The 144179-nt window shown below is 37.8% G+C and overlaps 1 protein-coding gene across 2 annotated transcripts; it reads right to left on the bottom strand.

Annotated features, from left to right (window-relative positions):
• Nucleotides 1-29121: 29121 nt before the first annotated feature.
• Nucleotides 29122-114294, bottom strand: LOC149772695 (uncharacterized). Of its 2 annotated transcripts, none has more exons than XM_089947478.1 (3): nt 114013-114294; nt 40285-43936; nt 29122-36079 (listed from the first exon to the last, which is right to left on the bottom strand). In XM_089947478.1, exons 1-3 carry the CDS (start codon nt 114217-114219, stop codon nt 35862-35864), a joined length of 4077 nt encoding a protein of 1358 aa, XP_089803604.1. In that variant the 5' UTR covers nt 114220-114294; the 3' UTR covers nt 29122-35861. The 2 variants fall into 2 exon arrangements, with proteins under 2 accessions (XP_089803604.1, XP_089803605.1); XM_089947479.1 differs by lacking the exon at nt 114013-114294 and adding an exon at nt 58067-63325.
• Nucleotides 114295-144179: the final 29885 nt, after the last annotated feature.

Genomic DNA, 144179 nt, shown 5'->3' with positions numbered 1-144179 from the left:
GAAACTTACTTTATCAACATACTGATAACTGTGTAACCAGGGGCGGATTAAGGCTCACTGGTGCCCTAAGCACTGACAAATCTTGGTGCCTCCCTCCTTTCCACGCTGACCCAGTCCATTTTAGTTGTTGACCTGTCTGATCGAGAAACAGAACATTATGATCAATTTGCACTAGTTTTATCAATTTTTCTTTACAAATCTTCATTCGTTATTTTCTTTTCACCCTTTTCTCAACTTTGTGGTGCCCCCTTTGGCCCTGGTGCCCTAAGCACGTGCTAAGTCTGCTTATTGGTTAATACGCCCCTGTGTGTAACCAAAGGTCGAGATCAAGTTTAAATAGATTTGTTGGAACTGAATTGTCAAAGATGGATGCGTAAGTGAGTGCTATGTTTTTGAATGCCTCCTCCTGAATACATTTTGCCAGTGTATGTATTGATTATTTTTAATGATTTATTAGCTCAAAACATATACATGCTATGCAAAAGACAAAATTAAATTTTAATATACTTTTTGTACATGTTGCCATTACGAATCACTTCCCACCAGAATGTGATATTCGCCGTTGTCTGGTCATTTAGGAATCAATAAAACTTATCACAAGAGTATGAATCATTGCAGAGAATCAAAATATATGTTTCCAAATTTTGAATATCTTGTAGTTGGAAAACCCAATCAGAAGATACCCGAAGCTCATCTGCAACCAATTACTGCGTTGGATGAACCATTTAGTAGAAAATGGCAGACTGTGTCCACCCTTTACCTAAGATCAAGTTAGGCAACCAATACTTATTCACGATTCTTTGTGCGTCCATACGATTTCCCGATGATATTCGTTTACGGAACATACAAACTAAGACAACAGTAAAAGCTTTGGCAAGGTTTTTTATTCATGTTTGGACTTCACAGAGAAACAGAAAACATTAGGGAAGAAGGTGTTCATTTGTTGTTGGTTCCTGTTATGGAATCTATTCGAGATTCTTTTCAGAGTAGGTATTTTGGTCCTTTTAAAATTATGAAGAAACTAAGTGGCTTAAAATATAGTATTCATACTCCTGGGTGGCAAAATATGAATAAGTTTCCATGGTAAAATGTTAATATTTTAGGAGTATGTTGTCAGATATAGCCATCTGAATTATTCAGTCAATTTAGTAGTACCTATCGCACGCACACAACATTTGAACGAACATGATGATTTTGAAGTAACTAATCTTCGCAATTCCGAAATTCTTGATAATCTGGAAAGAAACTTTTGCATCTGCTGTCACAAGAGGTGAACGAACTGAAAACTGCTAAAAGAATACGAATTTGTATTTCCAAAATATTCAAACACGACAAAATAAAATCTTCCACTACGTTGAAATGGTAAATTTTAAGCCTGTAAAACAACATTCTTTTTGGATAAATCCTCTCAAACAAGACTATTTGAAGATAGAAGTTCAGTATTTGTTGGGGGAAAATTACTTCATCGTACCTAGTAAAAGTGACTGGATTTCAAATTGTAGTCAAATCTCGAAGCCAGATACGACATTTATTATGTGCATTAATTGCATAAAAGTAAAGAGTTCACTAATTCAGATTCGTTTTCCTATTCCCAGAATCAATTATTCCATTGACAGGGTTGGATATGCCAAATGTGTCATCAAATTTGACCTTTTCAAGGGATTTTGGCAAATTCCACTTACGGAGAGAGCAAAGGAAATTCAGCAGTCATGACTCCAGATTGACATTACGAATTCAAAGTCATACGGTTTGGGATGAGGGGTTCCCCAAGTTCTTTCTAACGTTTGATGATTATAATAACATCCGGTATAGTAAATTGTGCAGTTTTCATCGATGACGCCATCATCTACAACGACACCTGGACGGACCACATAGAAACAATATGGAAGTTTTTGAAAGTCTCCGTGAAGGAAATTTGACATTCAACTTGAGTAAAAATGACTTTTACCGTGCGTATGTTACTTTTTTAAGGCCATGTTGTGGAAAATGATCAAACTAATCTATTTCTGCCATCAGTAAGAGGCAACTGGTGAGCTTTTTTGGTAAGGCTGGATAGTGTCGGAAATTTAGCTCTAATGTTGGCATGATTGCTGAACCTCTGAGTAATCTGTTTTCTCATAAGTCAATGTTTCGCTGGTCAAGCAAATGTCAGGAGGCGTTTAAGTTAAAGGTCATACTCAAGAATGCACCAGTTCTTTCAGCGCCAGATTTCACTAAATCAGTCAAAATGTCTGTAGAGGGAAGTGACGTAATGGTTGGTAGAGTACTGTTACGGGGAGACAGCAATGATTTGGATCATTCAGTGTGCTATTTGTCAAGAAAACCGAAGCACCACATAAATCATTCCACGATAGAGAAGAAATGTGTGGCTTTGATGATGACCTTGAAACACTTTCTTAGTGCAGTTTCTTCTCCAATTATTGTCTTTAACGACCACAACCCCTCACTTTCATTAATAAAATGAAGAACAAGTCTCAAAGACTAAAATGATGTTACATTCATATAAAATCGATGTCAGTAGGCACATCAAGGGAAAGGAAAAACTGATTGCAAATGCACTTTTACGTGCATAGAACTACAGTATTGCATTGTTTTGTATACATGGTTGTATCATTCACATTCGTATGCAATATTAATTGCATGTATTCAAGGAGTTTGATATTTATTAATTACGTTGGATTACCGTGAAACATTCAACAACATTTGTGACATTCAAATTTCATTTTCTTTACCTTGAACAAAAGTAAAATCATTTGGATATTAGAACAGCGATTATGCACATCAGCACGTGCTACAAAAGTAACCATTATTAGCAAATGCAACAAACCGTTTAGCCGCAAACTATTTCCTAACTCACCAGGTGGCAATCGAATCCTAGAACTCAGGGAAAAAAGCTGCCAACACTTGCTCTACGAGAAGAATACACTCACTCCCCTGACTCCGCCCCTTGGACAAACCCTATCCCTAGGATCAAGACAAATGTCACCAATTATGGAAACAAATTGGAACAATAATCTAAACTCAAAACCATCGTAGCAATGAAAATACAAGACACCTATTCTGGCTTCGTAAAAATTTTCACTGACGGATCCAAAACAACCGACCCCCCCCCCCCCCAGAACAGCAGCTGCAGTGGTCATTCCCGAAATCAACCTACAAATGGTATCCAGGTTACCAGACCACGGCTCTACTTTGTCCACAGAGTTCTGGACAATAATAGAATCATTTAAATGGACTAAAGACCAAAAAGTTCAAAAAGCAGTTATCATCAGCGACTCAGTGTAATAGAATCCATCAAATCTCACAGCACCAAAACAAGAGAACAATTCTTGTCTAGAACTTTCTATATGCTTAAGGAAGTATCCACAGCGGATCAGATAGTTGAATTCATGTGCATACACTCGCATATAGGAATCCGTGGTAATGAGCTAGCCGACAAAGTCGCAAAAACATGTTAGGGAACCCTAACCCTGCCCCACTCAGATATAGCATAATAGAAGCCCAAAGCATAACAAGAAACTATATTAACCAGAAATGACAGGTGCCCTGGAACTCCACTACCAAAGGCAGGATACTCTACTCCATTATAAAGAAACCAATAGGTCCATCAAACCACCCAAAGTGAACAGCCTGGACCAAAATATTATCAATTGCATCGTAACCGAAAAACAAAATTAGCAGGAAGTTTTGGCAAACAGCTAGGACACAAGACTGCTAATATAAATTGCTATCAACGCAAAACCATTGAAGGTATGCCACATATATTCGATAGCTGCTCAAAATATCAGGAAGCTAGAATGAAATTTCAAAAAGTCACCCCAAAAATGGATCCCCTACCACTTACCCAGATTTCCTTAAAAATAACAACCCCAACATAAATATGACCTACCAGAACATACTTAAATTCCTAGACACATCCAAGCTAAAAGAATAAATACAAAACACCCAAAAACATAAAACAAACAAACCGACCTCGCTTAAAAATAAATTTCCACTAGCAGATGGGCACCCTTGACATGTCCTGGGGGGTCCTGAGTTACTCAGCAAGGGTGTCCCTCTAGCTTAAAAATAACAACCTGTAAAACATACATAACCCACCCAAATACTCTCTAAAACCAGATTAATATACATAGACAGACGGACGCTTTCGATACGTCCCTAGGGACTTGAATATTCAGCAAAGGTTCCCGTTTTCTTAAATCCCAAATATATCCTTAAAAATCAAAAAATTAATATATTTTTTTAAAATCTTATTATCTGCTCTCTTCTTAGCACTAACATGAAAGACAGCCAAGGTAATACTGCGGCTTACTTCTGTGATACAGACCATACTAACACTAAAGCAGCACAGAGTTTTCCATCCAATGCAACCTAGCTCATCTTTAGAACAATTTCAGACACAAGAACCAAAACTCAAAATTCGTGCAAGTACATCTATTTAGACCAGTACCCTGAAATGAGCGGACTCCTGCCTGCAGATGGTCGCCTGCCTTCCTGGTCACTACCTCCCTTGCCTCAGTCGGACACAAATAAGCGTGCAACGCACGCATCAAACACCTAACATAAATAAAAGCAAACATAAATGAATAGCGAGTGGTACTATGGTGTGAGAATCCTTACACAATTATATGAAGAGGCCTACAAGAACTACCCAGTCCAGCAGCTAGTAGAGGCAGCTAACTACATTTTTACGCTACACAGCTACCATTTCCCCGAAATTACCTGAGAGGAAAGAGGACTGCGGAAGAATGTAAAAAAGAAATAGAAAAACGGGGAACCTTTGCTTAAAAAACCCTTCTACGGGCTACCAATATTGCCTCTTATCCAGGGAACCATTTTGGCTTAGTATCCCGTTTCGATAAAACTATAATGTACACTAACTTGAGCCTTCAATCCACCGCTTCAAAATTCAAACCTTTTATGACCTAACGGTGACCACACTTTTTATATGTCTATAACGTACACTATGTACTAGAATTTTTACGATTGTTAGAACGTTGGAAAATTTTACAACTTGTTTTGATTTGACCCAATTGCACAGGTGGCTAACACATTATTGGCATTTTTTATTGTCCATTAGTACAACTAGACTAAATTTGACTAAGTACGGGCTGACGTTCTTGGGAGTGCACGACATCCATGGCTGGCTTGCCGAGTTCCTTGCCCTCTTGCCTCTCTCGGACATCGTATAACGGCGGAGATGTGGAACAATTTCCACCCCGCCTAAAGCTAGGTGTCCCGATGTGACGTCATCGTTGCGACCAATCGCAACAGGCGTTGCATACTCCTTGGGTCGACACCTAGTACACTCAATAACGGACTGAAATCAACTCTTTGTTAACAAGAATATGTGTTGGGCCCATTCCCACTCATGAAAGCCCTTCATTCAGGTCGTTAGAGACATATAATCCTACGACCTGACGGCTAAATTAGCAGTCCTCCTTGAGCACATAAACGCCTGGGGGATGTGGCACTAATTCCTTCCCCCAAGAACATTTAGCATCCCCCTGTGCGGAAATAAACCCGTCGCACAAGCCCTTTTGGGCGCACGCGACGCAAATCCAAGTAATCAATCAACCAAATTATAACTTTCATTCGGAATACTTTTGAAGCGTTTCCGGATAACTGTGAAATTGTTAGTACATTTAGGAAATTCTAGAAATTCATACCGTACTGTAAGTGATCTTTTGTCACTTTGTTTTACTTTCTTTTTAGGGAGAAAAAATATTTTTGATTATTTAATGCTTGCTGGTTTTTGCTTTGTCTTGTTTAATAGTTTAAGCTCCTTAGACGCAACAATTAATACATGAGAAAAAGAAAGAATATCATTTATGGGAATTTTTGTTTATCTCATATTTTTCTTTTGCACATAGCAGCTGTATTCACAATATTGTCTCTTCTGTTTAATATTGAAATCTCTTTTGCTTCCAGAGGAAATCTGTCTTACCATATATAACATACATTTTGAAAGAGTTATTTAATGTTTAACTCTGTTATGATATAGTCGGAAACCATTATGAAATCAATCCATTGAAACTCAGTATGAATCATGGTCCCGTTAACTAGCCCGCCACCAAGACTGTTATTGCACATTCGGAGTTTCGATATGGCGTGCTATCCAAACCAAATACGTAATGTATCAAAATAGGACATTTTAACTTAATATATAATGCATCGTAATGAGCTGTTTTAACTTAATGTGGAATAAAGGAGATTTTAACCTAATATAGAATTATCATATTGGGCGAGTTTACCTTAAAATATAGAATCGCCATAATGGACGATTTTAACTTAATTTGGAACCAGCATAATCGGCGATTTTAACCTAATATGAAATCACCATATTGGCGATTTTCACCTAATATGGAATCACCATAATGGGCGATTTTAACCTAATATGGAATCATCATAATGGGCGATTTTAACCTAATATAGAATCACCATAATGGGCGATTTTAACCTAATATGCACATATCATAATGGGTGATTTGAACATAGATATTTTGAACAAGAATCGTAAGACATTATGCTCTCTTATAACCTTACCCATCATGATAACAAAGCAACAAGGGTAACCGAATCAACGACTACTTTGGTTGATAACTTTACCCAACTTGATAACAAAGCAACAAGGGTAACCGAATCAACGTCTACTTTGGTTGATAACCTTATCCAACTTGATAACAAAGCAACAAGGGTAACAAAATCAACGTCTACTTTGGTTGATAACCTTACCCAACTTGATAACAAAGCAACAAGGGTAACCGAATCAACGTCTACTTTGGTTGATAACCATACCCAACTTGATAACAAAGCAACAAGTGTAACCGAATCAACGTCTACTTTGCTTGATAACCTTACCCAACTTGATAACAAAGCAACAAGGGTAACCGAATCAACGTCTACTTTGGTTGATAACCTTACCCAACTTGATAACAAAGCAACAAGGGTAACCGAATCAACGACTACTTTGGTTGATAACTTTACCCAACTTGATAACAAAGCAACAAGGGTAACTGAATCAACGTCTACTTTGGTTGATAACCTTACCCAACTCGATAACAAAGCAACAAGGATAACCGAATCAACGTCTACTTTGGTTGATAACCTTACCCAACTTGAGAACAAAGCAACAAGGGTAACCGAATCAACGACTACTTCGGTTGATCACATTTAGTTTAATTCAACATATTTTGTTTCAGAAATTTGTAATTGGAGATTAGAAGAGGTACAATATAAATGTACAGGATTAAAAAGAAATCCCACGGCTATAATACGATCACATTTACGCTACTCAGCCTCAAGTGATATCCGAAACTAGTATACCCGCGGGGGGGGGGGTCATTTGGGGGGGGGGTCATTTTTCTTTATCGTTTTCTTTTTTTTGCTCCAAGTAACCATAAACTAGTCTGCATGAAGCAAAATAATCAGTTCGTCAAAATATTCAAAAAAGACTTCATTAATATATATATATATATATATATATATATATATATATATATATATATATATATATATATATATATATATATATATATATATATATATATATATATCTCCCAGCATCAGCACGTGAACCATTTTTATCACTCTATGAGCAAAATGTCTAAATGTTTGGTCTGACGGGTACGTATACATACTTTGTAAACATGCTCCACTAAAATCCAAGCGAGACATAAAACCGTGATGGTACAATAATGATACAAAAATAGCAGACTGCAAGACTTCTATCACAAAAACAAAGATTGGCAAAATTTTCAACTTTGCGAAACAATATGTCTCTTACGAAGGAATGTAAGAGAAAATATTACTCTAGTTTAATTTCTTGTAGAGGGGAAAATGCTCATCTCTCTAGATGGTTTAAAGATCGACTTGGATGAAGTTTACGGATCTAATTCTGTGCTATATCCTACAGTTGTAAGGTAGTTTTAAAGATGTTCGAGAATCCGTACACGAGGACTATGTTTTCCTGCGATCGGTGAGAGAAGAGTGGCTGATTTGAAGCTGACTAAGTTGCTCATACACAATGGGATACAGCTCTTTTATTATGGACATTTATTATACAGCTATTTATATATAAGAACAATTTAAATCACGGAAAGGTTTGTCTAAGATTTGTTGGCGGCTGATCGAAACACACTTGGGTTGAAATTGCCAAACAACTACTCGACAAACACGAAAAGAGTGATCTGTGAAGTTTGAAGGAGATTGTCACCAGAGTTGAATCATAAATTTACTTTTCTGAACTCGATTCAATATAAAATAATAAAGTTGGGATTGGAGAAAACGACCATTGACCATAAATTGCTCGATGCTGTCGGACTGTCTAGTGAGTTTTATGCGCATTATTCTTCCGATTTAAAAACAAAAGTCGTCCAGGTACTTGGGTCTCACTGGATAATTTTGTATTTTGACACATATCTAATTTTTAAGGCAGAAGGCATGAACCTAATTATCATAAGCCTAGAGTTTATAAATTCACACAGAAACTAAATCTGTAATATGGTTTACATTTACTTTGAGTTAGACTTGAAAATGTGTTGACTTGTTTATTGAATACCTGTCACAGTTAGACTAGCACTGGAGATCAAATGCGTAACTTGGGCTGCCAATGAACAGCCAACTTGGCTTACGTATTTACCTATGTCTGCTACAGAGGTGGTTGAGGGGTGATGAAAAGTATGCTAATTTGTTTTAATACTAGTGAACTTTATTCATGCATAAGGCACATACTGATTATTTTAGCTGCCTTGTCACAGGTAAATATTCAAAATAGCTCTTTGCTATCAAAAATTAATGTAAAAAAGGGGTTGGTGGCGGTGTTGGTTCAGTATAAAAGCAACCATTTGCATAAGGAATTAACCTGATTGCCGTAGTCAAAATCTCACATGCATGCTTTCTACAAAAATCATTAGTTTGTTTTTATTTGTATCTTCAGTGTCAAATTATTCTCATTTATCTGCAATAGGTCATTGTCGGGTGGAAATTCACCAAATAAACTGTCCAGTGAGACCTTGTGTCTGATTCTGCCATTGTCACTTGATATTTGCACGTATACGCATTTTACCAAAATTTGTGGAACACTACCGAACCACTCACCGATTGCAGAGGTGTCCATTTACCCCACCATAACACACTGGCCAGTAAATCCGCCGTAAGCATCAAGACCTTGCCATGTTAGCCAATCAGATCCTATTTAGCTCCAAGTGGTCTGCGTCTGAAACCCATTATCAACGATTCTCTGAAGGGAAGACGATTTGAAAGCCGCCAGGTAGTTGGAAGGGCATTTTACCAGTTTCTAATCTCCCATTCATATCAAAAATCTTAGAAAAAGTTGTTCCATCCCAGCTTGAATCTCATCTGAATTTAAAGTCTTTTTAGCAATGTACAATCTGCATATCGCCCTTGCCACATTACTGAACTTACTCTTCTAAAAGTAGTTAATAGTATTCTTTCTGCGTTGGATAGCGGAAAGGTTACAGTCATCACCCTCCTTGATTTGTCTGCAGCATTTGACACAATAGACCATGATATATTACTTCACCGTCTCCTGCATGTATTTTGCATTCATGATACAGTCTTACTGTGGTTCAAGTCCTACTTGGTCAACAGGACAAATTGTATTTGCAAATGGAATACACACCAGCCCAGTTGATTTATGTTGTGGTGTTCCACAGGGGTCTGTTCTTGGATCTGTTCTCCTTATTCTATACACTCAGCCGCTCTCAAGTGTCATAGATAATCATCCATTGTCTCACCAATCGTACGCTGATGACACTCAAATATACAAATCTAGCCACCCAACTGAAGTTGATGCTACCATCCACGGTGTAGAAAGGTGCATTTCTGATGTGAAATCATGGATGACATGTAACAAGCTGCAGATGAATGATGATAAAACTGAGAGCATTCTGATCACAAAACAAAAACTTTCTCATTCACATCCTTTACCTCAAACAATAAATATCAGCAACACCAACATTAAATTCACACAGTCAGTACGAAACCTAGGTGTTACTCTGGACAATACTCTCACATTGCACCAACATGTCATGAACATATGCAAGGCTGCATATCTTGAGCTGAGACACATCAGCTCAGTTCACAAATATCTTTCAGTTGATGCCACTAAAACACTTGTGTGTTCATTAGCACTTTCAAGACTGGATTATTGTAACTTAATTCTGTCTTGCTCATCTCAATATCTGCTCCAGAAACTTCAAAAAGTTCAAAACACAGCTGCTCGGATCATACTTAGAGTACCACGATCAAAGCACACCTCCCCGCTGCTCTGTACCCTACACTGGCTATCCATTCGATCCAGAATCAAACACAGAATTTGTTCTCTGTGCTACGTTTCACTGTCGGACTCTAGTCCAACATACTTATCCGACCTCACCCATGTGTACACACCAGCAAGACACTTACGCTCCTCTTCTAACATTCGTATACTCATTATTCCTACTATGAAAACAAAGTCATATGGACAGAGTTCTTTTGCATACCAGGGCCCAGCAACGTGGAATGAATTGCCCACTGAACTTAGACACAAAGACACAGTGATCCCATTCATGAGTGCTCTCAAAACTCACTTATTTCGACTGCAAGAACAAACTTAAAGACCTAATAATGTTTCCTACCTTAAATATTCTCAGCATGTTTTTTTATGTTTTCTAATTTCATGGTGTTTGTTTTTTGTAATCATATCATTATATGTTTTTTTTATCTTATAGGTGTTGTCTAATGTTGTAAAACGCTTAGAGCTTCTAAAGATTAGGCGGTATACAAAGTCCTCATTATTATTATTATTATTATTATTATTATTATAAATAGCATACGAAAAATTGAATACAAAATGGCGTTTAATGATTGGATACTCAGACAGAGAACGTTTGTTGATGTGCATGGGGATTACTTTGTGGGGGACGCACTGATGTACTACTTTTTACTAATAATGAACTTTTAGTACAGCGCACTGATATTCAAAACTATCAAATACCCCTAGTAAAGTCAAGTCTTTGTGAAATTACAAATTTTTTCACCGTTAATTATATCCTAAATTATATTCCAATTTAGTGTGTATACATACTCCCTCTTTTATTGTTTTAAATTAGTTATCATAACATCCTCTGTCATTTTACATATATTTTTGTCAGTGTAATGAGGATTGTTAGTTTTAACCGATTTATATTTTATATATGTATGTATATTTTCATAGGGACCTTACGGGACATCAGCTATAATGCTAAATATGATGCCCCTTTAAAATAGAGACAATAATAATAATAATAATAATAATAATAAGCTTTTTCAACGATGATAGCAGATTTGGTCATGACTGACACATTTACCATGTGGTCCTCAATTTTTGCAATTGGTTATGTTTAAAAAAAAATGAAAAAAATACTTATTCATACATATTTAACTTGAATGAATATTTCTGACTAGACTTGGAAAATACATACTTATATAAACAATATTCAATATACGGGTACATACATTTCAGCATAACCTAAATCATACGTATATCAAATAAGACCTGGACATGTAAGTTATGGATATAGCGATAAAGTTTTCTATTCAGAGGCTTTAATACATCATTCCAGCTGGTCAAGAAAGAATTTATTTATGATATTTTAAAAGAAGCAAGGGAATTTGAATTACGTATCATCAGGGGAAAAGTAATCCTTACAGTAGGTGTTGATACAGCGAATAAGCTTTTGAAGTGGTTAGTTTTCGACCACCAAATCTGAAGATCGTTGTTAGTCCTTGATAGGAGATTTGATGATCTTTGTTCAATAACGTTAGAGATATAATCTGGAGAAAGATCGTTTAAAGACTTATATGTCATGATTCCTTTAAACCAAAGAATACGTTTTTGTATGGGTAACCATTTCAGACGTGAAAACAAAACATTCGCGGGAGTCATAATTGGAAGTTTTAGTATTATTCGGGCTGCCATTTTCTGGAGTTTATCAATTCTGGACGGATTATGATTGGATGTGTTTCCCCATATGGTACAGCCGTAGTCTATAAGTGGTAATATATATATATATATATATATATATATATATATATATATATATATATATATATATATATATATATATATATATAATTCTCGACAGCAATTTTGACTTCCACTCCACATAGGTGATCGATATGTGCATTCCAGCTGAGATGTTGATCAATGTAGATACCAAGAAGTTTTTTTTACAATAGATAAACACGTCAAAGCCATTTGAGTTAGAACTAAGTCCATGTTATTAGCTAGGCGCTTCCTTGTTCTGATTTTCAAACATTTCGTTTCAGAGATATTAATATACATTTTGTTTACTGACACCAGATTGTTATATAGCTAAGTTCGATTTGATGTTTAATTTTTAATGGAGTCTACATATTTAGTAGTAGTAGTCCCTACAAGATGGTATTGTTATTATTACTATAATTATTATTATTACTGCCTAGAAGACGGATAACATTATTATTATTATTATTATTATTAATTACTAACAAAATTATGAAGATTGTGCACATGCACGTTGTCAGTCCGAGGAGTATATGCGTGAGATGGCTTCTATGTTTTTATAGGTAACAGCATTTTCCGTGTGCATCTGTGTGCCTGTGGGGTCCCAGATCGCCAGGTGGTCTAAAGCGCTATCCTTTAACTATGTACGCTGCCATTTCATCTCTGTCCGCGTGGATTCGAGTCTCTGGCTCGACCAGTGTGGGTATATGAGAAAGCTTGCCAGTAGGTTCCCGTGGGTCGGTGGTTCTTACATGGGCTTCCCAGGTTCTTCCTCCACTAGTTATAATGGTCACCATGTATAGTCTATATTGTGCTGAAAAATGGCGTTAAACTCACAACAACAACACCAATACCAGCAACAAATATATGTCCGTACAACGTATTAATTAAGACATAACTTATTTTCGTATGTATACTATACTCCATAACCGTTGATTTCCTTAACTTACTTTCTCGTTTTAGCCAGGGCCAAAATATACTAGTAGTTACATTATGATAAACTGCCGGAAAAAAAAAAAACATTGATGAGAGAGTTGTGTAACTGCATAAAGATCATACTTGAAAAGGGTTAAATTTTAATAAAAAAAAAACAGTGACAACAACAACAAAACAGCACACTAAACCAACAATACAACAGGATGAAAAAGGCTTCTAACTTGTCATACCACGCTTGCACCATATTCAGAACACAACAATCATTTGATACAAGTGAAACTAAAAACAAAATTAAAATTATAAAACAAAAACAAAACAAGAACTTGTGATATATGGCATAAATGGGCGAATAACGAAACCAATTGTTGTGATCAAATGGCTAGATTTTGACGATGATTATAGCTGATCGAATGACTCACAGTTTGAGTGGGCAGTGAGAGAAAATTAGTCCTCTGTAGCTGTGTCATAAGACAAACAAGCAACGCTATGACACTGTTACGATGTAATTGTTATAAATTTTTAGAATGTATGATTTTTGGAGTTGTAATTTGAATTCATATAATTTTAATAAAAGTTTGATATTTTTAACAGTACTTTAAATTCATATAAGAAAGAAAATGATTGTTAGAATTTAGGTATTATCTGACTCTTCTATGGGACGTTTAACAAAGCCATCAGTAATACAGCTATATATTGTAAAAACAAGTAGATACTAGTATTCCCTGTATACAGGGACTCAACGCCAGCTTCGTCATAAGACAACAGACGTATCAAATAAAACTATATCAATCACAAGCTATGATTTACGAATTCCTGCTTTTTTTTAAACATCAATGTCTTGGAATTCGTGAATCATAGCTTGTAATCATACATTATATAAATTCCTAAAATTTACATTGTAACAACACTAGTAATTTAAATATTAAATTGTCATTTTCTTTCTGTTTTTACGCTAATTTGAACAAACCATGTTAATGTGTCGTAGCATCAAAAATATATGTATGACCTCTGATGTCATTGACATGTTGGTTGCAAGATTTGTTTAGTTATGTGACTCGGGATGCAAATGGCCAGATCCAGGTCAAATTTCAGCAGCGACGTCCTTTAGTCTCTTCTGTCAGCGGATTAAAGACATAACGAATGATATGCTCACGATTTTTGATAAAATAAATCATATTCCTATTGATTTCATGCAGGTATATGTCGATGAAAGCTCGTTCAAGTTTGCTGGGCAGGCTAGTAAGCGGCTACCCCATGCCGACACCAAATGGTGTCGGCGAATTCCAACTTTTCGATAGGAAATGGACTCTGACCCTACACCCCACTATAAGTATCCATATACCAAAAATGGGGTGACAAGGGTCAGAGGAAACTCGGACTACTTCAACTGATAACTCATTAGACCGAAAATCAGACCCTTTCAACGTCTGATCAACATAAAGCGGCACTCCAAACTATTTTGAGTGAAGATATCTTGCAGAAACCAGATTGTTGTCGTGAGGAAAGCTGGACGGATGGAAAACATGACTACTGTAGGGCTCCGCTGACATCGACATGCAAGCACGTGCTTACATTGCATAACAATTGCACGTTTTGCAGTTTAATATTCAGGCTTAATCTATAGATGCCATTTCAGTTTTAGAAAGTGATTTAGGTAAGTATTAATGTGAGAAGAGTCATAAGCAGCTACTGAAATCCAAGAGAAAATACGATTGCTAGATAATACTTCAACACAATTAAATCATCTTGATTGCTAAATAAGAAACAAGTATGTAGGACACTTCCATAGCTTAAGACAGTTCTATTCATATCAGCCTGTTGAGAACTATACAAAAACTAAAGCAGAAGGGTGTGCGTTAGAAATTCCTAAAACTTTGTTTTCAGTAGGCATGCTGAAGAAAAAACAACATACTTTGCTTTAGAATCTCAAAGGAATAAGACACAAAACAAAGTTTGTATATATCTGATTTTTAATTACCACGTACAGACAGGGCCGACATCGGGGCGGGGGGAGGGGGGAGCAACAAGGAATATATTACGGGCCGGAACCAAACAACACTTTTTAATTTTATAAAAGATAAATTTTGTTTGAACAAGAACTAGGAGAGGCCCCATTATTTCTTACCCCAGGCCCGTGATCGCTCTCTAGCTCTCTACGGCCCAGAGTACAGAAGACCTCAAGAGAGAAGGATGGTTCTTACACATATGTGCACAGAATATATTTATAATAACTTTAAAAAATAATTTTTTTATTTCTGTCTGTCAAAAAAAAAGTAGTTTCTATTGAAATAAAAGTTTGGGTGAAGCAAAATGCTCACTATATGCCATAAGTTGACAGTCTGCACGATTTCATATGAGCTCGTATCTGTCACATCGAAACAAAACTAAATATATTAAAACGCCCTCCCGTTCGATAAGGGACAAAACTCCCACAATATCTAAAACCAGCCCATGATCAGTTGCTTCCCATATGCAAATTGCGGCGTGTATTTGTAAGGGGGTAGGTGCCAGTTTGTCTGTGCAAATTTGATGCCGCAATCAATCACCTAGTATAAAAAAATCATTAAAAATCAAATACAAAAGTGAGTTCAAAAAGGTCCATATTTTTAGATACCAATATTAAAACAAAGCATAAGAATTATTATCCACTTGACCAAAGAAGTCAATGGCAGTTCATAGCAGAAGTTTATGCACCCCAACACCAAATGTCTACCTGCAATGTTCATGTCCGAAAGTCATTTTTGAACCATGTGATGCTCACAGTGCAAACACAAGCTCTTTTCCTAGATGATAATTCTGCAAAACAGGGTGTACTAAACAGGCTGATGAAATTAAAAATAGTTGTCATTCTAGCCGCTTTTGAGATATTCTACTAGCTCCAAACCCAAGTGTTTACTGCATTTGGGAGGCTAGCTCTTCTTCCTAGCCTACTATTGGTATTTCACTATCAAAATACTGCAGAGTAACTATGGAAGGTGTATATGCCTGACATCAATTTAAAGAACAACACAAGCCCAAAACACCCAGTTAACAAATATATCTATATCTTTAAATAGTAAACAAAAATAGCTGAAAAAAGTCACACCATAGCCTTAAGTTAAGAAATTTGCCAAAGGCCAATTTACGAAACTGTACCCTGCCACCTAAGTGCATCTGCTCCTGCATACTTTTTATTTCCGGTATTGACACTGTAAATAGTACTAGGATTACAGAATTAAAGGACAATACGTGTACCAACTAAGATAAGCTCTTAACAGATTTTTTACAGAAATATATTTTTCATTATTAGCCACTCCTGGCCAGCCAAACCCTATTTCACCCATTTCAAGACTGGTTCCCATTTTTCCATTCAATTAGCCCATTAGTCCATGCAATTAGTCCATAAGCATTACTGACTTTACAGTCATTATGTATGACATGGGGTATGGTGAGAGATTGTGTAATTATATGTCTGTTCCCTAACTGTTGCACGGGTGCTTTATTTATTGGCTATTTGGCTCGCGCATGAGCCGAAGGTAACAGTTGGAGTTCTTTTTTTATTTCTTTTTTATTTATCTTTTTATTGTATAACGGACCCATTATTTTCGTATCAACACCACTCTTTACTCCAAATGCCCGTCCTATCCTACTTTCTGCAAAGGTTCATCTATCTGTTTGCAGTTCATACCGTTCTGCCTTAGATCTGAGACCAGAAAGTCTAAAATCCGGACACAAAATCGGATTCCGACCACGGGCGAATTTTGGGTAGAAAAAAATCGGGTCCAAAAAAATGAGGTTTTTTCCTTCTGTATTTTGTAGTGCAACTAGAAATTCCAGATTATTTGGTATCAATGTAGAGCTACATCTGTCTGCCTTTCTATAATACCACACACTTTAGTGTATTATACATGCCATTGACACTACTAGGCTACTACCTCCTGCCACGTAAACTCATTAACAGGGGTTAATGTGTTATCAAGGATTTCTGATTTTTTAAAAACAATCGTCAAGGAATCGCTAAATTTGTAATGTGTGTGCAATGTGGATGCACAAGTGATTAAATACGCAATGAATATTCAAATTTGGTGACGTCATCAAAATGCACCCATTAACACATTAACACCTGGGGGTTTTTGTCGTTTTCGTCTGAAATTCGAGTAGGAAACACATTTTGAAAACTATTTCTGAATACATCCTAAAACACCAACTTCCAGGTGATCTTCCAATAACATACTACCTATTTGTGTTAGAAACATCGTTTTATTGGCTATTTGGATAGCGCATGAACAGAAGGGTAAAAGTTGGATTAATTTGTTTATTTTTTGTTATGTTTTTATTTTTTGTAATTCTTTTTGGTTTATTTTTTTTATTTTTTATTTATTTTTTTTTTTTGCTTAATGGACCCGTTATTTTCGTATCGACACCACTCTTTATTCCAATGCCATCTTATCCTACTTTCTGCAAAGGTTCATCTGTCTGTTTGCAGTTCATACCGGTCTGCCTTAGATCCGAGACCAAAAAGTCTAAAATCCGGACACAAAATCGGATTCCAACCACAAGCGAATTTTGGGTAGAATAAACCGGGTCCAAAAAATGAGGTTTTTCCTTCTGCATTTTGTAGTTCAATTAGAAATTCTAGATTATTTGGTACCATTGTAGAGCTACATCTGTCTACCTTTCTATAATACCACCCACCCACTTTGATGTGTCTTACATGACCTTGACACTACAGAGCTCGGCAGTAGGCTACTACCTCCTGCCACGTAAACTCGTCACCAGGGGTTAATGTGCTAAAGGCCACAACAAGTTTATTCTGATGGTCACTAAAGGTTTCTTGTAATGGTCACTAAAGGTTTCTTCTCATGGTCACAAAATGCTTACTGTAATGGCCACAAAAGTGCGCGCTTTGTGTTCTTTATGAAGTTCTTTATCACATCAGAACTGGGTCCTGATTTATAAATAAAAAAAAAAAACATCGCTAGAAGTGACTGACACTCTGATAGCTGATAAGAACTTCCAGGAAATAAATAAAAGTACGTTTCTTCCTTTTATCTGACGAGTGTTGAAACAATCTTTTTGGGTATATTCTTCAGCGATAACAAGATTTTGAATTAGCTTTTGTAGCTGATATATTGAATGTCAAATTGGAACCGATTTCATTTTAGGACCAAGACGGCATTATATGTCATGTTCTATAAATCAAATACATAATTATCCATAAATTCATTGTTTAATTTCGTATATATTTCAATGAGACTAGTCACATTCTCAAGTAATGCGATATCCACGGATTTTAATTGTATACTTACTTCAGCTGTACCGCATCACCATGTAATTTTCCAAAAGTACCAAAAAATGAATAATATAGACGTAACGTGTTTAAGGGTTCTAAAGTTGCTACATGTCTTACACCCATTAAACGCTTGTGGTCCTGGTTTTTATACGTCCATAATTACTTAAGGAACTATATTCTGAGTTGGCAACAGTGCTTACACGCCTCTTCCAACAACCCTTGTACATTTGCAACATCCCAATGGATCGGTCTCTAGCAAATATGTGGTCGCGGTTCAAAAACGGTGGCTGCACAATGGCCAGTAATTACCAACTAATCTCACTAACCAATGTTATTTGCAAAATACTTGAGCATAGTGTTCATTTTAACAGCCTGAATCATTCGGTAAACTATTCCGCCATATCTGAGAAACAACATGCTTTCCGGAAATTATACCGCTGCAAAACAACTATTTTGTTTTGTTGATGATTGGGCTAAATGTTTACATAAAGGGTACCAAGTGTACATTTTTGTATGAAACTGAACAGTGTCCGCCATGAATTGTTAAAGAGTAAACTATTTCATTATGGAATTGCAGACAAAACCCTAGGCTGGATAGACGCTTTCTATGTTTCCGAGAACAATGTACGGTGACAAATGGTTCCCAATATGGTTGGTCAAAAGCATCTTTCCGGCGGGGGGGGGGGGGGGGGGTCTCACGGCTCAGTACTTAAATCATGGCTCTTTTCCTTGAACAGCAATGATATCATGATTGACACTGACTCGGAAATTCGACTTTTTGCAGACGACTGTGTACGCTAACAGATCATTCAAAACCAAGCAAGATAGTAAGATGTCTCAAAAGGATCCTAGTAAACTTGGACAGTTGGCAAGAAAATGGAGCGTGTAATTCCATCCTAAAACAAAAAGCAGCATATTCCACATGAGAGATATGTCGAAACACCTGCATACTAGTTTTCGTTGGAAGGTATTTCTTTCAACATTGGCGACTCAGTCTCGGGAGACCATGTGGGTAGCGCCCTTGGAGTTTAGTCTGTTTCTGAGGTTTTGGCATCGTCTGCAATGGCTGTGCAGGCCTATGCGTGAGTGACAGTTCCTATTGCAGTTGGTGCAGACGTATTGGGAAGTGCCCTTGCGGACCGTCAGTCTCCAGGTGCATTGGCCCTCGGCCTGCACTTCCCAGCCGTCGGGTGAAATGTCGCATGCCTTCGTGTCCCTTTTGGACACATCATTGAAACGGAGTCAGGGACCATCTACGCTTCTGGTGCCAGTGGCCAGCTGTCCATATAGGATGTCCTTTGGCAGCCTCCCATCCTCCATTCGTCGGACGTGTCCCAGCCATCGAAGACGGCGTTTGCTCTGCAAGGAGTACATGCTGAGGATACTTGCACGCTGAAGGATCTCGCTGTGTGGGGCGTGGTCCTGCCATTTGATTTTCAGGATGCGTTTTACGCACCATATATAGAAGGAGTTGAGCAGGCACTCTTGCCTCATGTAAGTGCTCCAGGCCTCACTTCCATATAGGAGGGGGCTGAGAACCAGCGTAGACTTGGATCTTGGTTTGCTCTGTCAGCGCGTTGTTTTCTCACACCCTCTTCGCTAGTCGGGCCATGATTGTGTTTGCCTTTCCAAGCCTTCTGTCCAGCTCCATATCGAGCGAGCGAGAGACTATTGCTGATGGTTGAACCCAGGTAAGTAAAGTTTTTGACTGCTTCCAGGGTGACACCGTCGATTTTGATGGATGGGGCAGTGGCGGCATCTTTTTTGTGGCCGTTTGTCTTTTTCAGGCTGATTGTGAGTCCCAAATGCTTGCAGGCATCAGCGAAACGGTCTCCTAGTCTCTGGAGGGCATTCTCGGTGTGAGTCACAAGAACCGCGTTATCTGCAAAGAGCTTCTCTCTGATGAGAACCTAAATCAACGAAAAGGTTTATGGATAAGAATCATTAGTGAATGATATGCAAATCTCAAATTCAAGATTTTACCCCAAAGCAAATCATACCTTAGCCATATTTTTAACATATCCTGTCATGTTGCCCACAAAATGCGAAAGAAGTAACTTACAAGAGTCTAGTTAGAACTATTTTAAAATAAGCTTATACTTTCTGGGATCCCCATTCACAGATTTTAGAAGATAATGCTGAAAAACGTCAAGAAGCGAGAAACCAGATTTCTTACATCTGTTTATGATTATACCCAAGGAAATATGACCACTATATTGAATAATTCTTCTTAGAAACCATTAAATACGTAGACTGGAAAATAGATGTATACTTTTCTACAAAGGCCCGAAAAACAAAACAAAAATATCCGCCACCACTAAATCAACCCAAAAGGAACCAGTAGAAATGATCATGAATATTCTTATACGAGACCATATGAACACACTTATAGCTACAAACTGAGCCTTTTCCACAACCATTTAACAGCCTGTACAAGACAGGTAAGTGGGGGGGTGGGGTGCCAGGGTTTTAATTAGGCCACACGAACTCACACCTTGCCTAGACAGTGTTGCAATAAAATTCTGAAAAGAAGATTTACAAAACATATCTTCTACGCAAATATTAGATAAAAATATATGTGTATTGTCCAAAAATTTAATAAGAGCAAGAATTCTCCTTTTCAAGGTGTTGTCTCAAAGAATTAAAATAGTCCCTTGTGTTTTAATGCAAAAAGGTAAGCAATGCTAAGCTGAGTACCGAATATTAAAGAAATAAAACAACCAACAACTCTGAAGATAATTCAAATATGATGTCAACCAGGCTCATTCGAGAACTGGAGACGAATAATTAGCAAACACCCAGCTTGGCAAGAATGCAATCAGTAAAGTTAATAAGAAATTCTATCCTATACTAACTCCTGAGAATGAACTGGTGTTCAGTCTCGAAACACCAACATATAATGAAAACTTGCTTTTCAGAGATAAAAATTCACATTAACGGAATCTGAAATTATGACGATTCACTACTGTAATAAATCAATAAATACAATAAAGATTAGTTCGCAGACCAATTTAGGCAAAGATAGGGATAACTAAATGCCCTCCTAGAAAGTAATTATTACACGACAATAATACTTACGATGACACGATTCAGGGGTAAGAAACTAAATGCATGGTTGCACGTAGAGAAAAGCTCAGTTCATAATGTTAAAACTTGAAGTGAAGGCAATTGTCGTAAATTAAAGCCGCTCTAAGGCCTGCGATAGAAAAAAAAGAGTGCAGGATAGTGCACATGGGCAAGGTCTCTACAGGTTGGATTGAAGATGTTCTAGAATTCTAAAACATTCCGGTCACTCTATAGAGGACGAGTTCTCATTATATGATTGTGGTATTTTCTGTCTGGAAAAGGTCAGCTACAGCTACACAATAGGAAGAATATTACTGATATTAAAATAAGATTTTCAAGATAGCCTCTGTTACAGCTTTATTGGGTCCGAGCAGCACCGTTTTCATTTGAGACAAACTAGATTATTGGAAGAATGTGAGTGTGAAGTTTCGTGGCAATCCTTCAATTAGTTTATGAGGAGTAGCGATAATAGCCAACTTGTGCCAATGGACCGACAGGCAAGAGACAACAGATCATCCCATAAGATCTTCAGGTCTATGGCCAGTACAGCTAAACGATTCTCTTGAAGATAAAATCATTTCTTCTTCATGAGAAGCATATTGATTAAAGCCCCAAGTTTATATAGTCATCCATCTTTGGACTGGTGATAACTAAAGTTTCAAGATAGCCACCATGGTGGCAATATTAAGACATGAGTTTGGTTCTTTAAAAAAAATGAGAAGGGGGTTCTGATGGTCTTCCCAAAGCGAGGTCTCAAGGGATTGTACACCTCGCCAGGTGATCCAAAGGGTCGATCTGCCACGTCCAAACGATGCATTGAGACTCTAATACCATACAAACTACTCCTGGTGGCCCTTATTGTTATTACCCTATTTTGCAAAAGTTGTTGCTTCATTACAACAAAAAATAGTAATTTGAAAATAAAAGACTCACCCAACTTTAAACAATACTTGAAGAAGTTCACAAATGTTCTTTAACACATGAACTTGTTTTCCAATAATATAGTTATGCATATATAATCTAATTGTTTGTTTGTTTGTTAGTTTTAAAATTGTTTTATTTCATTACGTTTTTGTAATGCAACATTATATGTTGGACTTGACCTTGTCCGAAATTGAGTTCATTTCTGCTTGACGTGATTGACTTTTTTAATTTTATTTTGTGCAAACAACTAATGCATAGTTAAATTATTCTCTTTGTGTATGGGCTTAATATTAGAATCATTATTAATAGAAGAATTAAATACGTGTATTTGGGTAGAAGTTTTGGATTTTCCTGAGTGTAATCCAGGTTATGGTTTTGATTTTGGTAAACATCAAGTTCATTCTAAATGGTTATTTTCCATTAGGTTATGTTGTTTTCTTAGAAAATGTTAATTGTGACCTGAGGTCAGGTAGAGAACTATATAATCTTGTATTTGTAAGGACTTGTTCGTTCGTGCTTTAACATCTAGCACTTTCAAGTCGTATTACGCTGTGTCTAGTTGCGATGAATCTTTTTGTTTCAAATTATTGAATTCATGGTGATTATTATCTCTAGAAATACAAAAGTGCTTCTGATAAAATTCTTAGATTGAGACATTAACTGGAATTTACACTGAATTCAACATGGAATTGTATTACTGTGATTCAACAAAAGACCGTTGACTCATCAACCCTCTACATGTTATAACAGACACGTCATCGCCTTCAGTTTTTAATTTCTTCGGGACCTTTACTGAATTTTTTCAGGATTTTTAATTATTAGGACTTGTGTCTAATTCTTGGATTATTTTGAGATTTAATTCGCAATACCGTAAGGTTTTTCTTTCTTACTTTGACTTTGTATTCTAGGAAAATAAATTATCTGTTAAATTTTACAAAGCTTGATGTTTTTTACCTTTTTCTGTTACTAATTTTAAGAGCAGAAAATTGGGCGCTCGTCCATTGGATACGAATTTCGCTAAAATATTCCTCAAAAGTTTGTTTTTGAAATTTTGAATCACTTTGTTTTGTAATTTTCAAAATCCCAGGTATTATTTAATCTTTTAAAAATCTTTAGTGAAATCAACAAGCTTTGTACAATGTCATCCAAGGTGACCTTTATTTCAAATCCTAGCCAGGAACAGGTAGGCTTCTTGAAAAAATATGAATTTCCTCAGCTTGTCAGAAAATATGATCTTTCTGAGGCAAACGCTTCTTTAACGAAGCAAGAAATAACAAATATTTGTGTCCAATATTTGGTGGGAAAGAATGTTTTGGATAAAGGTGCTTTGGATTTGATTAGCAAGTCTGTGTCAGACTCTAACATGAACGAAATTAAAATACAAGATGGAATAAGAGTCCAGAAAGCTTGAGCTCCAGAAAGAGAAAGAGGAAATCGAATGCAATTAGATAAAAAGGAAAGAGAGAGGAAAATGCATTTGTAGAAAGAGGATTGACAGACAAATGCAGTTACAGAAAGAAAGAAAACAAATGTTATTGGAGAAAGAGGAGCAAGAGATAGAAATGCAAATGCAATTGGAGAAGCAGGAGCGAGAGACAGAAATGAAAATGCAAAAGATAAAAGGAAGAAGAGGAACATCAATTTAGATTCAAAGAATTAGAGCTGGCGAATCCCCACGTTACAAACAAATTCAAGTTTTGATGTTACTAAGAATATTAGGTTAGTGCCCCCTTTTAGGAAAAAGAAGCAGATAAATATCTTCCTCGTTTTGAAAACAAAATGCTGAAAATTCATGAGAGCATTGGACTATATTATTATAAACTGCTCTTTAAGGCAAAGCCCAATACATCTATGCTTCCGTGTCAGTGCAGGAAAATGATGACTATGGTTTGGTTAAGGAATGGATCTTAAAGGGTTATGAGTTAGACCCTGAGGCTTATCGACAAATGTTTAGGAACTATAACAAATAACCTAGACAATCTCATGTCGAGTTTGCAAGAGAAAAAGTGCAGTTATTTGATAGGTGGTGCTTAGCCTGGAAAGATGGTTAAGATTACGTAAATCTAAGACAACATGAATTACATGAAGAGTTAAGAATTGTGTCCATAGTGACGTAAAGATTTATTTTGATGAGCATAAGGACGAAATTTTATAAAATGCTGCTCGTACTGCTGACGAGTGTTCCTTAGTTCATAAAGTTTCTTTTGTAACTAAGTCTTCCACTCAGCAGTCTTCTGCTAAAAAGTAGTTCCGCCTAATACGAGCTCTTCTAAATTTCAATCTGGCACAACTTGTAGAAATCAAGATTCTGATAAGGTTGATCAGAAGTAATTATCTCTTACTAAGTGTACCTATTGCAAGAAGAAATCACACATTTCTGACTGCTAGCAATGGAACAATACGCAACAGAATCAAGACAGGTCTATTCCAAATGCTCTTATTTCTAAGAGTCATGGTCACCATCGTGTATTAAAAGCAATACATGTGGTTGGGTCTAATAAACCCCAGTCTGACTTTATTATGGAGAACTATGAACCATTCATGTCGAAGGGTTCTAAATCACTTATGGTTGATTTAGACAATGCTATCCCTATTAAAATTGTAAAGGACACATGAGCGTCTCGTGGTCTTTTATTACCAGGTACTTTGCCTTCTTCTGTGAAGTCTTCTTCTAATGAGAGTGTTCTTATTCAGGGAGTAGAGTGCGGCTTGTAATGTTCCTCTCGTGTAAATTTGTCATCAGACTTAGTCTCAGGACCCGTGACAGTCGGAATAGTGTCGTCTTTACCTATGGAGGGCATTCATATATCACTAGGCAATGACCTAGCTGGAGATAAGGTTGTGGTTCATCCACTTGTAACTGACGAGCCTTGTTTGGATCAGAAAGTCAATCCTGTTGATAAAGAAATCCCTTATTTATACCTAGCTTGTGCACTTACTGGAGCTATGCCAAAAAAAGCTCTTGAAAATGATGTTCATCAGAAAAGTGTTCCTTTAGCTGACACATGTATTGGCCAGGCTTTTGATAAGGTCACTTTCATTCATTGGATTAATTCACAGTGATTCTATTTTAACTACTCATGCTCATTACTCTAATCAAAGTGACAAATGACAATCACTTGTCGTCGAACAGGAAAAAAATTCTGAGATCTCCAGTTTGTTTCAAAGTACCATAAGCGAAACTGAAGCCATAGAAGAACCTGTTTTGTTATTTCGTTAAAAAAAGTGGGTCCTTGTGAGAAAATGGAGACCACCTGAGGTACCTGTTAGTGATGAAAGGTCAATGAACTATAAACTGTAGTTCCAAAATCGTACAGACAGGAAATTCTTAGTCTGGCCCATGAAACTCATTTGGCTGGTCATTTAGGGATTAATAAGACCTATCACAAGATCTTCAATCACTTTTATTGGCCAAAAAATTAAAGTGATGTTTGTAAATACTGAGGATCTTATCAAACTTGTAAAATCTGCAGCCTATACCTCCATTTTACGAACCATTTAGCAGAATAATGGTAGATTGTGTCACTTCCTTACCAAAGACCAAGTCAGGTGACCAACACTTGTTGACCATAATGTGTGCGTCAATATCATTCCCAGAGGAAATTCCTTTGAGGAATATAAAAACTAAAACAGAATTAAAAGCTTTGATAAAAATATTTTACTCAATTTGGCATTCACAAATCAGTCCAATTTTATCAAGGGTCAAATTTTATGTCTGGAATTTTCCAGCCAGTTATGCTTGAATTTGGCATTCAGCAATTCAAGTAAAGCGACTTGAAGGTACGACTGGAGAATTTTTTCAGTCTGGTGATAGAGTTCTGTCTCTCTTGCTCATTCTTCAAAATTTTCTTCTGATTATGTATTATGGCCCTTGAATGAGTAAATTGCAATAGTAGTACTCCTGTGATGTGGATAAATTAAAAGAGTATCAGCATGTTGTTAGAGAAAGCCATGTTAATCATTCAATTCATTTAGTTTTACCTGTCCCTCACAATGAGGATTTAAGTATTGGAATGCAATCGGACTGTATTGATTTTGGAGTAACAAATCTTCCAAATTCAGAAATTATGAATAATCTGGATCAGAAACTTTCACATTTGCAGCAACAACAAAAAAGAATGAACTAAAACAGTTATTACTTGAATATGAATACTTATTTTCTACAAGAACACATAAAATCTGCCATGACGTTGAACTTGTAAATTCCACACCTGTGAAACAACACCAGTACAAGGTAAACCCTCTCAAACAGAATGTTTGAAAAAGGAAAATTCAGTATTTGCTGGAGAATGATTTCATAGAACCGAGCAAAAGTGACTGGAATTTATCATGTATATGTTGATTTCTGCTGCACATATTACACGTATGTCACACTTTTCTCTCTTCATAACAATATTTTATTTTTCTTCATGGTAAATGTTATATATATATATATATATATATATATATATATATATATATATATATATATATATATATATATATATATATATATATACATCAACTGCATAAATATATTCACATCAAATCACTTGTCTTTTCCACCCATTTGTGATAGCCTATTCATACTGATGTGCTAGTCTTGCTTTTTATACAGCCAATAGACACCATAAGAACTCGGACGAAAAGTCCACGTCAAAATGACTTTCCCTTTAAGAGTAACTAAAAGAAGCTTTTCAAGACGGCCATATACTGGAGGTCAGATCAGCGCCATTTTATGATTAACAAAATATAATCTTTTAGTATTTTAGTGAAACCCCCATGATGACATGACCATTCATTCAGGAGAAGAAGCTGGTCACTGTGTCAGCTATACTAGACCCCAGAACAGCGCCAATTACATTTAGGACCCAGTAGACATCATCTTACGTCTTGTGGTGAAAACCCCCATGTCAATATGACTTTCCATTCAGGAGGAGAAGCGATTAATAGATAGTTTTAGATGGCTGCGATGGTGGCCTTATTGGGTGTCAGAATGGCATTATTTTCGTTGAGGACCAATGAAAAATCGTAAGAAATCTTCGAGTAAAGATCACATATTTATACGACCATCCATTCAGTAGTAACATTAACACAATTTTCAAGATGGCCTTTGTGTGGTGGCCATTTTCGACATCATATCATTGCCGTTTTCGTTTAAGAGCAATTGGACATCATACAAAGTCATTTGGTGAAATCCCAATGTCAATATAAATTTCCGTTGAGTCGCAATAATAATTTCAAAATGGCTGCTAATGTGGTGGCCATATCGGAGTTTTCAGATCGGCACCATTTTATTTAGGACCAACTAGACGACATCATACAGTCTTTAAATGGAAACCCCATGTCGATATGACCGTCAATGTACCAAAATCTTTAAGATGGCAATTGTGGTTGCTATATTGGACACCAGATCAACACCATTTTATTTAGGACTAACTAGACATCATAAGAAGTCTTTTAGTTTAGTGTGTGTGTGTGTGTTAGTGTGTCTGTGTGTGATTTGGATTTTTAACGTAGCTTTAACAATTTTTTCAGTCATATAGCTCTAATGTCTGCAGTGTGGCAGTTTATAGTGATGTCCAGCACTGGGGCATCATGCCGCAGACATGTAGAATGATGTCCCATGTCCCGCCCAGTCACTTTATCCTGACACCAGGCCGACCAGTCCTAACACTAACCTCTTAATGCTGAGCGCCAAGCGAGGCAGCTGCTAGTACCATTTTTATAATTCTTTGGTATGACTCGGCCGGGGTTCGAACCCGCGACCTTTCGCATCCGAGGCGGATGTTCTAACCAGTCTTTTAGTAAAAACTCATTGGAATATGACCATCCATTCTGAAAAGAGTAACGACATGATTTTAAAAAATTGGCTGCCATGGTGCCTATACTGGACATCGTATTTACTCAATTTTCATTAGGGACCAACTAGACATAAGGCGTTTTTTTTTTTTTACTGAAAACAATTGCTGATATGACTATCCATTCTGGAGTAGCAGTGATAAGATTTTCAAGACTGGTTTTGGCAGCCGTATTATACGTCAGGTTGGCACCATTATTATTTAAGACTAATAAGACAAAAAGAAGTCTTTTAGTGAAAACCCCATGTTGATCACAAGTAGTAGCCAAAAAATAAGATGGCCACTGTGGTGGTTACACTGGACCTGAAAGCAGCACTATTGTAATCTAGCACCAGCTAGACCATGGGATGAATACATGTGTAAAGTTTCATAGCTATCTTCCAAGTAGCCAAAAGGTGAATGGACTGCAGGTGACAGACAACATACCATCCAATAAGTTCTTCTGGTCAACTGAGTAAATATCAATAAGGTTTTTGCAATCATTGCAAATGAATACATTGGAAGGCACACAAGTGACCAATCTAATATCTTGCCTTTCTTGTCATGTAAAGCAAGAAACTGAAGAGTGACGGACAAATGATGTCAATGTACCAGGCTTTCAGAAGTTTCTTGATCCACATAAATTCATAACTAATGCACTAATGGTTGGAATCCTTAAACCTTTGCATAATGAAGTTTCAATTATCATCTATTGCACAATTCAGCATCAGGCTGGGCACAGTGAATTCATGAAAACATTGAAATTGTAATACAAGCAGCTTTCTGGTTACAGACATTGCTATTTTGGCTGTCTGCTGAAAGACATGACTTTTATGCTGTCTGGTGAAAGGCATGGCTTTTTTAGGTTGTCTTCAGAAAGACATGGTTTTAGGCCATCTGGTCAAAGATACTGCTTCTTTTTGGCTGTCAGGTCAAAGACATGCCTCTTCATGCCTCTTTAAAGATATGGCTTTTTAATCTCTGTAAAACATTATTTGTGGCATACCCACATGTTATTTAAGTCATGTTCTTGTACTGTATGAACATGATTGAAATTAGCAAACTCTGAGATGGACAGGACTCAAAATGTTTTATTTGTTCTCACACATTTCCAGTGGGCAAGATAAATACATATGTTATATACAAATATGGAGTAGAAAAATAGAAATTCTGGTGAAAAATCCATTCTTCATCACTAGACCTACATAAACATAACAAGCTACGAATGAAGAATGCTGGAGCAAAAGTTTTCTGCATATAACCTGCAGGCACACGTTACAAAATTACACACACAAATTTTATGGAATTCTGTCTCACTGGCTTAAAAAGTGCACAGTTTTGAACCTAATATACCAGTAGTCACTAGCTCATATAAAGTAGGTCTCCGTTACCTACAGTCAATAGTGGTAAGCTGAAACTCTCAGAAAACGAGTCAATTAGGTTTCATGACCGTTACATACAAGAGTGCTTCTGGAGTTCAGCCAAATTCTAATACATATTATAACAATAAAAGCCCCAAAAGTAGGTCACTATAGTCCATTTTCAGATGTCAAATGGTAACTCAAATGATGACTGCATCCAGTTCCAGACCTATTGTTAAAATTGTGTTTGAGAAGTAAAGCCAAATGAACAAACACGTAAAATCAGATAAAACTGCAAAGTAATATCTATGATTCCATGACTTACTTTCCTTCTCAAAAATCTTTTCCAGCAAGAAACTCAAGCTCAAGCATGCAAAAAAAACTGAAGTTAGATATAATAATATGATACTTATGGTGCACATACATCATCCATGTTGGGCACTCTTGCAGAGGGACCCAATTTAAGGTCTTAAAGTTGTGTGACTGTTGCTTTATTCCTATTCATGTTATGGACTGTCAAATTTTAGAGAGTTTGTGTTTAAGCTTAAGATTCATGCTCAAAAAGTAATGTATATACTTGCTTATAATAGTCCAATTGCAAACTGCAAAGACCCAGACCTGCCATAACACAATACACCAGCAGATCAGGATCTTTGTTATCTGCAGGTTGACTCCACTTACAAGACAGTATATAAAGTATTTCGAATACGGAACCAAGTATAGTCTTTTCATGAAATACCAAGCATGAAGAAAGAAAATGAAACTAAGAAAAGATAAAATTATGAACAACAATGACCATTAATTTTGCTTAATTCTTCGCATTTAACAACACATTTCCTAAAGAATGCTAAAGAGTCATCGGTGGTATGATCACGACTTTTTGATACAGAAAAACTGAAATATTAAAATTTCTTTCTAAACTTGCAAAATCTAAATCTATTGATTCAGAATATAATCTCTCAGGAAATGTACACTAATATCTATATAGATTAGATTAACAAGTTTGCACAATTATTTACACTCACAAGATTAACAAGTTTACACAAGTATCTACCCAGGCTATATTAATAACTGTACATAAGTATTTACATAGGTTAGATTAAAAAAGATACACAAATATCTACATCTATATATGTTATCTGAGCAAATGAACACTATACATCTTTTCTCATCTTTGTTTGTTTTCATTTGTACAACTATTGTGTATATTTTCTGACCAAAGATTGTTATAAATTTGGGAGGAAATTGCACTTTACCAATAAGATTATTAATATGGATAATATAATCCATTAATATAATTATTATAGTTGGATGCATTACCATATATACTCGCTCATGAGTTGAGTCCAACTGCAAACTGCACAGACCCAAATCTGCTGTCGCATAAAGCCTAATCTGCAGGTGCATTATGCTACAGCAGATAAGGCTATTTGTTGTTTGCAATTTGACTTGACTTATGCATGAGTATATACAGTAACAAGTACAGTACTCCCTCAGTATAATGCAATCAACTGGAGCAATTCAGTACTCTGCCATATATTGACATGACCTTATAATGAAGTATACTATACAGCACTCTCTCATTATAATGCCATCAACAGAAACCATCGAGTACTCTGCCATATATTGAAATGACCTTATAATGAAGTATATTATACAATACTCTCATTATAATGCTATCAACAGGAACCATTGAGTACTCTGCCATATACTGATATGACCTTATAATGAAGAATATTATACAGCACTCCCTCACTATAATGCTATCAACAGGAGCCATTGAGTACTCTGCCATATATTGATATGACCTTATAATGAAGTATATTATACAGCACTCCCTCATTATAATGCTATCAACAGGAGCCATTGAGTACTCTGCCATATACTGATATGACCTTATAATGAAGTATATTATACAGCACTACCTCATTATAATGCTATCAACAGGAACCATTAAGTACTCTGCCATATACTGATATGATCTTATAATGAAGTATATTATACAGTACTCCCTCATTATAATGGTGCCCATAGGAGCCCAAGCTTGTACTGCCTTTAACTGAAACAGCCTTAAAACAAAGTATGTATAATAACTTAACAAAATGTTCACTGGGACATGGACAAATGCATATTTTAAAAAATGCATGAATCCTGATAAGACTGTTTCTTCTTTTTAATTGCCAAGTACTGAAACCATCTCTGACTTTGTTACCAAAACTATTTTTTTTTTATGTTTTTGTTAACATGTTCAAAGGAAATTTGCAAGTACAGTATACAATTCTTCATCGTGACCTTTGGTCCTGAACCTGGCATAAAGTACAGATCACTAAACTGTTCTTAATGTCAAGATATACCAACATGCCAAGTTTGATCTAATTCATCAGTAAGGTTTTCTGGAGAATACGTAACAATTTTCTGATCAGGTATTAAACAAAGCATTCTTCTGAGATATCAATAAAATGTGTTACATGATAAAACTCCAACCATGCTTGGTTTTGTTATCACGCTTACAAACCAGTACAACTCAAAATTAAGGTCAAGATCATTGACCTTCAAATAAATGTCAGAGTGGTAACTAGAATTTTTTGAATAAACTGCCTATAAATACATGTCTGGTCAAAATTCATTTGCATATGTACAAGCCATTTTGTTTATACACTCAATGAAGTAGAAAAATAAAAGCCATGACTTTTGACTCGACCTCAAGGTCAATTTAGTCTGGTTTTCAAAACAAAATAACCCTATTCCATGCCACAAATCATGACCAAACTCTGTGGATGGCTTGCATTTGTTAAAAGACACATCTCTCACTTTTTAAGTTATTAGATCAATGATCAAGATCATCAAGACTGGAAATACAAAAATGGGTTTTGTAAAGTAACTCGACTTGTCTTTTACAGTGACACATTTTATGGATGTCCTGCATTTTAGACAAGGAAGACACCCAGTGATATGATGATGCATATCATTTAGTGTTGCTAGGCAATACTGCTTTGCAACACTGACATAGTACATGCATCAAATCGTATAGTCCATAGTAACCAAGTATCCAAGCAATGAAAGAGGGTTTAGATATATAAAAAGTGAAAGAGTGCTATTTCCTCATGTACGTTCCACAATTTGTGATAATCTTACTCATCAAATAGTCTATTTTTCTTTTTGCTAGTCTATCAGGCAATTCAAAATTTGGAAAGCATGAGAATATATCAATTCCCCCACACACACATAAAGGTCATATTCATTATGAAGCTAATAAAGAAGAAAAATATACAGAAACGTGTTTATCAAACACATCTACTCACCACTGGGCAGATGTAAATTTGGGTGTGTCATTAACATACATGAAATAATACGATTAGTGGAAAACTGTCAGACAATGGCCAGAAATCCCATTTTGTACTATATCCTTGAAAATTTTCAATCTTTTCTTCACAAGGAACAGCTGAAACAAAGCTAATTAGCTGAAAAAGTTTTATGTCAGTATTAATGAACAGAAAGAAAATGTTACCATGAACTGCTAAAACAGCAGAAAACAATGACAAGTTTTATTTTTGATTGATGAATAAATCAAGTATGCAGTTTGATCAAAGGTAAATAATGACCTGCTTCTACAGAAAGGCAGGACTCTTCTGCACAATGTGCATACATATATACATTACACACAAACTATTCCTGATATTTAAATCTATGTTACAAGCTAAAAAATTTCAATTTCCAATATGGCGGATTATCATAAATTGGTAACTACAGCATAGTTTGAATTCAGCTCTACATAAACTATGAATGGATTTCTCATAAAATATGACTAGAACATTAATATTTTGCACATATAACAAAAACTGAGATCTCACTTTTTTGTGCTAGTCACAAAGCCAAAGTAGCAGAGTCCTTCTATTAGATAAAAATGAAAATTATTATGCCATGGAATGTAAAGAATGCCCTGAAGTCGTGCCATTTATCTGCTCAAGTCACAGAAGAGCTTGAACACATTCTATACTTGTTGTTGTTGTTGTTGTGGGGTTTAACGCCATTTTTCAGCACACGACAGGCTATGCATGGCGGCCAGTATTAATGGTGGAGGAAGAACCAGGGAAAACCCCGGGAAAAACCACCAACCCACGGGAAGCTACTGGCAGGCTTTCTCACATACCCACATTGGCTGAATCCTAGACTCGAACCCATGCAGACAGTGGTGAGATGGCAGTGATCCGTAACGGAGAGCGCTTTAGACCACTCGGCCACTCGGGGCCCCCCATTCTATACTGAATACCGATCTCCATTTTCATAGACTACCTTTAGATCTGCTTCAAAACTAAATTGTAAAATGAACAGCAAAAGTTTCCTTTGCACTAAGTATCTTAAATTGTGGGGCTAGAGTTTACAGTGAAACAGCTTTCAGATTTTAATGATACTGTACACTTAGCAAACTCTCCAGGAGAAGTCAAATGGCCTGGAGGTGGAGTCTGGCCATGTAATAACCAGTAGAACAGTACATAGATAAGCTCCACCTTCTTCATGTGACCTTTGTCTTCTTATCAATTGCCAAGCACAACTATAAAACAAAAAGTTTGAGTTTAATTTATATATACAACCAATCAGCTTCCTGTCTTTTGTAAGCTAACTGGCTCTAGTCTAAACTATTATGATGGCTATAAACCATGAAGGATTCAGCAGAGAACAGCTGTTTCTGCAGGGATATTGGCAGCTGAGCAGTTCCAAATATGAACAAGCACACTGCATCATACAATAGTGTAGTAAACAGTCAGCAGTATATATTCTATATAAATACAAGTAGTTCACCACTAGAACATTCCGTACCTTCCACATATAATTAAACCTAAAGCAGATGTCAAGATTATTGTGAATTGTGTAACATTTTTTTCCTCATAAATCACATTTCGGTTAATAAATAACTAGAAGATATGTGTTTCATGACTCAGCATGAAAAAGAACTTAGAATAAGTACTGTACAGTATATAGGTAAATATTTTAGTAAATATTCTCAATGGGTGTTTTGGGGGAATACTACCAAATGTTGACTGTCATAATATTAAGGTACAGATGTCTTTACACAAGGTATTAATAAAAGAGAATTATCTTGCAAAGCTTGTAGCATCACATGTTGCCTTCCTTTATACCAGTACTACAGAAACATACCAAATGTTTCACATACAAAGTATATTACAAGCTTACTGGGTAACTTTCATTGTTTCAATACAACAACAGCATATCCCCATGTTGCCTTTCATACACAAAAGTGTTTTTAAAAATCTATGGCAAAGAATCAATAGTGTAAAATTAACCTTTTTACAAAATAAATTGTGGACAACTCGTATATACCTCATTAATTAAATTACTTTCATACTCTGTCCTAAGTTGCAAGAAATACTGTCATATTTTAGTACAAGATGTGTATTATTAAGCACCAACATTACATGCACAGCAACTTATTTCCTTCACAAATACTAATTTACATGTAACACCAACAGAATAAACAATTTTCTCCATTTCCATATTTTAATGTTAAAACTGTTCCTAGTGAAGAAATGTCATACTTTGAGCCAAATGGAAAAAGTAATGATTTTTGGGAATTTTTGGGATGCCATCTGAAATTGATAACAAACAGTTTAAACTCACCCTTATATTTACAGTCATCAATGGAGAAGTTAAAAGATAAATATATTCTGCAATGTTATGAAAAAAGAAATTAGATGAGATAGGAAGTACACATTAGGATGTTATAATAAAGAATATTCAATTGTTTGCTGCCATCCAAAATCTTGAAAATGTGAATTTAAATATCACTTCTGATCGAAGTCTGTTTAAGAAAGAATACTTTTGGGGACTTGTGCAGAACATTCCCATAAGGTCAAACAAAATGTGTGTTTCCTATTGCACTAGTTTTAAAATTAGAATAGGCAGGTACATATTTTTTCATTTAAATATTATGTATATTATAATGATTAGTATATATAATGTATATGCACTTTAAGTACTGGGCTAAACCTGCTCAGTCAGATGATCAAACCAAGTTCAGTAATTTTTTAAATGGGGGGATGGGGATTAGTAGGGTGTGCTAAGCTAAAAATAAGGACGGTTGGCCGACTGGAAACACATATATTTTTATTTTTTGGCCTAAACTTACTTGGCCTAATAGCTGGGTGACCTCAAACCATCAGATTCCATCTATGCACAATCATCTTTAGAGCCGATCATATACATGGAAATAAATAATTTATGCTGAATACAGCCTTTTCCACACTTAAAAAGTACCACAATCTGGAATCCGTAGATGAGGTACATGTATAAAAAAAACTCATCAACAAAGAATCTTGCAACTTTCCATGAGAAACATTCAGACTCATCACATATATAAATTCCACTTTTGCTTCAGAACATCATAAAAGATATTCCCATAAAATAAAAATCCCATTTTCCAGTCCCATGGTGCTATTTCATGTTAAAGTAAGTGCAAGTTGTGAAAAGCAGTTCATCATCATTAGATAGTGTTCTGTTTCAGGAGTGATCTCTCGAGTCATGCTGAGGAGACGTTCTCTCAAAGTTTCAAGCTGCACTGGAATTTGTTCCAGATTATTCACATCCTGGGAGCGCAGCGTACAGTGTTCTTTCTCTGCATACTGTGCCCTTCTCCTAAGTGCCACATGCAGTTTACCTGTAAAACAGTGTAGGATAAAGTCATTAATAAAAACTTTGCAGGAGAATGTCTTCAACAAAAACAGTGTAAAGGCATCAAAAGAACTAATAAATTTTAGAATCAGCCAGCAGACATAGCCCAATAGGGGCTTCCAAGGATAAAAAGGATGTGGTAGCCCAGCTTAAATTCTCAAACAAAGCATTTAGCTACATATATGAAACTGCTGACTTGAAAAAAAAAGCTTGGAGACAAACCATTTTATTCTCAGAATGGGACTCAGATTTTTTTAAAAATACAAATTCTAGGCCCTGCTTAACTTGAAAAAAATTTCTTGCTTGGATTTGTATGAAAAAAAAAATGAACTAATTTCATTCTATGCATTAGCTGAAAAAATATTATCTCGAGATACAAGAAGACAAACAATTCTCCTGGTTAAGGTTATCCTATATCCCCTACCCCTCTCCCAACTCTGACAATTAATGGTTGATCAATTATCTTCTCATATATCATAATCTTCTAATACTATCTTGTGTCATATATATCAAAATTGTGTTCTTAATTTTTGTCCATGATTGCAGATTGTACTTTAAGATAATGGTTACCTGTAAACATGATTAAAAAGTTAACTTTTATCATTGATTTTAAATAGGATGTTGACATAGCTTTCAGATTCAAAACTGTTTACAATTTGATTGGAATTTTCCATTAAAATAACTCATATCTAGTTAAAGTGACAAGTATATAAATAGGGACTTGGCAAGCAAATAATTCATTCCTATTTTAAGAACAGTCTGTAGAATAATCCATTTGTTATTAATGTTTAGAGTCGTGTCCAGACACAATTCAAGAGGAATTATTTAAATTATTAATTGAAATTGATAAGTGTTCATTGATTTTGGATGTACACATTTTTTTTTAATTATTGAAAACTAAATAAAAGGCATTCTGGATTACATCACTGGGGTACATCAGGAGATTCAAGACTAATGCAATTCATTCGGAACATCTAGATCTATACAACTGGAATTATGATAGGCCATTTAAGATTATTTGGAATTTAAATCACAATACTGAAAGTGTCTCTTAAATTTTCAGTGATAAGTAATTGGTTGGTTTTACTTAAATTGTCTTTTCACCTTCTTTCTGATACATATACATAGAGTACAGCTAATGCATATTTTCAGAATCCCATGTATCACAGCAGGAGTGGACAGAAAGTGGAGAAGATCAGGAAGGAAAAAAAAAAACAACATCTACCATCTCTGCATGAGTCTTGGTGAGAACAGCCACTGCGTGCATGCTCTTTGGATGTTGAGAGAGAGAGAGAGAGAGAGAGAGGAGGGAGGAGACATGCAATGCTATCTACATTGTTATCAGTTGATTATTAAGGAGCTAAATTCTTCTTTCCAACTGATTTTTTTTATATACAAATTTGATTTATCATAATATAAATTAGTTTCAGGTAAAATCAAAGAATGGGAATGTGGCTTTCATGTTACAAATCAGAACAAGACAATGGTTTTCATGCATTTAACTGCCACCCACACCCCCCCTTGAAATTGAAATGGTCTCTCCCTAATAAATAAATAAAAAACTTAAACGGATGTTTAACAGAAATAATGGCAGTGACCATTGTAAACACTTATAAAATGTTAGCATCAAAAGATGTAAATTTCAGCTTGGGAAAGGTGTGTTTATTCTGTCACACAAGCCATCCTTCTTTGTGTTCTGTACTTGACAGCTCAAATTAACAAAGAAGCTTGGTAACTGGTCCAAATTAATCTGACTTCAACATATTGTTGAAATGAAGAATAATGTGGAAAACTGTCACATCTTAAATGTTCTGAGATTTCAATTTCCAATAAATGTATGTCATTCTGTGTAGATGTCTGTCTCCAAATGTACAGTATGTTAACCTTAACTATGAGTGGCGTTACTATCGGAACTTGTTCGACATTGTTTCACTTCAACCAGTTATGATCGTGATTTTGTTGTCAAAATTTTTGGTGTTATCTTTAGTTATGTTCTTTTCACTGCTGGGAGTGTACTATCACTTACTTTAACCACAGAAGTCTGATGTTTTATCAATAAAGTAAGGCGAAATCTCTGACAACATGAAATCCCTTATCGGTAAATTAAAAGAACACAAGACAAGAAGTGCAAGCATGAACACAACCCTCTGCTCGATTCAACATTTCTCACGTGTCTTTTATCGCTTCAGAATCACAAGAAGACTGAAAAACTACACATATACATTCAAAAGACAGTGACGTACCAATGCATAACTCTCGGACAACCATCGCATGAATCCAATCTGCCAAATTAACCTTTATTTTCACCATTACAGCCACAAACCCTTTCTATTAGAATCCACCAGACAGAAATATCCCAGTTGGAAAGAACAATGTAGTCCAATGAATAAAATATCGGGTCCCTTATAGTATGGGTACACTCAGAACTGATCCAGCAACTAGTTATGTTCATGTATATTCTACTTCATAATTGGACCATTACTGCTTACGACCTAAACCAGTGTAAATTCAGCATTTAATTTTTTCTTGTTCGTGTTTTTGAACAGAAGCTGTCATTATCCGAAGTCCGAAAACGTGCAAGTGCTGCACTGTATCAAGACCTAGAGTCAACATTTGTTAAGTCTTTTTGCAGTTATGTTTTTGAGAAAATACAGAACTTGTGGCCAAAATATTTAAATAAATGTATATACCGTTTCTAATTATTACAAAGATCCTGGTAGTATATATAAATTTATACTTTTTCCATCCAACTGTATCCTTTAAATGACATGTATGTAGCACTGCTTGCATCTTGAACCCCTAAATGGGAATGAAATGCTTCTAAATTTTCAATCAATCAGATCATGAGGACTTTCAACCAATCAGTATCAAGACAATTTGCCAACTGACTGGTAGCTTAGCAGGGCCAGTGGGTATAAAAGCCAGAGAGAAATGCCTGAAGCCATGCAGATTAGAAGGACTAGAAAGGGCAATTACATACAACATTAAGCATGCCTGTCTTTGCTGCTATGTTGAATTAATTGCAGGTTCTTATAATAAGGAGATAAAAAGCACAAGCTACAAAACTGGAGTCACAAATTCAGTAAGCAGATAGCGAGTCTAACAACAGTCCAAGCACAATTTGAGCTGTTACTGTGCTAGCATGGAGATGAAGTTACTTTGTCTCTCTGATTTTAAATACCATGGTTTTCATTTCATAAAATTATTTATTTCCATGGCAGACAGCTCATTCTCGATTTAGCTAATCACAGTGTATTTGAAATTCAGAAACATGATACAGATTCTTAATATCATATAGTATACCTATATAATTAAGTTCCTTCTTTATCCCTTGTAACTCAACTATAAAATATAATGTGGACTGACCCATCCTATTTCAGTAAAAAAGTTCAAGGCATAAGCTGTTTGTGCTGAATCATACATTCCTAAATTGTATAGCTAAATGCATACATTTTAGAGTCCATGAACTGCAATAGGACCCAGAGCAACATGCACTATTTGTTAAATAGCAGCCACTGGGCTACTAGACACCAACACATAGTAACTGCCACCGAGCATTCTGGAAGCCCCTGGGCTACTAGACACCAACACATAGTAACTGCCACCGAGCATTCTGGAAGCCCCTGGGCTCTGAGCACAAGACTTTGAACACCGCATCTGCCAATTATAACCTATCCTACTGATAGATCCACTTTCATTAAAATCTCTAATCCACTTTCATTAAAATCTCTAATCCACTTTCATTAAAATCTCTAATCCACTTTCATTAAAATCTCTAAATTTTAATAATCTAATCAACTAAAACTTTTTCATGTGAAAGTTTCTAAAAATACAGTAGTTTTATTGTTAAGTCTACAAAATGAAAGGATTTAACCATGCAAGTAAATATAATTTTCATACCCTGTGTTTGCCGCAAAACAAATAGTGCACAAGTCTTGCACATGCTTTCCAGCTGATCCAAGTTTAGTCTAAAATTCTGGATTTTAGTAATGTTTTCCAAATGTTTTAGTGAACGAAAGCAACATGATTCTGAGAAAAATGATTTGCTATTGCTACAATTTAAACTTCAGAGTTATAATTTCCAAAGTTCTGAAGTCTTATAGCATGTCCTCTGAGCTTGTACCAAAAACATTTTCACTTACCCACCCAACCCCGACTTTTTATCCCAAAATATTGGTAGGTATGCTTTACCTTGTGAGCTTGTTAGGTAGCTCTTCACAGAAAAAAACAGCAACATACATAATTCTTCACATGTTGTGGGATCTATGATGTCTTCAGTGTTTGATCTCGCCACTCCATTGTCCTCGTTATCAGAGGTAGGTGTTGTGGGTGGGGTAAGGTGGTTTTTATAAGGAACTGCACCGAAAAAGCTTTCAAACACAGAAGCCAAAGAGTCTGGAAATCCACCGAGCGGCATTATGTTATCATACTCCTTTTCAAGGACCAGCTGTGAAAGCTTCAAGGCCAGCAGGTCAGACATGATGGTCTGCAACAAAAGACTTTTATGGCTCAAACCTGGCAGATATATGTACATCTGTAGTAGTCGAGTTGCTACATAGGTTGCACAATCTTCACAGCTTCGACTAACATTCACTGCAAGATCTAACAACCTCTGTAAAATGGGGAGAACTTTATACTCAATGCTGTTTGGACTGCCTTGAACAAGTCCAGCACTTATAGCGTGGTCGCTAAGCCCACACAGAATGCAGCGAATATAATCCACGATCACCTCAATATTCGACCGAGATGTGTCATATGAAAGAACTTTGAATGCCATAGAAGACTGAATCTGTCTCTGATCACTGATATCTCTGTTGAACAGATCATCTAGTAGAACATCAGTTGCCAAACTCAACAAGAGACAGGCCTGGGTTTGTGTTCCTGTGCTACTCCCACAACTTCTGCTGGAAACAATTCCATTTAAGCAGTCCTCTATCAGGATCCAGTCCACTCGAATCAACCCTGGGTAGACTTGATTAATGACCATCAATGTCTGATATGCATACTGTACTAAATGAATGGAAACATTCTTGTCTTGAAAAGCACTTGTTACAATTCTTCCAACCATATCTGAAGTGGGTTTGCATCTAAAACAAACATCATTCAAAAACTTTAGGCCATGACTCAAGAACAGCATACCCTCTTCAAAACATCCTTCAATTGTATTAATATGCAACTGTGTCATTTGTTTGCAAGTTGAGTCTAACACTGATTCAAAAGGAAACCTACTACTTGGCGCAATCAAAATCTTTTTCCTGGTTTCCAATGAGGAAACAAGAACAGAAGTTGAACTTCCGGGCACTGGGAGAAAATAAGATTTAATATTTTCTTTACTGACTGAGACTTTTCCAAATTTTGAATCCAAACTGACGTTCACTTTTCTAGTTATAGAGGTCCTATCTGACTTTATTTCAGGAATTGTTGGTATTATGGGTAGAAGAACAGCCTTCTCTCCCATAGATTTTCCTGAAGTCTGCATGACTGATTTTGGTTCATCAATGCATTCTCTATCACTTGTAGAATGCTCCACATCTGAAACAAGAACCACAATCTCATCATTTTCATTCTTCGCATCTGAAGCTTGAAAACATTTTTCATTATTTACCCCCAAACCTTGGACTGCAAAGAGTTTCTTCAGTTTTGACTTTTGCAACAAATTCACTGGGAGTGGGCTCATTGTTTCCTCCTTACCAAATATACTTACATTCCCATCTACCAAAGTAGGTTCCTTTTGGATGACATCAAGAAAATGTCTACAGTCTTGTGAACTCTCCTGTTGAACAAGACCACCACTTAGGTCTGTTTTAGATCTATCTTTTACTCTCAATGGTGTCTTGATTTTACTTTTGAAAAGTTCAAGTTTTTCCTTCAAAGTTTTCTTAGCTTCTGGACTAAGCTCGGACCTTGGTGGAATACTCCTGTCATTATCTTTCTTACAAGAGAAAGCTTCGAAGATATTTGTTCTTGAGGAACAATTTACTTCCATGATAGTGCTACATGATTGGGACTTGTTCAATTTTGTTTCAAATTTGTTTCCTCCTGTTCTAATGAAATCTCGTACATGATTCTTTTCAGTCCAAGGTTTGAGTTCTTCTTTATCTATAACAGTATACTCCTTTGAAAGTACATCAGTAACTTTTGAAACAAAAGAACTTTCTGAGCTTGGTTCATATGTCACAATTTGTAAAGAGTTTTGACAATTTTTCAATGATTCAGAGTTGGTTATATTTTTATTCCATGTGTGGAAGTTATAACTTCTGGCATCATCTGAATCTAATATTCCCTGAAAAGTATCATCATCTATGCACCTTGCTTTCCCATCATCAGAAAATGAATGCCATAAGCTCCTAACTGACTTATTTGACTGACTATGTCTGTGCAATTTTTTTGAGCTTTTCCCATTATCACTATGCCTGAATTCAGAGTAAAAACCATTAAACATTGACTCTGAACTTGACAAATGTTTGTCTCTTTGTTCACCTGATTTCTGTTCATTTGAACTATCTGACTTGTGTCCTAGGTTCCACTGTGAATTCTGCCCTAAAGAAGCAATCATGCTTTTATGCTCTGTCCCCTTCAAATCATCACACACCCCAATGCTTCTTTCTTTACTTTCTGACCTTTCTTCATTATTATCTATGCCCATAAATTCAATCACATCACATGGAAGATCCTCCTGTTGATTTTCATTATTGGACAACTTGGATGACTTATAAAAGTCTGTCTCTGAAAATACATCTGCTCTTTCCATAGTAGGGGGATCCAGGTCTGGGAGGCTGCCATCTGAGAAATCCGAACATTCCTGTGATAGATCGAATGTCAACTGTATTGGCTCTAATACTGGTTGACCTGGCTTGCTCAAACTCTGACGTAGTCGTTTACTTGAGGAATGTGCTATATCATCTTGTTCGTTTAGTATCTCAGATGAATGGTGTCTTTTTAGTCCACTTTCATTCTCCTCCTGTATTTGCCAGCGTTCATTTTCCTCTTTGCCTTTACAAGCTTTTTCTGCACTTAAAGGTCTTGATATCTTGCACAAATCTTTCAGTTTATTAGGACTTGAACCTACTTCCTTATCACTACTAGAATGCCTCACATTCACAATACTATTGTTTCCAGCACTCAAATATCTATCAATACTGGATTTGTCTTTTTCATCCAAGGCATCACTACCATGATATCTTTCTTCTTCATTGTTTCTTGAGTGCCTATCTTTATCACAATTCAAGTGTGGATATCTATCAGTTAAAGAATTGGATGGTCTTTCCTTCTTAATGGATTGAAATATGGAAATCTCTTTGCTGTTTTGTTTGTCTTTTTCATTATTTAAACACTTTTTATAACTTTCTTTTTCTCCACTTTGAAGTCCATCAATCTGATCACTTTTCTGATCAACATATTCATTTTTCACATTACTTTTATGTCTCTGTTTTGGATCCCCACTTAAATGCCTGTGTTTGACATTAGTATCATGACCATCACCACTGGTGTCTTTTACTCTATCCCTAAAACGTCTCTTCTCAAAACTGGGTTGTCTTACTTTCTCCTCAGTAACGTTTACCTCTCTCTTAAAGGAAAGAGTTTTCTTCTGATTAACACCCAAGTCTTTGATAACTGATATCTCACCAGATGACCTGCATGAAAGCTCTGACTTCAGAGCCATATCAGCCTTTTTACGACCAAGTCGAGGAACTGTAGATCTCTGCGATGAGATTTTGGTTCCATGCTGACCATATTGATTGTTGTGCAATGATGGTGTGTCCGCTTGGATAACTGTGCTTGTACTAGGACCACAGGTATCATCAAACAGCACATGTCTATTTCCATAGGCTGCTTGGTGCTCCTAAAAGAAAGGGGAAAAAAATTCATTTAAAATTTTAAGACAAGAACATGTTACACAAATGAAGAAGAAAAAAACTTTTGCTGTTCACTGTTCTATATTCTAAATAATATTAGAAAAAATTTTGGGGAGAGGGCATAGTATAGCTGTAATACGTTCTTGATTCATATAGTCCTGGGGTTCTATCCACTTTTGGCAAAATTAAGGGTGACCATTTAAGCATCATGTTTTCATGTTTTTGTTTTCCATTTTCCTCCACCTCAAATAACATCTCAAGCCAAAATCAGAGCCTTGAAAGTATTGATCAAATATATTGCTAGCGTTTACACCAAGTTGTTTCTTTTCAAAACTTGCTCATGTTACTTGCTGTTTTATGCAATCTCAAGCTAACATACCCATTTCAGCTTTACATGTCTCAAGCTAGCATACCCATTTACACGTCTCAAGCTAACATACCCATATCTTACTTTTAGTTTTCAAAGTCTCATGCTAACATACCTATTTTAGCTTTACATGTCTCAACCTAACATTTTAGTTGTACAAGTCTCAAGATAACATATCCATTTTAGTTTTACAAGTCATAAGTTCACATATATCCATTTTAGTTTCACATGTTTCAAGTAAGCATACACATTTTAGTTTTACAAATCTCAAGATAACATACCCATTTTAGTTTTAAATGTTTTAAGTTAATATATCCATTTTAGTTTTGCAAGCCCTAAGTTAACATATCCATTTTAGTTTAAAAGTCTCAGGTTAACATACTTGTACACTATCTGTTGGGGGGTGCATCTGGGCCTGACATAATGCCCACCAAAGGAAAGTGAAGTGTTTCTCACAGCCTCTCCTTTCCAGGTGTAGTGATCACCATGAGACCACTGTCTGGCTCTGCTGAGGTTACTAGCATATGGCCTCTCCTACACTATTGTGTCCACAGCAGCACCTTCACGCAAGGCCCTCTGTTTTCACAGAGTCTGCTGTGTGGCACTACCAGGTGCCCCGCAGCTTAACTGGATGGGCAGACTGGGCTCTTTAGTCTTGGCAGGCAGCCAGTCGAAGAGAAGAAAAACTCTGACTCCAGACCCGGGCAGATGGAGCTCATTAGCCTTGTCAGGCAGATCATCTAGGAGAAGGAAACTCTGATTCCAAACCCACCAAGTCCCAGCCATTGGATGATGGCTCTGCTGCTTTGTGGATATATTCGGGAGAAGGAAAGGCTACAGGAGTAATCTCTGACAGAGAATCCAGAGTGGAGCCCATAAGGCGTCTGGGTGTCAACTACGACTTCCTTCTGGCAACTCCTGCATCCGAACTGGTGCCAAATGTTATGCTCAGCATTCCTTTGGACCCCACCAGCAAGGACAAGAAGGGAATCCTGACGTCTGGGCAGCCCAGGATCTCCATACTCCATGCCCAGACTTGCACCCTGGAGAGGCCACTCTAGCCTTACTACAGAGTGAGGAAACAACACAGAAGCTGGCAGTCTACGGGTTATAAGTCCCACCCAATTGGTGTAGGGAAAGGGCGACATTGGTCAGCTTCGATGGTGGGAGGGATCATCACGTCCCACTGGCCAACTACCGCCCGCCTCAAGCCAGGTAGCCCATAGTATGTAAAATGCTGACCTGCCAACTTCTGCCTGCTCCAGTGGGTGTGTGGAGCTCAGTGTGTTGTTCAGCATGACAAGCAGATGGAAATTCCACACCAGACAAAAGAAACAAGAAACCAACAAAGAAGACTCCAGCTCTTCGATTCACAAGCTGGAACTTGTGCACCATGTGCACAGGCATCTCTGACAACCTCAGGGAGTTGGACAACCTCAGGAAGGTTGCCATCTTTGACAGAGAGCTCACAAGACTCACAAGACTAAATGTAAGCATAGCTGCCCTCCAGGAAACCAGGCCTGACTCCAGCGACTCCCTCAGAGAGGTAAACTACACCAAAGCATGATGCCATAGCCAAGTGGAATGCCATGAAGGCTGCCATCTACAACACTGCCAAGTCCATGTTTGGAGAAATAGCCCAGCCAGGACTGGTTCAATGCACACATTTCAAGGATGTAACCAAAAATTGAGGACGAACAAAAAGCCTTCATAGCTTACAAAAAAATGCCCCAATGATCAGACATTTGCTGCCCTCATAAGTGCCCGAAGCATCACCCAAAGCTCGCTAGACGGTGCGCGAATGAGTACTGGCAGCAACTGTATGAAGGAATCTAGCTAAGTACCCAGTTTGGAAACATCCAAGGCATGTACAGTGGCATCAAGAAAGCTCTAGACCCTATAGTGAAAGTGGTTGCCCCCCCCCCCCCCGAAATCTCTTAACGGGAGAGAAGATCACAGACCATGAGCAACAGATGACCAGATGGGTGGAGCACTACTCAATGCTATACTCCCAAGAAACATCAGTCACCGATGCAGCCCTTAGCAGCATACAGAAAGTGCCCACCTTGGAGGAGTTCAGCGAAGCAATCGACTCCCTCCAAAACGACAAAGCGCCAGGTAGCGACAGCATCCCACCAGAAGCTATCAAATGTGGGAAACCAACATTGCTTCAGCCACTGCACAAGCTACTTTGCCTCTGCTGGGAGAAAGGAGCAGTCCCCCAAGGCATGCACGATGGCACGATTGTGACCCTTTAAAAAAACAAGGGTGACCTCACTGACTGTAATAATTACAGAGGGATCTCGGTCCTGATCAACGTTGGCAAAATGTACACCTGCATCTGCCTCAACATGCTGCAGCTGCTGGCAGACTGGGTGTACCCGGAATCCCAGTGAGGCTTCAAAGCAGGAAGGTCAACAAGAGACATGATCTTCTCCCTCCAACAATTCCAAGAGAAGAGCAAAGAGCAAGGTCAGCCACTCTACACGATGTTCATCAACCTCATCAAGGTCTTTGACCTGGTAAGCAGGATGGGCCTATTTGAACTTTTTAGTAAGATCGGTCACCCCCCAAAACTCCACAGCATGATAATCTCTTTCCATGCTGATATGAAGGGAACAGTCCTGTATGATGGATCCTCATCAGACTCCTTAACAGCAGCGTGAAGCAGGGCTGTGTACTGGCGCCAACCCTTTTCAGGATCTTCTTCTCCCTGCTCCTGTCCTACACCTTCAACTTGTGCAGTGATGGCATATAGCTACACACCAGGCCCAACGAGAGACTGTTCAACCTGGCTGGCAGCAGAGAAATGCGACAGAAAGAAGGGCACGGCAGCAACCCCACCAACTCCGATTTCCCAGTATGTGTGCACCAACTGCAACTGGGAATGTCACTCGCACATAAGCCTGCACAGCCACAGCAGATGATGCCAAAACCTCAGAGACAGACAACACTACAAGAGCGCAATTCGCATGGTCTCTTGAGAATGAGCTGCCAAAGATGATATGTTGCGTTCAGTTTCAATCTTTAGCTAAAATAACATTCTTCATTCAAAATTACTGACCATTAGGTAAGTGACATAAACAACAAATAGAATTCTAATGCTACAGCAGTATATGATCAAAATTTCTCTTTGATATTACGTTAAAAAGCTAATATATTTGTAATGTTTGTATATGTATATAATTTTCTACATATTTTGATCATTTTTTTTAAAATCATTAAAAATACATCTCTTCTCTTATATCTTGAGTTATTCCTATTACTAACATCGACGCTTCATCTGTCTGTGTCCTCTATTGCTGAACAACTGAAATGTGTATGTTTATAAGCAATCATTTGACATAAAATGAATCAACAAGAAACCAATGAAGAAATTTTAAAATTAAACACCAATTTAACCTGTAGCTCAATTTTTATGCTTTCACTGACAAACCATCTACCTCTGGCTATGTAAAAAACATGTCAATAAAGACAGTTATGTATTTTCAAATTATTGTATACTGTTCACCAATCTCAAGTTAGAATTTGTTTAAACCATTAGGAAGAACTAGCTTGTTTTACCTTGCACTAACATACCGCCCTAATGGAATGTTAAACACCTAGGTACTGATTTATCTAGCAGTATCACAATTCCCTAATGGAACATTCTAAACCTGGATACCATTTTACCTCACACTATCATGATTCCCAAATGGAACATAATACACCTGGGTACTGTTTTACCTTGCACTACATGTATCACGATTCCCTAATGGCACATTATACACATGGGTACAGTTTTACCTCACACTATTATGATTCCCTAATGGAACAATATACACCTAGGTACTGTTTTACCTCGCACTACACGTATCATGATACCCTAATGGAATGTTATACACCTGGGTACTGTTTTACCTTGCACTACATGTATCATGATTCCCCAATGACACGTTATACACCTGGGTACTGTTTTACCTTGCACCATCATGATGCCCTAATGGAACATTATACACCTGGGTACTGTTTTACCTCGCACTATTATGATTCCATAATGGAACATTATACACCTGGGTACTGTTTTACCTTGCACTACATGTATCATGATTCCTTAATGGAACGTTATACATCTCAGTTTTGTCTTACCTCGTACCATCATGATTCCCTAATGGAACATTATACACGTTGGTACTGTCTTACCTCACACCATCATTATTTACTAATGAAACGTTATACACATGGGTACAGTTTTACCTTGCAGAATTATGATTCCCTGATGAAGCGTTAAACACCTTAGCATTTCTTACCTCCCACTATCATGATTCCCTATTAAAGGGTCACACTTCCAGGTAAAGTGGGCAAATATGTTGTCTAAAAATGAAAAATGTGCCTTTTCTGTTTGGAAAGTAAAACAATTTTGCCCTTTGAGTTTTTAGATGCACGATGAGCAGCTGTGGCTTTCAAGATGCTCATTCATCTTTGCCAGTTATTTCCAGTGTTGTGTTGTAGCTCAAGGCAACCTGTAGGCATCAAGCCATCAAATAGCTGGTGTTGATTTCAGTTATGCTGACAAACTCTTTGAACATTCAGAGGCATGTGTTTTGATAGCTGATTGACCTTTAACCCTTTCCCTGAGTAAGATATATAATAGAGATGTGTTATATATGTTTCTGGTTATAGCAACTATCACAAGCCGATTTTGGCCAGTTATTGTTTGATGATAAAAATATATAATTTTGTGTTTTGAAACTTAAAAAATAGTTAGTCAATCATAATTTGTATTTTAAGAATACACTGTGACCTGAAGAATTTAAATGCCATTATGTGTATTATTTTCTTCATAAAATCAGTTTGAAACCGTAAGTGAACCTGTCTGGGAGAAATAATAAAGGACATCACTGTCTTGATACTACATGACCAGTATCATGATTCTCTAACGGAATGTTATACACCTGAACATTGTCCTACCTAACAATATCATGATCCCCTAATAGAATATTATAAACATGGGTTGTCTTACCTCATACTATCATGATTCCTTGATGGAATGTTATACACCTGGGTTATGTTTTACCTTGTAGTATCATGATCTCCTAATAGATTGTAATACACTTGGGTACTGTTTTACCTCAGACTATCATGATTCCATGATGGAATGTTATACACCTGGGATATGTTTTACCTTGCAGCATCATGATTCCTTAATGGAACATTATACACCTGAACCATGTCTTACCTTGCACAAACATGATTCCCTGATGGAATGTTATACACCTGGGTTATGTTTTAGCTTGCAGCATCATGAGCCATGTCTTACCTTGCACAAACACGATTCCCTAATGGAATGTTAACACATGAGCATTTTGTCTTAGCTTGCACAAACATGATTCCCTGATGGAATGTTATACACATGGTTACTGCTTTACCTTGGAGCATGATGATTCCCTAATGGAACATTATACACTTGGGTTCTGTCTTACCTCACACAATCATGATTCCTTGATGGAATGTTATACACCTGGGTTATGTTTTACATTGCAGAATCATGCTCCCCTGATAGACTGTTATATATTTGGGTACTGTCTTACCTTGCACTATCATGCTCCCCAAATGGTATGCTATACACCTGGTTACTGTTTTACCCTGCAGCATCATGATTCCCTAAAGGAACATTATACACACCTGAGCACTGTCTTACCTCTCACAAACATAATTCCCTGATGGAATGTTATACACCTGGGTTATGGTTTACCTTGCAGCATCATGATTCACAAATGGAACATTATACACCTGAGCACTGTCTTACCTTGCACAAACATGATTCCATGATGGAATGTTATACACCTGGTTACTGTTTTACCTTGCAGCATCATGATTCCATGATGGAATGTTATACACCTGGTTACTGTTTTACCTTGCAGCATCATGATTCCCTAATGGAACGATATACACCTGTGCACTCTTACCTCACATTATCATGATTCCCTGATGGAATGTTATAGACTTGGGTACTGTTTTACCTCGCATTATCATTATTCCCTAATGGAATGTTATACACCTGGGTATTGTCTCACCTCATAGTACCTTGATTCCCTAACTAAATACACCTTGGCAGTGAACCATTTACAATTATGTGATTGCAACAAACAACTCAAACAGCATTCAAAAAAGAAACAAGAGTGAATGGATAGAAGCTAGACACAGTAACAAGCTTCTAGTACTTAGGTGTTATCACCTCTAACGAAGGTTCAAAACCTGAGGTTCATTCCAGGATTGCATTGACAACAACTGCTCTGGTAGGCTGAAGTCTATTTGGAAAGTCAGCAAGCTCAAGCTTATGCACTCCGTCGTCATTTCCATATTCCTGCATGTGTGACATGGACCCTAACGGCATAACTAGAGAGAAGAATCCATTCCTTAGAGATGAGATGCTATCGAAGGATCCTGAAAATCTCATACTTAGATCACGTCTCTAATGAGGAGGTGCACATTAGAATCCAAGGTACAATTAGACCTTATGAAGATCTGTTCACCACTGTAAAGAAATGCAAACTAAGATGGTATGATCACGTCTCACACTCATCTGGCCTGTCAAAGACAATACTACATGGCACAGTTAGAGGGATGAGAAAATAAGGCAGACAGAAGAGAAGATAAGATAATATCAAAGAGTGGACAGGTTTGGACTTTGCAAAGTCCCAAAGAGCAGTGGAGAATGACAAAATGGAGAGGGATTTCCCAAAATCATCAGTGATGCACTTATGACAGTCAGTGAATGAATGAATGAATGAATGAATGACTTGTGTCAATTAAAACTGTTCTAAGTTCACACTCATTAATCCAATATTCTTTAAATAACTGCTATTAAACAAAAAGAAAACTAAAAATGTTGGATAGTGAAATCTTAGTTGATGCACGTAATGCCAAATGATCTGTTTGCAAATATTCAAGAGTTACGAACATTTTGTATCTCCTTTCAACACCTGTAACAAAAATGTGTTTCTGGAATTACATCAAAAACAGAGTTCCTCAGAAGAAATGACACTTAACTAAGTGAAAAGACCTTTTGGGAATTTAGGATAAGATCAATTTTTCTTTTAAACTGTTGAGTATTGTGACCATCTCTGATATATTTCAGCAATAACAAAATGTTCAAATCAGCTGCCACAACAAATATAAACAAATAAAAACAAGATTCCTTCAACAGGGAATATGCACTACAGAGAGAAATATGTGTGTGTGATTTAGATTTTTAAAGTAACTTTAACAATTTTAGTTAAATTGCTACGATATCTGCAGTGTGGCAGTTTATAATAATGTCTAGCACTGGGGCATCATATCGCAGACATGTGGTTTCATGTCCCATCCAGTCACATTATCCTTACCCCAGGTCAACCAGTCCTAATAATAACCTCTAAATGCTGAGTGCCAAACAAGGCAGATGTAAGTACCATTTAAAAAGTCTTTGGTAAGATCCGGATGGGGTTTGAACCTGCAACCCCACATCTGAGGTGGATGCGCTACACACTTTAGCCACCAGTGCGGTCCTGAGAATTTACATGAATATAAGATAAGACCATTTCTTCCTTTTCACTGCTGAATGTTGAAACCATCTCCTATATTCTACTGTGAGTGGGTGGGTGATATATGACACCCCCCCCCCCACAACCTGTTATGGTGTTTTAGTTAATATCACCTAGATGATGGCAATGGTGTTATTGCCTGGATCGAATAATTAATAGCATAAAAATATGAAATTCATGGATGGAATGGCATATCTCTGAGCAAAGATAAACAATATGACAACATGAGCCCCTGTATGTAAAGTATAACAATTTAATCAATGACCAAAATGAAATTGAACATGATCTTTGAATGATACACTTTCTCTTAGAAACAGTATTACAACATTCATGCAAATTGCAATTAGAAGTTTTATTATACTGATAAAACAATTTAATCATAGTATTGAGTGAATGAGTGAGCTAACTTAAATTGCCAGCATGTCAGGCATAACCTGTTCGCTTTAAATCCTATCTAAATCGCTCTTGGTGACAGTCCAGCATCCGTAAAATGGATGCAGTCTGTACTCCTTCCCACTGTAAAGGAAAGAAATGGAGCTATTTCTTTTCCATGTACTTTTCCGGAACTCACTCCCTTTTCTATGAAGCCAAATCTCTTATTCCTGTGTTCCTCAATTTCTTCCAGACTCTTGCTCCTTGGACAATTTTAATCAGATAAGACTTTTTACTGATTTTGGAGCCAGCTTCCCCTTCCATACTTGGACTGCCAAATTTTGCAAGGGAAATTACTTAAAACAATGAATTTCATCTAAGCTTAGCCAATCAAGATCAACTTTCTTGAACTGCCACAATTTTAACACTCCCATTGAAGTCAGAATATTTCTCTTTAGTCCACCTTTATTAACTCATTCAGCCTCAGCTCTGTTATCAGTATCTCTGCTGCTATGCCCCAGAAGCACTAGAAGCACTAAGTTATATCTAGCTGCTTGTGCCCCAGAGTTTTTATCTGTTTGAAAAATTTTGAAAACATTGTGCACAAGCATTTACTCTTATCTTAATTTCTCTTCTTATATCCAATTAAAATCCACAAAATTTTCTCAAATTATTCCAAATGAATTTGTCTACACAGTGATGTATTTTTTTTCCCTATCTGTCCAAGTCTTTCACAACTTATTTATAAACTATTTACAAAATTATGGTTGGGGGGTCCCAAGTAGCCAAGTGGTCTAAAATGCTCTCCGTTATGGATCACTGCCATCTCACCTCTGTCTGCGCTGGTTCGAGTCTCGGATTCAGCCAATGTGGTATGTGAGAAAGCTTGCCAGTAGCTTCCTGTGGGTTGGTGGTTCTTTCCGGGATTTTCCCCCCGAGTTTATCCTCCACTATTAATACTGGCTGCCATGTACAGCCTATCGTGTGCTGAAAAATGGCATTAAACCCCACAACAACAACAACAACAAAATTATGTGTAATGTTTATCTGCAAGAACTCATCATCATCTTCTGACAATTCAATCTCAGAAACTTCTATGTCCAAATCTAAATCTCGCAAAATATCCAACTGCCAAACATATCTTTCCTCAGCTTGCTCAATATTTTCAAGGTCAAACCCAAGAAACTCCTCATTTTTGCACTCAGCAAAAATCACTCTTACGTCCATCATTTAAGATTTTCATGAACAGAACATGTGTAGTGAAACTGCTCTCAAACAGTAACCCTTGGCTTCTGAACAAATGAAAGTAAAAACATTTCTGATTGGCTTAAAAAGTTGTTTAGTTCTTGGAAAAATACATTTGTAACCAATCAGAGACGTTGTATCTAACACACATTTATCACGACTGGATACGTTATTAGCCACTGAATGCATTAAACAAACCACGACTACAGGCAGGATTGGCCATTGAATGCAGAAACCGGATCACATCTACAGACGTGATTGGGGCCAAATGAGTTAATAACTGTTCCTGGACATTATCATTTTATGACACCAGTTTCAAATGGCCAAAGAGATCCCAAAATTAGTCTCTGGCTTGTCTCTACTATGTCATTTCCTCCACTTGACCTTATGTTAACATCTCTGTCAGACCATTGTCCTAGCAGGTCCTCATGCCAAAATTCACTCATGCCACAAACTGAGCAAAGATTAACCACTGCAAGCTAATATTTATTGCAAGCCTATCGCATACAACATTCTTCATGGTTACATTTCATGCTGACAACGACAAAATGTGCTGTTACAAAACATCTACAAAAAGTTTGCACCACTACGTCTGCAGCAATAAGATTTTCAAATTATGTGCAATGGCAGATATATTGGATGTGTGGCTAATATTTTTTGCAAGCCTACCACATACATCATTCTTAATGGTTACATATCAAAGTTGCACCACTACGTCTGTAGCGATAAGATTTTCAAATTAGGTGCTGTGGCAGACAAAATGGATATGTGGCAGACATATTGGATATCTGATTGGCACTACATGTATTCTCATTTAGTTGTTGTTGTAGGGTTTAATGCCATTTTTCAGCAAACGATAGGCTATACATATTCTCATTTAATAAGAAGACATTAATATAAGTCTTTTGGTGGAAACCCCATATCATAAAAATCATCCATTCTGGCGGAGAAGTGACCAAATGGTTTTCAAAACAGGAATCATGGTCGCCATACTGTACGCAAAACAAGCACTATTTCCCTTTAGTACCAGTTAGGTACCATAAGATGCATACTGGTGAAAACTTCACATTGATATAGCAATCTATTGGTAGAACTAGAGATAACAATATTTTTTTTTTTAAATGTGGCTGCCATGGTGGCCATGTTGTGGATTTGTCATTTTCATTCAGGAACAACTAGACACCGTAAGAATTCTTCTCAAGAGAACCCCATGCAAAAATGGCTTTCCATTTAAACGATGTAGCTAATTTAAGATTTTCAAGATGGTGTCATGCTGGGCATCAAACCGAAACCATATTAATTTTGGATCAGCAAAAGATTATAAGTCTTTAAGTAAAAACCCATTGCTGATATGACCATCAGAGAAAGTAGTGTTAATAAGATTTTCAAGCTGGCCACATGGCAGCCACGCTGCAATTCAGATCAGCAACATTTTCATTTAGAACCAACAAGACATAAAAAAAAACAGTATTAAAATGACTTCCCATTCAAAAGTATTAAAAAGATTTTCAAAATGCTGATCAGATTTTGTTTTCAACCACTTATCCTGGACAAGTGCTTTCAAAAAATTTATTTATCCCACCTTACTTTTCACTTGTGACAAAGTTGTAATCACTTGCAAAGATTTTATGAGGTGCATGCACTTTAAAAGAATTTAATTTTTTTGAAATATAAAAGAATTTAATTTTTTTAAATACTGGTTGATACTACACATTTGGCAACTTCAGGTATTATGTTTTTGCTGCCGGATTTTATTTCAACCTAATGCTTACCAATGATGATTTTAGTTTTCTACTGTCCATGTATCTTAGAATCTAAGTTAGATGCACCATCTCCTACTCTGATATGGTAGCATCAATACTTTGGGTTGATACTACACATTTGGCAACTTCAGGTATTATATGTTTTTGCTGCCGGATTTTATTTCAACCTAATGCTTACCAATGATGATTTTAGTTTTCTACTGTCCATGTATCTTAGAATCTAAGTTAGATGCACTATCTCCTACTCTGATATACTAGCATCAATACCTCCATCAGCAAGAATAGAAAGGAATTTATTAACTTCTTCTCTCAACATCTAATTGATTGAGAGAACAAAGTCTCTTGCCCTCATCACTGCTCTGGTGACCTAGTGGTTAGAGTGTCTGCCTCGGATGTGGGTGGTAGTGGGTTCAATCCCCAGCCAAGTCATATCAAAGACTTATAAAAAATGGTAATAATATCTGCCCCACTTGGCACTCAGCATTAAGAGGTTTGTGTTAGGACTGGTCGTCCTGGTGTTAGGATAATGTGACTGGGCGGGACATCATGCTATATGTCCCCAGAGCTAGACATCACTATAAACTGCCACAGCGCAGACATCGTAGGGGTATGACTAAAAAATTCTTAAAGCTACGTTCAAAATCCAAATCTCACATATGCATACCCTTGCCCTCAATCTGTTCTTCTAACTGTCATCAAATTCAACACCATTCTTCTTGCAATGCAGAGAGAAAATCATGGTTTTCATAACATAATTTGGTGTTGGCTATTTTAAAGTGGGCTCTTGGGCTCTCCTTTTTTTTTTTTCTCTTCCAATTCAATCTCATTTAGTTCTGAAAGGGCCTTTACAAGGGTAGTGTCAGCAACTCTAACTTTGCGTGTTTTCCACACATGCTGACTAATGTCATACATATACTGTGCTGCACATGCTGGCTAATGTCATACAAATACTGTGCTGCACATGCTGGCTACTGTTATGCATATACTGTCATGCCACATGCTTTATGAGGTTTTGAAATGTCATGCATATACTGTGTTGCTGTGTTGGCTGGTGTCATATATATACTGTGCTGCACATGCTGACTAGTGTCATGCACATACTGATCTGCACATGTTAACTAGTATCATATATATATTGTGCTGCACAGGTCTTGTAAGGTCTAGAAATGTCATCAGACTTGATTGGTTCAATCCTGAATTTGTCAGTTCCATTGACAATGGTTGAATTTCCATCCTGTGCCAGTTTTAGATATTGTTTACAATAACAGCAAAAATCTATTCTTCTACGTCAATAAATTCTAGCAAGGGATAAGAATGAACCCAATGCTGCTGAAATTTCTGTCATTTAGTTTTATCATATCTGACATTGTTTGCTGCCACAGAAACTGGTTTGTGTCTCCTTGGAAAAATAGTTACATTGCATTCAGTTGCAGTCTTACATTTTATCTCTCCACTTTTTCATGAATTTTCCTTTTTCTGAATCTTCCTTAGTACCAACATTGCGCAATTTAGCAAACTCTTTTTATCCACAAAGTAAATATCAGCTTGCTTGACAGCTACTTCTAAAGTGATTATGACATAATTCTGTCATTTAAATATGAACATAAGCAACTAATAAATTAGCGTTAACTGTTTCATTTCAAACACAACAATGCACACACAAATTAATTCTTTGTTTAATCAATTAAAAATTAAAGAATCATATCTGCCTTTCAATTAGTTCACACAACGAAATCTATACTAATGTCGATACAGATCCTTTCATTAATTTATTTACACTGACTCACTGGATCAAAGTTATCTGTTCATGTTCATCTGGTGATCAAACACGATAAACAAAGTTTGAAACAACAGGTAATGATTTTTTCAAAATTATAGAATTAAAAATGGAACATTTTCCCTGCATAATTTTCAAGTGTGTTGAATTTAAAAATGAATTTATCTTCATTATCTTTTAATATAAATTCACAGGAAGCATTCAAACACATGTATTGTCCACCATTTTTTAATGTTGGTCTTGGTGAATTTTTGCAAACTTGTGACCTCATTTTATTTCAAGCTGAAGTTTGTATATTTCTTACATATGGTCATATAGAAATGTTGGGTGAACATTACAGTCAGCTATAAGAATAAATAGACTTCAACTATGTTCCAGGTACTTATGAAGCCTTACTGTGCCCCCTCCCACCATGTTTGCATGAAATATCATATCCTAGAATAATACATATGTTGAAATTTTATGCTGCTCTTACAATGTAAAGCTTTATGCTTAATGTGTGTGTGCAGAATTCAAAATTTAACTCATCCTTATATCTTTTCAAATAAATTCACGGCGTGCATTCACAAACACATGCACCATCCACCATTTTAATAATGGTCTTCGGCCACTTTTTGCAAAATCTTAACCTCATAGTTCTCTGAAGCTGAAATCTGCATATTTTTACATATGGTAATATATAGGTGGGGTTTGTTTTAACATTCAGCTCTAATTAAGAAACTAACTTTTTCATTGTTTCGGTACTAGTTAAGCCTTTTTCTGATTTTTTCAAAACTCACCTTCACCTTCATTTTGGCATGAAATACCATAATGATGAGTCATACACAAGTTGAAATTATATTGTAGTCTTAAAACTAACTGCATAATCATTACAGTGTTCTTGTACAGATATATGCTGATCTGAAATCACAATTTAGTAAACAACAATTGCCACTTTAGAACTGAAATATGATAAGATAGTTCTGGTAAATTTTCATATCTTTAAAATTGATGACAAAAAAAAAATAAACAAATAAAAAATAACTTACATTGTATACTTCCACAATTTTACAAGGATGTCAATCACATGGACAAAATACCTGACGAATTCCACGTTCACTTTTTCATGTTGTACAGGTTTTCCACTGATTTAATACAGTACATCTGAATTTCTAGGGTGTCAAGTACATGTTACAACAATAACAATTTGGAATGTCACCTTTTTAAAATTATTTTTTGAATAATTCTGACCAATTTTGGGCTGTATTATACAGTTCATGATGTAGTATTAAACAGTGAAATCAGAGATTACGAGAAAGAACTGGCAATGAGTGTTCACGAAATATTTACGAATATTTTATTTTTAGTAACGTGATATGGCACAGGTCGATTGGTTGTTCTGTATGATGTCGATATTCAGAATAGATTGCTATACACATTAAATACCACGTATTTGTTTTCTTTTCATCAAAGTAATTTAAATTTTTACTTCAATTTGCCTTAACAAAACATGAAAATTTTAATGAAATAGGCCTACCAATGCCTCCAGATATCGCCCGTCACAAGACTAGCTTCGAAAATACATTACACACCAAGCATTGTAACATTGTACCCTCATTTTTTAATAAATTTAGTGTAATGAATGAAAACACGTTTGCATAACCTGCCTCTCTGGTATAATGTCTCCTCTGTCATTAAAAAAAAAAAAAGATTTGTGTGTTTTTGAACTAAATGAATGCCGTATTGACGCCTTGTTTACAGTTTACGTACCCACGTGACCGGAAGAGTTACTGTTGACCAATTTTTTTTTTCTCCGCAAATATTCTCAAACAATGTAGCTTTATTTTGTAAAATGATAGCCAAAGTATTTAGAAAGTAATCATAGATCAGCGTATATTCGTTTATTTAGTTTTGCTGCATTTTCAAAAAATATGTTGAATATGTTGTACAAAAGGCCCAATGACATTGAGGCTAAATATAGACAGTTGACCTTTAAACCATGAATACATTCGGATGTAATAATGTCGGCTTTTTACATACGAAAGCGCAGACAGTACTAGGGCAAATGAACTTGCCATTTCGAGAAAATTTAAATATTGGTCGCAAGAGCCGTCTAGCGTCGTCTCCCGTTTGATAGACAAAACCGCTTAAAACTGTGACAACTAATCAAACTGGATTTATTTGGCGTGTTTTAATTTGTTAATAATTTGGTCACTTAACCGAAAATGCAGTCAAGCATACTAAATCTGCATAAGAAGCTATTGTGACCTAAAGCCAGATTTTCTGCCTAATTATTTCTTTTGCTTTAACGGGAAGGTGTCTGGGCTCCAGATGCAATACCCACTTGGTATGCACCTGCATCCAACGGGGCAAGGGAGGGGCGGTAATGTACCACTTTTGAAAATATACCCTGTAACTGGAGATACCATGGGTCTTCCGGTAAAGGGAGAAAAAGACCCAAAAAAAAAAAAACAGAATTCCTCCACTTCATCCAAATGAGAGCATCTGATGGGCCTCAGTCGAGCTGTTTCTACCTAGAACTCATTGGAGTCGGTGAGGATAGAAATCGCACCATCATCAAAAACACCACAAGCAGGAGAGTGGCTTTGCATCACTATGTCATTCTGGTAAAATGATATAGGAGCACAATGCAGCATACCTGTACTTGTTTTTCATCTGAGAAGGGATTCTAATGTGCTGTAGTAACTCCAGGATGAAGGAAAGACCGCTTATCTTTCTAAATGATGCTAAGCCTCCAGCCTACTTAGTGGATGCGAACTGATGAGGAGGTGTTGGCGGGAATGAGTCGCGGAATTAACTAGACTCTGGGTGCTGGGTACAGTAGACCAAGTGAGAATAAGAGACCAACTACCCTGAGATGAAGGGCCCCTCTATATGAATCTCTGGAGTCAAGCTCATTCCAGACTTCATTGGTCCATCTTATGCAAAAGGTACAATTATTCTTATGTGTGCACTTAGAACAATGTGAGGCAGTCAGAAGAACAAAACAATAAAACACTGAATTATTTGTAGTAGATGGCTAACATGGCAGCCATATTGTACATCTGATTTAGGGCCTTGTATATTATAAGAATTTTTTTTTTTTTTTGTGAAGACCCCCATGTCAATTCGACTATCCATTCAGAAGTATTACTATAAATAGGTTTTAAGATACATATCACAGTCGAAATAACTAACCAGCCTGATCTTTGCTGACACTCAACAAATCAGATGAACCGCCTTCAAAAAGGCCAGAAAAATTCCGTTTAATCACAAATAAAGTACTGAATTTCAACATAAGTTGCAATACTTGCCTTAAAATGGAAAAATCAAAAATCGTTAAAGCACTTATGCAAACCTCATGTATATTTACCAAACGTAACGGTGTTTATTTACTCACCAGTCATTTATGTGTCAAATAGTTTATTTACTCACCTGTCATTTATGTGGCAAATATTACGTGCGTGAGACCAAGTAGGAATTTCAAGTGAAAATAAAGGATCGCCTCTGGGGCATCAGCAAAAAGGATACCTGATTTTATTTTCAAATCTAACGGTGCTCAATTTCAGTTAATAGAAACTATTTCGTCCGACTCTCGATTTTTTTTTAGCAGCATTATCGAGCTTATAAATAGATGATATTATGGATACACTACCATCGCGCTCCACCAATCTGATAGGGGTCAACATCTTAAAATATGAATCCAGTCATTATATTTTAATTCTTAATTCTTTTTCTCCCATTAAAACCTATTTATTAGGACCAAGAGGAACAGTCATGTCACGGCCATATTGCACATCTGATTGGCGCCACTTCTGGGCCAAAACATCACAAGAAGTCTTTTAGTGAAAACCCAATGTTGATATGACCATCCATTTAGAAAAACTTAATGATAACAAGATCTTCATATTAGACATCAGTCCGACACCATTTTCAAGCGAAACCAACTGCCATGTCACTGATGACTCCGTTCAAGAGGCGTAGCAATCATGATGCCGGCTGTGCCCGCTATACTTTGGCAGGTCGGTTCCACGGTATATGGAGAACTCTCCCTGGGAGAACTCGACCCATCTTATCTGGAGTGGTTGAAGAAATCGCCCCAAATGGTTGGAGAAGTCATCCCAAAACTTATCACCTAGAAAACCTATTTAATATTAAGCTTTGAAATAAATAACTTATTTACATGATAGAAATGTGTACTTTAGAACAACACTGTTAACAACAAAGATGTCACCAGATGGTGGTTGCCACTTTGAATTGTTCAATTACCTAATTGAGATTATAATTCATCGTGATTAACATTCGCACTGAAATTCAAATATACCACCCCACACACGTCGTTTTCCATTGCAGGTGTTTACTTAAGCCCTGTGTGTGTCGGACTATTATTACCAATCATTATGGAATCGCTGTTTGCTGATGTTGATGCTGTTTAGTATTGCCACCATTGTCAGGCGTTATAGCATACTTGTTTGTCTGAAAGTTACCAAACACGAGATGATATTGTCATCTGTGTGTTGTCCAAGATGTAAGAAATTCATGCAGCCCCGTTTGTTACATCATATAACAGATTATTTTATAGCTTCCTACTTTTCCTCATAACTTCTGTTTCCATCCATCAAAAGCAGACTGTAACTGTTTATTTAACTATTTATTTTCAATGACTGACATTATTTTCAATGGAATTTAATCTTTGCCTCTTATTTTAGTAATATCTAAATTATATCAGCAAGTACTCTTTTTAATAGTTACAAAAGTGGGTTAGAATAACTGAAATACGTCTTGATTATCTGATGGATTCACTCCGTCTGTTCTAAAGTATATGTCGCACCTGTATCCTAATTCTATGTTATTATGTTTTTCATTCCAATGTAACGGTACAGATGTGTGTATGTGTTTTGGATATCTAACGTAGCTTCAACAATCTTTCAGTCATATCGCTACGATGTCTGCCGTGTGGCAGTTTATAGTGGTGTCTAGCACTGGGGCATCATGCCGCAGACATGTCGACCAGTCCTAACACTAACCTCTTAATGCTGAGCGCCAAGCGAAGCAGCTGTTAGTACCATTTTTTTAAGTCTTTGGTATGACTCGGCTGGGGATCGAACCCACGACCTCCCGCGTTCGAGGCGGGCGCTTTAACCACAAGGCCACCGGAGCGGTAGTACAAATGTCATCATAGCAAAGTGTATATTCCTTTTTGATCATTTGGTACATTTCGGTAAGTTCAAAGATATATGCAGTGATATCAAAGCCATTGTCAATAAATAATTTGTGTTAAAAGACGAACGGACGACGGCAGAAATGCATCACGTAAGTTCTTCTGGTATGTGACCAATATAACTAACTATCCATACCATGACAAAAGTTGTTATTATTATTAGTATTATTATTATTATTTACATAACATGAAAAAAGCAAGAGTAAACAAATCACACAATTTTGTTCACTTAAGGTATAAATGAACTTAACAAATAAAATAATTATCTTTAATTGTCATGTTGTTTCGTATCGTGATATGGAGGTTCTGGCGTAATATATTGCAGTGTCATAACAATATCAATATTTGCAATAAGTATCACTCTAAAATTAGGCTTTCATTCCCAATGAAACCAAACTTACAAATAAGCATACCAACACAAGAAAACTATTAATGTATACCCTCGTCTTCCCAAAGCAAACTCAATTCCAAATATTAGGTTCCATTCTATCAATAGTTCTGAAAGATGTGTACATACTTACCAACCACTTAATTATCCAATTTGGCAGATCAACCATCTTCTCCATGTCAGCTTCGCGAAGACCAACAACACAGCACAAAAAGTTTTCAATACAAGTTTTCTAAGAGAACATAAACATCAAAAACGTCTCACAATGAAGTCATTGGAATAAATTCTACAAATTGTAATTGCATAAGATAGTTCCCGAATGACGTCATCAACCGCCATATCTGTAGTCAGCTGGCATATTTACCGTTGACTTTATATGGTGTTTGCAAGTTGAAATAAATCCACTGAATCTGAAGATACTTTTACGAAAATTACATACATAAACAGAACGCAAATCAGGCTTTCTGTTAGTTTCTATATTTGAGATTTATAAGTTGACTTTGCTTCAATGCGCCTTGTAAAAATGGTAAATTTTGGCGATCGCATAAAGGAGAAATTGCCAGGTTACCATTCGTTTCGGTAAAATGGGTAGAACATCGTCTGCTGGTAAGCATCCATATGAATAACCCTGGTGGGTTATTGTTTCAGTTCCAGTGTCAAGCAATTAAATAGTTATTTTCACAGCTAATTAAAATGACATTGAAGTTGCGACTGTGATAGCGTGTCCTCTCAGCAAACATTAGTCGACGAATCAGCTCACTTCCTGTGCTGATACTCAACGGGGGGGGGGGGGGGAGGGGGCTATTTAAAGGACAAAGCTAACGAGGGTTCTGTACCAAATCTGTTCTCACTTTCTCAACTTCTTCTTAACAAAGGCATCCCTCGTGATTTATTTGCTCAGCTATCAAACTATCAGCATCCCTAATTAGCTTTTCCCTAGTAGCTAAAGGGGCAGGCCCATACTGGTACAACGTACAAGCGAATGTTTAAATTTATATTGGTCAAATTTTTACACAGAAAAGAAGAATGCAACCATAAAATGTCGGTTGTATACTGCACCTAGTTAGTCACACCTGTCTTTTAATTTTTATAATAAATAATTCCTCGGATAGTTTATATCCAGTGTTTGGCAACAAGCCCTTGCTTGGAGTAAATGTATATTACATAACATATAAAGAACCTCACATATTTCACCGAAGTTCATGATTTCGAATACGAGTATATCATATACACAGACTTAAAACTATATGGTGTAAATAATACTGGCTACATCTTGCTCCACCGATCTATTTTAAAAACGAAAAACATCATGGATATGAACAAATTCAAAAAACTTGCCCATTTCATTTACAGATTTATAATTTCTAACTGCGCTGTCTCCTATCAATTCCTAAAACTGTCACCTTTGCGGTGTGAACCTCGTTCATGCTTGCGCGGGCGAGTGTTTTGATTTGTATATTGTGCTCCATAAACTCCTGATAATTCCGTCAATTTCTTTCATATGTAAGAGCATTTAACTTCCATGGCAATAATATAATTAGACATTAGATACATTGGATGCTGACGATAAAGTGTTTACCTGTAATGTCTGTTTATCTCTTGCATCCACCCCTCCAATGAAAATAGTCTCTCTCTCTCTCTCTCTCTCTCTCTCTCTCTCTCTCTCTCCTGCATTAGGAAAATGACTGAGCTCTGCAGGTCGTTAACACTGAAAAAGTACTTTGGGTCTAAGATGACAATGTTAGGGACCGCTTGGTGACAGCCAAGACAGAAATTATAAAATCAATGGATGAAATGACTATGTATTGTACATTTTTTTTAAATATCCTTGATGCTTTTCGTTTTTAAAAATCGGCGGGGATGGGTGGATCGGCGGGAGTAGAGAGTACACGTTTCCGGGGGTAGCAAGTTGAAATTAGAAGTGTTTAACTAAGTGACAACAGGAGATATATTCAGTATGAATGTTGATGCAAGTATTTAAACTAAATATCTCGACAGATTTCATATTGTCCATGTTTAAATGTCTTTTCTAAATGGTGAAGATCAAATGTATCGCTGTGACCTTTATATTCTGGGCATTTTGTAAGAATGTGCCATTCAGATTGTTCTAGTGTACAACTACAACGTTAGACACATCACTCGATAATTTTATTATGGGCGGTGATGGGTCTTACAGCCTAAATAACGGCGCTGTGTAGCGTGTTTTGATGTCGATTAACAGTATAACGACGCTTTCCTACAACGTAAAGTTATAATGTTTTTGTCACACTTTACTTACCCTGATGTCTCTTCTCTAATAAATTCAAATTCTCAAAACAAAATTGATCTTTTTTCAAGTTTCGTTGGCCTACATTTCAGCTGGCTGGAAAGCGATGAAAGCCGGGAATGCTGAAATCGGGCTAAGTTGAAATATCATTCTTTAGCGAAATGAATAAAAAAATATATTATGCCTATTGGAACTGTAAATCAACGTTTCCTTTCATTCAAGAAACATATCCGCCACGTGAATCTACTTAAACATACTTCGGCATACCTCGACCACCGTCGCGTTGCAACAAATTCAAATGAATGTCAACGGAACATGAAAATGCGTCCATTTGCAAGTGTCATATTTTCATTCCACCAGGATAAAAACAGCACAGTAAGTATATTAATTACACATATATTAGTGGGAGAGTGTCAATATATGCTGCCAAATGTGTGAGATATTCATGAAAACTTTGAGTACTCGTTCCGATGTCAACGACATCGGAATACACTATACAAGGCCGTTATTTGGATAGTAAGACATAGCACTAACCAACATGTGCTATGTCTTACATTGTAGGACTATTGTGTAACAACAAGCACATAACCGTTGCGGTCATGGAATGTTTGTGTAACGAACACTAAGCTCTTTGGACAATTTTGTGCCAAGATAAACATTGTAATAATGTTAATCTGTTAGAGCAATTAGTAATCCCTACATAGATGTTACGCAATCTTGGATACCAAAATACATCAAAGGGAAGGAATCCTTTGTTCGTAGCTTAGATGATGGCGGATGCGTAGTACGGATTCTTGTACATCGGGTACTGGGAATCTTGACGGGCAAACAATAAATTCAACGGATGGAACCGAACTAATCTGATCGATCAATTCAATATAAACGTAATGAACGCCCTAACTGAGGCAGGTAAAATAATTATACCCAGAACAGGAGGGCAACAACGTAAACCCACTGTCCCATGGTGGAACGAAGAATGTAAAGTAGTTGAAAAAAAACTATTTTTTTAAAAAAACAGTCACTTAATCGATTTAAACAGGCAGGGAACTCTAGTGCCTTTAGGATTTACAAACGTAGGGAAAAAGAAATGAAAACAATAATCCAAAATGCAAAAGAAAAATTCTGACAAGCCTTCTGCTCTAGCATAAACTTCAAAACCAACGCTAAACAGGTATGGGACAGCAATAATGGGGAAAACAAGCAACCAACTCCGAAACTGACTGGAAATCTAACCAACAAAGAAAAGGCAAACTGCTTGGCATCACACTTTACAAGCATGAGTAGCAACTCCAACCATGTCCAAAAATTACAAGAGCACCACCAAAATGTAGAACAAAAGTATCCAAACCTCTTCTCCGACCTAGGATCCAAACAATCTAAATTAAATGAGGACTTCAGAATAGCAGAATGGATAGCTGCACTTGCTAAGAAAAAGGCAACCTCACCCGGAGAAGACCAAATTGTCTATGAAATATACAAACAAATCCCGGACAACATAACCGAAATCATACTAGATCTACTTAATAACAGCTGGCAGAAGGGCCAACTACCCAAAAGTTGGAAAAAAGCTATCGTCATTCCAATACCCAAACCTGGCAAAAATCCAAATAACTGGGGATGGGGTAACAAACTAAATGTAAGGAACAACAAGACCAGATGTCTTTGTCATGTCTTAGCGATCCGAGTATTCGGCAAGGATATTTGTATCATCAAAATAGATTTAGCCTGAAAATAACATTACATAAAGAACTGTATCCACAAGCTAGAACAGAGGTGGGCAAACTTTCCAGTGCAAGTACAGCATACACAGATTTACACCTTCTCGCGGGCTGCATAGTTCATTAAGTAAAATAATTAATATTTAAAATAGCAAAAACAAAAGGTTTTTCTAAATAACATCATAATTAATTTTCAGTTGTTAATATGTTGTTAATATTTGAAAACTTAAACTTCAAAAGAAGCACATTTATTTGATAAACAGAGTAACATGAACAGTCGGTGCGAATGATGACTTGTTCCTAGGCCGCATGAAAACCCTTGGCGGGCCGCATGTGGCCCGCGGGCCGTAGCTTGCCCTCCCCTAAGCTAGAATCAAAACAAAAAAAGTCCAACCCCTACCAAAACTAGTAGACAGGCTAACAAACTTAAAATTAGGGAAGAAATAAAAACACATGTTTTTGACAAGTCTAAGCGACCCTAGTATTCGGCAAAGATAGCTGTCTTATCAAAACAGATTTAGCCTGAAAATAAAATAACATCACATAAATAAAACAAAATAGGAACAATTATTATAACTAATAGACCGGATAATAAACTTAAAATTAGGGAATAAATAAGATCAGATGTCTTTGACATGTCCTAGAGACCCGAGTATTCGGCAAATATGTCTGTCTTAATCAAACAGACTTAGCATGAAAATAAAATAACAACATACTAATAACTTCATCCAAAAACTAGGAAAATAAATAAAACATAAAGATAAATCAACAAGTACTTAGGCCAATCCTAAACCCGCCCAACCCTAAACCCACACAGATAGAAACAAAGAAACTGCAATAACCCTTAATCTCAAATTTTAAAAAAAAAAACTTTTCTTTTATTTTTTCTCTTTTTTTAAAAATAATGTATTAATTATTTTTCTAATGTGTGTGTGATTTGGACTTTTAACGTAGCTTTAACAAATTTTCAGTCATATCGCTACGATGTCTGCAGCGTGACAGTTTAACGGGATGTCTTTAGAACACAAATATTCCCATTTATTGTGACATCTTAAATTTTGTTTTCAAAATTCATATCTACGATGTCTTTTGCATTTACAAACAACTCCGCCCCTCATACGGAGAAATATGAAACTCAATCTAATTCTAAATCTGTACACGTGTCTGTGAATTCGTTAATGCACCTATTTTTATAAATTTTATTTTGTTTTAGTCCCGACAATAATGCAAACATGCCTAATGTTTCTACTGAGGCATACAAACATTTATCCGATCCATCTAATATGAACGATGTGTCATTATCATGTTCAGCCAGTTTATTTTCATATCCATTTAATAGCATTACATTCCGAACCATAATTAGTAAAATTTCTGCTACTAATAAAAACAAATAAGAGAGTCCTTTGACAACAACCACATTATATATATATATATATATATATATATATATATATATATATATATATATATATATATATATATATATAAGCTTTAACCATTTTTCAGCCATATCGCTACAATATATATATATATATATATATATATATATATATATATATATATATATATATATATATATATATATATATATAAGCTTTAACCATTTTTCAGCCATATCGCTACAATATCTGTAGTGTGGCAGTTTTTAGTGATGTCTAGCACTGGGGCATCATGCCGCAGACATGAAGCATGATGTCCCACCCAGTCACATTATCCTGACATCAGGCCGACCAGTCCTAACACTAACCTCTTAATGCTGAGCGCCAAGCGAGGCATCTGTTAGTACCATTACTGCAAGTCTTTGTTATGATTCGGCCGGGGATCTAACCCACAACCTCCCGCATCCGAGCCTGACGGTCTGACCACTAGGCCACCAGAGCGGTAGGCTTAGCAAACGTGACAATTATAAAACTTGGAAAGTCCAGCATGGTTCTATATTTAGCGTGTATTTATAGAACTGGTGTCTATGGGAATCCTATGTTAAAAACCAAGGTATGCAGATTAATGGGTCAAACGTTGGAATATTCTGTGTAAGTAGTTATTTGTTGCCTAGCATAAGAAACAGGTAGGTTCAATAAATTTGATTGTTTTGTTTCATATTTATGAAAATATGCAAATATTGCATCAAAAGAAAAAATAAATACTTTTATGAAATTTTTTTCTTTGTCATTATACGCATGGAGGGGGAAGGGGGGGGGGTAACCCAAATGCATACGCTTGCGTATCTGGAGTCTACTGATAATGTACGTACGCGTAGGAAGCGGGGTGTGTGTGAAACCTAGATAACAATCTGTCTAATACGTAACCTGACCGACTGGGTTCAGTCGGCGTTTGAATTTTAGCGGACACTAGACAAAGTGTTTAAAGTTACGCAGCTTTTGTCTTTGATGCAGACAAACATTCAAGGTCGGTGGACTATCTGTTTATTAAACACGATTAATATTATTAATCCTTTATGGTTTCTGCGTGGATTAAATATAGGCTGTTCTACAGAATTGGGGGGGGGGGCGTCAAGCGTACGAACGCTGGTGAGGGTGTTAAAAAAAATACGCATGTGTATAGGGAAGGGTCAAGCTTTGCCGGATTTTTGCGTACGTACAAAATGGATGGCCCCTAAAAAAAATTACATTACTTTGACATGTAATGAAATTAAAAATAAAGATTTTATAACTTACAAACAATTAAATTAAATAAATTATACGTAACAATTACGACAAAATAAATAAATAAAATTTGTAACAAATATATAAACAGCTCTATAAAAATGAAAAATGGAAATGCTTAATACCGTGAATACCAAAGACGAAGGGGCTTTTGTCTTCCCCCAAGGAGCTTTTGTCCTACCTCTGTCGTGGGGCTTTTGACCTGGAATCTAATTTAGGGCAAAAACTGGCTTTTATTGTTTCAGTAGCATCCATTTTAGTGAAGAATGATTTTTACTGTTCCGGCAGCATAAAATATATTTAAGAAGTGCAGTATCACACGGGGGGGGGGGGGGCGGGATATAACGGTCTTTTACAGGCTATCTTCTAGACACAGATAACTCAAAATAAGGTCTTTATAACTGCAACGTAAATAGCTAACCTAGAGTCTCAAACTACACGCAGTTAAATTGACACGGTGAAAATGACGCCTGTCAACAGAAGGCTGTTAACAGATACAGTTCTACAGGCAAACCGTCGAATCAGATTTATAGAAAACTGGGTCAAGTCGTAGGTGTAAAGTTTCTATTTATATGCTAACAGGGGACATTTTACACTGATACTATCAGTAATGAAAATGTATTTCTCTTAAGTATTTCAATGGAAACGATTGGAATGATTGAAAGTGTATAGGATTACGGAAATGCAACACAGCATCTGGCCCGCCAAGACCATAATATCGGTACCATTTTCATTTAGGGCCAAATATACATCACAGCAAGTTATTTTGGTGGAAACCCATGTCAAGATGGTTTTCTGTTAATGTGTGTGTGTGTGTGTGTGTGAGTTGGATTTTTAAAGTAGCTTTAACAATTTTTCAGTCATATCTCTACGATGTCTGCAGTGTGACAGTTTATAGGGATGTCTAGCACTGGGGCATCATGCCGCAGACATGTAGCATGATGTCCCATCCAGTCACATTATCCTGATAACCAGGCCGACAAGTCCTAACACTAACCACTTAATGGGTTTTCTGTTAATGAGTAGCAAGATTTTCAAGACGGCTAGTGTGGCGGCCATATTGGATGTAAAATCGGTAGAATGTTCATATAGGATTAACTAGAGATCACAATAATAAAAATTTAAATGAAAACACCATGATATGACCACCCATTCAGAAGAAGTAGCAATATCAGGATTTTGTTGTTGTTGTTGTGGGGTTTAACGCCATTTTTCAGCACACGATAGGCTATATATGGCGGCCAGTATTAATGGTGGAGGAAGAACCCAGGAAACCCCCAGAAAGAACCACCGACACACGAGAAGCTACTGGCAAGCTTTCTCACATACCCACATTGGCCGAATCCGAGATCAGGATTTTGAGGACGGCTACTGTAGCGGCCATAATGAATGTCATAGCGGAACAATTTTCAATTTGTACCAACTAGAACTTGGCAATCCACCATGTAGATTTGGAGAAGCAGCGATAACAAACAAACTTTAACGAACGGACAGACGAATGTAAACAAACCATCCCAAAACTTCTTCTGTGTCTATAAACACTATAGCTAATAAAGAGCTTTAATAAGCCACAGAAGAATTAACACCCTCTCCTTCCCTCTGACTCAGGTTCTGAATATCCCAGTAGGAATCGGACTCTTAACACATTAACCCCTAGCGACGACTTAACGGAGCAGGAGGTAGTAGCCTACTGCCGAGCTCTGTAGCGTCTTGGTCATGCAAGATACACTAAAGTGGGTGGTATTATAGAAAGGCATACAGATGTAACTCTACAATGATATCAAATAATCTGGAATATCTAGTTGCACTACAAAATACAATTTTTTTTTATTTAACAAAAACCTCATTTTTTGCACCCGACTTTTTTTTACCCAAAACAGAATCTAATTTTGTGTCCGGATTTTAGACTTTTTGGTCTTAGATCTAAGGCAAACCGGTATGAACTGCAAAGAGGCAGATGAGCCTTTGCAAAAAGTAGGATAACATGGGCATTTGAAATAAAGAGTGGTCTCGATACAAAAATAATGGCTCCGTTTAGCAAAAGAAAACAACAAAAAAAAAAAAAAACTTTTACCTTTCTGCTCATGCGCGAGTCAAAGAGCCAATGAAAAACGATGTTTCTAACACAAGTAGGCAGTACGTTATTGAAAGATCACCGGGGATTTGGTGTTTTCGGGTCTATTCAGAAATAGCTATCAAAATGTGTTTCCTACTCGATTTTCAGGCGAAAATGACAAAAACCTCCAGGGGTTAATGTGTTAACGAATAAATTATCAGAGGCAACAGGTCCTGCCAGAAATAAAATTTACATTACCATAAATATGGGTATATGTATGGCCCGTGGGATTGCCACCCACAACGTCATCGTAATCATCGTAATCAGCGAAGAAATATGTAAAGTCTATGAAAAAGCAGCCCAGGAATTCACGTGACACTTACAAAATTAATTTTTTCTGGTGGCTCTGTTCCACTAGGCTTTTTATATACGGTACATATAATTTATAACTGATGTAGCGGTAGCAATTACTCATCCATATTTAGTTAGTCGTGTATATCTGTCAGGTGTAATTAGTTTTGCCTGCTCTAGTGTAGTAGGTGGTAATTTCCATTATGTCCGCATTTACGTAATAAATGGTCCACGTATGCGGAACTGACGATGACATATTGAATGACTTAAGAGTGTTGCCCCAGAAATAAGTGTGGATAATGGATGGGTGTATGGACTAGTGGAAAGATAACATCAAAAATGTTTAAACCGAATTTGCTTTTTTAAAAATGTACATAAATATATCTTGAATGATTTTTTTTAATGAATTTTTGGTATGGTCTGTTTTCCAACGTCCTAAAACTAACAGATGGAAACCTTAACAATAAAATTAGTGAATGTACATTTAAACCACTAATCTGATCTAAGTATCAATTTAAACACTCCTTTTTTTAAATGTACTTTATTGTAGACATACATTTAATAGTTTTGGGTTTTGCTGCGGGAAAAGTGTGGAAAATGGATAAATGTGGTTGAGTGGATAGACAAACAGAAAAACATGAACAGTTTGACAATGACGAATTGTCGATACCGAAAGACACTGTGCAAAGCAAGACTGATAATTTTACCAAATTTCACAAAGAAGGCATTAATGATAGCAAGTTTTAGTGAAATTAATAGTAAGGGATAACTGATTGAAATAGATGTACGTACAAAACACAGATCCCCGTGATCTGTTTATCAAGCAAACAATTTTCAAATACCCCCACTCCGGCTTTCCATGAGAAATACATTGACCCGTATGGCATTAATCATATAGCACTTTTCAAACATCGATAACTCTGTAAACTGAAGTCATGCCATTTTTATGTAAAACCACACCCACCGACCTAGTAGCTACACCCCAAGGGATTGAATCAAATTTCAAAACTGGTGTGCACATACGTGGTCACTACACTATACCTGTTTTCATATCCAAGATCTCAAGCAGCGTAATAGTAGCTGCATTACTTGACACATGAGCGCACACACACGCACATACACGAATCTGCGTGTACATGCACACCTTCACGGAATGGAACAATAACAATCTCCTAGCCTTTCTCAAAGAAATAAACAAATCCCCAAAAGCATGTGGATATTAATGGTAGAGTGCATCGGAGCCTGCACATTGGGGCGTGGGTGGCTCTTGCCCACCCCCACCCCAATTCACCTCTAAACGTGTTCAGGCCTGGAATCTAACATAAATTCTTCATAACCAGAAGGACACGTAGATTAAGAAATTTACCAGTCCTGTTGAATCTTTACTAATCCTTATGACAAAACAATGCTGGTGACAGCTAAAACTTTACTACCGATGGGACAACTGAACTTGAAGAGGAAAAAATACTATTCTGACAGGCAATTTAAGAGCCTTAGGCTACGCAACTGCCACTTATTCCTAGCGATGTAATTAATATTAGCGATTTGTTTTAGTTTAAACAACATTTAATCAAGAAAACATCTCAGCATACAATTCAAAACAATGCAGTATCAAGGAATTCAGTAAAATGGTATCCTCTTGCCCACCCCACCCCACCCCACCCTCATTACAACCAAGGGTGAAACATTTCAAAGGCCTATAGCTAACATAGCTGTAGGTCGAAGGGGGTCAACACACACAAAAAAAAAAACATATTACAAGAAATTCTAACAATGAATACTTAAAAAAGATCACTGTCAATCAACAATCTATATTGGTAAACATCACTCGAGACCATATAATAAGCAATGATAGGTGGAGTCGTGATTCATGTATTAGTCTCAAAAAACGTGTCCACCGATTTCAGGTTTGCACTGGCTAAAACAAATGTGTATTAACTTTATCAGCTTACATGGAAGTTAAAAATTTGCCACAGACGCGGAAAAGTTTGCATTTCATATATCCGTTACGGATCATTGCCATCTCACCTCTGTCTGCGTGGGTTCTAGTCTAGGATTCGGCCAATGTGGGTATGTGAGAAAGTTTACCAGTAGCTTCTCGTGGTTCTTTCCGGGGTTTTCCCTCCACCGTTAATATTGGCCGCCATGCATAGCCTATCGTGTGCTGAAAAATGGCGTTAAACCCCATAACAACAACAACAACGACGCTGTGGTTACAAACTTGAGTAACAAACAAGAAGGTAAACCACGAGGTTTATAAAACTTATAAAATAATTTAATTATCAAATTCATAAATGAAAAATGTGAGAAGAAATCGGAGTATTATGAAGTGGATCCAAATCACTCACAAAAAACGTCAACGACAGTCCTAAATGAATATGAAGTTCTTCATAGATTTCAATACCGGAAATGTACTAGTCCTCCAAGAACCGTGATGTTATCAAGATGGCGTTGTCCAGAATTCCTTCGAATAATTTATAACAGTTCCAGAATAATGAGCACTTTTTATTTCCACTAAACAGTTCAAACAAATGTTTTTTCTCTCTCTCTCTCTCTCTCTCTCTCTCTCTCTCTATATATATATATATATATATATATATATATATATATATATATATATACAACATAAAACACGTCTGCAGATTTACAAAAGGAACACAATATATGTGCAAGACTCGGAAAATAGGGTTGAATCTGAATGAATTCTTCTTATATACATCGTATATTGCGACGGTTTCTCGCAATAGATCCCACGTAACAGCATAACAACATGAACAGAAAACTTTAATAAATTTACTTTAACTATATTCTGTGGTAAATTGGATATATAAAATGCATAACTCAACTATTCTGTGATTGGATATAAAATATGCAAAATTGACATATTCTCTGGTAAACTATATATGAAATGCAAAACTTACCTATTCTGTGGTAAATATTATATATAAAGTGCGAAATTGGACTATTTTGTGTTAAGCTGGATATATAAAATGCAAAACTGGAATATTTTGTGGTAAATTTGATAAATAAAATGCAAAACTGGACTATTTTGTGTTAAGCTGGATATACAAAGTGCAAAACTGGAATGTTCTGTGGTAAACTGGATATATAAAACACAAAATTGGACACACTAAGTGTTTAACATAATGATAGTCCTCTACATATCCGCAAAGGAAATATTTTTAAATCCATTTTTGCCCACTAGGACGCCAACGAGGTGGTTTATACACTGGTTGTAAACTAATGTTATCGGTTGTAATTGCTCATCAATATTTGTTTATTTTGTACATCTCTCTGACGTAATTAGTTGTGCCTTATCTTTTGTCATTAGGTACCAAATATATCTATATCCAAGATCCATTCACGTATGTGTAATTGACAACGACTCCTTGTCGATATTAGCCTCAGTCATAAGTATATTTGATTTTGGAATGTCTAAAAAGCTTCAAGTCAATGGAGCCGAGTGCTTTTGTGTGAGTGCAATATAACCGGACCTTAAGTATAGGTGATGATAGATGGACGGATAATCTGCAAGTGAATTTAGATACAAGAAACGTAAAGTCTCAAATGAAGGAGATCAGGGCGTGCTAATCAAATAAATCATTATTTGACACCTCGCCTCTTCAGCTCTTATCACGTCTGTAGCTTTGCACTGGTCAAGGATATCAACGTTAACCAGAAAATAAACACGTTAATTGGTACAGCGCTATCAACTTGCATCGCTTTGGTTAAAACTTTTGATCTAAAAATGTATAACATCCGCCATATTTATCAAATGTTATTAGGAAAAACAGCATGCTCAGCGTTGCATAGAAATTTGCATGCAATGTACATGCTAGTCAGTGACAAAGGCCACTAGTTTGGGGTACAACTTATCTATGTGTGTCTGGCATGCAGTAGATAATAGTTGATGAATATACTTTCCTTTTTTATTTTTATTTTATTTTTGAAAATCAAGCAAAAGCCAGTTGGAGATGATCAACCCAAGATTAAGTTTATAGAAAAATCATGCTTGTGATATTTTGTGTGTAAAGGAAACTGAATTGTATACATATGAATTCATTAATCTACCTGAATTTGATTTCCTTTCTCAATCCAAAGAGCAAATGTAAGTTTCAAAACGTTGTAAGAATCACACACACACCCGCCCCATCACTTACTACATCTGTCCGATTTGATTAAAATCAGATGTCCACAGCCCAACGTATAGTTTTGACAGACTGATAAAATCACTTTCCTAAACCTTAAGCTGTGAGTTGATTGGCAAAGCACAAGATCAACAGAACATGGCCTCGTATTGACCTCCATCAGAACGCAACGTCGGACTGCGGAGATCTGATTTTCATCAGACCGCATCAAAACCTTCTTTCGCAACATCTAGGTCAGTCCTAATGATCACACATCGAATGTACGCCTGCAGCTGTATTTGAACAACCTCGACAATTTCCGAAGCAAGGATACTGACTCAGAAATTGCAAATGCATGAAACTCTTTTCTTCTTTTTTGGGGTCAATCCAACAATGAATCCAATCGTAAAATGGACCGATGTAATCCAAATAGATTACGGTTTCCTTTCTACAGAAAAATATCCGGCGAAAAAAGTTTTTGTTTTTCTTCTGTAAACTGCTGCGATGACGTGCATCCGAAGAATATTTTTGTTTCGCAGAAATAACAGAGGACGTTCCGACTAATCAACTTTTAGTATCTTGAGCTAGCGGAAACGGTAACTACCACTCCCCTATCTGCTTTGCTTTGGGTTCTTATGCAGCTGCAAAAACTAATAATATGATCCCTACTTACTTTTAAATTGGGAGACTGAGATTGGTAGTAACAATCATAGTGGCCACAGTACGGAACGACACACGTTGCACGTAAGTTTCTCCAAATTTAAACACGATATACAACTTTTAATTCTCTATACATGTACCTAATTGATCAGGTAATGAACATTCACTGCATAATTTACTTCCAGTGCTATGGACAGGGACTTGTTTATCCGTGCTGCCGTCATATTAACGCCTAACATTTACCTCAGAGTTATTGTATAAATATTGATTATCGTTAAGACATTGATCATCATTGAGACAAGAGGCATTGGTGTATATGGTAGTCTTAGTTTAACGGACTTGAAGTGGTTGGTAATGTTAGAAACAAATTCTACATACTTCACACTGTAACTCGCAATAGACCCCACGTGACAGCATAAAATACTCATTTTGCGTCGAATTGGGCATATTCACGTGATCAAACGCAACCAATGCGAAGTTACAGAATTACTGTCGAAAGATCGAAATCTCATCAGTCACTGAGAAATTACGTAATATGTGTCTTATTATTAAGATAATTATTAATAACTGTCAACACATAAGTAAACATCTATTTATAAATCATATGCAATGTGTTCTTAACGAAGCCAGGTCACGTACACAAATTTAGAACAAAAGATATTCTACACACTTTACAACCATGAATATAAAAAGCGAAAATTAAATAAAATCATGTACTAGGAGTTACAAAATGTATTGATACATAACAACATGAACAGAAAACCTTAATAAATTTACTTGAACCATTCTGTGGTAAACTGGATATATAATATGCAAAACTGACATATTCTCTGGTAAACTGTATATATGAAGTGCAAAACGTGCCTATTTTTTGGTAAATATAATATATAAAATGCAAAATTTGACTATTCTGTGTTAAACTGGATATACTAAATGCAAAACGGGAATGTTCTGTGGTAAAATGGATATATAAAATATAAAATTGGACATACTAAGTATTTAACATAATGACGGTCCTCTACAATTCAACAAAGAAAATATTTTTGAATCCACTTTTGCCCAATACGACGCCACAAGATGGTTTATACCCTGGTTGTAAACTAATGTTATATGCCAAGGGCTGATGTGGAACAAAGTGGATCGACGACCTTTGGCTGGTGAAGACGACTTTCCACATATATTACCGAAATCAAAACTAAATCGGATTAGTTCTGGTTCAGAACTGAAACATTCATTTTCTAAATTTATGTCCTCCTACCCTCCGCCCCCAGTAACGCACTTGTACGGCTTTTATTCTCATACCCTCCGCCCCCAGTGAACCACGATTTACTTACTATTGACGACGAGAGAAATATTTCCCAATTAAAAATGAAAATTACGTACGTGTTCTAAATTTTTAAAAACTTTAAAGCAAGAATACACATAAATGATGACTATAAAGAGATAGATGATTTCGACCCCTTTCAGTTTAACAATGACGATTCACTGCATGACATTTACAATGTCCCATCTACTCTAGAAAACTATTGTCTGTCGAAACGCTGAAGTTCAAAAGACAAGGTACTGAATATGAGGGTAATAAGACTTAAATTTTGTATTAAAAAAGAAGAAAAAAAGCAATCGTCTTGTCTTGAGCGGTGGATGCAAGGATGACAAAGGTTCAGGAACGTTTATTTTAGGTAATGTTTCTCATTTATAGACTAGTCCTTAGCTTCCGTCAAAGCTCTTGGACATTTCGACAATGTTAGTGTGGACCAACTTGACTCGCATAATAAGAATACAAGGTGGAATGAAAAGCGAAAATTTTGATTCGTTAAGTATGTAGATACAAGCAAAACAAACGCTCTACACGGAAGAGCAGAGAGTGCACAAGGAATAAAACCATGAGAGAAAAAGAATAATATTAATGATAAAATTACTATTTAACCAGACAAATGTATAACAATAATCGCTCGCAAATAATGAGTGTAATGTACAAAGCTTGTATAAATGAGGCAAAAGCCGGGAAATTTCTAGAAAATTATTGACGGGATTGAAAATAAGTACAATATTCCAAGCAATACACTAGGGCAAAGATATTCAATTCACCCATAACGGATGTTGAAATCACTAAACGTACTAAAGCACCGAAAAAGAAAAAGAACCCCTTCTATTCTAAGGTGGCGCTCACCAGATAATATGTACTTTTGAGAGAGTGACGTATGTAAGGTGAAGTAGTTCGCATTTAAAACATGCACAGTGGAGAGAATGTTTGCATACCTCTATGCTACATTAATGTAATGTGGATGATATTTCTTTTGGATATTGTACTTTTGGAAATTTTACATGATTTAAGCACACTGCTAACTAAAATGACTGCTCCCTTGTGTTAAAAAATCAGTCTGAATTAGTCTAAAGTACACTATACATAGCAGCTATTAAAATAGGGAAAATGAATTTTGCCAGACTAGACAATACCAGCTTCTGAAAGTGCAATGAATGAATTACCAAATATATAAAATGTAAAAAAAAAGTTATCAGCTCTTTTTTATACAATTTACCTCTGAAGTTCAGGAAGTGAAAATGACCAAGTAGAGCTAGCACTTTTTTGAAAGGTGCACATTTGAAGTAAGGCCAAGCTGTATACTCTATAACCCATAGTACACCCATCAATCATACACCAAAATAAAGGGAATTAAAGGTTCTTTGCATTATACCTAAGATATACAAGGTCTTTTTTAAATAGCCAGTATAACCAGTGAGGAAAGCCGGGGACATTCTTTTTCTTTAAAATCCTAACCCTATGCAAAATGCGAAACTGTATAGCGCCACCTTAAAGAAAATAAAAAAAGGTTTGCAATTATTTTTTTTTATTTTCATATAATTATGTATGATGTTCTGAATAAAATGGTACATTCATATTGATGTTAAGCATGAAAATAAGCTATTATTTTTTTATTTTCATATCATTATGTATCATGTTCTGAATAAAATGGTACATTCATATTGATGTTAAGCATGAAAATAAGCTAATTATGATCATTTTTCTCTTGCTTACATAATTTGCCATGAGGTATGTTTGTGTGAGTAGTGACCTTAATTATGGGGAAATTTGAAGACTTAGAATATAGGAATAGAGTCAACTTAAATTTAAAACTGTTGCAATAAGTGACAGAAATATATGGTGAAAATGTTTCTTTTCATTTATTTGCAATGAAATAAAAAAAAAAAATGAAGAGAAAGTGAATTCGCTTCTTCCATATTAAACAATAGGCAAATATTTTACACTTTGACCTTTGACCTTTATGAAGCTGATGAGTTACCTCCCTTTTCTAATTGTAAAATTCATTGTTGATATCTCAGAAATAATTCTGGCTAGTTTCATGTTCCTGTCATTCAGCATAACGTTGGTTGCTATGTTTACAAAATGTAATGTGCATTCTTAAAATAGCTCACTTTTATCATGGGGGGGGGAGGCTGGACTTGTTAGAGACTCTGACACTCATAAATACTGTTCTGTGGGGGAAAAGGCAGGAGAATTATTCATAAGGATTGTTTTGATGCTTGCGACTTAAATGTTTCAGCCATATAAACATAATTAAATCGTACAAAAATAATACCTACATCTTCTTTATGGTGGCGCTCACCAGATAATATGTACTTTTGAGAGAGTGACGTATGTAAGGTGAAGTAGTTCGCATTTAAAACATGCACAGTGGAGAGAATGTTTGCATACCTCTATGCTACATTAATGTAATGTGGATGATATTTCTTTTGGATATTGTACTTTTGGAAATTTTACATGATTTAAGCACACTGCTAACTAAAATGACTGCTCCCTTGTGTTAAAAAATCAGTCTGAATTAGTCTAAAGTACACTATACATAGCAGCTATTAAAATAGGGAAAATGAATTTTGCCAGACTAGACAATACCAGCTTCTGAAAGTGCAATGAATGAATTACCAAATATATAAAATGTAAAAAAAAGTTATCAGCTCTTTTTTATACAATTTACCTCTGAAGTTCAGGAAGTGAAAATGACCAAGTAGAGCTAGCACTTTTTTGAAAGGTGCACATTTGAAGTAAGGCCAAGCTGTATACTCTATAACCCATAGTACACCCATCAATCATACACCAAAATAAAGGGAATTAAAGGTTCTTTGCATTATACCTAAGATATACAAGGTCTTTTTTAAATAGCCAGTATAACCAGTGAGGAAAGCCGGGGACATTCTTTTTCTTTAAAATCCTAACCCTATGCAAAATGCGAAACTGTATAGCGCCACCTTAAAGAAAATAAAAAAAGGTTTGCAATTATTTTTTTTTATTTTTATATAATTATGTATGATGTTCTAAATAAAATGGTACATTCATATTGATGTTAAGCATGAAAATAAGCTATTATTTTTTTTTATTTTCATATAATTATGTATCATGTTCTGAATAAAATGGTACATTCATATTGATGTTAAGCATGAAAATAAGCTAATTATGATCATTTTTCTCTTGCTTACATAATTTGCCATGAGGTATGTTTGTGTGAGTAGTGACCTTAATTATGGGGAAATTAGAAGACTTAGAATATAGGAATAGAGTCAACTTAAATTTAAAACTGTTGCAATAAGTGACAGAAATATAGGGTGAAATTGTTTCTTTTCATTTATTTGCAAAGAAATAAAAAAATAAATGAAGAGAAAGTGAATTCGCTTCTTCCATATTAAACAATAGGCAAATATTTTACACTTTGACCTTTGACCTTTATGAAGCTGATGAGTTACCTCCCTTTTCTAATTGTAAAATTCATTGTTGATATCTCAGAAATAATTCTGGCTAGTTTCATGTTCCTGTCATTCAGCATAACGTTGGTTGCTATGTTTACAAAATGTAATGTGCATTCTTAAAATAGCTCACTTTTATCATGGGGGGGGGAGGCTGGACTTGTTAGAGACTCTGACACTCATAAATACTGTTCTGTGGGGGAAAAGGCAGGAGAATTATTCATAAGGATTGTTTTGATGCTTGCGACTTAAATGTTTCAGCCATACAAACATAATTAAATCATACAAAAATAATACCTACATCTTCTTTATGGTGGCGCTCACCAGATAATACGTACTTTTGAGAGAGTGACGTTTGTAAGGTGAAGTAGTTCGCATTTAAAACATGCACAGTGGAGAGAATGTTTGCATACCTCTATGCTACATTAATGTAATGTGGATGATATTTCTTTTGGATATTGTACTTTTGGAAATTTTACATGATTTAAGCACACTGCTAACTAAAATGACTGCTCCCTTGTGTTAAAAAATCAGTCTGAATTAGTCTAAAGTACACTATACATAGCAGCTATTAAAATAGGGAAAATGAATTTTGCCAGACTAGACAATACCAGCCTCTGAAAGTGCAATGAATGAATTACCAAATATATAAAATGTAAAAAAAAGTTATCAGCTCTTTTTTATACAATTTACCTCTGAAGTTCAGGAAGTGAAAATGACCAAGTAGAGCTAGCACTTTTTTGAAAGGTGCACATTTGAAGTAAGGCCAAGCTGTATACTCTATAACCCATAGTACACCCATCAATCATACACCAAAATAAAGGGAATTAAAGGTTCTTTGCATTATACCTAAGATATACAAGGTCTTTTTTAAATAGCCAGTATAACCAGTGAGGAAAGCCGGGGACATTCTTTTTCTTTAAAATCCTAACCCTATGCAAAATGCGAAACTGTATAGCGCCACCTTAAAGAAAATAAAAAAAGGTTTGCAATTATTTTTTTTTATTTTCATATAATTATGTATGATGTTCTAAATAAAATGGTACATTCATATTGATGTTAAGCATGAAAATAAGCTATTATTTTTTTTTATTTTCATATAATTATGTATCATGTTCTGAATAAAATGGTACATTCATATTGATGTTAAGCATGAAAATAAGCTAATTTATGATCATTTTTCTCTTGCTTACATAATTTGCCATGAGGTATGTTTGTGTGAGTAGTGACCTTAATTATGGGGAAATTAGAAGACTTAGAATATAGGAACAGAGTCAACTTAAATTTAAAACTGTTGCAATAAGTGACAGAAATATATGGTGAAAATGTTTCTTTTCATTTATTTGCAAAGAAATAAAAAAATAAATGAAGAGAAAGTGAATTCACTTCTTCCATATTAAACAATAGGCAAATATTTTACACTCTGACCTTTGACCTTTATGAAGCTGATGAGTTACCTCCCTTTTCTAATTGTAAAATTCATTGTTGATATCTCAGAAATAATTCTGGCTAGTTTCATGTTCCTGTCATTCAGCATAACATTGGTTGCTATGTTTACAAAATGTAATGTGCATTCTTAAAATAGCTCACTTTTATCATGGGGGGGGGGGGAGGCTGGACTTGTTAGAGACTCTGACACTCATAAATACTGTTCTGTGGGGGAAAAGGCAGGAGAATTATTCATAAGGATTGTTTTGATGCTTGCGACTTAAATGTTTCAGCCATATAAACATAATTAAATCATACAAAAATAATACCTACATCTTCATTATGGTGGCGCTCACCAGATAATATGTACTTTTGAGAGAGTGACGTTTGTAAGGTGAAGTAGTTCGCATTTAAAACATGCACAGTGGAGAGAATGTTTGCATACCTTTATGCTACATTAATGTAATGTGGATGATATTTCTTTTGGATACTGTACTTTTGGAAATTTTACATGATTTAAGCACATTGCTAACTAAAATGACTGCTCCCTTGTGTTAAAAAATCAGTCTGAATTAGTCTAAAGTACACTATACATAGCAGCTATTAAAATAGGGAAAATGAATTTTGCCAGACTAGACAATACCAGCTTCTGAAAGTGCAATGAATGAATTACCAAATATATAAAATGTAAAAAAAGTTATCAGCTCTTTTTTATACAATTTACCTCTGAAGTTCAGGAAGTGAAAATGACCAAGTAGAGCTAGCACTTTTTTAAAAGGTGCACATTTGAAGTAAGGCCAAGCTGTATACTCTATAACCCATAGTACACCCATCAATCATACACTAAAATAAAGGGAATTAAAGGTTCTTTGCATTATACCTAAGATATACAAGGTCTTTTTTAAATAGCCAGTATAACCAGTGAGGAAAGCCGGGGACATTCTTTTTCTTTAAAATCCTAACCCTATGCAAAATGCGAAACTGTATAGCGCCACCTAAATGAATATTTTAATTAAAAAAATACACTTTACGATAGCTTCTTTATATCTCTTTCTTAAATGTAATACGTCAGATGTCATAACTTGATTAACAGGTTAGGAGGTATCATACTACATGTTAGTCCGAGTTTCCTATGAACTTGCCATCTCATTTTTGATATTTGGACATTTATGTTGGGGTGTAGGGTCAGAGTCCATTCCCTATCGAAAAGCTGGAATTCGCTGATACCATTTGGTGTCGGCATGGGGTAGAGGCTTAGTAGCTGGCCCAGCAAACCTGAAGGACCTTTCATCGAGATATACGTGCATGAAATCGATAGGAATATGATTTATTTTCTCAGGAATTGTGATCATAACATTCGTTATGTCTTTAATCCGCTGACAGACGAGACGAAAGTACATCATTCCTGAAATTTGACCTGGATCTGGAGATTTACAATCCTAGTCACGTGACTACACAACTCTCGCAACCTACATGTCAATGACATCAGAGGTCAAACAGTCACGTGATATCAACAATAAACAATTTCTAGAGCTCCTGTAGGAAAGAAATCGAACATATAAGTGAAAGTCACTCAATTTTTTTTTATAGAAAAATTAAAAAACAAACTCTTCAAAATATTTATTGTGAAAACAACGACCGGAAATCTGTAAATTTTGCAGCAATTTGAAGACAACCAGCTTCACTACGCTGAGAACACATGTCAATGTGGTAGTCACGTTACACCAACAAAAACATCGCTGACAAGTGCTCGGTACTTCTTGAAAATGGTTTTCTCCACCCTGCTGCGATACCGACAGGCTTCTGGTTGTTGTTCTCAGAATAAATATGTTGAGAATTAAGTGTTCATTATATTTATTTACAAACATTAATAAAATCACCATCTGGCAATGGAACTGCAGAGGAATCTTTAAAAACCTATCAGAACTGCAGAACAAACTGAATAATACGGCCGTAAAACCAGACGTAATCTGCCTACAGGAAACCCTCATAACACAGAACACAAAAACCTGCCCAAACTACAAGGCTATACCCAGGGAATCTTTAAAAACAGACCCAAGGGGCAGAAAGGGGGTGGGCAGGCAATTTTTTTTTATAGATACACTAATCTACTATGAAATAACATAAGTACCCCCACACACACACACACACACCTAAACATCAATAATAGCATCGAAATAATGTCATTAATGATAAATATAGGAACCACAAACATTCAAAAAATAAATGCATACGACCCAGGGGGTACCTTCTGCCCTACCAACCTAATCTCACTAAGGGCAATCACTAATAACAACAAAAACAATCTAATTATTTGTGGCGACTTCAGTGCACACAGTCAATTATGGAGAGGTAAAAAGAAAGATCAATGAGGGAAAATGGTTGAAAAATGGATAACTGAGAACAATCTGGTCATCTTAAATGACGGGTCGAACACTAGATTAAACCCTGAGGATGGCACTCTCTCAGTCATAGACCCAACCATCACTACCCCAAAATTGGCTCAAATCACAAATTGGTGGGTGGATCAAGAAGATACGCTAGGAAGTGACCATTTCCCCATCACAATCAATATTCAAACAAAAACTCGACACATTCCAAACGAAACCCCACCTAAATGGAGGTACCAACAGGCAGACTGGGACCAATTCCAATTATTACTAGCTAGAGTAAATCCAGATAACTTAAAAAGCCCAAATATTGACATGTATTATGACATCATAACAGACACAATTAGAGGCAGCTAACTGATGCATACCAAAGACAACTAATATCCAAAATAAAAACCCGATACCATGGTGGACTAAACAGTGCACTATAGCACATAAAGACAAAAAAGGGCCTTAAATAAATATAAACGCACCAAAAATTATATCTACTTCCAGCAATATAAGATCAAGAAAAAGCACTAAAACAAACTTTAAAAACTGCTAAAATTAATCTATGGCAAACCCTTTGCTCTAAACTGAGTCTAAAATCAAACAAATATGGGACAAGATAAAAGCCATAAAGGGAAAGCAACTACCTCAGCCCCAAAAATTAAAAATGCCATAACAAATAAAGATATGGCAGACCTCCTAGCGAAGCATTTTTCGAACATGAGTAGCAACAATAACCACACCAGAAACTTTCAAGAACACAAAAAACTAATGGAGGAAACCCAACCTCAAATGTTTCAAGACCAAGGAACAAAAGAATCTCACCTAAATAGCGACATCACAGTACATGAATGGGAGATAGCCCTACGATGCAAAAACGTAACATCCCCTGGTAAGGATCGGTTAGGTTACATAATCTATATATAAAAAACTACCTATCAATCTAACAATAGCCATAATCAAACTCTTTAATAGGATATGGGATAAAGGCCAACTACCCACCAAGTGGAAACAGGCCATATTAATACTAATCCCCAAGCTAGGTAAAGATCCCAACAACATAAAGTCGTACCGACCCATCTCCCTTACAAACAATATTTGAAAAATAACGGAGACAATAATCGTAAATAGGTTAAAACACTACCTAGAAACCAATAACCTACTCTCCATAAATTAATGTGGCTTTCGGAACAAACGGTCCACCACTGACCAACTTTTAGATTGGAAACAGACATCAAACTCGCTTTTAACGCACATAGGACAAACCGATCGCAACTTCATAGCGGTTTTTCTAGACCTAGAAAAAGCGTTCGACCTAGTATGGACCAATGGACTAATGGCCAAATTAAACCAATTTGGAAAAACTGGACGCTTGTTCAACTGGATTGGCGATTTCCTCACAGGCCGGAAAATTACCACAAGAATAGGCAACTTCTATTCGGAAGAATTTTCACCTGAAAATGGAACACCGCAAGGCAGTGTAATAAGTCCCCTACTATTTAACCTAATGGTAAACGACCTTAACCTCAATGCAGCCTCCACAAAAATAAACTTGTCACAATTTGCAGATGATAGTGGCATATGGAGGAATAGAAATCCTGCCAATAAAACAGTAGCTAAAGAAATCCAGCAGAGCCTAGACAACATAGGGAGATGGGCGGACAAATGGGGTTTCAAAATATCTCACGAAAAAGCTGTGGCAATCATATTCACTCCCAAACAAAATAACAACCTAGTCTATCCAAACTTCTATATACAAAATCAATTAATCAAATACGTAACAGTAGTAAAATTCCTAGGAATGTTCTTTGACAAGCACCTCACATGAAAACAGCACACTGAACAACTCACCCAGAACTGTAACAAAGATCTCAATTTACTCAGGAACATCACAGGGACTGACTGGGGATCCAACCAGGAAACCCTCCTCACGATATATAAAACCCTAATTAGATAAAAATTGGATTACGGTTGACAAGCATATAACTCGGCTAAGCAACCTGTACTACAAAGACTTGACACTATCCAGAGAAAAGCCTTACTATTATGCACAGGAACACTCCCCTCAACATCATTAGAAGAACTACAAACACTAACAGGAGAACTACTCTTAAAATTACGTAGGCAAGAACTGCTCCTCCGATACTCCATTCGATAGATACCCACCCAGACAACCATCCCACCAAAATAGCTATAAACAAGTGTAAAGTTGTCTTCAAACCCAAAATCATACCCACCACACAAAGTGGCAACGTAATCTTTGAACTAAGAGAAAAGATACATCTGCTAAGAAACAGGTAACAAACAATACAGACCAGAACAAATCACCATGGTTACAAAAACCACCAAGGATTAACAATGAAGCTACCAAATTAGGCAATAAAGGACAAGATAACTTACTAAAACCTGTACTGGTAAACGAAATCAACCAAAAATACCCGGACTATGTTAAAATATATACCGATGGATCAAAAACAAACAACCCACCAAGAACAGCAGCAGCAATAGTCATCCCTGAATTCAGTATACAAACGGGATCCAGATTACTTGACTATTGCTCCATTTACACCACTGAATTCTGGGCTATACTTGAATCACTACAATGGATCAAAGACAACCAAATACCTAAAGCAGTCATTACAAGCGATTCCCTAAGCTTTATCAAATCGATCCAAAATCGCAATACACACTCTAGGGAACAATTCCTCGACAGAGCATGCCAATTAATCGACGATATCACCACATCACATCAATTAGTCGAGCTCATGTGGATACCTACGCACATTGGAATCTCTGGCAACGAAACAGCAGACAAAGTTGCACAAACCAAACTAGGAGATCAAAACTCTATCAAGCTAACTATAGCTCTACAGAAGCACTAAGCTTCGCACAAACATATATAGAAAAAAAATGGCAAGATTTTTGGAACTCCTCCACAAAAGGTAAAAAGCACCATGAAACCCCAAAAAACTTAGATAGGAACATACAGCTACCTAAGGGTACCTATTTAGAACAGAAAAACATAAACAGGATAATAAATGGAAAAACTAAACTAGCAAGCAGTTTTGGAAGGTTTATAGGACCCAAACCAGCAACCATTAACTGGTTTAACAGCCACACCACCAAATATATACACCACGTATTCAATATATGCCCAAAATATCAACCCGCTAGGAAATTATTTATCAAAAACCAAAAAGAGATTGGATCACCACACACATACCCAGAGTTACTTATGGACTCTAATAAAAATAAACAATCAGCATATAAAAATATAAATAAATTCACAGACTCAGCAGGACTTAGGAACAAAATATAATTACTATCCCCACAAAACCAAAAGACCCAGTAACTAGCTAAATAAATTTAGAAGCCACTACATAAAAACACATAACATATCATTCAATTTTATAAAAGTATTAATAAATAATTCACTTACGAAGCACCTATCAAAACCTAAGGAAACCGCAAAATTGCATGTCCTAGATGTCCTTAACGAACCGAGTAATCAGCTAGGACTCCGGTCCTAGATGTCCTTAACGAACCGTGTAATCGGCTAGGACTCCGGTCTCTTGCTAAATAAAGTATAAATAACATTCAATCTCTAAAAACATTAACAAATAAATAACTTAAAGAGGCAATATCTAAAAACTTATAAATAACATAACGTAGGAAGCACACCCTAAACACCTCGACTAGTAATACCATAATAACCTTGAAAATCTCTCTTCATACATGATTTCTACTAACAACCTCTATAAACAGCATAGAACACCACCCTTTTTAGGACAATAAAAAAAAAAAAATAGTTTCCACTAATAACAGCCAACCATTCAACTGTAAGGGACCTTTATGGACCCACAGATTGAGGCCAAACTATCAGAGTTCCTTGAACCCATAAAAGCCCGGGGAAGGTGGCACCATTCCCTTCACCAGGTACAACTAGCAGGCTGCGGTGCAGTCAGAAAAAAAGTGGCCCATGCACAATTGTGCGCACGCCACTATAATTAAACTCAACAACAAAATGTACAACTCTGGAAATTTAGTGTCGACAGCACGTGACTGTATGACCTCTGATGTCATTGACATGTTGGTTGCGAGATTTGTATAGTCATGTGACTCGGGATGCCAATGGCCAGATCCAGGTCAAATTTCAGCAACTACGTACTTTCGTGACCCCGAAATAAATATCCAAATATCAAAAATGGGATGACAAGGGTCAGAGGAAACTCGGACTAACTATATATTTATAAGCGAAGCGGAGATCCCACCAAATCCGCAAATTGCCGGTTGATTGCTATCATTGGCTGTTTTAGTAAGTTGTTTACCGCAATACTGAACATAAGATTAAAAGATTTCTTAAATGTGATACCAAATTAACAGAAAACCAAACAATTTGGTGCTGGGTACTAAACAATGTATCATATATTTTCCTTAACTGTATTATCGGAAACGCAAAAGAAAAAAATGTTCTCCGTTGTTAACTTCAGAACCATTTTTGTTTCAGTTTGGCAAGCGTGTCTTTGGAGAAAATTAATGCAGGAAGAATACGAATGGAAAGGGGTTTATTTAAACAGAATTAAACTCAATAAAAATATCAAATCCAGTGTTATGTTTGCTAGATAGCTGTCTGGACTTTTTTAAAAATTCTGTTTCAGGTTAGGCAATGTGAAAATCTCGCGCCGATAATATGTTCAGGTTCTGTTTTGCTTTGTTTTTCTTTCTGTTTAGCGGGCTTAACGCCATTCTCAACACATTATAGGCTATACAACGTGGTCTTTATACTTGGTCTAGGAAGAACCACCCACCCATGCAAAATTACTAGTAAGTTTTCTCACATATCCACGTAGACGGAGCATACTTTGCGCTCGTGCGTCTGTCTGTCTTTCTCAAAATGTTTTGTATGTGTTATCAATGTAGGCGACTTTAAAACTCCGAAGCCGCCATTTTGTGCAAAAAGTCGTATGTGCCAAATAATCGGAATAATACTAAATATTGAAAGATATTGGCCTAAACATCGTTGGGTTCCGTTAAAATCACACAATATCGACGATTATCACATTATGAGCCATGTAATTTCTCCCTCCAACCGAGAAACACGACCATTTTTCACATGTGTACGAATTAACCCGATGTTGATCGGCGACATCCGTTGGTCAATCGATTTCAGTCGAAAGTTCCGTTGGATACCATAGGTGATCGTTACGAGATAAGCTATTTTTATTTTGTGTTTGATATGATGCAGTACTCGGCGAAACATTTATGAGTATTACATTACTACTTTTGAAGCACTCCCAAAAAAGAACGGAATTACTGTCGACTTTATTGACTGGATTAAGAGGAAGCGCCTCTTAATTCTAAACTGAATAATTTGTGAACGTCGTTTAAATCTAATATATTGATTATTTCAAAGAAAGGTTTATGTAGGAAATTTATGAAAAATGGTGGCATATGGGCTTTAAATTGCGTCATGAGTGAAGTTCTTTTTGTTATATCTCTGTCCTTGTTGTTGTTAGATACAGCAGAAGACAACAAGGATTTCTTCCCTTGAAAAGTAGTTCCTTGCGCAGTTAAGAAAAGTAAGAATAGCATATCAGTTTGATTTCTTTGCCATGGATGACAAATTATTTACTCCAATGGTCAGTGTTTTTTTTATTTCTTTCTTTCTAAAGCTGTATAGCACAATGATGAAATTCAAGAACAGCCACACATCTACTCGACAAAAGAGTAAACAATAGCCACATTCCATCATCTACTCGACAGAAGAGTAAACAATAGCCAGATTCCAACATCTACTCGACAGAAGAGTAAACAATAACCACATATCTACTCGACAGAAGAGTAAACAATAGCCACACATCTACTCGACAGAAGAGTAAACAATAGCCACATTCCAACTGACTCTCGATAGAAGAGTAAACAATAGCCACATTCCAACTGACTCTCGACAGAAGAGTAAACAATAGCCACATTCCAACTGACTTAAGCTTGAGCTGTTCCATCACACAATTTTAACTATATTACCATAAGAACGTGTAGACTTGCGGTTCAAAAGTATTCAGTTTATTGAAAATGTTCACTCTGAATTCCAACAATATATAACAAAACACAGAGAGAGCACACCAGCTATTTTTTGTTTGTATTAGCATCTTAAGTGGAAACTAAATGATATTTATGTTCAATGTTGCAAGAATGTGTTTTGGATTTTAAAAAAATGGAGTAAAACTTCAAAATTCCCCCTCCCAAACCTATTCAATTACATTGTTGAACGATATATATTCCAGCTGTATCTATAAATGGTCTGATTATATTAGTAACATCTTCATTTCAATCGCATAAACTGCATATAAATATGCATATTGTGCTGTGCGTACATTCATGTACAAGTGTATATGAGTACAAGTATATGCACAATACGTTACAAATTTCTTGTTTCACAAAATACTGTTTACGTTGTGTTTACATCATAAGATAATAATGTACACTATGCTTTATAATACCGCTGCACTACCCTTAAATGTTTAATAACTACTCCATCACACAACAAATTATATTTAACATGGCATCATGAAAAAAGGAAATTCAGAAATACACTCATTTTCAAGATGGCAGCTGTGATGGCCATCTTGGATATCCAAGCAGCACCTTTTTCATAGGGGGGCGCTCACCAGTTATTATGTACTTTTGAGAGAGTGACGTATGTAAGGTGAAGCTATTTGCATTTAAAACATGCACAATGGAGAAAATGTTGGCATACATATATGCTACATTAATGTAATGTGGATGATATTTCTTTGGATATTGTACTTTTGGAAATTGTACATGATCTAAGCACACTGCTAATTAAATGACTGCTCCCTTGTGCTAAAAAAATCGGCCTGAATCAGTGTAAAGTAGCAGCAGGGAAGGCGAACAACCTCTAAATGGTTCACCCGTATTTCGCCAAAATAAGCCTTCCTGGGAGATCGCAAAAATCGTTAAAAAAAAACAAATCTGCGATATCCAGCGTAAGACAACTCCGTTGATGACAAATTGTCTTACCCGGTTATCGCTGATACGTTTCTTTCTTTGTTGTAACCTCGAAGGAAAATACGCGATTATTCGGTGATAATCTGGAGGCGCGCCCTCCCTGCTGCTATTATCCAAAAATCGTATCAAGACCGACTCGATATCGTGCTCGAGGATCGTGTAAATTTATTGTTATAAATCCATGTAGAGTTAACTGAGCCTGACTAAATAAATTTCTAAACTTAATTATGTCCATATCACCGCCACACCAGGTCTGATGAATATTTCGTAACGTGTGAGTATCAACTCCACTAAACACAGCAAGAATATTACAGTTATCCCTGATCACTTTAGGAATTTGTGTATACCGCTGGGTTACATAAATTACATTTGTGTTTTTGTGTATATCTCTGGAAAATATCCTAGCTGGATTTGATTGTATATCCAACATTACATCTTCGTAAACAACTAAATTATTAATAAATCCATCAATATCGTCAATACTTGGTGCTTCATTAATATCGGTGATAAATTCAACAACATCGTCTCCGTTCTCATTTAACGATTTTGCGCTTTCATTAAAGTCCTTTATTACATCGTAGCATCGTTGATCATCAACTGAAGGTGCTACCAAATACAACTTATCCCACTTCATCCACTTCATTATTAAATTAAGTAACAACTGCGTCTTGCCACTTCCAGATGGACCTATAATAATCATACGAACAGAATTTGGTAGCGCTGCATGATGCTTAAATGGTTCTCGTTTCCTTGTTGCAGAAAAGTCAGTGATTTCCATATAGAAAATATATAAATGAATATGGATTTATATTGTGTGAAATGCAGGAAGCGTACCCCAACAGGTGATCTAACAACCATTACAACAAAAAATAACAGATCTGCAGTTACGGGTAAGTGTGAACCATGTGGTACAAAAAAATTTAAATTTATTTCCTCGGGCGATAAGCCAAAGTCAAGTAAAAAAAAAACAAGCAACACGGAGGTGATATTGCCGCAAAATTAACAAAATTACCTGGAACTCCGTGGGCTAAATATCCAGGAGAAAAACATCTTCTAGGTTATAATTACTGCGGGTCTGGAACCCGACTTGATATCAGACTTGACAACCAAGACCAACCAAAACCAGGCGAGGAACCAATAAACACTATTGATAAAGCGTGTCATGCTCATGATGTAGCTTACCGAAGTAAGGATCTGCAGCAGCGACATCTCGCAGATGTGAAATTTATTCACGCGCTAAATTCCATCACTGATAAATCTTTCAAGGAAAGGTTAGCTAGTTGGTTAATAAAATCCGCAATGAAACGTAAATTTATTATTCTCCAAGAGGATACTGGAGGGGTAACGCAGCAATTAGCAAACTCGCTGAAGCAGCAACAGTTACGCGTGTTACTGCTAAAAATTGGTTATCCCGACAGGCAATATGGCAAATTTACCTACCACCGCCTAAACAAATTCACTTTGCACATTTCAATGTCAGTGTTCCTAATGAAGTTCACCAAGCTGATATATTATTTTTACCTCGTGATACCGTTAAAATACAAAGACGTCAAATAACATACAAGTATGCGCTAACTGTAGTTGACGTTGCAAGTAGATATAAAGAAGCAGAACCGTTGTCAACGAAGACGGCTGCTGAGGTTGCTTCTGCGTTTAAACGAATTTATCAACGTGGACCTCTACAATGGCCAAATCTGTTACAAGTTGATCCTGGCAAAGAATTTCAGGGTGCAGTATCATCGCTAATGAAACAACATAACGTCACCATCAGACGAGGACATACTGAGATTCATCGTGATTAGGCAATTGTTGAACGATTTAATCGAACACTTGCTGAGCGGTTATTTGGATATCAATACGCAAAGGAATTCATTCAAGACAAGAGATCTCGTGAATGGGTTGCAAGATTACCAGGTGTGATAGCTGCATTAAATAATGAAATTACTCGAACAACCAACATGAAACCTATTAACGCAATTACCAAAAAGAATATACCCGTACAACGACGTGATTTTTCAACACAGCCATTGCTATATAATGACACTGTAAGATATTTATATGAACCAGGTGAACCTGAAGGTGGTAAAAAAAGAGCGACTGATCCTATTTGGAGCATCACGACGCACAAGATATATAACATAACTAGATCTACTGGTAGACCCGCAATCTACATACTGGATTCAACTGCTCCTCAACGTGGATTTACACGTGAACAATTACAAGTAATTCCCGAGGACACACAATTACCGCCCAGATCACTTAACTAGCACCCCGACGTCGATTACATTCAAGACTGGTCAACATTGTATTTTCTCGAGTATGACCGCGACTGTTATCTTTTCTATCTACAGTAAATTGTCTTGGATTATTGTTCGAGTACCGCCACAACATTACACAATTACAGCTCGCACAGTGATTATTCTGCTGTTGTTTCAGCGCGTTAATAAATTCAGCGTCAAGATCAAAATCGCGATTATTTTTTTGTCGCTTTCTTTATAACCAGTTAATTTTTTTCTTATTATATTGTCGTTGCACTTGTCATCGTCGCTAATTTTATCAGCCATTGACTCATCTAAGATAATCCTTCGCAGTTGAGATATTCTTCTGACTCTGGACACCGCTAAGTAAACTAAGTTCGACCATTCGATGCGATCATCAACGATCCAAACAACTGTGTCAGTGATAGTCAGTCCTTGTGATGAGGCAATTGTCATCGCATATCCTAGCGTCCACGGAGATTGGTCAGCGTGCAGCGCATCTTCAACAACATTGACATCAACTGCGACAATATCATTCAGCACAAGATTATGTTTCCTTGACTGTCCTGGTATATCAACGTCAATATTCTGTAACCGCGAATCACCTGGTCTATAACACAATGGCATTGGCAGTGTTGGGAATTTTTTATTGTGTAACTGAAACAACCGCTGTTGAAGTGTGTCTCTGACTATCTTTCTACTTGCCACTATCAAATCGTTTGGTTTCCACGTTTTCCAAAAGTCTTTCAAGGAAGTTTCTGAAATTACCTTGCGCATTATTTCACACTGAATTTTATTCGGTTGTAGTCTGATTAATGTTTTAAATTCCTTTAATTCTGCATCAAGAGATGTGTGATCATCAGTTATTTCCGAGTAATAATCAACAAAATTCTTCAACCAATCGTGTGGAGATGGTCCAACAAACGGAGGTGGCTGACCGTGATCGCCGCACATAACCACTGCAGTATTTTTTGTTAATAGCCAATCAAGAAATGTTTTTAATGTTTCTAACGGCACTGTGCACACTTCATCCCAAAAAAGAACTTTTGGGATACATTTCTCTCCCATTCGGTCAGGAGTCCACACACCACCGCTATATTTGAAAAAGCTGTGATAAGTACAAGAATTGACTCCTCGTTGTTTCATCTCCCTGGCAAGTCTGTGTGTTGGTGTTAGCACAATCATATCTGAATTCTGTCGAAATAATTCGATCAATCGAGTTGTCTTACCAGAACCTCCCGGCCCGTTCAAATAAACGGTTTTGTGTCTGGATACTGGATCATACACAAACGGCGCCAACGACAATTCTGACAATTCTGATTTGCAATAACTATCTTTAACCGCAGCATCAGCGGATTCACAATAACAATGTAACATTTCTTGTTTTATTCTCCACGAACTCCATGCCTCGTCATTGCTTGTGAAACGAGCCAGTAATTCTGAATATCTTTTATCGATATAAAATGAATCCGTAGCAACTCTAACTGCAGTGTAAGGAAATCTATTTATCATCGATAGCAAATTTATAGAAACATAAGCAAGCATTGAAGATCTTAGATGTGTGTACTGAGGTGATTCTCCATCAATGTAACTAACAATTGTGCCCAACCGTGTTCCGTCAGACAAGTAAGCATCTTCCCGATTACAAAGTACATTTCTCGCAGCGGGATCAGCAATTATAAAATCTAATTCAACATCATCCATAATCAATCTTGCGTGATGCCGTTTATGATCACATGCACCACCCTGAGTAAATTTACCGATTATTCTTCTACCGAGATCCTTTGCGGTTTTTTCACTGTTGCTGAGTTTAATCCTAAGAATATTAGGAGCATCATTAACAATGACATCAACAGGAGTATTTGGACATTCCTGCTTGTATTCTTCGATGACTTCATCGAGACTGATACGCTCTGGTGTTGGTAACCAAACGGAGGTCTGCGGCCGATATGATATAATTGCTTCACTGACAACCAACGATATCAATATTTTACTGTCAAGCATATATTGTAATAACACTATTGGTGCCCAACGTTTCTCTGAGAAGTGTCTGCCAAACCAAACATAACAAATATCATGAAGATTTTCAGCGAATTCAAACGACACTACAAGGGCAAATCCTGTCAGATCAAAATTGGGTAATGGACCATTAATTGATACTCTTACCATCTCATGATAAGGATGACCAAATCTTTTAAAATATCCAGCACACTCGCCCATCGCGAGAAAAATTCTCGGATCACAAGCGACCATGTCCACGGAAATGACATCCTTGTGGTCATATTCGGTATTCAACAAATCGCCATGTCCATACTCAATACAACTCGCCTGAACATCTTTGAGGAACTCAGCGCGTGTTGGTCTCCATGAATTTCTCTCTCTCTCGCGGCGTGGGCAGCAACTGACGGAACTGTAAAACAATTAGTTAATAATTGCCCAGTATTTTCTGAGTATCTCTGTGCGAGTTTTCTCATTTCTTCATGCAGAGATTCTTTACGATATAAATCGCCGTTAGGTCTTACAAATTGATCATACTCGCCATCTTCGAAACTTTTAAACAACCACATTGACACGGGGTCGTTAATGCTTATCCGGCTGATAGCATCAAACATTCCACCCCAAGAGTTCTCTGACGAGTAATATCTCACAACACGATCTCGTGGAAATATTGTTACTGCACTGGTCCAAGCATGAGCGTTATGTTCAATAATTTCAATTGGTGTTCCCTTTCCTTTATTCGCTGATTCATACAAGACCTCTCCCGTTAACGTTTTAACTACCATTGGAAATTTTAATTTACTTGATAACTCAGCGACGTCGTTTATTGACGCTCCTGTATCCTTAACCGATTCAGCCCACTTCGTTATTTTTTCACGTCGCAGATCAGTTAAACCATTTCCACGCTTCGCATTTGTAAAATATTCCATTACTCGCTCGGCTACACAATTCAGCTTCGAAAATCTCATCGAGGCAAGATCATTAATGTTAGGTCTATCATTTAGCTGATAAATTCCATAAACAACCGCGGTCACAGGATACGATCGAGCGTAATACGGTCTGTCAGTCCCAGTCAACATTCCTGGTTTGGAATCTTTACTTAACACAGCGGTTTTTCCATTAGCAAGGACAGGGTCACGTTTGTCAAGGATAATCCACATATCGGAATCTGCTTGCACAATAAACTTTATTCTGAAATGATATTTCTGATCGAGGTAATCGATAATCGCTTTCGCTCGTGCATCGTTCATTGTAGAGTCCTTGACAGAGTCATCGCGTACAATTTTGAATGTAGACCACACGTGAGATGCCCCATCATCACGAAATTCTTTTTTGGCATCCCTGATAATATCAATCAGATCAGCCAGAGCTCGCCTTTGCGAGTCGGGGGTTAGTCTGTCAAGATCGAATCTGGAAGTTTTCCTGGGCTTGATTGCAGATAATCTCTCAAACTCCTCCATATTATATTTAAGATAAACATTTAAATAAAAAATATTATATATATAATGTCTCAAACCAATCAGTGCAAGTGGCTTAAGGTGGGATCTGTAACCCCTTGTAATAAATCCTGCAGAAAAGAATTCTGCGGGGAACATTCACAAAGTGTTCGAAGGGGAGTTTAGGACCAATACCATGCCTGCGATGTGGTGTTGGAGTCAGGGGTAAAACACAGTTATGTGCAAGTTGCAAGTTGGTAAGCGATACAGGGAACTCAAAAGATATTATAATTAAAAAAAAATAACAATGATGCGCTGAAATGTGAGCGCGATTATATAACTAAGTTCTCAGACAAATTATAAATTAGACAAATGACATTATTGTATAAATGAGCCAAGAATTTGTCCCACATTCTATCATCAAGAATTATGAAGCGTCTCGTAATGGTGAAATTAGAAATTGCAGGTTAAAAAAACCAACTGGTTTTGTTACTAATGCTGGTTATCTCCAATTTACTGCTGGGAGGAAACATTATTATAATCATCGTTTCGTGTTCGAGTGTTTCTTTGGAAAGATCGAAGATGGTCTTGTGATCGATCATATAGATAAAAATAAACTTAACAATAAATTATCTAACCTACAAGCTATGACGCCGAGCGAGAATTCTGCACCAGGGGGGACTGGTAAATTTGTAAAAATTCCTAGAGTTGTCAGATCTCTCAACATAAGTAACAGTGAAGAGAAAATATTTCAGTCAACGTGTTGCAGAAAATATAATCAAATCATCGTTTTCATACAAGTTTAATAGCTGGATTTCATTTCGTTATGTTGATGCAGATAACGGAGATAACTCCGCAACGATTGTGTAAAAGTCAATTATGGATTTCTCTCCCTGCGCAACCCACGTCATTACCTTTACAGGTGATATATTATCCATAAAAGGTAGAACTAAATTCAGGTTTTTTGGTGAGCTAAGATGTAGTATTCAGTATTTTTTTTGGGTCAGAAAATTCTATTAACATGCTACTTCTTTTTCGACCTGAAACAAGGGAGATAATTTTGTAATATACGGAAGCAAAACATCTCCAATTACTTCCCCTTGATTTTATCAATGACTGTCAACACGGGCAGGCGTAATCGTTTAGTTACAACAAATAATATTTTTTTCACAGAGAATATACTTGTTTTATTAAATTCGTTTGGTTTCTTGGTTCATCTGCATTTTTTCTGCGATTATATTTAAGAAAAAGAGAAATACAAAAACAGCAAAATAAGCCACGCCCATCGCGTGAGATATTTTTGAATTTCCACGTATCAGTCAGTTTATATACTATAGCGTCCGAATTATATACTGGGGTTTCGAAACCCAACAAAGTTGCACACCTTCCGCGTTATCACCACGACGCGGTGACATTTTGCACCTCGCGGGAGTGATTTTCGGGGTAGGTGTGCAAACCTGTTGAACGTAGAATATAGCCCCGTATCTGTCTGTGCTGTCCTTGGTATAAGTTATCTGTCTATAACCGTCAAACCTACTAGAATGTCATAAGACAATCTAGAAGTTCACATAATGGTGTAAAATATTTTTCTTTCAAATATATATTAATAATATAATGAATTACGAAAAGATCAATGATGTAATTTCTGCTATTAAAAATTTAGAAGAAAACGGAATTAATATACCTGATGAATTAAATCCTGAAAAAATTATTACTGATTTTGAAACACTAGAGCAAAGAAAAGAATACACGCTGCCGGCTGAGTATAGATTTATAAAGAAAATTCAAACGGAGTTATATAAATCACTGGCTGCAGTAGAAGAACAGCGACTGAATGAATTTGTCTCCCTCTGCCGTGTAATCGAAAAAATTAGATCAGCATTGTCTCAAGAATACGAAGTCAGGAAGGTAATTAATACTCGTGTAAGACAATTGAGAAAAATTATGTCAGATTGTGAAACGATCGAAAACGAAAGTTAGACTCATTGATTTCATCAACGATTTCATCAAGTAAGTAAGTACTTGGAAATGAAATCAAGTACTTGGAAATGAAATCGAAAGTTAAAAAAATATATTTTTTTTTGTTTTTCACTGACAGATCTCTGTTTTTCACTGAAAAATGTTGGACTTATATGATTTTGACTAGCAAACACCCTATCAGAATTAGCAAATCGGACGATTTTCATGATTTTGACTAGCTAAGTACCCTTCAGAATTAGCAAATCGGACGATTTTCATGATTTTGACTAGCTAAGTACCCTTCAGAATTAGCAAATCGGACGATTTTCATGATTTTGACTAGTAATTACCCCTTCAGAATTAACAAATCGGTCGATTTCCATGATTTTGACTAGTAAATACCCTATCAGAATTAGCAAATCAGTCGATGTGCACAAAATATATATAAATAAAATATTTTTACTGTTGCTCGTGCACAAAAATAAAATTATTAAACTTGCTTGTGAATTTCAGTCGATTTCCATGACATTTACTAGTAAATACCCTATCAGAATTAGCAAATCCGACGATTTTCATGATTTTGACTAGTAATTACTCCTTTAGAATTAAAAAAAATCGGTCGACTTCCATGATTTTGACTAGTAAATAGCCTATCACAATTGAGAAATTCGACAGATTTTCAGTAAAAAAATAAATTTCTTATAATTCTAAGCGACAGTAAAAAAAATATCCACCTTGACTGTCAGGAGAATTATTTTTTTTATACTGTTTTCTTGAATGAGATTCATCGTAGATTTTTAGGATCGAAAATCCTTAGGATTTCACAAGTAAATTAATATTAACTATTTCATTCCTCAAATCCAGAAGGTGGCCTGATTGGTCTGTTACTTTGAAATTTATTCTTGATAACAGCGGATTATGACATCGTAGATAGACTGGATTGATTGGCTCTTGCACGATCAGAAATCCTGGTGGTTCTTTCGGGGTGAATGAATAAAGAACAAATCCTTGCTGGGCTTGATTTGATACTGTTGTGTCCGTGCTATAGCTGCCATCAATGACATCACACACAAGATTGACCGCGACCACAGGTGTTATATTTACGATTTCCGGGGATACATGTCGGCCTTGCCCTTCTGGGTCATTGTTGTGTCGGAGAATAGTTGCTGGCTGTAGTATCTTTTTGTACTGTGTGAGTATTTCAGGAAAGAACACATCAATGATATCATTAACAGATTTCCTTAGTTCGTCTGCGTTATACCCGGGAAGTTTAAAATTCGGTAGATTTGCTTCTGTTATCTTATATGCATCTAAAAGTTGTTGTTTAGAGCGATTTATTTTGTCAGTGGAATCAATTATTGCCTGAATTGCTCGCTGGTGAAAATACTCAATATCGGATGCGAGTTGATTTAATATTTCTATTCGCGTGATGATTTCGCTGCGTGAACTTGCTATATCAAAGAGATGTTCTTGGAAGTGTTGCCGTAGTCGCTGTAGTTGTGTTTTATGTTCTTGATTAATAATTCTAAAAAATTCAATAAATCGAGATAGGTGAATAATTGGTAGGACTATATATCCTCCTGTGGGAGATCTTTCAGTAATAAACTGCCACGTCACATAGTCCTTACTAGGGAAGCCAAACTCACTACCCAACGTTACGATTTTTATTCTAAGTAAAACTGGTTTGTATGACGGGGAAACTTCGTGGTATGATTGATTGCTCGTTGTATAATCAGACTTTTTGGGCTCTGGTAACGGTGGAGGTATCGGTGGTGGAATCTCAGGCCATCCTAATACTGTTCTGATCGAACTCTGATATATATCCACGGCGTAGTCTGGAGAGTTTATTTCGATTGCAGAAGACAGCGTTGGTTCATGGACTGTTATTGCTATTTTGGATTTCTTCCCGGTGATATTTTTTATTCGACGTTGTAATTCCTCATTGATTTCTTCGATTTGATAAGACCCGGTTGGTATTCCAACAACGTTCCAGTCGGGTGTACCATCTGGTCGGTTTGCAAACACAAACGAATTATTCGCTGGTAATCCACCAAATGATTTTGATCTGATATTTGGCCAACTGTGGTATACTCGCAACTGTGCTAGTGAAATCTCTGTTACCGAAATCGCAGTTGGAAAATTAATACTGACTTCTGGTCTAGTCGAGATTACTGTTATCATCGAAGTTCTCTTGAGGCTTGTATTTTCGGCTATCTCCTGAAGTAATTCTGTCATTATTCAGTTTCGTTGTTTTCAAATGGTGGACTTGTTTGTAGTCTTCGTATATCTTTGCCATTGACGTGAATTCGGAATCTGATATTTTTTCGTCGTTTAGGCTTGATGATATCAACGACGACAATTTTGAATATGCTGCTGTTGCTGTGTTTAGCCGCGTGACATAATCGTGCAAATTTGTGTTCGTGCATGTTGATATTTTTTTCGTGATAATATTAAAAACATCTGCGATCGCCGCTGATGGTGAAACGCATATCGTTACTGCGATTGCAGTTGTTACTGGCGTTAGCGCTGATAATACTACTCCGGTGGATGCAACTAACGCAGATACTGAGTATACTATAGCATCCAGGACGATTACACGCCGCTTGTATTTTTTTACTTTTGTTGTGTACGTGTCAATGATGGTTTTTAACTCTGACTGCCATTCGCGTACTTGATCATACCTATATTGTTGCGCATCTAATGTTGTCGTTGATGCTGTCATTGACTTCGTTGTTGACTTTGTCAATGCCATTTATTATCTTACGCAGTAACCAATTGAGGTGTTTCTGCTACGAATTCCAAACACCACCAGTAAGATGTTGCGTTTAATGTCTTATCGGCTGCTTCCAGTATAAATTCCTCTTCGGTCCCGCTATTTAATATCACAATCACAACCGCAGAAAACCTGTTGGTGGAATGCCTCCAAGGATATGTTGAAAATATCTCAAATTTTGCAGCACTGAACGCAGACAGTCTGTACACACCAGTGACTGTTGCGGTATATTTGATAGTTTTATTTTGTTTAGACCATGTTGCGAATCCAGATGATACCGTGTATCCTATGTTGGTGATATGCCCGGGAGTTACTCCAGGTGGGATTTTAATTAGATTAATTTTATTAACGATCTCAGGAATCCCACTTACGATATCAAGCTGTGTTTGTTTGATCGTGTCGATGTTCGTCTTGATATCAGAAAGTTTTATGTCAATGGTGAGCGGAGTGCCGAAGAATTTATCTATGGCCTCATCGGTTTTTTGAAAGTTTCTGAGAAATCTTGCAAAAGCGCCTACGTGAACGTCATATTCGGCCCGCAGCGTGGATAATTTACTGTCTACGTTGTCGAGATATAGTTTGTTTGCGGCGTCGTTGTCGAATTTTGGAGTTGTTACAGCTACTATTTTGTTTACGTTCATGTTGAGTTCACCTGTCATTGTGTCACCGGTACTTTTTAAGCGATTAGCAACTCTGTATGATTTCATCTCTGATGGTTGTAAACGATATATTCGAGTCTCTGATTTTTCCACTGTCAGTAAACACAGGGATGTTATCCGCGGTAGCTCCAAGAACCTTGCGAACTATGTCATTCCATTTGATATTGCTGGTTTTTAGCTTGCCATGTCGGTCCTGAAAAATAACAACCTCATCTGGGTCTATCCCGGATAACGTTAAAAGATTGTCGATTTCCTCTTTGGTCGCCTACTTGGATAAATCTATATCGAGTTTTTTACCCTTTGCGCTGAGAGATCTTCCGTAAATATCAACCATTATTCTTTATGGGTTTGTTTAAATCGGCCCGCGGTATACTCGTGCACGACTTTGTGAGGCGGTTTGGCTGATTTTGATAACGCGTCAAGCACATTAATTACTTCACGGCCACATATTGGTGGATCGGTTAATGTTTGTGTTGGTAGTGTTAAATACCAAACTGGAATGGGAGCTGGAGTACCTTGTGTGTATTTTAGAAACTCAACTGGCGGTGCTAACCCATACGAATCGAAATAGATAATTCCACGTGGATCGATTGCGTAAGCAACCCAGTGAGTTCCTGGACCATCGCTGTTATCGAGATTGATAATTCCAGTTTCTGGATTATTCGGTTGTTGTGGTAATTGATCTCGCATAAAAACACGTCTGAAATTTTTTATTTTAAGTTGTTTAGCAGCATCGAACAAATCAAAATCTGACATCGGTGTCAACGGTGTTTGGGGTACCATGAGGGCGGAGTTCCTGGAAGTCTTAGACCCTTTCCGTACCATGACGGGGGAGTTCATGGGAGTCTTAGACCCCGTCCGTTTTTTGTATCCTTTTCCAGTTGCCTTCTTTAAAGCCATTCCAGCAGCTGTTCCAACAGCACCTAACGCAGCTGCTTTTGCGACAGCTGGGGCAGCAGCAGCGATCAGCGCTGGTATTGCTGCGAGAAGTGGAAATATACCACCGGTTTTAACCATGTCCTTGATGGCTTTTAGAGCGAAATCAAGTTGAACTCCGGTTTTTGCTTGCTTTGCTTTAATGAAATGTTTTAGTTGGGTTTTAGTCAGCAATAACTTGTTTGGGCCACCATTAGCAATTTGATCATTTTTTAGTGTTATCGTCGTCCCACATGCGCTCGCGTTTTTCGATTGTAATTTTTTCGCCTGACCAGGAATCAGAGTGACATTAACGTGACTGTATGACATTTTTATAATAAACGCGATTGATCTAATTGTCTACATGTTTTCCACTGGAGCATCAATGACTCTCATTCGGCCACCAACAACTTCAAGTAACATTGCCTTATCGCTGAGTATAACAGCAATTGCTCTGTACTCAGCAATAGCCCCTCGTGTCACTTGAGCTCGAAAGTGCACATCAACGACAGACTGTCAAGTTAAATCAAGATGCTCTAGTGAAAAGTAATAGATTGGATAATGTGTCATGAAATCCAATTGTGATATTTGCAAGCCAGTATCAATATTTAGATCACGCGATAGATATTTCATCAAATGATGATACACACGTGCAACATGATTATTAGTAAAATTGAATTGTATATTTTCAGATGGTTCTTGATGCCAGTTTATTTTTAAAGAAACGTCAGTAACACCGAGTGGATCAAATATCATGTGACTATGTGTTTGTGAGTTTCTTCGTGCAGCATTCTGGAGAGCAATGAAAATATGTCGCGGTGCAGAAACCCCCTGCTGTGATGCTACATGCCATGTAAATAAACCGTTAACGGTACTCTGAATGCTATCTGTGGTTACTGTATGCCATGATAACGTTTTACCACCTTGATCCATAAAAGAAAGTAGTCGCTGTTCTTCAGCAATTGCCAGAGCCATTACTGGCATCCACAACAAAAGTTTTGTTAGTAATACTTTACCAGCATCAGCAGCACCACCAACTTCTCGCCATAAAGCATCACTGTCATCAGATTTTCTAAAAAGCACAACCGTATGTTTTGCTCCATAAATTACCTTTCGGACATCTCTACAAAATCCAAATACGTGCGACAGCGGAATGGTACAAGAAAATCTTCTATTACCCCCTTTCAACATTAATTTACGTGTATGAAAACCTAAATTAAATTCTGTATTATCACCATGAACCACCGGCCACACATCTGCGTCGGCGTTGTTGAGGGCGTTTCTTGGTTGTCTTATATTGTACTGATCACTGTTAGGAAAATCAGAAGTGTCCTTAGCAAACATCATCAATGGACCAGCTGATCTTGTATAATCATCAGAATATCTTGCTAAACCTATTATTGTTGTAGCCACATCAACATTTTTCTCAACTGACTCAATCTTTTATCCGTCAATGAGATACGTGGCGCTTTCAAACAAGGACATAATTCTGTTATTGATAAAACCGACTTTAAAACCCGCTCCATATTCTGTATTATCTGTTTTTAAAATTTCACCTTCTACTTCGATAAACGCTTCAGCGGGCAAGAAATATCTACTTGTGTCTTGAATCTATAATTCAATTCGTCCTCGTTGATTTGGATTTTGTACGCCATAAGAGTAATACTGAAAATCCGCACTGATTCATTTTTAAGAACCGGTTCGTCTATATAAAACGCTGTGTCGGATTCACGTTTAAACATTTTATTATAATTTGTTATCGTATAAAACGAAGACCACTTCCCGACACCAGACTTGTATTTATTTGTTCAGCCCCTTGATTTATCAGCGCTGCTAGTTTTTGATTTGCGGCTTGATTTATTACTTTACTGACGTCTGCGGGCATGACTTCGGTGCTTGGTAATTTCACCGGTGGTGGTGGTTTGCGTATTAATCGTGCTAGTCTGTCCTTGATTGCCAAGAATGCTTTACTGGCAGCGCTACCAACAGCACCAGTAGCTTTATCACGAACAACGTCAATAGCTTTCATTGATAATTGTTTTGCGATCGGTATTGCTTTAGGGGCCATCCTCGCGATTAAACACCGAACAACATCACCGAATCCATCTCCGTAAGTCATCCTGTATACGGGTAATCGTGAATTTACCACCCTGACCATAACTGGCCTACGATGAGAATTGTGTACGATCATTTTATTTAATTATTCATTTATCTAACAACTAGTCACTGTGGTAGTCATCAACGAGCTCATTAATAAACTCTCGGTAAATATCGATATCCATTATACTACCTTGAAATAATCGCCGACAGATATCAGCTGCTTCATTGATTATTTCCACTGAGTTATTCCCAGCTCGTTTTCCCCTATGAGAACTTCTAACCGTTGCGCATCATTGAAAATACTGTTAGGGCAGGAAATAAGACCACTTCCCAAACCACTGCCAGTAGCAACAGGAGGTTGTGGTTGTTGCTGCCTTGTTCTCTGCCTTTTCTCGACATCTTGCATAAATGATAAGTAACCGGGATCGGTTGGGTTAATATGCGATTCATTAGCGGCAAAATATATTGCAGTAGGCCAATTCTCAGGTGTTGCTCTTTCAACATATTCAGGTTTCAAATATTGGTCTCTATCATTATACTTTCCCACAACAATAGTGATTAATCTACTCAATGATGAGTATGTGGTAAAATCTTCAAGAGCTTTTTTGGTAAACATCTCTGCAGGATATGATGGTAATCTGGACCTGAGTTGAGGTTGTTGTCGTTCTATTTGTTGCAGTGGCGAAGGAAGTTGATAAGGCTCTTGCCCAGGTGGCGAATAGGGAGGCGGTGGCTGTTGAGGTTGTGATGTGTATTTATCATAAAGTATATTTATTTCATCCATAAAACTCTCAAATTTTGGATCAGTATCTCTAGCTTGTTTATTGTTGTGGTATACACGATATATCCACTTGACGAAATAGGTATCGTTTACGGTAGCATACTCTGGTTTTAAAATTTTATCCTTTTGATTTAGACTTGCTAATGTTGCAGCGGGTAAATCTTTTTCTTTTATTTCTTTACGTTGCTCAATAACACCTTTGTTAAATTTTGCAATCAGTTCAATATTCTCTTTTACTGGTTTGGGTTTAGGCGCAGGCTCCTTTTCTTTTACGCCGGCGACTTCAGTACGAATTTCGCTGATGCCTCTAAGTATTTCTTCATTGACGGGTGGAGGTTGAGCAGCTGCTATATCAGTTGGAAGATCCCGTAAAATCTTTTTTGTTTTTTTAGTTCTTGCTGCTATTTTTTCAGTCTGCTCAGCGGTCTGTTTTAATATCGGAAGAATACTTTTTTTTTCTTTCCTCCTCATCCTTAATATCTCCCAATAAAACTCTTTCAGTGACCGCCGCAGCTTTTTCAGTAGCTGTTGTAACGGGTTTAAATAATTGTTCTGTGCCTGTAGCATATTCAACTTGTGCTTCCTGCCTCGCTTGTAATTTTTGTCTTACAGAATCTCTCACAGGAAAAAATTTTTTGATTACTTGTAGTCGCTCTCGAGCTAATCTAGTGGTATATGCTTCTCCGATGTTGGCCATTATCAATAACATAATTTTTTTAATTCATAGCAGCAGGGAGGGCGCGCCTCCAAATTGTCACCGACACTATCGCGTATTTTCCTTCGACGATCACAGAGAGAAAAAAAACTTATCAGCGATAATCGGGTAAGCCAATTTGTCATCGACGGAGTTGTCTTACGCTGGATGTCGCGTTTTTTTTTTTTTTTTTTGTTTTTTTTTTGTGATCTCCCAGGAAGGCTTATTTTGGCGAAATACGGGTGACCCATTTAGAGGTTGTTCGCCCTCCCTGCTGCTAAAGTACACTATCCATAGCAGCTATTAAAATAGGGAAAATGAATTTTGCCAGACTAGAAAATACCAGCTTCTAAAAGTGCAATGAATCAATTACCAAATATATAAAACGTAAAAAACGTTATCGGCTCTTTTTTTTTATACAATTTATCTGAAGTTCAGGAAGTGAAAATGAATGACCAAGTGGAGCTAGCACTTGTTTGAAAGGTGCAAATATGGAGTAAGGCCAAGCTGTATACTCTATAACCCAGGCAGAGATCTCGGAAACGCTTAATTACGCGTATTTGGACGCCAATTTTTGAGCTGGAACGCATAAAATCCCTGAGGCGGGAGTCCTCCATACGCATGTTATAGGTGTGCGGCAAATTTCAAAGACTTGCCAGTCCTGCTTCAGCCACCTGCTTTGTGGGACAATGTGTTGATCATGTGGCTGTGCTGATATTTACAATGACAGAATTCAGTGACTGAAAGACCCCTTAATGTATATACATGTTGCCATTATAAGAGTACATCAAAAAGAACATGATGCAATAGCTGGGCGGCAAGATCAAAGGCTTTGACTGGCGGCCGGATGCGAAAATGTACTGATATTTACAGTGATTGAATTCAGAGTCAGAAAGACCCAGAGATGTACATGTGTACATTTATAAAAGTACATCAAATAAACAACTTTAGCATTCGTTATTGTGTTCATTTCCGAATGTATTGGAATAAGTAGTGCACGAGAATCAAGACATGTTGAGACTTAGATAAATGCCATTCGTAAATTTGGATATGTATTCTAGGGTTAAACGGCAAACTTACGAAGATTGTAACGAGATTCAGAAGAGTGCTAAAGCTGCTAGAATTAATAGTTCGGATAGGACAGTAGCTAAGTGTAAGAAAGTGTGTGATGCCTAGCTTAGTGTTTGGAATAAGTCCTGACTTGGATTGACAAAATTCAGTATCACTGACGGACGAACAAGAGCTATTTAAGAGGTACATTGACCGACCATACTGTTTATTTTTAAATGCAGCTCGCCTTAGACCGGTTATTTCTAGTGTTGTAGCAAAATGTATTCATCAATACATCAGTAGCTAGGCCTAGTTTTGATATCAATTACGTTGACAAACAAATTCTTGCCCATTCACAAGCATTATGTTTTGATACCTGATTGACCATTAACCCTTTTCCGAGTAAGGTAGCAACTATCAATTTCCTGCATGCTATCCTTTGATGATAAAATACACAAACTTGTGTTTTAAGATCAGAATCGGTGATTATTAACTGCCTCTTGTACACTATTTCGTCATAAAATTAGTTTGAAACTCTTAAGTGAACCAGTAGGCCTAACGAGAAATAATGGCGGACTTCGCTAAGTCTGGGATGTACCAGTTTATTAGATTGTCTGTTTTCGTAAATCATTCGGGCAAATATTTTCAGAAAAATATACAGATCATTGAAAGCAAAGCCAAGGTATTATTTTATTGAAGATTTAACTTTAAAATGCAAATTATGTAGGTCAGAAACATATGGGGCAATGCTATGTTGTGGAATTCGCGAGATGCGCGTTAAGGTCTAATCTGTTTTCCGACCTGACACGTATTTGCGAAAATACAGGAAAAAACAGCAAATAAGATAAATAAACCATAAATTTGCAATCCTGTCAATGGACTGTTCTAATGAAGCGATATTAAAGTGAGTGATTACATTACGAAAACCTCTCCATCTAAAAATAGATGCATTCACGTCTGTGTTGATTCTGTAGGAAAGAAGGGACTGCAACTTTTGATGGTGGGACTCCTATTTTTATCAAAATGGGAGTCCTGGACTCCTAGTTTTAAAATCCTAGCGAGACTCTGGACCCACATTATACCCATCAATCATACACCAAAATAAAGGGAATTAAAGGTTCTTTGAATTATACCTAAGATATGCAAGGTCATTTTTAAATAGCCAGTATAACCAGTGAGAAAAGCCGGGGAAATTATTTTTCTTTAAAATTCTAACCCAATGCAAAATACGAAGCTGTAGAGTGCCACCATAACAACAACAAGATCGTGGAATAAATATGTGTGTGTGTGTGTGTTTTGCAATTATCCAAGTGGTATACGAGAAGTGATAACAACAGACCAACCCATCAGCTATCGTATCTTGTTCTATGATAAATAGAGCTATATAACAAACATCAATCTATTTTCAATATACATTAATATAATTGGTATTTCAAATTCAAAATTTAAAGACAAAATATCACAAGCAGGAACCTTTTCCTAGGTAGAAATATCAGAATTGTAACTAGCAAATGCTAACCTGCATCAGTCTCGAGGTTGGTAAATATATATGTACAATTTATATTGTGTGTGTGAGCTTTGTCCGTGACTGAGGGTAGTGTTTTGGCTTATCTGACTAATGTCATGACTGAGGGTTGTGTACACCTGATTTTTGTCATACTGTTTACTTTAAGTTCAAAACCTGACCTTGTTTATGAGTTAGTTAAGTTTTTCATAAAATATTACTGCATCATAGATCACGTGACAATCTGTATATAACGCATGTGATAAACAAATCATTAATTCCTGTTTTCAGGTCAGTCTATGAAATCGTTTATTGTTGTGTTCAGACACAATCTGAGAGGAATCATTTGCTATTATTCATTGGACTTACAAAGTGCTCATTGACTTTTTGAACTAAAATACTACTTTCTTTGAGATTGTTGTGAAGATACTGATGCATCAGGGCATTCAAAATTAATGAAATTCATTCAGAACATTCTACAGTTTTGGTCTTGTGATAGAATATTGGATTGTTTGTGATTTAACTCACAATACTGCAGGAGTCTTTTGAATTTTCACTTTGTATTCCAGAGAAATATATTGATTGTTTCAATTTAACTAAACTTCTTGGTTTCACTTTTTTCTGTTAACTAATGTAAGACCATAGTCATAACACTATCATGTATATGTGTGTGCTTTTCTTTTGTTTGAACATGTCCTCTATGATAGATGTAATTTTACATAATAATGCAATGTCATTTGGCCATAAGACTTCAAAAGAGCAGAAACCATACGTTGTATTTAGTTTTGGCTGACATAGGTAAAAAGCTTAATCAACTGCCACTTAATCAAAATATTTATTTTGTTTCTAAAAATTTCACTAGAAACTGAAAACAGATCTAGTCTAAAGGACACCACATACACATGTGTATGTACACCATAGGGTTCATCCACTCTGACCACAGCAGTCACTGATATTACATATGAGAAAAATTATCTTTACAACTGCATCTTTAAAGAGTTAATTCAAAATTAAATGTGTGAATTTTTGGACTAACAATTTTTGGTGAAGTTCTGAAAAGTAGAAAAATTATAGTGTATGTTCAAGTGGCATTTACCGGCATACCTACTTGTGATTAAACTGATATAATCTTGGTATTCCTATCAGTTAAGACTTAATAACAATATATAGCTTTCAATATAATCATGTGAAGTCTGGTACAGAAACCAAAAACAGCAAATAAACTTTAAGAGACTGACCATTTAATAGAATCAAAAATTTGCCATTTAATTTCATTGTTGCTGATAAAATATACATTGATGATGAAATGAAACATTTAAATCAGTATATGTATGAACTAGATCCTTCTTTCCAACTGAATCACAACGAAACAAAAGACAAAAAATACGACATCAAGGATACCATGTGGGTACATTTTCTTTAAAACTGGGACAGGGTACTAAGTACAGTATGCAAAACATGATAATGGAACCAGACTGGAAAATGGGCATGCGATGATGCTTTTATAGGACCAAAAAAATCTATGCATAGCATTACAAGCTTGAAATACTTTCTTTAAATTAACACATTAATAGTCAAAGGTTCTGTTAATAAACAGACTTTTTTACTGATAAATATTTTAGTTTGCAAAAACAATTATCAGCATTATTAGTAAATCAACTCAATATGTGATCTGAGCTACAACTGATTCTCATCAATTGCTTTTTTCCTAGTGAAGTCAGATTTGATGTAAAATTTATTGATATATACTTTATGATTTATGAACTCAATTAACAAAAAATCCCACTCTTAAGCAAAAATGTGGAAATACATAATATAACTGGAATAGGTAGTTTCCACATTGGAGACAACTACATGTATATTTTTTCTACACGTTTACTTATTTTGTAAATATTTACAGGCAGTAAACTAAAGAAAGCCATCACACACTAAAAATTTCAGCCTAACCCATGACAACTCAACTAAATTACAACAAGGAAAATACATGTCTGTGATTCAGGTATCCTAGCCTACTGTTACATTCAGGTTCAAAGGATACACAAACACCAAGTAAGGGTCCTAATACTTAATGTAAAATAAAGCTAAAATTATCACAAAAACCAAAACCAGTGCTGCTTACAGTACCAAGCCCAGCTACATAACATCCTGCTCTCCCACTCTGCTCTTCTTTTAGTAAGGGTTAGAGATAACAGATTTTAATTAATTTAACATTTGTGTATTATCCAAGGGCATGAACCTGGTCCAGGCTCAGTTAGTCATGGGAAGATGAACAACAGCATGGAACCTGTTGACAGTCTCTGGTCTAGAATGCAGAGGTTAATGTTCTGGCCAACTGTCATCTGATACAGGCACTGAGAGGGAAATCATATTGATAACCCAGTACCATAGTTTGATGATATTGATGACAATCTTTTATGATGCACACAAACAAAATAACATTTACTGACTGTGCCAGCCTCGGCTAATGTTGGTACGTGAGAAAGCCTGCCAGTAGCTTCTTGTGGGTCGGTGGTTCTTCCCTGGGTTTTCCAGGGTTCTTCCTCCACCAATTATACTGGCCGCCATGTATAGCCTATCTTGTGCTGAAAAATGGCGTTAAACCCTACAACACAAACAAAATAACATTTACTGACTGTGCCCAATTGTTCACATCTGAAGTGGATACAATGCATTGGAAACTGGAATAAAAATGGTAATAAAACCCAAATTATTTGCAATGACCTTGCACACCTACTTTTTTCACACTATTATGGAAACCATAGATATTTTATTTTCACCTTATCAACTCAAAGAGCACTGGGAATCTCATTTCGCATAATTTAAATTTGTTCTTCAAGCCTTATGCATGTTAAATTGGATCAAAAAATATTTATTTATGAATAATTTTTGTTAATTTTGTATGACTTTTGCTATTTTTGTAAGAAATAAAGCTGCAAAATGTGTGCAACACCAAAATGAAAACTTCAAGGTTACCATAAATTTCCTAAATTATTATTGATATTATGAGAGAGCTCTGATGTCCTTTAATATTTACTTTTTACAGCTAATGAAATCCCGATTTCCTTGAAATCAGGCTGTAGTAGCCTTCCTCCTACAGGCAAATTAGATCAAATAGTGCGAAGTTACAATGACTGGCAGGTCTGAACAATGAATGGATAACTGGTAATCTAACAACTCACTCTAATGTTAGTCTCATCTAGTTAACAGGTTTTGTAAAATATACTCTAGTCAACTCAAGCAAGTAATAGGACACATAATTATGAATCAACTTTCATATGATGAAAACAATTATTGATGAACTTGCAGATTTCTGTTCATTTCAAAATATACCAAGTACAGACATGCACACAATGACAAAAATTATTTTGACTGCACCTAAAAATGCAGCCAAGTGTGACCGCTGAAACTGATACAAAAGTGCACTCAAGCAAAAGCCTGAAATTTTGATCCTTCTCACTCTTTCAGATATATAGAAATTACTATAATTGGTTTTATTAAGCTTCATTAATAAGTATAACACTATGGGCAGGAAAGAACAAAATACAGAAAATACTTTCATCTGCAGAATACAGTCACTGTTCAAAATGATGGCCTGACACAGAATCTGCATTTCAGATCTGGGTCATATTTAATTAAATTAAGAGTACATTGTGTTTCAGTGTACATGTACTTGCTGTGTGATCTGTTTCTAGAGGCCTGTGGAAAAAAAAAACATAATCTTAACAAGGTTGGCAAATCATGACACACCATGCAAACTTCTCATATTTACTTAATGTAACCTCAAGTTGCTAACGTGGCTATTAGTTTATTATAAATACAATTTACCTGCAGGCTAAGCTTTTTTGCCAGTTCCAAATCTCTCAGAAACTTTTCATCAGGGTCATCGACATCTGGGAGGGAATCTCCTCGGTCACTTGTGTGGGATTCAAAGTGGTAAGAATCATAGTGACTTACGACTACTCCCACACTCCCTGAATACGATTCATCATCGCTCTCAATAGTTATTATATCGCTGTCAAAATTTTCAGTCATTTCTCACATTTTTTACTTCTAAGGTTACCAAGATATCAACAAATTCCACAGCAAAATCCCCCAAAATGCCGTCGTATTTGGAAATTCCCAGACGGTGTTACTATAAAAGTATCTTCATGTGACACCGTCATATATTATATCCCGGTAGTAATATTACCTGACAAATTAAGTTTTCAATTCTGAAATCGAAAGGTACAGGTTAATCTGGAATATCACTGTACAACGGAATCAACAAGGCCAATGCATATCAGCAGAATCTCCTGAAAATAGAGTGTGGGAGCGAGAAAGGAACTTATTTTACCCATCTATTAGAAAAGCATGGTTCATTCACTTGAACGTTGTGTTTCAGGCAATATACAGTCGAGCCGAAGAGGAAATATGGTTTTGTGATTTTCAGTGATCTTGATCTTGGTGGAGTTTTTTGTTGTAATTCCTATGCAGGGATGTAGTGCTGTGGGAACGGCGCTTCCTTACTTTTTTTGCTAATTATTGTCCACCCCACCCCACCCCATTCCCATATCTGATTAAAATGTGTTCGTTCAATTCTTTTTTGTAGTCTCTCCTTAATTTAGCACTACGCCACTGCTCCTTTGTAAAATTATAGTATCTTAGAGTCATAACTACCGTGTCCAGCAGTATAATGGTTAAGTTTAGGAATCATTTTCTTGTTAAATTACCACGGCAGTAGATTAATTTATTAAAATGAATTTTAAATTTTGGCCACGAGGAGAATTAAAAGTAAAAAGAATGTTGACACCGCCATAAAACTAATAGCAGGGGTAAACAGCAAAAATAAATAAATCAGAAAGCAAGGGTTTTTTTTTTTTTTTTTAATTCCGTCAGGAAAACCGGGTTCATTCCCCATCACCGACTTCCAGCCGATGAAATGGGGCCAACAGTTTTTGGTCTTGCGCGCGGAAATCTGGGGTAAACAACTACCTTGCCCACACTAAAAAAACTTTCACATTAGAACAGTGGGGTAGATACGATCTTTGGGCCCATATGTGCGCCCTTATGCAAAGCTTATCGATGGGCCCCAACCTAATATATAGTTTAAATAAAATTATTTATGGGCCCATATGCTTTACATACTCTTGTTATAATAGTAGCTACGTCCCCGAATTAAAAAAGAAAAATGTCGCCTGAATATTGAAAACTTCCGTGGGTGGCCCAGTGCATGCGTCTGGTATGTCCTCGGTACAAAGAAGACACGCGGTTCGCGTTTTTAATGAGAGTACTGCTGTGCACAAATGCGAAACATTAGAGATAGGGTAGTCTGGAAGTGTGGACTTGGTATAATAGCCAGGCACCGTGTTTGTACAGGTGCGGAGACCATTTGGCAGAAGGCTGTTGTATGCCGAAGTACAGTCTCGGGTAAGAAATGCGTTTGAAATTGTCATGCGCGAAATGAAACATGGCGTGCATACCGTGCCTTCAGTACAAACTATAGCAAGAAGGCATGAAACACTTCTGCCCGCACCATATTTGCTGCTCGAACTTGCATAAAATTCATGCCGTGGACTCGAAACCTTGAATATAATTATGAGCTGGCCTCGCTGTTGATAAGGTGAGAGCCGAGATAGACTTTTGTGGTAGAGTCCGTGTCTTTTACAATGCTGCAGACTTAGCTGATACGGTTTATATCCATCAAAAGTGCTAATGAAGACACCATGCAGGCGTCGTGCATAGCTAAGATCAAACCAACAAAGATGTTAAAATTAACGCCGTTGAATGTTTCAATGGATAGCGGCATTGGGGTGCTCTCAATGTTGGTCTCGACCTACATCTTGGCTGCATCTCCTTCGTTGAAGATTTAAAGGCAGTACTTGCTCAAAGAGCACCATCAGGACCTATGTTAACAGCAGCTCAAGAGTCAAGGGAAAACATGTGCCGCCTGTATACTTAGTTTTCCCATCACAGGGCTGTATTTATTTGGTGGAAAAAGTGTCAGCAAAAGGCAACGTTCTGGTTCAGACCACCGCTCCCTCAGCCTCGGCTCGCCCAGCCCGATCAGAACAGGCCCTAATAATACCAACAAAAAAATGAGGGTCACGCCGAAATAATTTAGCTAAACCTCAAGGTGGTGTCAACTAATACTTTCTCCATATAGGCGAGAACCTATCATTAAATTCAAAACCTAAGCTTTCTCTTACACACATTCTCTGAAAATCCAACAATATTATATGATCCTCGTTGCTAGTGGCTTCAACAGTTTTACGGCTAACTTATAAATATGCTTAGATTCTTTTTAAAAAGCGAACAATAAAATGCAAAACAATAGCCATGGATGCCCAGTTTGTTTCCATATATTACAGCTCTCGGATCTACTGATTAGCATGTAGGATATGTGCACCCTGACGAGGACCACCCGGGTAACTTCGAAAGTAGTCTTTTGTTGGCTGAGTTCAGTCGCTGTGGAAGATATATTTGCCAGCCTAACATTCCTAGGCCCATTGCGCTTGCCGTGTCCGGCAACGATATGCACTAGACCCATCACAGGGCTGTATTTTTTTATGGCAAAAGTGGCAGCAAGGGGCTACGTTCAAGTTCAGACTCCCGCTCTCTTAACCTCGGCTCGCCCAGCGCGATCAGAACCGGCCCTAATAATACAAAATAAATTAGGGCCACGCCAAAAAAAAATTTAGCTAAACCTCAAGGTGGTGCCAAAGAGTACTTTCTCCTTACAGGCGAGAACCTAACATTAAATCCAAAGCCTAAGGTTTCTTTTACATTCTATGAAACTTCAGAAATAATATTTGATCCGCGTTGCTTGTGGCTTTATGTCTGCTTTACAGCTAACTTATAAATTTGCTTGGATTTAAAATCAAACACTGAAATGCAAAACAATCGCCATGGAGGCCCAGTTTGTTTCAATATATTACAGCCCTCGCGTCTACTGGAAAGGATATTGGATGTGTGCATCCTGACGAAAACCACCCGGGTAACTTCGAAAGTAGTCATTTGGTGGCTAAGATCATTCGCTGTGGAAGATATATTTACCAGCCTAACATTCCTAAGCCCATCGCGCTTACCGGGTCTGGCAATGATATGCACCAGGCCGACATCCTAAATTTTGTTTCACACGATGCCGAAGGGGTGGGAAGAAAATCCCTCTTCGAGGAGGCTTTCGCGGTCGTCAATGTCTGAAGCAGATACAATGACCGTATGCTATCTCCGCAAAAGACTCTTCCAACATTGCCAACGCGCTGGCCGAAATTAACAACAGCAAGCCACTGGATCGATTGTGGCCGTGCGCTAATGAGCGGCGTGGAACAGAATGCTTATAGAATACAAAATGCGTGTTGGCTGTGTGCAAGCATGAGTTTACCGCCCCTATGTCATTTTTAACAATACACTTTTGGAGAGGCTGAATGTCTACGGGTACGGAGCGGAAATGGTCACCGTCATGTCATCCGGCCCTAACCTCAAGTTAGTCAAGTGTCTCAATCACTTTGTTAAGTCGCTCAAAGCTGAAACAACAAATCTGATCGGCAAAAGACCTGAAGCGACTATATGCGATTCATTCGTTTTATCTCCGCTTACGACGTACAGGGCCGCTAACTTCCACGCGACTCACTGATGCGACATCGTTAATCGCCTGATTAAACATTGCATGTTTTACTTCCAAGTCTGCTAATTTATCATCTTGCTTCGTCAACGTTTTTTGTTTTTTGTTGTTGTTCTTTTGATTCCCTTTTTAGTGCCTTGAAGTTTATTTCACCTTCTGCCGTTTTAGGTAGAAGTTCAAGACACTTTTGGATGGTCCCCCTCAAAACATTCGTCTTCAGCCTTCTTTTCTACTTTATGCTTTTCATTTGCGACTCGGAACACAATGTGTGCTTGTTCCGCGATCTTTGCCTGTACAATCTCAGTTCCTCAGACAACAAAGCCTCTGCAATCTCCTCAGCTGCCTCTGATGCTGATTTACGCGTCAGCTCTTTCGCTGTGCGCGAAATGCGCTTCTAAGTTCTAACCATACCCTAGCAATGATACGCCACCTGGTGTAATCCATTTTTGGTGTGCAGCGGAGATCGAGTTCGTGACACATTCTTCGTATTGCACGCATCTCGTGGTTGTATTGGCTCCCTCCACGTAGGGATTTATTGTATATATCATGCCTGAAGATAGTTTTTACGTCTAGAACGGCTATATCTGTAAGTGCATTCTTTTGTTTTAGGGTAGACTTTTTGCTGTGGATAACCGCAAAGTTTTCATCAAATATTTTGAGCCATTGAAACGCTGAATAAGCAAACAGCTGCCTTGGTGCGTCCGCCTCGCCTAACTAGTTTCATTCTGATCCTTTTGCGGAGGTTAGCTAAATGTGTGGTTGTTTAGGAGCTTGAGTTGTTCGTTTTCGAATGTGTTCGTGTTTTTGGATCTTAGATTTGTATTCATTGCGATGCCATTAGGTAGAAAGACAGGGCCTAATGAAATTTTTGACACTCTCCACTCTCTCCATGTAGTCCCTTAGATTTCTGGTGTGAACCACATAGTTTCTCTTTTTAGCAGTGTGGGGAGTTGCTTAAAACATTCGAAGGCTTGCTCCCACCCACCACCAGCTGGCTTACTAGTGCGTTTCTCGATAGTAACCAATATGCTTCGCTGCCAGTCTTGATTTGGTGCTTTTCAGCAGGCCGCACCAACTCATATCTGGCGCGCTAGGGTAGTAGCATGGCTTGATGTTGTAGCAGCCTATCATCAACTCGGCAAAGCACGTCAGTTTTAAAGCAAATGTCTTGGAACCAAAGGTCCTCCACACCTTTTGCACTTATTCCTTTTCCGTGACCTGCTACATCTCTCTCTCTCTCTCTCCTGCAGTATACATATGCATGTTTATTTATATGGACGAGTATGTATACGTATATAGATACGTGTCTGTATATGTGTCCGTTTATGCTATGATGGACCCTCATTAATTGCTTTAAATGACCACTCCTTCGCTCTCCACACTACATTGTGCTCTAGACTAAACGAACTGGGACTACATTCATCATTACCTAAGTGTAAACAGAATCGAAAAAAGAAACGTTGTTTCAAACCTGACCGGCGTAGAACAGGAAGAAGAATTCCAGTTATCTCCATTATACCCTTTTCGGCTCAACAGTTTAAAAGTTCGACCGTTAATTTAGATAACCTAATTCAAATCCCTATTAATTCGTCAACCTTTGTGCCAACTATCCAAGAGATACCTCTGTGTATTGCATTATTCAATGCCCAATCAGTAGGACCACCGGAAAAGCACAAAGAAATAGTTAATTTTATCAACAACCAGAATATTGACGTCTTTTCCTGACAGAAACATGGCTAAAAATATGCCATCTTGACGTATCAGTCCCTAACCCTCCACCTTTATCTGCTACTAAGAGAAACCTCCGTATGATAAATAGAACCAAACTAATGCATGACATCCAAGCAAACCTAGCAACTTGCTTACCTCCTACAGCAGAACAACTCGATAACTGCCTGCGTTCATTGCTCGACAAACATGCCCCAGCTACCAAGTGCAGAGTATCAATTCAAAAGTGTTCTCCATGGTACAGCAGTGTTAGAGTCCAGATTCGCACTGCTAAAACAGACCGCCGTAAAGCTGAGAGGCTTTGGCTTTCCACCAGACTCACTATTCATAAGCAAATCTATGAAGCCGCTAAGAAGAATGTCACAAATATAGTCCATGCAGCGAAATCAGCCCACTACACTACTAAGATTATGGAAAGTTTCAGCTGCAAAGAGCTCTTCGACATTACTAACAAGCTAATGTCAAGGAACAAATCTTCACCACTTCCAACTACCTTCTTTCCAGTTGACCTTCCGGACATGTTTGCAAATTTCTTCCGTGAAAAAGTACAAACCATTAGAGATAAGCTTGACACCATACAGTTGGGATACGGAATTTGAGCGGCAACCATTAGCAGCATTTGAACCTGTCTCTATGGATTTCGTACGTACAATCCTGATGAAGAGTGCACCAAAGTCATTTGAACTTGATCCAGTTCCAACATCACTGCTGCTTGAGTGCTTAGATCCAATATTGTCTTCACTAACTGATGTTATTAATACCTTTCTCTCATCAGGGGAATTCCCATCATTTGTCAAAACTATCATTGTAAAGCCTCTGCTGAAGAAACCAACACTAGACCATAACGATTTAAAGAACTACCGCCCAGTTTCTAATCTCCCATTCATATACAAAATCTTAGAAAAGGTTGTTCTATCCCAGCTTGTATCTCATCTGAATTCAAACAGTCTTTTTAGCAATGTACAATCTGTATATCGCCCTTACCACAGTACTGAAACTACTCTTCTAAAAGTAGTTAATGACATTCTCTGTGATTTGGATAGCGGAAAGATTACAGTCCTCACTCTCCTTGATTTGTCTGCAGCATTTGACACGATAAACCATGATATATTATTTCACCGTCTCCAGCATGTATTTGGCATTCATGATACAGTCTTACTGTGGTTCAAGTCCTACTTGGTCAACAGGACACAAATTGTATCTGCAACTGGAGTACACTCCAGCCCAGTTGATCTATGTTGTGGTGTTCCACAGGGGTCTGTTCTTTGACCTGTTCTCTTCATTCTGTACACTCAGTCGCTCTCAAGTCTCATAGATCATCATCCATTGTCTCACCAACTGTACGTTGATGACACCCAAATATACAAATCTAGCCATCCAACTGAAGTTGATGCTACCATCCAAGGTGTAGATAGATCCATTTCTGATGTGAAATCATGGATGACATGTAACAAGCTGCAGATGAATGATGATAAAACTGAGGCCATTCTGATCACAACACAAAGACTTTCTCATTCACATCCTTTACCTCAAACAATAAATAATAGCAACACCAACATTAAATTCACACAATCAGTACGAAACCTAGGTGTTACTCTGGACAGTACTCTCATATTGCACCAACATGTCATGAACATATGCAAGGCTGCATATCTTGAGCTAAGACGCATCAGCTCCATCCGCAAATATCTTTCAGTTGATGCCACTAAAACACTTGTGTGTTCATTAGTACTTTCAAGACTGGACTATTGTAACTCAATTATGTCTGCTTCATCTCAATATCTACTCCAGAAACTTCAAAAAATTCAAAACACAGCTGCTCGGATCATACTTAGAGTACCACTATCAGAGCACACCTCCCCGCTACTCTGTACCATACACTGGCTATCCATTCGATTCAGAATCAAACACAAAATTTGTTCTCTGTGCTACGTTTCACTGACGGACTCTAGACCAACATACCTATCCGACCTCACCCATGTGTACAAACCAGCAAGATAATTACGCTCCTCTTCTTACAATCGTATTCTCATTATTCCCACTATGAAAACAAAGTCATATGGACAGCGTTCTTTTGCATACCAGGGCCCAGAAACCTGGAATGAATTGCCCACTTAACTTAGACACAAAGACACAGTGATCCCATTCAAGAGTGCTCTCAAAACTCACTTATTTCGACGGCAAGAACAAACTTAAAGACCAAATAATGTTTCCTACCTTAAATATTCTCAGCATGTTTTTTATGTTTTCTAATTTCATGGTGTTTGTTTTTGTAATCATATCATTATATGTTGTTTGTTTTTTTTTTTTTGTATCTTATAGGTGTTGTCTAATGTTGTAAAGCGCTTAGAGCTTCTAAAGATTAGGCGCTATACAAAGTCCTCATTATTATTATTATTATACGTGTATAGTCAATACAAAACAACATCTCTTACATATTTAAATATCATAAAGGTCAGAGAATTTTAAGTCGTACTCTACGGAGATTCGAACACAGATCAACAGGTAAGAGGCACCCATCGCCTTTTCTGCACGCACCGGTCCATATTCCATCACAACTAAGCACACATCACCAAAATAGTATGCTACAAAGTCTCTGGATAAAGGACGATTCAAAATTCTCTAACCTGTATAATGGTATTGTTTGTATTAGGTCGTCATTCGAGTGTGTCTGCTACGCAGAGTGCTTATACAACCGACTTTGTAAGTGTGTGTGTGAGAGAGAGAGAGAAAGAGAGAGAGAGAGAGAGAGAGAGTTCTGGATTTTTAATGTAGCTTTAAAAATATTCAGTTATATCGCTACGATGTCTGCAGTGTGACAGTTTATAGTGGTGTCTAGCACTGGGGCATCATGCCGCTGACATGTAGCATGATGTCCCATCTAGTCACATTATCCTGACACCAGGCCGACCAGTCCTAACACTAACCTCTTTATAATGAACGCCAAGCGAGGCAGCTGTTAGCACCATTTTTTAAGTCTTTGGTATGACTTGGCCGGGGATCGAACCCACGACCTCCCGCATCCGAGGCGGACGCTCTAACCACTAGGCCACCGGAGCGGTCCGACTTTGTAAGGGCCCCCGAGTGGCCGAGTGGTCTAAAGAGATCACCGTTACTGCTCATTGCTGGCTCACCTCTGTCTGCGTGGGTTAGAGTCTCGGGTCTGACCAGTGTGGGTATGTGAGAAAGCTTGCCAGTAGCTTCTCGTGGGTCGGTGTTTCTTTCTGGGGTTTTCCCGGGTTCTTTCTCCACCATTTATACTGGCCGCCTTGTATAGCCTATATTGTGCTGAAAAATGGAGTAAAACCCTACAACAACAACAACAACAACCGACTTTATAACATAATTTTTGGTAATGGGTGCTTTGTCGTGATGGAATATGGACTAGTGCGCGCAGGCAAGGCGATGGGTGCCGACCAGGATTCGAATCTCCATAGAGTACGAATTAAAATCATCTAACCTGTACGATTGTATTTTTGTATTAAAAATATTCATTATGTTTAGTATTATTGCGCATTCTCCTTTATCATCCAGGGATAGCACATTTTTTTCGCATACGATCGCTCAACCTGTCGCAGTCTTATAAATGTTGGAGCTACATACAATAAACTGACGAGACTTACCGAAGCAGTGCAAGAAGTGCGAGCAACGTAAATCTCAAACCTGCAGCACGTCCTCTCTCTCTCTCTCTCTCTCTCTCTCTCTCTCTCCTGCGTTAGGAAAATGAATGAGAGTAGTAAGGTGGGATACCCTACGTACAATGGGAATTAGCATTACAGGGACCCCTGGGACACTCTACGTACAATGGAAATTTAACATGGCGAAAAATCGTGGGACACTCTACGTACAAGGGGAATTTAACATGGCGAAAAATCGTGGGTCACTCTACGTACAAGGGGAATTTAACATGGGGGAATAGAGTTTGGGTTTGTTTAGGGACAAGGGGAATTGAACATGGGATTTTTTTATTTTTTTTTTTAAATTTTTTAAATTTAAATTTAAATTTAGGCAATTGAAAGGCTATCTCTTTTCGAGAAATATGGCTGGCCCTGAAAAGGGCCTTTGGGTTTATGTTAATGTATTCATTAACATAAAGGGTACCGCATTGGTCTTCTTCTTGTCCTTAGGCTACGTCTCACTGTTGGTCCGTAAATCAGCACTCTTTTCAGGCATCCTTGTCTTTCAACGTAGATCCTACGTATCCACAGGCTGGTGTTTGTCCTGTGGACAACGGTCCACTTGGATCGGACATACATGGGTATGTCCGTCCTAAACATCATGGAAGACACAAGCGTAGAAGATTGCACATCGGTCCACATCTTGAAGCGACGAGAACAAGTGAATCAATGCACTGAACTGCGTTTATTTATAGGTAGAGGTAGGATTGAAACGGATTGAGTTCATTCACCAATCCAAACACGCGTTACAAAATTCAGTCAGCCCGCATCCAATCCGAAGAGAGTAGTCTGTGACGTCAGTTGGTCTATATAGATTCGCTAGCGCTTGTGTGCAGTCAATCTATGCGACAGTGATTCAACATGACGGAAACTCAGAAAACGATCCATTGGGGTGCACCAGCAGGGGAGACTGCCCAAGGGAACCCGGACTTACTTTCAGAAGAGGTACATTGGGATTTTGTGGATTTTCTTACCTCGCAAGAATTTGTTCCGGAACCTTCGTTACCTTCTTCATTACCGCAAGTGGAGAATTTTAGACAGAGACAGAAAGAAGAATTGGAGAAATTTATGCAACGACAAAAGGAAGCGGAACAAGCTTTTCTCCTACAGCAACAGCAACAGCAACAAGAAGAGGTAAGAAAAAAACAACAGCAACAACAGCAAGAAGAAGTAGCAGCAAAGAAACAAGAGGGTGAAAATCAAACGGCTACGGTACTGTTGGACATTTTAGCGGAGTTAAGAAGTCTGAAACAAATGTATCAGACTTCTTTATCACGACCGAAGAGAATACGACCTTCCCGAGCTAAACACGCCAACCCTGTGACTAAGCCTGTCCTACCACCCTTAGTGATTTCAACCCAATCATCAGAAGTAGGCCTCGGCCGTGGCAAAGGCTTAAGGCAGTTAAAGTTGATTGGTTAAACTCACCCCTACACCAAAATAAAAAGGCCCTTTTCAGGGCCACCCACATTTCTCGAAAAGAAATACAATTTCAATTTGCCAATAACTCAAAAATAAACCCCACCCATTTTACCCTTATAGTACGTGTCTGTGTATGAGTGCGTGAGTGTAGCTTCTTATTTTAAAATCACAACTCAAAGACACTTACCTTATATCATTCATGTATTCTTTTATCCATTTTTTTACAATCCAATTCACAATTCACCACAGAACACTTTAATTAAAAGTTCATTGACTTCTTCTTTCTCCTTGTTTAGTCTCTCTGTTTTTTGAATTTCTTCACCGTTTTTTCCTCATTTTCTTCCCTTCTTCTTTTCTTCTCCTGTTTCTTTGCTTCTTTTAAATAGAATTGTCTTCTTTCTTCCTCTTCTTCCTCTGAAGAATCCCTCTCTTCTTCCGAAGAATCCCTCTCTTCTTCTGAAGAATCCTTCTTTTCTTCTGACTCCTCTTGTTTCTTTTTTGGGCAATCTGGAGACCAATGTCCTTTTTCTTTACAATAATAACAGGTATCTTGACTTTTGTCTTTTTTAGCCCCTGTTTTTTTTCTTTTTTGACGGTCTGGACACTCTGAAGACCAATGCCCTTTCTTCTGACAGATATAGCAAGTATCCTGACTCTTATCTCGAAAGGAAGGAGAGTAGTCCGTCGGCTGGTCTGAAGAGAATTTTCTAATGACCCCTCGCAAAGCTCTGACGAAACGTTCCATCTGGGTAGTCTCTTCCATCGTTCTCCTCGGTTTGAGAGTGAAATGAATAGTGAAAGGACAAGACACACCCTTTTTATATACGCTGGTTTGCCATGACTATAAATTAGTCTATGGTGTTTGAACTTGAGTCATTTGACGTTTTGCACTCAAGATGAAACGATCCTATTCATTCGAGAAGAAAGAAGAAGAAGAAAGTAAGAGGCAGAAACGTGATCTATCGCCTCGTACCAGGGCTGAAATCTTGGCACAAATTCATGCCAGTGATTTTGAAGAGGATATGAGTGAACCAGAATCCGAACCCTCTAAACCAAGTTCGTCACCCTTAGTCAACCCTGAAAAATACTATTCCATTCGAGAGACGGAAAAGCGCTCCTCTAGAAAATTTAGAACCACGGCTTACACCTACACGGTGAAGTTTAAAGATTTCAAGGCCGACGTACCCTTAGAGAAAGCAGAAGGGTTTATCACCGAGATGTGGGATTCTTTGCTCACTGCACTCAAGCGACAATGTCAACCCAAAGAAGACGATCGCTTGACACTATCCATAGATCACGACGGTTTGAAATCCCCTGTTTGGATCGAGTTTAGCAGACCCGCAGAACTGACCCCTTCCAAAGTCATGGACAAGATTCAACACGTACAACAATCTAATGACCAGTTTGACATCACCGATGGTAAAGCCACACTGAAAATGGCTCACGTCTCTCTTCCTCAAGGGACAGGACGCAAAAAGATGTTATTGGTGGACGACCTTCGCAACACCAAAACAAGTCTCGTCCGAACTAACAACCCTCAAGACCAGATGTGTTTAGCTCGAGCCATCGTGGTGGGACGAACCTATGCCAACAAGAACGACACGGTAGAATGGAAAAGAACCTGGAACACTATTCAACGTTCCTATCAAGCCAAACAACGAAACGAAGCAGAACTCCTGTTACAACAAGCCGGACTGTCCAAAGACACACCCTGTGGCATTCCTGAGATGCAAAAATTGCAAGATGCCCTAGCTCCACGCTACACCTTGAAAGTGCACCCTCAAGAAATGCGCGGGCCTCTGTTGTTTCGAGGCCAAGATTTTAAGGACGGAAAATACATTCATGTCTATCATCACGATGACCATTTCGATACCATTACCAGTATCACTGGATTCCTGGGATACGGTTATTATTGTGAGAAATGTGATTATGGTTATAACAATCGAGAGCAACACAAGCATTGTGGATTGAAATGCCCAGGATGTTTGGCCTCTCCACCCTGTCTGAGCGAAGAACCAGTGCTTTGTTCAACTTGTCTGCGCACGTTTGTGAGCACTGCCTGTTACCAGCAACATCTGAAGACGCAAGGTTCACAGCAGAAATGTGCTTGTCAACTCTTGAGATTGTGCCCTACCTGTGGACAAGGCATACTTACCAACAATGCCAAGGCACACGTATGTCGAGGAAAGAAAAAATGTCACATTTGTCACCACATCGTGGACTTGGAACACGAATGCTACGTGCAAAACTACCAACCCCCACCAGAGAAAGAGGACGGTCACAAGAAGAAAGGCAATTTCATCTTTTTCGATTTCTAATGCATGCAAGAGACCGGCATTCACATTCCTAATTTCTGCGTGGCTCATCGAGCGTGCGAGAAGTGCATTCAAGAACCTATCTTCAGTCATTGCCCTCACTGCAGCAAGATTCCCGGAGGGCGTGAAAAAATCTTTCGGGGACCAAACACGTTAGCCGATTTTGCCCAATGGGTCTTAGACCCCATCGACAAGACGTGGAGCCAAGAAGACATCGAACGTTACGGAGATTGTCATCGTCATGCCACAGTGATGGCTCACAATTTCTCCGGATACGATGGACAGTTTCTTTTGAGGTACTATGCGGAACAAGGCACCGAACGTCCTAAAGTGACTTTGAACGGAGTCAAAATCATTTTCATGCAAGTGGGACAAGTACAGTTTAAAGATTCGATGAGTTACTTGGCCATGCCTTTGAGCCGAATGCCTAAAACGTTTGGAATGACAGAAATGGCTAAAGGGTACTTTCCACACTTTTTCAATGCGGAAGCCAATCAACATGCTGTTCTACCCCATTTTCCTGAGGCTCACTATTACGACCCCGACAACATGCGTACCGAACAACGAGAAGCTTTCTACGCTTGGTACCAAGCTCACGCCTCGGACCCTTTCGACTTTCAGGAAGAAATGTTAAAGTATTGTCGTTCCGACGTGGACATTTTACGGCGTTGCTGTGGAAAATTTCGAGAACTGTTCATGGAACACGGAGGGGTCGATCCTTTGAAAGAAGCTTGCACCATTGCCAAAGCGTGTTCCTTAGTGTACCGCCAACGATTCATGCCTGAAAACACCGTGGCTGTCATCAGTCCTCAAACGACCCACTATGTCAAGCGTCAATACTCGGTCAAAGCCCTACGTTGGTTACATTACTTGTGCGACAAGGAAGACAAATGGATTCAGCATGCCCGCAACGGAGGAGGCGAAAAGACCATCGGAACGTATTCGGTAGATGGCTGGGACTTAGAAAACCCCAAGATCGTGTACGAGTTTAACGGTTGCTTATTTCACGGATGTCCCGTCTGCTACCCTGACCGTGACACTAAAAATCAGTTTTTACAACGGACCATGGAAGACCTGTACCAGGACACTTGTCAGCGACGCCTAAAGCTAGAACAGCAAGGATACCAAGTGGTGGAAATGTGGGAACACGAGTACGATCACCGTTTGAAAACCGATCCCGAGTTTAAACGCCTCGTGGAAAGTTACCAGTTCATGGACCCGCTGAACCCGAGGGATAGTTTGTACGGAGGAAGGACCAATGCCACCTGTTTGCTGTACCAAGCCGACGAAGAGATAGGAGAAGAAATCAAATACTTGGATGTGTGTTCGCTGTATCCCTACGTGTGCAAATATTGTCGCTTTCCTGTAGGGCACCCGCAATTGTTCACGGAACACATCGACCTGAAAAACATTCGACAATACGAAGGCTTGATCAAGTGTAAAGTTTTGCCTCCCACGAACCTATACCATCCCGTCTTACCTCACCATTGTCAAGGCAAACTGATGTTTCCCTTGTGCCGTACTTGTGCCGAAACGTGCAACCAGGACCAACCTTGCCATCACAGCCAGGAAGAACGTGCCTTGACGGGAACCTGGGTCAGCGTGGAATTGTTCAAAGCTCTGGACATGGGATACCAACTGTTAGAAGTGTACGAAATTTGCCACTTTCCCAAGACACAACAGTACCACAAGGGTGACCCTACTCAGAAAGGCATTTTCGCCGACTACGTGGATGCCTTTTTGAAACTAAAACAAGAAGCCAGCGGCTATCCTTCCTGGTGTCACACTCCCGAAGACCAAATACAATTCAAAGAGAAATACTACGCACAAGAAGGCATCTCTTTAGACCACATCGAAAAAAACGAAGGCAGGCGAACGTTTGCCAAAGTGATGTTAAATTGCTTGTGGGGTAAAATGGCACAACGACCGTGTTTACCCAAGACGGAATATTTGACAGAACCTTCCCGCTACTTCCAGATGATTCACGACAAAACCAAATACATGAAACACGTGGACGCCGTTCGAGAGGATTTGATCTTGGTCAATTACGAAGAAGATCTGGACTTTGTACAAGACGACCCTTTTGGAAATGTCATCATTGCGGCTTACGTGACAGCTCATGCTCGCTTAAAATTGTACGAAGCTTTAGAACTGTTAGAAGAACGCGTCCTGTACTTTGACACGGACAGTTGCATTTACATCCATCACCCGATTCAACAGCACCCTGACATCGAAGGAGACCGTTTAGGAGCCTGGACAGACGAGCATCCCGACGACAAGATTCTAAGTTTCGTCAGTGGTGGTCCCAAAAATTACGGCTACGAATACCGGGACAAACAAGGAGAAGTGCACACGACGTGCAAAGTGAAAGGACTGACTCTGAATTATCGTACCAGTCGAGTGGTCAACTTTGGGGTATTGAAAGAAGCCTTGCAATCGGGAGAGGATGGAAACTTTAAAGTGACCACCTATCAACCGAACAAGATTGTACGTTTACCCACTCACCACATCGTCAGTCGACCCTTGGAAAAAGTCTATCAAATTGTATACCAGAAGCGAGTGCGACTTCCCAATCACTTCACCTTACCGTACGGTCACGTCGGTATTGGTCTGTATATAAAAAAGGAACCCTAGGCAAGATCGATAGTTCATTGTTCATTGAAGTAACTTACCATGTCGTTGACGAAGAAGAAACCAGATTGGTTAGGAGTCAAATGTTGGACATCACCGAGACCAGGGTTTTGAGGCTTGGACACAAGAGGTGGCCTAGTATGCACGAGAGTTATTCAAGGAAAAAAGTTACTTTTCAACCTGTGTTAGTGACGGTGCCAGAAGAACCCGTCACCCAGGACAGGACTGTCGTGGACAGGCCTGAAAGACCCTTTCGGGAGGACACTTGTGTGACCTTACCCCTACTATAGAACTGGTTAGAACTTTACCCAAAACATGTTGTACAGACACTTGTGTTTATTCCACGTTCATGTGCCTTTTATTCTTGTACTTAAGCCTTTGGCTTTTATGTATTTTTTGTCTTTCGTATTCATGTTTGAAAAAAACATTCAATAAACGTGTTCTGAAAAAGTATATAAACTCTTGTCTTGTTTGTTTTTCGTGTCACAAGTGACATTTCTCACACCATGGCTACCTCTGCTGTCTCTGCTCCCTCTTCCTCTACTGTCAAAGTCATCGACGAACACTTAGATCGTGCCAGTTGGGAGGCTTTGTATCTTCGCCATCCCTTTAACATGCTCATTGCTGGACCTAGCGGTTCAGGCAAAACCGAATTCGTCAAACGTTTGATCGAACATAAACATCATTTGATCGATCGACCCCCTCAACGAATCGTGTGGTGTTACAAAGAGTGGCAATCGGCGTACAGCCTCTTGCGAGAAAGTCAAGGCGATTCCATCGTGTTTGTGGAAGGCATTCCTAAAGAAGACGATGGCATCGTCTCTGACTCCCGTCTAACCCATTTGGTCATTTTCGACGACATGTTAGGAGAAGACGAAGAAGAAATTAAACTGTGGTTCACGCGCAAAGGGCATCACCGTAATGCCAGTGTCGTTTACATCACCCAAAATTTGTTTCAACAAAGTAAAGTCCATCGCACCATCAGTCTCAATGCGCATTACGTGGTCTTGTTTAAAAGCCCTCGAGATAAATCGCAAGTGCAAGTCTTAGCCAAACAGTTAGGAACGCCTTGGTTGACTCAGGCGTACGACGATGCCACTCAAACTCCACACGCCTATTTACTCGTCGATTTGAAACCTACGGCTCCCGAGGATTTGCGATTTCGTACCCACTTGTTTCACCACTGGTGCCAAGACGGAGGGCCTGTCCTGTACACGTCTCCGTCCTCGACTTCATTTCACTCCCCATAAAAAATCTATAAAAACCTCAGACCCTTTTTCGTCTGTCTCACTCTCAGTGCGAACATGACGTCCCTTCAGTCGCATCTTCCCGTCAAATTGATTCGTGCCTTGTATGCCATCAGTCGAGAAAAAGATCCACAAACACGAGCTCGTGTCTTAGAAGCTAGTCTCAAAGAAGTCTTACGATGGTTCACGGTGACAGCACGTCAATTACTCCAAGGAATCATTCAGATTCCTCATCAAACCAAACGCTTTTTCGATCGAAACAAAGTCGCTTTGGTCCAACTGGCCGATCCCCGCATCGACACTCAAACCAAAAAACAAATCATTTTGAAACCTGGAGGGAGCGGTACTCTAGGAGGGGTCATCATTCGCTCACTCTTAAGATGGGATCCTAATGCCCCCAAAGTTATCCCCAAGACAAAAGTCCAACGAAGCCCCAAGAAGAAAAAGACCAGGTCCCCAAGGAGAACTTCTCCAGTGGCAGGACCCTCCTCTGACCAGACACCACCACCACCCCGGAAAAAGAAAAGAAGCCCCCAGAAAAAGAAAAGTCCACAGAAAACTAGTCGCAAGAGAGGCACTTCGGCCAGGACGCAACCTTACACTCGCAAACCACGACCTGCCACGGCGGTGACTGCGTCTCCGGCAGCTTCACGTTTGTCCACTTCTCCGTTAATGACACCCAGAACTGAAGAGTACTTGGAGACGTTGATCACACCAAGAACTTCTCCGTTGATGACCCCCAAAAGAACTTCCCCAGTGGCAGGACCTTCCAATTTAGTGGCAGTGGCTGCTGCTCACAAAGTACCTTCTCCCAAAATCAAAGTTCAAGAAAGATCGGGCATGTTACAAAGTTTGCTGGATTTGTCCAAGCAAGAACTGGCTCGATTTAGTCCGTTACGTACCCCTGCACGACGTGTCATGCCTGTCCTCAAACTAATACGACGTAAAGACAATCAGTGGCGACGCGTTCCAGTATAAAAAAGGCCTGTGACCAAGTCGGGTATCAGTGTTTTTTTGGTTCTCCTGAAGACTCAAAGATGTCACCCTCCAGAAAACCCCAAGGAAAGAAAAGGAAAGGACTGCCACCACGTTTAGCCAAACATGGGGACATGTTATCTGTCCTGTCCAAAGCTTCTCCACCCCTACGAAAAAAACTCATTCAAACAGCCTCCAAAGAGGTCATCGATACCGTGTGCGAATGTTGTTTGAACGTTTTGAAAGGCACGATCCCTTTGTCCAAACACCAGAAACAATGCTTAGGCAAACATCGTCACGTTCTTCGCCAAATGGTTCAAAAGAAAATTCCCATTCGTCAAAAAAAGAAGATGTTAGTGCAACGTGGAGGTATTTTACCTCTCTTGTTAGGCCCCATACTGAAAGGAGTCTTGGGAACCATGTTGGGAGGACTGGTGGGAGCAAGATAAAAAGGCCTCGGAAGTTCCAAGATCTCAGAATCGACCCCTGACAACCCCATGGAAGGACGAAAACTAGCTTTACTACCTTACAAACGATGGATGGAATACCATCGGTGGCAAGAACAACACACCCCGCATTTACCTCCCAATCACCATTTGAGCGAGATGTTCCAGTTACAACACAAATTGCAGTCCTTGATGGATCGCCAAGATTTGTCCGAAACAGAAAAATCGCAAAAGTACGGTCAACTCTTGCAACGACTGCAACTCTTTCACCAGAAAGCTTTAGACGAAACAGCTCTACCCACTCTGAAAGATTTTAAGACCTTGATGAAAAGTTCAGCACCATCATCAGTACCAGTACCAGTACCACCAGTACCCGTGACCAAGACAGAAAAAGGAGAAGAAGAGGAAGGGTTTCAAACTCCACCAGATAAAGTACGCAAGTTAACAACACCACCTACCTCCAGAATTGGATGGATTAAAAAGATGATGGCCACCCCTCTTCCTCACAAGAGAAAAAGAAAGTGAAGACAGAAGTGAAGACAGAAGTGAAACAAGAACCGATATCCCCCGCTCAGACATCCTTCTCCTCTTCGACACCTATTGCTGGCCGCACACGCAAAGCATTGCAATCCAAGAAAATACCCCAAGAGAAAAAGAGTAGCATCCTCCAAGAGTGGGTGTCTTATTAACACACCAACCAACACAAAAAAATGGAAAAAGTCTTAGCCAGCATTTACTACGATCCCTCCCATCCTGCAGGTTACGCAGGAGTTCAAAAATTGTATCGTGCTGCCAAAACTCGACTGAAAAGTCTCCGTTTACCTCAAGTGGAACGATGGTTACAAGAACAAGCTACCTACACTTTACACAAACCCATTCGACGCAAGTTTGCCAGAAGTCGCACCCGAGTGGAAGGCATCGATCATCAATGGCAAGCCGATTTAGCCGATGTCTCTCATTTGGCCAGCTACAATCGTGGCTACAAATATTTGTTTTGTGTCATCGACGTCTTTTCCAAATTTGCCTGGGTCGTGCCCTTGACTTCCAAATCCAGCAGCGAGTTAGTGCGAGCCCTGCAACGGGTGTTGAAACAAAGCGGTCGTCACCCTCTTCGATGGCAAACGGACAAAGGCACCGAATTTCTGAACCAAGCTTTCCAAAAAGAATTAAAGAAACGTGACATTCATTTTTTTACCACCGAGAATCCCGAAACCAAAGCCAGCATCGTGGAACGTTTTCAACGCACTTTGAAAGAACACATGTGGAAATATTTTACGCATCACCACACTCTGAAGTACATCGACATCTTACCGCACCTGGTGCAAGCGTACAACCAATCTTACCATCGAAGCATCGGACGTGCCCCGCAAGACGTGACTCCCGACAACGAAGTGTTGGTGTTTGAGCGCCTGTTTAGTACGTCCCCGACGAGGGCTGTCCCCAAGAAAAGTGGAGAGTTGGTCGTAGGAGATTGGGTGCGCATTGGCAAAACCAAACGCACTTTCGACAAAGGTTACTTACCTAACTGGACGACCGAATTGTTTCGCGTCACTGGACGAGTGCATGGCCGTCATCCAGCCGTCTATAAATTGGAAGACATGAACGGAGAAGTGCTCAAAGGAACGTTTTATTTGCCCGAGTTACAACGTGTCACCAAAAAAGAAGACGACGTGTACGACATCGAAAGCATTCTCGAACGCAGAACCCGTAAAGTGGGCAAACGACGTGTCAAAGAAGTCAAAGTACGTTGGAAAGGATATCCACCCAGTTTTGATTCTTGGATCGACGCTTCGCAAGTCATCGACTATAAAAAGAAGTGACCATCATGCCCTTTCACACAGCAGACGCAGCTACGTCGACCACTCCTCCTTCACCTAGTTCTTCTGTGCAAGATTTACAAAAACAACCCTTGTGGGTGTGGTGTGGAGAACGTGTGCCTAAAACGCAAATCGTCTTTTTCTGCCAAATCTTCGTGGTGCATTGTGTCATCGGGGCAGCCATCGCCAATTTGAGTTTGCAACAAGGAGACAAACAATTGTGGACCATTTTATTGAGCGGTTGCATCGGTTACCTGCTTCCTAATCCCTCCCTGAAATTCACCTCGAACGGGAACCCCGGGAACCTTGTGTCCAGTGCCAGTGCCAGTCACCACTTCAATCACAACCAGAACCCCATTTTAGACGGAGACACGCCTCTGACGTCCAGTAACCCCTCGGACAGCCACAGAACTCTGGAATTATGAGTCACCAAAACCAATTTTACTTAACTTTACCCAGTGACAGTTCCATGGAGGTGTTTCCCAAGAACACGTTGTGCTGTTACACGGCCAAATTACCTCAGGCCATCCAGTTAGATCACGAAGCCCATTGGGAAGTGGCTTTAGTAGAAATGATTCACCCGACCCAAGTCCTCAATGTCCTTCCCAATCAAAATTTTTTTGATGTGGAAGTTCATGACGAGCAAATGCAACAGTGGATGGATAGCAATGTCAAATATGACAAGAAAACCCGTACACAAAAGTACACCACCTATCACTTGTTCATTCCCCCAGGCTATTATTTTAGTGGTCAACATTTGGTCAGCACCATAACCTCCAGGTTTAATGTCGTGTTTCTGAAAGCTTTGGAGCATGTCAACAAAAATGTCACCATGGAGTACCACAAAACAGCTCGTCGCTTCTTGATGAAATTTGAACGGAGTAAAATCCTGTCCATTTTATTTTGACCTGAATTGTATGACATGTTGGGCGGAGACATGGACATGAGAAAGACCATGATGAAGAAAAACGAATTACCCATCGTTTACGACAACGAGTCTTTTAGCAAGTTATTTCGTGCCCCGGTAGAACTGAACCAAGGACTGAATTTGATGTTCGTGTATTCCGATGTGGTGGAGTACAACGTGGTGGGACACACCTCCGTACCGTTACTGCGTGTCATTCCTTTCAAAGTGGATTCTGCCACGAACACTGACGAGGAAGGTGGAAACACTTACCACGTCCACCGCGAATTTGTCCATCCTCACTATTTGCCGCTCAGTAAGTCGTATTTGGACACGGTCAACATTGCTATAAAAGGAGATCTGGGACAAAATATTCCATTCACCAAAGGAAAAGTCACGGTGAAACTCCATTTTCGAAAACGGTTCTCTCACGACTCTTAAGTCATGTATCCAGTGTACCGAGGGGTTGCTCGACAGCGAGGACACGGCTTAGGAGATATGTTAAAATCGGCCTTTCGTTCGGTGGCCCCGGTGTTGAAACCGATGGTGACACGTGGATTGCACGCCTTGAAAGATGCGGCACTGACGCAAGGCAAAGAATTTCTCCAAAATGTCATCATCGACAAACAAAACCCTAAAGAAGCCTTCATGAGGGCAGGCAAAAATGTCTTGCTGCAAACGGGCAAAGACATTTTAGGCCAACGAGAAACACCTATAAATGCCCTGCACGCTACCGAGTCAGGCATTCAGCAAGGACAAGGCAGAAAGAGACGACGAAGAAAACACCCTTTCACCAGACTTCAAGCGAGAAAGGCCAAGAAAAGAAGAACCGTTCGAGACTTAGACGTTTTCGATTATTGAGAAAAGAGACAAAAAAATGATTCACCGAGAATCTTGCGCTTGTTCCAAGACGGAACTGGATCTGTTTGCCATGCCACCCACCATGATGACGATGCAAGAATCCCAGTGGGTGGAATTTCACCCCGTCTCCTCACTGACCGATTCCGCTCCCATCGAGTTTGAAATCAAAGGACAGCCCGAAGATTACATCGATCTGAATAGCAGTTACTTGTACCTGAAAGTCAAAATTCTAGATAAGACTGGAGGTGCTATAGACGATGAAGCAGTAGCTCCCGTCAACAATTTCATGCATTCCTTGTTCAGTGGAGTGCACTTGTACTTGAATAACAAACTGGTCAGTAGCAGCATGGATACTTACCCTTATCGTGCCTACCTGGAAAATCTCTTGACGTACGGAATAGATGCCAAGAACACTCATCTCAATGCCTGTGTGGTATGGGAAGTTGACGAACCTACCAAGTTTGAAATATTGGAAACTGATGAAAAGAAAGACAACAATGATGGATTTGTAGAACGAAGAAAGAGAATTACGGGAGCCGACACAAGTTTAGAACTGATGGATCATTTGCATTTGGACATGTGGTTGCAAGAAAAGTATTTGCTGAACGGGGTGGATGTCCGCCTGAGACTGAATCGTAGCAGTGCCGCTTTCCATTTGATGGCTGATAGTGACGGTTACAAAACCAAAATCCTAGAAGCCAGACTCTACGTACGCCGTGTGGAAGTGTTACCTAAAGTGGGAAACGACATCAGTCAGACGTTGAGCAGAACGACCGCCAAGTATCCCATACGACGCGTGGAAGTGAAAACCTTCACCATTCCCAAGGGACAGCGATCCATGATCGAAGATCATCTGTTCCAAGGACAGTTACCCAAACGTTTGATCGTTGGTATCGTCGAGAATACAGCCTTCAACGGAGCTGCCGAAAAAAATCCTTTCTACTTTCAACACTTTGGCGTGTCCAAAATCGAAGTCAGTCGCGATGGCAAGACCTTGTGTACCCGACCTTTCGAACCTGACTTTACCAAGAAGAATTACTTGAGATCGTACTTGTCCCTGTACGAAGCCACCGGACAGTTAGGAACCAATACCAGTCACGGTATTACGTACGAGGATTATGCAGGAGGCTACGCTTTGTGGGCTTTCGATTTCACTCCAGACCAAGGCAGCGACGAGGGACATTTCCACCCTATAAAATCCGGCCAGATTTGTGTGGAAATTCAGTTTAAAGACCGAGACCCTGATGAAACGGTGAACGTCATCCTGTATGCAGAATTCGATAATACCATAGAAATCAACAGTTTGAGAGAAGTCATCCTAGATTACTAGAAACCATGGAAGACTGTTATCCCTCTTTACCTAGTGGAGAAACTTTAAAGATGGAATGTGATGAGACTGTGGAAAAAATGTTGTGTTTTGAAAAAAATTGTTTGATGTTATGATGTTGGATTATTGTTAAAAATGTTAGAGTTGTTGTTTAGTGTTAAGTGATTTTTGAATAAAAAATGTTGTGTTTTGAAAAAAATGCCTTTGTCTTTTGTTTAGCTATAAGAATGTTGGATTGATGCTCTTTCATTTCTTACTATCCCTCTCATGACACTCACTAAACGTTGCGACTCAAAAACCGTGTGGGGATGTTTTCCTTCACGTCCGCGCTTTGACTTTAAGAACCGGGTTGTTTCCAGTCTAACCATCCATTGTCGACTCATCCTCCTAAGAAGATGTGCTCCAAACTAGCTAAACTCAACGAAGCCTACGTGAATTTGCATAGGGTCAGACACAGTCTGATACCGAAGCCAGAAGAAATAGAGAATGTGAGAATGTTAAAAGTCACTGAAGACCTGATAGAAGAGCTCTTCAGAGAAGAAATGAACAGGGAGAAAGAAGAATGGACAGAGAAGTACAGACTTCAGAGACAGCAGCAACAGCAGCAACAACAACAACAACAACAACAGCAGCAGCAGCAACCTGAACCTGACAGAGGCTTTGTCGATTGCCGTATCGACACCAAAGAGTTCTTCTTTTCTTTCCGAAGAAGCAGACCTATCGCCAGAAAGTCTATCCTCAGAGGACATCGCATTCTTAGAAACTAAAAAAAGAATGCCATAGCAAACAAAAAAAACAGCCCTTTTCAGGGCTACCCCAATACTCTAGAAAAGAAATAACGATCGATTTGCCAATGTGTGTAGGTAGAGTAGTGTGAAAATAAACACTAACTCTTTTTTTAAAAAATGTGAGGGTATGTGTTTGTGTGTTAGTAAGTGCTTAAGTAAGTTGGTATGAATAGTAGATTAAAATCATGTTTTTTTGTGTTTGAGGTGTATATTTGGAGTTAGATTGGATTGCTTTGCGTATGTGGATAGTCTATTGAAGTGATTTATAAAAAATTTTAAAATAGTGATGGGTAGCATAAAAAAGTGAGTGAGTGTTTCTTTTAGGTCCGCGCGTTGATGGGTTATGATCCAGGTAAGATCAATTTTATGTTTTTAGGGGGATGTTTTCCATCACGTCCGCGATTTCACTATAAATTGAAACTCGTTCGGCAGTCCAGCTACCCTTGTTGATTGATCAACACCAAAAATGAACACGAGACTGGAGAAACTGTTGGAACTTCATGTGCATCTGGAATATGCCAGGCGCATATTAAATGAACTGGCCGCGGAAGCCATTGTGGAGGAGGGAAGGATAAGAGAGGAGGAGGAAAGAAGAAACAAAGAAGAGGAGGAGAGAAGATATAAAGAAGAAGAGGAAAGAAGATACAAAGAGGAGGAGAGAAGATACAAAGAAGAGGAGGAGGAGGAAAAGGAGAGAAGAAGACGAAATTTCAGAATCCCAGAGAGCTAAAATTGGGATTCTGAAGCGACATATCCTGCCTCTGCTCTCTCCCCCAAAAAGGTAAAAAGTAACTGGGGGACAAGATGTGTATGCGGCGCCAGGCCTGGAAGGTACCACCATTAACCAGGTGTCCATGAAGTTCCAAACAAAAAAAAACAGCCCTTTTCAGGGCCACCCAATACTCTAGAAAAGAAATAACCATCAATTTGCCAATGTGTAGGTAGAGTAGCGTGAATATAAACACTAACTCTTTTTTAAGATAGTGTGAGGGTATGTGTTTGTGTGTTGGTGCTTGAAAGAGCTAAGGTATGTTTTGTGTGAATAGTAGATTATGGGTTTCTTTATTGTTTCTTAGCGTAGGTGAAGAGTATAGTTAGGGTTTTGTAAGCGCTCACGTACGATTGTGTGGATAGTAGATTATGGATTTTGTTTATTGTTCTTAGCGTATGTGGAGAGTATAGTTTGGGTTTTGTAACCGCTCACGTACGATTGTGTGGATAGTAGATTATGGATTTTGTTTATTGTTTCTTAGCGTATGTGGAGAGTATAGTTTGGGTTTTTATTATATGAAATGAGAAAGTAGGGGGATGTTTTCCTTCACGTCCGCGCGTTGTTTGGTCATGATCTAGGTAAGATCAATTTTATGTTTTTTAGGGGGATGTTTTCCATCACGTACGCGCTTTCACTATAAAACTAATAGTGTTGGTCATTGGAGCCCATTCTACGGAATAAGCAAACAAGAAGATGCCAGCAGCTTCAGCTTTATACAACGATCTTATGGGAAGTTGGTATTGGATGGTAGATGGATTGAGTGTAGCAGAAAGGGTTGAACAGGAATGGAGGTATGCAGTGACAAAAGACTTCGTCTCAAGACAAGTAACCAGCCTACACTTATCAGTAAATATTGTAAAAGAAATGATAGAGGATGAGGAGAAGAGAATCAGAGGTTTAATTAACCTACCGTATGTGAAAGTGGGTAAGTTAAAAGAAGCAATAGATCATGTGACGAGTGCAAGGTGCTTTCTAGAAGACATTGCAGAATGGACAGATTGGTGTTTCGCGAAGTGGGGGTTAGAAAAACTTAAGAAAGCTGAAGAACTAATGAGGAATGTGCTGACCGAAGAGGTCAAGAAGATCAAAGAAAAGTGGTCAAAGGAAAGAAAAGAAGAATAAAATAGAAAAAAAGGAAGAACTAGAAAAACTGAACACAAACTGGATGAAAATCCAAGAGAAGTTCCGGGCCATGGGCCATCCGGACTGGATGCCGGAAACAGAAAAGAAGAAAAAGAAAGGAATGATGGACAAAATAAGAGGATGGTGGAAAAAGTTAAGAAGTTAAAAGAAGAAAAAACCCAAAGGCCCTTTTCAGGGCCAGCCATATTTCTCGAAAAGAGATAGCCTTTCAATTGCCTAAATTTAAATTTAAATTTAAAAAAAAATTTTTTAAAAAAAAAAAATCCCATGTTCAATTCCCCTTGTCCCTAAACAAACCCAAACTCTATTCCCCATGTTAAATTCCCCTTGTACGTAGAGTGACCCACGATTTTTCGCCATGTTAAATTCCCCTTGTACGTAGAGTGTCCCACGATTTTTCGCCATGTTAAATTTCCATTGTACGTAGAGTGTCCCAGGGGTCCCTGTAATGCTAATTCCCATTGTACGTAGGGTATCCCACCTTACTACTAATGAGCTCAGCAGGTCGTTAACACCGAAAACATACTAATGACATGTCTTGATATGCCACCCGAGACTTGAATACGATATAAAAGTTATTTTCTGTTCGGCGATGTTTGAACAGTCCCTTGCTTCCTCATGTCAACGGACAGTTGTTTTATAACCAAACAATACTTCTAATTCCTTACTCTTTAAAGAGGTCATTAAGCGTACGGTCAGTGTTGTTTTCCCAATAAAGGTCAAAACGTGTCATGTTACCTGATGGGTAAACATGCTTTATCTTGCCCGTACTCTGTCAGTCACTGTCATTTTAAACTGGATAATATCTCCATTACTATTTTAAGAATTGTGAAAAACAAAGCCCACAGAAGTGTTTAGAAATTCAAGTTCGAATAAATAATGTAGGCAAAAATAACATTTTTACAAACTACTGCTTTATAAATCTATTCATCAGAAAAGATTAACAGATGACTAATTTTACTCAAAATATGCTTTACTTTATCAAATTTGTCATATTCCATAATTTATATCAGCATTTAATGCATGCAAACCATTTAGACAACAAAACTGTGTAAAACTCTTAATAGCTATCGTTTCTAAATGTAAAAGAAAATTTAAAATATTCAGCTTAAAACCATTGCTCTCTTCTGTCGGATAAGTGGATAGTAATTACTGTGAATATTTTTAATTTAAAAAATGACCAAAACATCCCCAACACCTAATGGATTATGATAGTATGGAAAAATCTGCATAAATCCGTATGCATAAAATGCATTCTATTTTGAGAAATATGACCATCTGGTCAGAATGCATATAACAGATGTTCATTAAATATCCATGAAATTCAGATGAAAATGTCAACATGCATTTAACTAATTAGATTTCTATAATACCAATCACTATTTCATATTAAAAAATATTCTGTCGGCACAACATTTTCAAGGAATGTTATGTCAAATTCTGGAAGTATACAGATCTGTGGATAAAAACTTGCACACATTTGATACTAAATATGATGATTTAAGTTTTTGAACAAAAATTACCTCACAATAATTGGAATGACATTTTGAATATGTGGACATGGTCTCTTACTTCTGGGACAGTCGACTCCAGCCCAGCTACCTACCTGCTTAGTGTACATACATACATACATACATACATACATACATACATTGTGTGGCTTCACAAAAAGAAAGAGACCACAGCCACGGTCTTTGCAGCTCGTTTTCAACCTGTACACGACATTCTATGATACAGTCAACCTTTGGAAGATCATAGTAAAATTTGGATGCCTTGAGAAATTCATCGTGATGACTTAGCAATTATTAGCATGCTCACTTGTGCCATGGACGAAGGAGAGTCATCTGAACCATTGCCTTTCACCAGTGGAGTAGTGCAAGGCTGTGTGTTGGCCTCAACAATCTTCAGTACGATGTTTTCTGTCGTGCTTAATGACACCTTCCGTGACCACATTTGGATTGGCATCAGATACTGGACCGACGGCAAGTACTTATATCTGAGGAGACTACAGGCGAAGACGATGTTTCTGGAAGTGACTGTTCGTAATCTCAGTTTTGCACCAAACTGCACCAGGAAAGCCGTACGTAGAGCCTACCATCAGAGTAAATGGCCAAACCCTCCTGGCAGTGGACACGTTTCGCTATCTCAGCAACAAACTGTCACGTACAGTCTACATGGATGAAGAAACCAACGCCAGAATTACTAAAAAGAGTGAGGATTTTGGCAGACTACGCGCAAATGTGTGGGAGCTCAAAGACATCAGTCTACAAACATAACTGAACGTTTTCAAACCCACTGTGTTGCTAGCCATGCTGCATGATTGAGAAACCTTGACGGTGTACAGACGCCATGCCAAGAAGCTTAACCATTTTTATATGGGCTGCCTGAAGAAAATGAGGAGGATACGATAGCAGGACAGGGTCTCGGACACTGAACAAGGAACATTGGCAGGCATTCAGAGCATCCATATTGCAGATGAAATCATAGTTGAAATGGGCAGACTACATCACCTGGATGTCAGAAGAGCGAGAATAAAAGAAGCTCTTCTACGGCGAGCGGAAGGAGTGAAAGCGATCTCAGGGCGATCAGAAGAAATCTTCAAGATTCCATGAATCTTTATTGAAACATTTCAGCACTAACCCTGGGTTTCGGGAAGATCTTGCATACAGTTGCTCAGCCTGGTGCAGTCCTATCGATGTTGGAGCTACAGACATTAAACTGACGAGACTTACACATTCTCGATTGACCAAACGGCATATGACACTCAGTTCAGAACATGCCCGATTAGCCACTTACGTACTTACGTAAACCAAACCAGTGTATGAGTGTGTGTGTGTGTGTGTGTGTGTGTGTGTGTGTGTGTGTTGTTGTTGTTGTTTTTGTTGTTGTTATTGCTGTCATATTAATGCTTTACATTTCCCTCGGATTTATTGTATAAATATTGATTATCATTAAGACAAGAGACATGAGTGAATATAACAGTTTTAGCTTTAAGGATTTTAAGCGGTCAGATATGGTAATATTAGAAACAAATTCTACATATTTCACACATCTGATACTGTTAAGGAATCCAGACTTTGTCTTTTTTCTGTGGTTTTGATAAACAAAGTACTGATATCGTCGGCAATGGCACGTACAAGATATGTTTTTAGAAACTTAACAAGAGAATCAGCTTAACTAAAGGACTAACAACTCAACATTGGAGTATATAGAACGGAAAACTATAGCTTAAAACAGAACACTGAAATTACAAAACTACAACGAAATCTAATATGGTGAACTTAGCAAGTGAAGCACGAGAAAAAATGGCGGCATCAAAGAAAGAACTGAAGAACCTAGCAAAATTTTTCCAAATCCGCAGAATTGAAACATTCGAGGGAAACTTCATTGAATGTGCTTACAAAGATGGAACACAAGAGCTAGACATGTCACATATACCAAGAGACAGAATACCTGGTACAGCAGCGGTGATGGTTGCATTGAAAGTACAGAACCCAGATTATACTAAAAACTTGTACTCAATTAACCCTAATGGATATAAAGGATATATAATCAGACCTAGAGGGAACAAACCAATTCTACTTTATGGAGAGATAGAAATAGGGAAAGAGAAAGCTACAGTAAGGAAACCAACACCCATATTAAGGAAAGTAAAGAAACAAACTGGAGAATTATACCTGTCAGACATTCCTCTAGAAATGCCACTGGAAGCTGTAGTAGAACTATTTGAGAAAAAATTCAACATCAAAGTGATTTCTTCCAGATTGGCGACTATCCACCAAACAACAATCTACAATGGGATGCAAATACTAGAAATTGAGAAAAACAAAATGAAAGACATAAAGAGAGCATTCTTTATAATGGGCTTTTTAGCTAAATCTTGGTATAAAGGGTGTATCTACGACAGAAAATGCAATAGATGTGGAAATACAGGACATACACCCTTCAAATGTCCAACAAACCAGGCAACAGAACCCCATGTCATGCAACAACTACAACAACAACAACAAAGTCAGGAAAACCAGAAACAGAGAAAGAAACAGACCCACAACACACAGGAATCTAAACCAATAACAACAAGAAGTGAGACAACAACAACAACAACAACAACAAACAAGACAAAATCAACCACAACAGCAACAGAAAGGTCAACAAAATCGATAACTCCTACAATAATACAGTCAGAATTAACGGCAAAACAAAACCCTTACCAACAACAAAATGATGAGAGACATCAACAACAACCACAGGGAAAGCAGCAGGAAATACAGAAACCGGGAGATAAAAGCCCAAAACTACCGCCAATAGCTCAGAACCAACAAGATAAAAACGAGGCTAG

Source organism: Sinohyriopsis cumingii, unplaced genomic scaffold, assembly GCF_028554795.1.
Source record: "Sinohyriopsis cumingii isolate HCF-2022 unplaced genomic scaffold, ASM2855479v2 utg001246l, whole genome shotgun sequence".
Lineage (NCBI taxonomy): Eukaryota > Metazoa > Mollusca > Bivalvia > Unionida > Unionidae > Sinohyriopsis > Sinohyriopsis cumingii.
Note: the sequence above shows the minus strand (reverse complement) of the source record. Positions and strands in the feature narration are given on the sequence as shown.

Excerpts from the sequence above, each read along its gene's own strand:
- LOC149772695 (XM_089947478.1), bottom strand. The coding sequence starts at position 114,219 with ATGACTGAAAATTTTGACAGCGATATAATAACTATTGAGAGCGATGAT. Across the intron at positions 43,937-114,012 it reads CAAAAAAGCTTAGCCTGCAG|GAGCACCAAGCAGCCTATGG; the intron begins GTAAATTGTATT and ends CCTTTCTTTTAG. Across the intron at positions 36,080-40,284 it reads CTACCTAACAAGCTCACAAG|GTAAACTGCATGTGGCACTT; the intron begins GTAAAGCATACC and ends ACTGTTTTACAG.